The 141,425-nt window shown below is 49.3% G+C and overlaps 2 protein-coding genes across 39 annotated transcripts in view; both read left to right on the top strand.

Annotated features, from left to right (window-relative positions):
- Window positions 1-2,889: 2,889 nt before the first annotated feature.
- Window positions 2,890-104,055, top strand: SCRIB (scribble planar cell polarity protein). Of its 37 annotated transcripts, XM_061353900.1 has the most exons (46): window positions 2,890-3,179; window positions 18,240-18,357; window positions 18,579-18,657; window positions 20,180-20,269; window positions 21,033-21,089; window positions 24,325-24,388; window positions 25,572-25,646; window positions 25,735-25,879; window positions 26,406-26,524; window positions 27,422-27,621; window positions 28,416-28,582; window positions 29,157-29,281; window positions 30,470-30,595; window positions 31,090-31,317; window positions 32,106-32,423; window positions 34,311-34,373; window positions 46,359-46,448; window positions 47,048-47,125; window positions 50,152-50,466; window positions 50,895-50,975; window positions 56,649-56,912; window positions 57,589-57,699; window positions 58,219-58,395; window positions 58,827-58,943; window positions 63,300-63,488; window positions 64,204-64,323; window positions 64,507-64,563; window positions 68,918-68,974; window positions 69,685-69,768; window positions 73,575-73,949; window positions 76,389-76,457; window positions 80,202-80,252; window positions 80,788-80,829; window positions 81,685-81,810; window positions 83,376-83,483; window positions 87,251-87,298; window positions 87,511-87,676; window positions 89,198-89,366; window positions 90,899-90,988; window positions 91,298-91,486; window positions 96,056-96,220; window positions 96,886-97,025; window positions 97,414-97,451; window positions 98,288-98,362; window positions 100,232-100,283; window positions 103,182-104,055. In XM_061353900.1, the coding sequence occupies exons 1-46, from the start codon at window positions 3,018-3,020 to the stop codon at window positions 103,340-103,342; spliced, it is 5,940 nt and encodes a 1,979-aa protein (XP_061209884.1). In that variant the 5' UTR covers window positions 2,890-3,017; the 3' UTR covers window positions 103,343-104,055. The 37 variants fall into 37 exon arrangements, with proteins under 37 accessions (XP_061209884.1, XP_061209844.1, XP_061209845.1 ...); XM_061353860.1 differs by lacking the exon at window positions 73,575-73,949; XM_061353861.1 differs by lacking the exon at window positions 73,575-73,949 and having other exon boundaries at window positions 83,379-83,483.
- Window positions 104,056-125,151: 21,096 nt separating this feature from the next.
- Window positions 125,152-141,425, top strand: part of FAM83H (family with sequence similarity 83 member H) — a 28,696-nt gene continuing 12,422 nt past the window's right edge. Inside the window, exon 1 of one of the 2 annotated variants that reach the window (XM_061353902.1) lies at window positions 125,152-125,604. The gene's annotated coding sequence lies outside the window, so the exon portion shown is untranslated. Of the gene's footprint in view, window positions 125,605-126,819; window positions 127,901-141,425 lie in introns of those variants that run through there. The other variant, XM_061353903.1, reaches the window with a different exon arrangement.

Here is a 141,425-nt window from a genome sequence, read left to right on the forward strand (position 1 = left end):
CTCTTCATGAGGTATTTCAGCAGCAGTCTGGACAAGGGGGAATGGCTTTAACCTGCCCGAGGGGAGGCTGAGCTGAGCTCTTAGGCAGAAGCTCTTCCCTGTGAGGGTGCTGAGGCGCTGGCACAGGGTGCCCAGAGAAACTGTGGCTGCCCCATCCCTGGCAGTGCTCAAGGCCAGGTTGGACACAGGGGCTTGGAGCACCCTGCTCTAGTGGAAGGGGTCCCTGCCTGTGGCAAGGTCTGGAACTGGATGAGCTTTAAGGTCCCTTCCAACACAGACCAGTCTGGGATTCTGTGACTCCAAGATCAGGTGTTGTACAACACTAATTAAAATACTCCAGCATGAGCAGAGCACAAATGGATGAGTAAGAGCTGACAAAGTGTCATTCTATAGAGAACAAGCTCTGACTGGGGAGGGACTTTGTTTGCCTGGCGTCATAGAATCATGGAATAGTTTGGTCTGACAGGACCAAATGTCACAGGTCCAGCCCCCAAATACTTCAATAGCTCTTAACAGAGATCTGAATTTGGCCAAATGCACTCGTATCTAATCATAGAATCCCAAACTGATTTGGGTTGGAAGGGACCTTAAAGCTTATCCAGTTCCCACCCCCCTGCAGTGAGCAGGGACACCTTCCACTAGAGCAGGTTTCCCAGAGCCACATCAGCCTGGCCTGGAATGTCTCCAGGGATGGAACTGGGCAACCTGTGCCAGTGTTTCACCATCTTCATTGGACAAAGGCTCTTCCTTGCATCCAACCTGAATCCCCCTCTTTGAGTTTAACCCCATCGCCCTGTTACAGCAGCCGTCAGCAGTGTCCTGCTTCCTAGCAACCCACAGAGTTGTAGGCATCTTTGGGTGCAGCATGGGTCTGGTGTGAGCACAACAGGAGGTGGGTATCTCTGCACAGCCTGTCAGGCTTCAGCCTCGATACTCTTAAGTGGCTGTAGACACAATGGCTTTCAGACAGGGTGACCAGGTAACGGTGTCCTTGAGTTACTTCACCTTCATGCTCTTCCTACTGACGGAATCACAGCATGAGCTGTGTTGGAAAAGACCTTTAAGCTTATCCAGTCCAGCCACTGTCCAGCACTGCCAAGGCCATCACTAACTTGAAGTGCCAAGGCAGCACTGAGCGCCTCGGCTGTGTGGGTTTTGAGTCCTCTCCAAGCCAGGACCTTTCATTCTGGCTTTGGATCCACCACACAGCAGAGGAGGTTCCCAGCCACGGGTTTTGCACCTGGCCCTTCAGCAGCTCTGCCCCTGGGGGGGAATAATGTGGGAAACGGGAGCTTTGTGCAGAAGTTACCTCAGCACCTGGACCCCACAGGGCTCCATCCTGGCAGTGTCTCAGGCCAGGCTGGACAGGGCTTGGAGCAAGCTGCTCTAGTGGAAGGTGTCCTTGCCCGGTGCAGGGCTTGGAGCTGAAGCAGCCATGAGGTCTTTTCCCACTGTTCATGACCGGGCACTGCGCTGCAGCCGCCGGTGCTGGTGTGGGTGTACCCGTTATCCAGGAGCCCCACTGCAGCTCTCCCGGTCTGTGCCACTGCGTGATTCCTGCTCGGGACCTGCGGGGGTTTCGGCACCATCAGCTCTGCTCCCGGGGCTGCTCCAGCTGCTCTCCTGTCGCAGTGGCTCCCGTTGTCCTGTCACAGTGTCCCCTGGTGTCCTGTCCCAGTGTCCCTGTATCCCAGTGTGCCTGATCCCGGTGTTCCTGCTGTCGTAAAGTCTGGTGTCCCAGTATCCCACTGTCTTGCTGTCCCCATGTTCCTGAATCCCCGTGTCCCTGTATCCCGCTGTCCCCATGTTCCTGAATCCCCGTGTCCCTGTATCCTGCTGTCTTGCTGTCCCAGTGTTCCTCTATCCCCATGTCCCTGAATCCCGGTGTCCCTGTATCCCACTGTCTTGCTGTCCCAGTGTTCCTCTATCCCCATGTCCCTGAATCCCGCTGTCCCCATGTTCCTCTATCCCCGTGTCCCTGTATTCCGCTGTCTTGCTGTCCCCATGTTCCTCTATCCCCATGTTCCTGAATCCCCGTGTCCCTGTATCCTGCTGTCCCCCTGTTCCTCTATCCCCATGTTCCTCCATCCCGCTCTCCCTGAATCCCACTGTCCCAATGTTCCTCTATCCCCATGTTCCTCCATCCCGCTCTCCCTGTATCCCGCTGTCCCCCTGTTCCTCTATCCCCATGTTCCTCATCCCGTCTCCATCCCGTGTCCCATGTTTCTGTCCCCATGTTCTCCATCCGCTCCTATCGCTGTCCCCTGTTCTCTATCCCCATGTTCTAACCTGCTGTCCCCCTGTCTCCAGTTTATGCTGTCCCTGTTCCTCTATCCCATGTTCCTCCATCCCACTCTCCCTGTATCCCGCTGTCCCTATCCCCAGTTCTCATCCTCTCCGTATCGTTCGTCTATCCCATTCTCCCTGTATCCGCTGTCCCCGTGTTCATCCTTCTGTATCCGCTTCCCTATCCCATGTTCTATCGCTTCCTGTATCCGTGTCCGTGTTCTCCATCACTTCCTTTGTGTGTTTTTTTGTTTTTGTTCCCGCTTCCTGTATCCCGTGTCGTGTCTCTCCCCTTCTGTATCCCGCTGTCCCCATGTTATCCCTGTTCCATCCTCTCTCCCTGTATCCCGCTGTCCCCCTATCCCCGTGTTCCTCCATCCCGCTGTCCCTGTATCCCGCTGTCCCCGTGTTCCTCAATCCCTCTCTCCCTGTATCCCGCTGTCCCCCTATCCCCATGTTCCTCCATCCCACTCTCCCTGTATCCCGCTGTCCCCCTATCCCCGTGTTCCTCCATCCCACTCTCCCTGTATCCCGCTGTTCCCGGTGCTCCGGCGCGGGGCAGGCCGGGAGCGGACTCGTTTTCCCAGCGACGCTCGCGGGGGGCGGCGCGGCTGCAGGAGCCGACCTGGGCTGGGCGGGAGTTGCGGGGCTGGATCGCGGCCGGAGCCAGGCCCGAGGCGCGGCCGGAGCCCCCCGCGCACTCCCGGTTGGCCGGGCCCGCTCCCGGCGCGATGCTGCGCTGCATGCCGCCGCTCTGGCGCTGCAACCGGCACGTGGAGGCGCTGGACCGGCGGCACTGCTCGCTGCAGGCCGTGCCGGAGGAGATCTACCGGTACAGCCGCTCGCTGGAGGAGCTGCTGCTGGACGCCAACCAGCTCCGGGAGCTGCCCAAGGTGAGGCGCGGACCGGGCCCGGTGCAGGCCGCGGGGCGGGCCCGGCCTGGCCGGGGCCAACGCTGCCGCCTTCCCCGCCCCGGGAGCGGCCTCCCCCGTCTCGTTCCTCCGTGGCCTCGGCGGGGAGCGCGGCTCCGCCCGGCCAGACCCAGTGCCGAGTCCCGGAGCCGAGCTCCGGAGCCGTTGCGGTTTGGAGCGAGGGGGGTTCCTTGTCCTGCCCGCGGTGCGTGAGCCGGACCCGTGCGGAGCTCCAGTGCCCGGTTTAATCTGGAAAATACAAAGGAGTCGGACTAAGTTTATTGAAAGTGATAGAAACGCCTTGTACTTGTGTGGAGCAGCACCTGTGGCTTCGTGCAGAGCCAGGGGATGGATTGGGCTGGAAGGGAGCTTAAAGCTCCAACCCTGCCAGGGCAGGGACCCTTCCACTGGAGCAGGGTGCTCCGAGCCCCTGTGTCCAACCTGGCCTTGAGCACTGCAGGGATGGGGCAGCCACAGCTTCTCTGGGCACCCTGTGCCAGCGCCTCAGCACCCTCACAGGGAAGAGCTTCTGCCTAAGAGCTCAGCTCAGTCTCCCCTCGGGCAGGTTCAAGCCATTCCCCTTGGCCTGTCCCTACAGGCCCTTGTCCCAATCCCCTCTCCAGGTTTCTGGTAACCCCTTTAGCCACTGGGAGCTGCTCTGAGGTCTTCCTGGAGCCTTCTACAGTTCCATTCAGCCGCAGAGCTCTGCACTGGTGACACTGGTAACGCTTTTGAAGGCTTTAAGATGTTGGTGGGCTGTGGGATGTTCTGGAGGAAGTTTACACATCCCTGTGGAAACTACTGGTTTATAAAGTAGTGAAGTACAACTTGTGCCAGGGAGAGAACGTGACTGTAGGGCTGCCTGCACGTGTTTGGATTGCTGCTCCTCAGTGAACATGGACCAAGTCACTTCTGCAGTGAAAAACTTGAGAAACAGGTGATTATTTTGTGTTTTGAAGCTGCCTGTTGAGTTACTGACACGTCAGGAATTGTGCCATGAAATCTGGGAACAGCCACCCAAAACCTTGGCTGAGGTTCAGGCCAAAGGTCTGTTTGGTCCAACCAGGCAGTTTGTGCATCTCTGCCTCAGTGAGTCTCTCCTGCAGGAACAGCAGATTCCTGCTCTCTCATGTTTTGCGTTCCCTTTCCCTGTGGCTTGCTGCAAGCTGCTGCTGGTGGGGTTCAGTTGTTAGGGTGCAGAGATGCTCGTGTGATCCTTCATCAGCTCTGTTCCATTGTGTCGCTTGGGCTCTCACTATACTTTAGTTCCCAAGCTATGGAAGATGTGTTACAGCCAGTTGGGATTTAGGGATGAGGCTCTCCTCTGCAGAGGAGGCTTGAGGTGACACATCTGAACCTGCTGATCCTGGCGCTGCCCAACTCTTCCATGTCCTGCCTCGTGGTTACACTGGACCCGTAGGGCTGGGTCTTGGGTGGCTTTTGAAGAGCAGCTTTTGGATCACATTTTATTTACCTGTGGTCAGATCCATATAATCCTGTGAAAGAGAAAACCCCACCTGAAAACCTGCCCTCAGCACCATGTCCCCTTCCTGCCCTCACCCAGAGCCTGTGCTTGGGAGTGTTCAGCTGGGGACCAGCAGAGCTGCTGCCAGGGTCTGTCCTGGGCTCCTCCCTGCTCTTTGGGTTCCCCTGAATTTTCAGGCTTTTCTGGCAAAGAACAGTTGGAAAACCCGGAGAGAAGCATCACTGAGGGTCTGGTCCTTCAGCCTTGAAGGAGATGTAGGGAGGCCAGAGGAGATACTGGGCATGGGGAGCAGGAAGCAACCTGCAACAGCTTCTGTGCCAGGAAAAGGAACACGGAGGGGATGTTTCCAGTCGTGGAACCTATGGTGCAGGGTGGGCTTCTCCATCGGGTGACAGGGCTGGAGCATCACAAGTGTCCTGGGGGAAGAGGACAGGGAGCGACTGGCCACGGTTCTCCTTGCTTTGGAGGGAGTCCAGTGACACTACAGAGGGCTCAGTTCAGGACAAATGAAATAATCTCCCGTGCAAATGGCATTGCGCTGAAGTGAGGAGGTACCTGCCAGGAGGAGCGATGGGTGCTCAGATCTGTCATGAGCTCAGAGGGCACCAGTTCGTGGGGGAGGAAGCGACGGAGAATGAGCATCTACAGAAGGACCACTCTGTGCTGTGTGTCCCAGGAGGAGCTGGAGGGAGTGTGGTTTGGACTCGCTATGCTCACACTGTTCCTAGCCCAGCACTGTCTGTAGCTGCTGTGGGCTGGCGCCAGCAGTGATGGTGTCAGGCCTACCCAAAACTCTCACAAGCAAGGGAAGCATCAGGCCCATGTGGCTGGGAGCAGCCTTTCCCCTTCCCAGCCCCTTGCAGGTTTCTTCCAGCTGGTGCCGTGCATGGTCTGGGGCAGTTGGAGAATCACAGTGTGCTGGGATGAGAATGCAGGGTTAGGTTTGACCCAGCATGTGTCCTAATGTGCTGCTAGAAGATACTTGAGCAGTGAAGAGGGCTGCTCTGTAGTCCCAGACACACATTGTGTGCAGGATATTACTGCTGGGGCCATGTGGGTAGGGACAGATCATGGAATCGTGGAATAGTTTGTGTTGAAAAGGAGCTTAAAGCTCCTTCAGCTCCAACCCCTGCCATGGGCAGGGACCCCTTCCCCTGGAGCAGGGTGCTCCAAGCCCCTGTGTCCAACCTGGCCTTGAGCACTGCCAGGGATGGGGCAGCCACAGCTTCTCTGGGCACCCTGTGCCAGCGCCTCAGCACCCTTACAGGGGAGAGCTTCTGCCTAAGAGCTCAGCTCAGTCTCCCCCAGATATTCAATGCAGGAGTAAGAATCTGCACATTATACAAGGTGGAGATGGGATGGGAACTGCAAGGGAATTCACTGGCTCTTCCACCAGGGAAGGAGAAGACAGCAGCCTCGATTTGGGCACATCTCTTCTCTGAAGGAGGGCAATGGGAGAGGTCTTTGGGATGGGGAGATGCTTCCCACTTGAGGAGCACTCCATGGAAATGTGTCTGTTGTGTGAGAGGGGGACTGGGAGAGGATCTGTGTGTCCCACGAGGGGAGGTTGGGAAGTGTGCTGGATTCCCAGGACAGGGCTGCCTGTGCCCATCCCTCTGGAGAACAGTTCCAGGGACTGCTGGGACATGCAGGAGGGGCTGGGAGAGGAGATCAGCGCGTGGAGATCACCTAGACAATGTGAATGAGAGTTAGGGCCTTTGCTAGCAAGTTTGACCAGAGCAAGTTTGGGTTTAAGGGCTGCAGCAGGATTGTTGAGGAAGGCTTCCATGTGGAGGTGAGTTTTGGAGCAGGATGGAGGGTGGCTTTTGGAGAGGGCTTTTTAGAGTTACAGGATCACAGAAGTTGTTCCTGTTCTACAGTCAGCAGAGAAGTTCCTTTGGGAAGGGCTTGGTTTACCTGACCTGGCCCATGACCCGGCTGCCCCCCCTGGCCTTCTCCTGTTTGTCTTCATTCCGGTTGTCCCAGAGTCCAGAGCCATTGGAAATCTCTTTCCTTTTCCCATGGCACCATTTCCTTCCATACCAGAACTTCCATGTCCCCTTCCTTGTCTTTGATCTTGATCGGATGGGCCTGATGCCTCCTGGCATTTCTGGAGGACACCAACAGGCTTCTCATTCCCAAACTGTGGAAGTGAACATTTGTTATCCTGCTGTGCCTAATGCTCTCCCTTCTGCTCTTGCTTCTGTTCTGTTTGTGCTGGGTGGAATCTTGTCTGCTCTGATGGAAAATGATCAATTCCATTGGATCAATTCTCTGAGCTCCTCACAAGGGTGTATGAATCCCAGAGACCCCGAGCTCTCTTCTGGCTCCTGCTCTGCCTGCCCTGTGTTGGAGTGATCTCTGCAGGGCCTGGAGCTCCCACAGCGGGATAAGGAGCAGGTCCTTCAGCTGAGAATACAGCCTGGTAAACCAGGATATCAGAGCTACGACCCCACCTGACTCAATCCCTCCACTCTGCTAGCACTTCAGAGGTGCAGGCCTCACCAGAAAGGAATGAACACAGCCTGGAATTCTGCAGGGAATTTGGAGGTGGCAGATGGAGCCAATCACAGACCAGGAGCTGCTCAACAGGGATCCATCCAGAGGCTCTTGGTGTGCTCTGAGTGCTCAGGTTAGGACTAGGGAAAGGCAACAGGGAGAGGTCGGAAACGACCTGGGTGTGGAGTAGAGCCTGTAGGACCTGGTGGAGTAGGAGGAGAGGGAGGAACTGGAAATCATGAACAAGCTCCCCATTACCTGGCAATGTGTCTGCAGCAGAACCACCTGTGTGCTGGGCTGCATCCCCACAGTGTGAGCAGCAGCTCAGGGAGGGGATTCTGCCCCTCTGATGCAGCAAGGGAAGACCTGAGAGCAGCTCCGGTGGAGAGGGGCTTGGGACAAGGGCCTGTAGGGACAGGCCAAGGGGAATGGCTTGAACCTGCCAGAGGGGAGATTGAGCTGAGCTCTTAGGCAGAAGCTCTTCCCTGTGAGGGTGCTGAGGCGCTGGCACAGGGTGCCCAGAGAAGCTGTGGCTGCCCCATCCCTGGCAGTGCTCAAGGCCAGGTTGGACACAGGGGCTCAGAGCACCCTGCTCCAGTGGAAGGGGTCCCTGCCCTGGTGGGGGTTTGGAACTGGATGAAGCTCTAAGGTCCCTTCCAACCCAACCCAGTGTGGGATTCCATGATTCTATCAAGTTGACTTGAAGAAGGAAGGAGACCTCTTCTGTCAAAGCCAGCTCAAGTTCCTCCTTTTCCCCTCTCTGCAGTAGGTGGCTTTGACACAGTCTGGGAGTGGGGATGGTGCTGAAGGGGCAAAACATGGGGATGCCTAATGTGGTTTCTGCTTTGCTTTTCCATTCTAAAGCTCCCATGACAAGTTGGACACTCCAGAGACCCTGTTTACCTACTGCCCAGCGAGCTGTTGTTACCTTGTACTGGAAGTTATGGGAGATGGACACCAGGGAGAGGAGGCCCTGTGGGTCGAGCGCAGGTTCTTTCCTGTTCTGGCTCGCTGCTATTTGCATCTTGGCGAGGCCATTTCTGGCTGCTCGAAGCAGTCGGGGTTTCAGCCCAGGTCTCAGCCCAGGTCTCAGCCCAGGTCTCAGCCCAGGTATCAGCCCAGGTCTCAGCCCAGGTTTCAGTGATTCCTTGGTGGCCCAGGGCTCAAGCCCAGGTCTCAGCCCAGGTTTCAGTGATTCCTTGGTGGCCCAGGGCTCAAGCCCAGGTCTCAGCCCAGGTTTCAGCCCAGGTTTCAGTGATTCCTTGGTGGCCCAGGGCTCAAGCCCAGGTCTCAGCCCAGGTTTCAGTGATTCCTTGGTGGTCCAGGGCTCAAGCACTGTGTCCTTCATCTGGAGCTGGATCCGGAGGAGGGTGAAGGCCCAGTGCTGTTTGTCACTTTCCCAGGACAAGGTGGGGCCTTGCAAAGCTCATTAACAGCAGCTTTGAATTTCCTGGCATCTGGGGCCTGCACAGAGGACCTTGGGCTTTATTTACTGCCAGGCAGGAGTCAGGCTGCTCCTTCCATCTCTCTGTGCTGACAGCCCTTCCTGGAGTGAGCCAGGAGTCACCAGTGCCACGCTTGTGCTCCCCAAGCTCCCGTGTGCAATGGGCACCTTCTGCTGTGCTGTAGTGAACTCTGTCAGAGCTGCATCTGTTTAACAAAACCAGTCCAGAAACTGGTTCCACCTGATTGTTGTGAGACCTCTGCTCAGAGCTGGCATCTCTCCCCATTCCTTCCGGGACTTCAGGAGCCGTCCCACTTCATCTGCTTGTGTTGGGTTTGTGTCTCCAGAGGCAGGGTCTCTTGGACATGCTGCCACCCAGAAGCTGAGATTAGTGGAGGCTGTTTCACCCTCATCCTTTGCTTTCTGTGCTCTCACTGTCTGATAAACCCTGGGTGGTGAGCAGGGGGGTTGCGGGGTTGTGCTGGGGTGGCAGCAGCTGAGTATAGGCTCAGTTGTGGAAAGAAGAGTGCATGCAACTCTTGGTCATTCAATGCTTGGACATGCATAGAACCCCAGGCTGGTTTGTGTTGGAAGAGACCATAGAGCTTCATCGAGTTCCAACCCCCTGCCACGGCAGGGACACCTTCCACTACAGCAGCTTGCTCCAAGCCCCTCTGTTCAACCTGGCCTTGAACACTGGCAGAGATGGGGCAGCCACAGCTTCTCTGGGCACCCTGTGCCAGTGCTTCAGCACCCTCATGGGGAAGAGCTTGTGCCTAAGAGCTCAGCTCAATCTCCTCTGATCCAGGCAGGAAGGAGGAGCATGGAAGTGAAATAAAAATTAACTGTTAGTATTCGCTTCCCTGTGAGCCCCAAGGTGTGCAGGCAGCTTTGCTGGACACCGGGTGGACACGCTGCTCTGTGTGGGTCTCAGAAGATGCTCAGGTCTCGGGGCAGGCTCAAGTGAGTGTGCCAGGGAGGTAAAAGGTATTCAGTAGGGCAAAGAATTCAGGAGGGTTTAGGGGACTCTGACCGGCACGGTGCTGCCTCTCAGCGCATCTTCCTCTGACCTGGCTTTGGACCGTGCGGGGAGGTCACCAGTGGAGGCCCTGCTCAGTCTTTCCCCTGAGTTCAGCTGACTCGGATCCTGTAAACCTCTCGATGTCTCTGTCCTCCCGGGGTTAATAGCATCTTCCATGTCTCTGGGGGTGTTGGCTGCTTGGAATGAGTTTGTTGTCTTTCCTCCTGATCCTTGCTGACAGTTCTTGGTGCAGGTTCACCTTCCCTTGCCCACCTCCCAGGACACTGTCGCTAAAGCATAATCGCGGTATCTCTGTGGCCATACAGACTCTTTGCTCATCCCCTGATCTGCTCATGCCTCTAAGATCTTTTCTTCCTCCCTTTGTCTGTTGCCTGAACATCTGCCAGAAATTACTTAGGTGGTGTTCATTGATGGTTCGAGGTGAAGGCAGGACCAGGGTAACGTTGTCAGGTCTCCTCTGACCTGTTCTGGCCCCCTGAACATTCCTGGGCTTCACAACCTTGTTTCACCATCTCCCTGATAGAGGTGGGCTGGGGCAGGGGGAGGTGGTGGCAGCGTGGTGGGACTGGGCAGAGGGAGGAGACGCCTGCAGAGCTCCTGCATGGAGAAGTTCCCTGTGGATCCTGACTCTTCACCTCCCATCTCTAGTTCAGGGTGCTGAATGGTGTGTGGCTGAACTGTTCCTTGTGAAGCTGCTTTGGCTCCTTCCTCTTCTTCCTGCTCTTCAGGTACTGGAAGGCTGTTGTAATGCCTGTTGGTGCTCCACTTCTGCCACAGGGAGTGCCGATGTGTCAATGGCCCTCAGTGCCCTTTGGAGACCTCCCATCCCACCCCACAGTGCTGAGCTGGAGCTCTCTTGTGCTGTGGTTACTCTGGTGGGTTCTGCACTTGTAGCTCCTGCTTTCATGTTCCATGTGCAGCCTGAGACCATGAACTGCTCCATCACTAGTCCCCCTGAACCCTTGGCAGCACAGGAGTGATCACTGCGGTGCCCTGATCCAGTTCTGGCTGGGGATGCCCTCCCTGGGGCCCTGCTTTGGTTTGTCATGTCACTGGGAGCAGAGATTCTGCTGCTTGTGCACATCCTGCTGTCTGCAGGGGAACAGTTGCTGCCTCCGCCCCGGAGGGGGCTGCATTCCATAGGCCCTGCCTAAAGGCCTGGGAAGGAGCAGCTGGAGAGCTTTTGGCTTGGAGACAGCTTGCTTTGTCGTAGCTGGAATGTGTTCCTGACGCTTAAGTGCTTTTAGATGTTGGAAGCACATTCCTCAGGGCCCGATCCATGGGGTTAAATAGTCGGAAATCCGGGCAGTGCATGAGGGAGGGCTGTGCTCCACAGGAGCAGCCCGTGTGCCTGTCATGGAATCATGGGATAGTTGGGGTTGGAAGGGACCTTAAAGCTCATCCACTTCCAACTCCCACCCCTGCCACGGGCAGGGACCCCTTCCACTGGAGCAGGGTGCTCCAAGCCCCTGTGTCCAACCTGGCCTTGAGCACTGCCAGGGATGGGGCAGCCACAGCTTCTCTGGGCACCCTGTGCCAGTGCCTCATCTCCCTTGTACCAAGTTTCCTCCTCACATCCAGCCTGAATCTCCCCTTTTTTAGTTGAAACCCATCACCCCATATCCTGTCCCTCCATCCCTTGTCCAAACCTTTCCAGGTTCCCTGCAGCCCCTTTAGGCACTGGGGCTGCTCTAAGGTCTCTCCTTAAGGAACCTTCTCTTCTCGAGGCTGCCCCAGCCCAGCTCTCTCAGCCTGGCTCCAGAGCAGAGCTGCTCCAGCCCTCGCAGCAGCTCTGTGGCCTCCTGTGTACCCTCTCGAACAGATCCATGTCTTTCCTGTACTGGGAACTCCAGAGCTGGAACTGGAACTCTAGGTGGGATCTCATAGGTGTCGGCTCAGTCTCCTCCAGCTTCAAGCTCAGTGTGCGTGTGACACGTTCAGTGGGCTCAGCACCATCCTCACTTATGGGTGGGGAGGGGAGGAACATCCCATCTCATGTGCTGTGGGGAGGTCACAGGGCTCACAGACCCACCCGTGGATCCCTGTGGAATGCTGTGCAGGGCTGGCTGCACACCGAGCATCGCACTGCTCCAGGGCACTGGCTGCTTCTCTCTGGGATGCCCTGGAGCTGAGCCTTGCAGCTTGTTGTGTGCTGGTGGCCAGGAAGGGCTGAAGCACTTGGGTACCTGTGGCAAGTGCTGCGAGGTGTGGAGAGGAGAATGCCTCTGTCACTGGGGTCAGCTCTTTGGGAAGGTTCCTTCTTTGGGATGGCACACTGTGTGTGTCCACTGTACGCACTGCCTGGGACCTGGCCCAGCATTCGGGCAGCGAGTGAAGCACCGAACCCCAAGCACTGTGCAGAGTTCTCTCCCCCTTTCTGCCCTACCCTACTCAGGTGGCTCAGAGCCATCTCTGGGTACCTGGCACAAGGCTCTTGAGGGACCAGAGGTGTGAGGATCTACCTGGATAACGGTGGTGGGACCCTCACCATGGCACCTGGGTTGACCCATGGGGCTGAGGTGCTGGAGCTCCAAAGTGATACTCTCATTTCCCACCTTAGTGGTCACTTTTCTGACCTCTGCTAGCATTAATTCTGTTATCCACACTACATTTCAGGTGAAATGATGATTCCTCTTGGATCTCACTGTCCTGGGAGCATACGGTGCTTGTATTGTTTCATAGAACCCCAGACTAGTTTGTGTTGGAAGGGACCTTAAAGGTGCTCCAGCTCCAACCCCTGCCAGGGGCAGGGACCCCTTCCACTGGAGCAGGGTGCTCCAAGCCCCCGTGTCCAGCCTGGCCTTGAGCAGTGCCAGGGGTGGGGTGTTCTCCCAGCACAGGGGAAGGTGGGTTCTGGGTTCCCTCTCTGGTGGTACAGCGCAGTTCAAACCAGCAGTCCCGGCCCTGCTGCAGTGGCTGCTCCTGCTCTGTCCATGGAGCTGGTGTCCTGCAGGGCTCAGCTCTGGAGAGAGTCTGGCTCCGGTTCTGTGGCCTCACCTGCGAGGGGTTAACTTGAGCACAGGGACTCCGAAGGACTGAGCCTGACCAGGGAGCTGATCCAGGCACAGAGCCAGGCTGGGGGACACCGGATGGAGCAGCCTGAGGAGCAGGACTTGGGGTGCTGGGGGGGGAGGAGCTCCCCAGGACCCAGCTCCAGTGAGCGCTGGAGCCCAGAACCCCCCCGTGTGCTGGGTGCAGCCCAGAGCGGGAGCAGCAGCGCAGGGAGGGGATCCTGCCCCTCTGCTGCGGGAAGGGGAGAGCTGAGAGCAGCTCCAGTGCCTGCAGGGAGCCTGGAGAGGGGCTTGGGACAAGGGCCTGTAGGGACAGGCCAAGGGGAATGGCTTGAACCTGCCCGAGGGGAGACTGAGCTGAGCTCTTAGGCAGAAGCTCTTCCCTGTGAGGGTGCTGAGGCGCTGGCACAGGGTGCCCAGAGAAGCTGTGGCTGCCCCATCCCTGGCAGTGCTCAAGGCCAGGTTGGACACAGGGGCTTGGGGTACCCTGCTCCAGTGGAAGGGGTCCCTGCCCTGGCAGGGGTTGGAGCTGGAGGAGCTTTGAGGTCTCTTTCAACCCAAACCAGTCTATGATGTGGAGGATGAGGCCGAGGCTCATTCCTAAACCAGGTGGGTTTTCCTGAGTTCCTTCTGCTTGCCCATGGAAGAGCTCAGCAGTGACTGAACCTGAAGCTGTGGCTTAACCTGGCCTCTAAACTAAGCACAGGCAGAACACTTCCCATGTGTTGAGCTCGGTGGGATCAGGGACTTTGTGCTTTTGTGTCTCAGTGGATGAGAGGCTCTGCAGAGCGGGGTGTTGGGCATCCCTGTGTTACCAGTGAGAAACGTGTCCTGCACCCATGGGCTCAGGCCTGGCCCAGTACAGGGGTGTTTCGGTTCCTCAGCAGAAGCTGAAGCTCCCAAACCCAGCCTGAGCTTGTGCTACCAGTGTTTCCTGTTCTCACAAACTGGCTAAACTCGTTGCTGGCTCTGTGGATGACCTCAGATGGAACCACACTGTCTGGAAACGTTCCTTGTGTAGGACTCGCCCACCACTGGGGCTGGATGTGTGTGGTCAGATTGGCTCTGCTTGGCTGGGTGAAACATCTCAGTGTGAAGCTGCTGTCTCTTTCCCTTTGCAGTGGTGATAGTTTTGAATGTCTTTGCAGTGATTCTGCTCTACTGTATCTGGTATTTCTCTTTCACAAAGATGGCTCCAAAGGCCACGTTCTGAGCAAGAGTTTCATTCATAATTGCACTGGGTTCAAGCCTTTCCCACTTCTGCCCATATTGTCCTATTTCAGTGCTGAAGTGAATCTTCTACAGTTGCTGAAGCATCACTCATAGGTAAGACAGAAGTCAAGGCTTTGCAGTTCCTTTGGGGCTCTTTTGGCCTTGCTGCAAGGGGGTGTTTACTCCAGCAAGGGGTAGAACCAAGAGCTTCGAGGAACCCATTGGCTTATGGGGAGTTTCTTGGGAAGCCAGCCCGCTCACAGCAGATCCTGTGTGACTTCCAGGGGCTGCTGTGGTTAAACTGGGAAATGTTTGTCACAGGTGGGGCTCTCCCACAGGTTCGATGGTTCATGTCCATTGTCTGGCATGGTTCTGCACTTCAGTGTTCGTCTGGCACCAGCAAAAACTGACATTTGAGAGCTTTCATTGGGTTATATTGTGAGTGTGACCATGTCGGGTGTGATGGGGAACGGCTGAGGGAGCTGGGGGGTTCAGTCTGGGGAAGAGAAGGCTCAGGGGGGACCTGATGGCTCCCTACTGCTGCCTGACAGGAGGATGGAGCCAGGAGGGGCTGGGCTCTGCTCCCAAGGAACCAGGGATGGGACAAGAGGAACCGGCCTCAAGCTGCACCAGGGCAGGGTTAGATGGAGCTGAGGAGCAATTCCTGCCCCAGAGGGTGCTCAGGCATTGGCACAGGCTGCCCAGGGCAGGGCTGCAGGCACGAGGCCTCAGTGCCATGGGTTAGTGGTGGCCTTGGCAGTGCTGGGCAGTGGTTGGACTGGATGATCTCGAAGGGCTTTTCCAGCTCTTGCCAGGATTTGATGATTCTGAGCTCTTTCCACTGTGAGGATCATTAACTGTTGAACCCAGGGGCCCAGAGAGGGTTTGGATCCTCCAGCACTGGAGGGTTTGAAAGACTTCACAAAGGCTTGAGCGCCTGGGTCTGAATTCCCACCCAAACCATTCCATGATTCCATGAAGCAAAGTAAATGGGATGGGGAGAACTGTGGGATTGTCATGACAGTCTCATGACGAGGCGTGGTGTGACCCCGCTCACAGGCTCTGTGGAGGTTTTGGTGTGTGTAGGTTCTTGGTGTGACCCCGCTCACAGGCTCCATGGTGGTTTTGTGTGTAGGTTCTTGGTGTGACCCCACTCACAGGCTCCATGGTGGTTTTGTTGTGTGTAGGTTCTTGGTGTGACCCCGCTCACAGGCTCCGTGGTGGTTTTGTGTGTAGGTTCTTGGTGTGACCCCACTCACAGGCTCCGTGGTGGTTTTGTGTGTAGGTTCTTGGTGTGACCCCACTCACAGGCTCTATGGTGGTTTTGTTGTGTGTAGGTTCTTGGTGTGACCCCGTTCACAGGCTCCATGGTGGTTTTGTGTGTAGGTTCTTGGTGTGACCCCACTCACAGGCTCCATGGTGGTTTTGTGTGTAGGTTCTTGGTGTGACCCCACTCACAGGCTCTATGGTGGTTTTGTTGTGTGTAGGTTCTTGGTGTGACCCCGCTCACAGGCTCCGTGGTGGTTTTGTTGTGTGTAGGTTCTTGGTGTGACCCCACTCACAGGCTCCATGGTGGTTTTGTGTGTAGGTTCTTGGTGTGACCCCGCTCACAGGCTCCATGGTGGTTTTGTTGTGTGTAGGTTCTTGGTGTGACCCCACTCACAGGCTCCATGGTGGTTTTGTGTGTAGGTTCTTGGTGTGACCCCGCTCACAGGCTCCGTGGTGGTTTTGTTGTGTGTAGGTTCTTGGTGTGACCCCACTCACAGGTCCTGGTGGTTTGTGTGTAGGTTCTTGGTGTGACCCCCCTCACAGGCTCCATGGTGGTTTTGTGTGTAGGTTCTTGGTGTGACCCCACTCACAGGCTCCGTGGTGGTTTTGTTGTGTGTAGGTTCTTGGTGTGACCCCCCTCACAGGCTCCATGGTGGTTTTGTGTGTAGGTTCTTGGTGTGACCCCACTCACAGGCTCCGTGGTGGTTTTGTGTGTAGGTTCTTGGTGTGACCCCACTCACAGGCTCTATGGTGGTTTTGTTGTGTGTAGGTTCTTGGTGTGACCCCACTCACAGGCTCCATGGTGGTTTTGTGTGTAGGTTCTTGGTGTGACCCCACTCACAGGCTCCGTGGAGGTTCTGGTTATCTGCAGTGTGGTTGTTAGGAGCAAAAGGCCTCATGTGTAAAAAGCTTTGAGTGAAAGCTCTGAGTGAAAAGGCTGTTACCATGAGCAGGGCACTTCCTTCAGCTGCATTAGACAACATGGGTCCAGCTGGGCCACGGAGCTCTCTTGTGGTGACCTTGGTGGTCCAGCTGTGGAAGTGCAACCCAAGCGCAGGCAGAGCTGAATCATAGTCACAGTCACCCCTAACCCTCTGCTGTGTCAGGAAATGCTGCCCATGTTTACTGCAGTGAACGTGCAGGGTGCTCCTGGCCTGGTTCATTGTGCTGTCTCAGTGCCCCCGTACCCTGAACCTGCCTCAGCTGTGCATGAGTGCCCAGACTGGGGCTCTGGATGCTCCTGCTCTTATTCCCCAGCGCTCACACAATGTCGTGCCTGGAATTTCCTTGTGTTCTAAAATTAGGAGAAGGCTCAAGGAAACAATAGTGGATCCGGGCTCTGAACCTCCTGCCCTGGCGTGAACCTTTGTTGTCAGTTGGACTTTCACCTGCTTCCTTTCTTGGTGAACTGATTTGTGTAGATAAACGGGGTAGAGCTCTGCTGTGCAGCAGCAGGAGGAGCCGTTTTCTTCTGGTCTTCCTTCGAATGGTGTGTATCGCTTCAGGACATGAGGAGCATGGATTCCTGTCACTGCTGTTCATCCCAGAGCACTTCTCCCTTTCCCTTTGGGAAGGATGTGGAATGCTGGCACATTGTGCAGCAAAGGCCCCTAAGGTGCAGCAGCACTTCCCCAGTGAAGCTGTTCCACGAGAAACAGCAGCGATTCTGATCTCAGGCAGAAGCTCTTCCCTGTGAGGGTGCTGAGGCGCTGGCACAGGGTGCCCAGAGAAGCTGTGGCTGCCCCATCCCTGGCAGTGCTCAAGGCCAGGTTGGACACAGGGGCTTGGAGCACCCTGCTCCAGGGGAAGGGGTCCCTGTCTGTGGCAGGGGTGGGAGCTGGAGGAGCTTTAAGCTCCTTTTCCAACACAAGCCATTCCATGATTTATTCTATGATTCATGGTTGTTGTACATCACTTTTTCATTCCTTATCCCTCCCTTGTCTGGTCTGTAGTATTGTTCTTTGCAGTGTTATGAGTTGTGGGTGTCCCATCACCCTAACCTGAACAAATCTCAATACCCCCAACCCTGGGAAGGTCTGTTTCCTCCTGTTACGCAGATGGATTACTGGACAGGCTACTGAGAGCAAAGGTTCAGACCTCACATTCTTGTTTGATCCTTCTCAGGGTGGTCTGGGTGAGTAGCCCAGGGCAGTTCTGGAGTCTCCATCCCTGGAAGTGTTCTCACACCATGTAGACAAGGCCCTCAGTGCCATGGGTTAGTGGTGACCTTGGCAGTGCTGGGTGTTCTTGAAGGTTTTTTCCAACCCAGTTGGTTTTATGATTCTGTGATTGATGAACGTCATCATTGACCATTTCCAGCTCCTGTAGTTGGCTTCGGAGACCCAGGAGATGTGAAGACTGGGAGGCCTCTAGAGGTCGCTTCCCATTAACTTTCCCACGACTGTGGTGGTAGGAATTTTCTTCTCTAATTCTTTGTCACTGGTCCCTACAGATTTCCTCCTCCTTCCCTTTTCCAGTACAAGTGGGACAAACACTTTTCCGTGTTGGTGTAGGCACCTATCACTGATGGGTGAGCAACCTGGTCAGATGGAAGGTGTCCCTGCTCATTGCAGGGGCGGTGAAGGTCCCTTCAACCGAAACCATTCTATGATGTCCTGACAAGAAGTCCTGCACCAAGATGTGTGTGGCAGCAGGGCCAGGACCTCGGTCTGGAAGTCACCTCATGTGTCTCCTCTTGACCAGACTCATAAGCTCTGTGGTGTCTGCTGGCAAGCCTGCTGCACAGTGGCTTCCTCTTGGTGCTAGTATTTAACTGCCTAAGATGAAGGGTTGTCTTAGAAAACGAGCAGTATCCACTTTGATCCAGCAAGGGAGAGAAGAGCAGTGTGATGATAGAGATTGTAAATGAATCATCAAGCTAAACCCATGAAATGCCATTCTGCTTCACTTATCTCCTGGAGACCTCATGGGGGTCTTCATCTGTGCAGCCACTGCGCTCTGAGACCTCCCCAGGCCAGAAGCTCTTGTCTGCAGGGGGGATGCTCAGGTTTGCCTTGAGGTGAGCAGACAGGTTCCCCCAGAGCTGCTGCTGACCCCCTTGTCTTCTCTCCTGTCACAGCCTTTCTTCAGGCTCCTGAACCTGCGCAAGCTGGGTCTGAGTGACAATGAGATCCAGAGGCTTCCCCCTGAGGTGGCCAACTTCATGCAGCTGGTGGAACTGGACATCTCACGCAATGGTAAGGTGAAAGCTGAATGGGGAGGGGTGCCCCACAGCCATGCCTTGGGCATCCACCTTTGGAGTATCCTCCACAGTCCCACAGAGTGGTCTCTTGGAGTCCTGAGCTATAGAATATGGGTGTCCTGCTGTATCTCAGGCTGTCACCAGGACCTGGTGTCCCATTTTCCATATGTTGGCCTCTTCTCAAGCCTCATTTTTTCGTTCACATATTCCTTGCAGACATTCCAGAAATTCCTGAAAGCATCAAATTCTGCAAGTCCTTGGAAATCGCAGACTTCAGCGGGAATCCTCTCTCCAGGTAGGAAGGCAGATGCAACCTTTTATGAAGCTGAGAATGAGAGCTGAAGCTCCTCATTCTCCTGAGCTTTCTCTGGTCTTCATCTTGTCATTGTCCTCGCATGAAGTCAAGACCTTGGATCACGTACAGGTTGGCTGCCAGGACCTGCAGGTTACTGTTCACCTGGCATAGGGAAGAGCTGGTGTGTCCTCCTCTACTGCAGGGGCTGTGGCTTGGGTTGAGGAGCCTCTAGTCTAGCTGTTGCCACTGGTGTGAGTGGTGTGAGGGCTTTTGTCCTCCTGCAGTGTGTTAGTCAATCCTCAGCCCTTCACCCTGGTGCACACACCAGAATGGATGTGGACTTGTACTACTCTGCTCTTCATTAGTCCCTTTTGCTCTGTGTGTTATTTATATCCCAGGAGCTGTCCTTTGAGCTCTGTGGTCCTTCCCCTGATCCCTCAGTGCCCAGAGCTGTGTCCAGAAACTGAGCTCTCTGCCCAGCATCTTTGTGTTCTTTCTCTTATTCCATGTTTTGGGAATTCAGGTGTGGCTCCTCTGCCTGGGTGAGCCATGCCCCAGGCACTGGTGTCTCCATGCATTGTCTGCAGGGTCGGACTCCAGATCTCTGCTGCCAAAGCTGCTCTTCACGCAGGACTTCCCTCCTGTGGTGCCTGGCACTGCCAGAATGGAACACACGTTTCCACTGGTGGGAATCATAGAATCTCTAATTGGTTTATGTTGGAAGAAACCTTAAGATCATCCAGCTCCAACCCCTGTCACAGGCAGGGACCCCTTCCACTAGAGCAGCTTGCTCCAGGTCCCTGTGTTCAACCTGGCCTTGAGCACTGCCAGGGATGGGGCAGCCACAGCTTCTCTGGGCACCCTGTGCCAGCGCCTCAGCACCCTCACAGGGAAGAGCTTCTGCCTAATATCTAACTGGAACCTCCCCTGTTTCAGTTTGAACCCATCACCCCTTGTCCTGTCACTACAGTCCCTGATGAAGAGTCCCTCTCCAGCATCCTTGTAGCCCCTTCAGACAATGGAAGCTGCTCTTCTCCAGGACGAACAGCCCCAGCTTTGTACCATGAGAAGGACCAGCACTTCTGCACTGGAAATTCTCTATTAGAGTCTTTTTGTGGCACAGAGTTGCAGGATGTGTGTCATGAGCTGTGGAACCAGCGAGCTCTGGGAACTGCCTGTGACCAGAAAAAGGGTTTCTCCTTTTTTGTGTTAATCTCTCCTTTTGGTAGCTCCAAGGCCAGGTCAGACAGGGCTTGGAGCAACCTGCTCTAGTGGAGGGTGTCCCTGCCTGTGGCAGGGGTTGGAACTGGGTAAACTTTGAGGTCTCTTCCAGTCCAAACCATTCTATGAAAATGAGGTGTATTTTGGATCAGGAGGCAGGGTCAGAGTTGGTTCCTGCTCTTCTCCTTTCCACATGTTGATACCAACTGGGATAAGACTGGCTTTGAGGGGATTTAAGTGAGGGATTGAAGGCTTGTTTTGTGCCCAGCTAACGGTGTGTTGTCCTCTCATGGTTTCACAGGCTTCCAGAGGGCTTCACACAGCTTCGCAGCCTCGGTCACTTGGCCTTGAATGATGTGTCCCTGCAGAGCCTCCCCAATGACATTGGAAAGTGAGTATTCCCCTGTCCTCCTAACAGGGAGGAGGGCTGGGGTGGGGGTGTCATCGGGGTGTCACACACATAGGGGTGACACCCCAGCAGTGTCACCGTGCTCTTGGGATGATGACATCAGCAGGACTTGGAGGGCAAGAACCTACCACTGCAGTTAAGAGGTTGCCACCCTGCTGCACGCGCTGTGTGAGCTCCTCTGAGCATGCCTTTTGCTCCAAGACAACCTTCTTTAGAAGGTTTTCCCCTGGTCTCAGCTGCTGCTGCTCTGCTGTGGTGAATGGCACAGGCGGGAGTGCATCCAGGCTTCCCAAGCTCCTGTCTCCCCTTGTTTTATGAATTGCCCCTTTGCAAACAGGAACGGTCTGTCCAGTGATGCTGAAATGATTTATGCTGCTCGCAGATGGCCAAGGCAAAGCCCATGTGGGGTTGTCTGTGAGGAGCAGTCCCTTTCCATGGGATCTGGCTCCTACACATGAAAGGTTTTACCTTTGTGGGCACAGTCCTGTGTGACACCACATTTCCTTGTCCTGAGTCTGGGCAGTGTTGTGTCACCATGGTGTTGCAGTAAGCTGTCACCTTCATCAGAAGTCATTTAAGACCCTCCTTGGCTTTTGGTTTCCCCTGCCAGCCTCATCCATGTCTACATACTAATGCATCTGTGCAGGCCAGGAGGGGTGCTCCCAAGGGAAGGGATATGAGCATCTCCATGTATCCCTGAAGCCTGTTCAGTGAATCTGGCTTCTCCTTCCCTTTTCTCTTGCAGTTTGGCAAACCTGGTGACTCTGGAGCTGCGTGAGAACCTGCTAAAGACTCTCCCCACGTGAGTGTCTGTTTAGTGGCTTCAGGAGTCTCCTGCCTGATCCTTCTTACTGATTTTTCAGGGATTTGCTGGCTCCAGGACTTTACCTGGGAGGGCTCAAGGCTTTGCATAAATCAGCTGCATCTTTTGAACTGGTGTAAACTGGGGAGAGGAGAGGGAGATGGTGCAGGGCTTAGAGCAGGGCAGGATGTTCAGCGTCTGTACTCAGCTCTATATCAGGATTGATTTGGAATAGGGGTGGCTCCACAAGAAAGCTGCTGGAAAGGATGAGAACCATTTTTCCTGGAGAGGTGGAGCAGATGATGAATTCTTTTGGAAAAAGAGAGAATGATGTGGGCCCAGGAGGACCTCTGTGCACAGGGAAGTTCATTTGAAGAGCAGCAGAATGTGGCTGAAGATAAATCTTGTTTCCAGCATCTCTGTTTTCCTGGTTTGTCCCATCTGACTGTTCTGGGTGAGCAGAGTGTGGGAATGGTTGGGATAACAGGCTTTCTGCGCCAGGCAAAAGCTAAGGCAGCAAGGGAGAAGAGGTAAGTGAGGCTGAATGTTCCTGAGAGTTAGGGACAGAGATGGATTCCTGGAGAGGGTCTGGTTGGTAGCGCTGATGCCGTCAGGTGGACAAGGCGTGGAGAACTAAAGATTCTGTACGTTCATTCATCTTGGTTGGAGCCCATGAGAGCTGTTTGTTGAGTTTTCTACCTACCTTAGCTCTGTCAGCTTGTTTCTGCCTTCTTATCCATCCAGCTGATGATTCCCCAAGTCTTCTGGGAAGATGTGCTGGAAGGGATCTACCTGGCTTCTGTCTGAGCCAGCAGGGTGGGTTTGGGCACACATGGGTGACATCTGCTTGAGGAGTTCTGTGCCAGCTTTGACCCGGAGGAGAAGATGCTTCCAAAAAGGAGCTTAAAGAGCCTGCACTGGGCAGCTCCCAGGCACCACAGCTGGTGGTTACTCCATGGAGAGGCTTAGTTCAAATTAACAGTGTCGTCTTGCCTCTGATGCCAAAGTCACTGGATCTTCTCTGCACAGAAGTTGTCAGCATTTATACCCTGTCACAGAGCAGCTGAGACAGCCCCTTGTGGAATATAGCCACAGGGAGGGCATGAGAGCCAAAGCTCCTTCTGGCAGGTGAAGCAAGCAGTAGAGGTTTGGGTCCTGGTGCTGGGACCCACTGCTGTCTGCTGCACATATTTTTTGTGTTCATACAGGCACCATCACTGTGATACTGTCTATGTGAGGAGGTACAATAGCTACATCCAAAGTTGGGCTTTCAGACAGCAGTGAAGGAGGTCCCAAGGACTTTCTGCCATCTAAGAACCAGCAGGAATCCAGAGTTTGAGAATTCAGTCTGTGGGCAGCTCCATGAGGTTTCTGGGGAGCATTCTCATTACCAGCGCTCCCTGGTTTCCCTGTGAATGCCCTCAGCAAGATGCTAGCAGCACGACAGGAGTTTTTCTCTGAGAGAAGTCCAGGCACGACACTCCCCCTGCAGTGCAATTCCAGCTTCTGATCATTCCCCAGTTCCCCTTCTGGGTGGTTTCTGAAAGTAGAAGCAAGATCTTGAAGGTCAAGGCAATTCTCATCAGATTTGTCAATCATACAAGACTGCAATCAGTGGCCAAAGAGATCTCAGTGGTGCTCTCAGATCTACCCAGGACTGAAGCTCTTGTGCTTAGTCTGGGTGCAAATTGTGCCCAAGAATGGCTTTGAGCAAGTCCAAGTGATGTTATACAGAGATGGTGATACTTTCAGTTTTCAGGGTTGCTGAGCCCAGGAGGGAGATGGGCTTTAGTACTGTGAATGTGTGAGTGCACATGCACCTTTTGGTTGTTTTTGTTGCTGAGCTTCTTAAAAGATGCAGCTTGCAATGACCTTTATGGGTCAAAACTTGATTTAATTGGTGGATCTTCTGCTGTCAGTTGAGTTTTCACACAGTTCCTCTCGTCCAGCTGATCACCGCTCCTCCTTGTCCCATGCAGAGCATGCAGTGTGTTCCCATGAGACAGTGGAGGGGGATCTCAGCTGAGGCATGTTGCAAGACCTTATAGATTGACATGGATTCCACAGCTCACTTGTCCCTCTTTTTGAGAACTCAAACTGGGAAGGGACCATCAAAGCTGCTTCACCCTTCAGAGAAGTCAAAAGGGCAGATGGATAGTCATGATGGGAGACTGCTGCACTGCTTTTGGTGATGCTTTTGGGAAGCCTTTGCTTGAGTTAATACAATAGCTCCAAATCCACCAGTTCTAAAGTAAGAACTTGCTTTTCCTGCATGACTGAAATGTTTTCATACTTGGCCAGGCAGGACAGATCTCCTCCTGCTTTCTCACAGCGTGGAGACGTGCAGCTCAATTTCAGAGGAATATGGAGTTTTCTGCATTAGGAGGGTTCCTTCTGAAGAGAATAAAGAGCTGCAGACCCTCCCTGCTCGGTCAGAGCTGAGGTGGCAGCTCTGCCCTGGTGTGAAGGGAGAGACAGACCCCCTGTTTGGGGCATGGTGGGTAGTTCTGAGAGCCGAGGTCGGGTGAACCTGGGCCATGTCAGAAGTGAATCCTGGTTTTGTGGGGCTGCAGATTGCAGCTCTTCATATCACCAGGTCATAACGTGTTTGGATGCTCAGGGCACATGCAGGACCACCAGTGCTGATGGGCTTTGGCTCTTCTGCAGGCTTCTCACAGCATCTTGCCTAGTGAGCTGCTTCTCTGCACATCCTGACCTCTTCTGAGGCATCACCATAGACATCATCATCGTGTCAGCCTTGTCTTTCCCTTCAGCAGCATCAGCATCCCACTGGGGGAACTGAGCCTGTTGGGTTTGTCATTCCTGCTTCTCCCTGCAGCTGTGCTCCCCTGACTCCCCAAATGCTGTCATCTGCTGATTCCTATTACCTGTTATTGGTGCCCAGGACCCCACCCTTGCTACAGAAAGAGGCAGCAGTGTTAAGGTCTCTTGTCATCTGACATGGATTTGCTCAGAGTATTTTGTGGTGGGAAGGGGAGAAGGTAAATTGGTGACAGAAACGGATGGTGTTGGGACTGCTGGTGCTGCTCAGCCCAGTGCATGGTCTGGCTTGGGAAGGGTGCAGCTCCCCTAAACTGCTTGGCTCAGAGGGACAAGCTCAGGATTGTCCCTGGTTTAGGAGTTATTGTGCATGATGTAATGTGTGAGGTGTGTATCCCAGATGCTAACCATTCATTCTTTCTCTCCTCCTCTCTCTGCTCCCTGTGTCTTGCAGGTCTCTCTCCTTCCTTGTCAAGTTAGAACAGTTGGATCTTGGTGGCAATGACCTGGAAGTACTGGTAGGTGAGGGATGGTGGGGAGGGAATGTGGATGGTTGGCTGGGGCAGAACCCTGCACCGCAAGTGGGTTTTCATCTGCAGTGCAAAGAAACAGGCCCACAGTGTGTTTGGAATGATCCTGATCTTCCCACTGTGGCCTTGTCATCGTTCTCAGCGTAATGTTCTCTTTACGTTGGCCCTTGTGCCTGTTTTCATGCACAGCTCTGCTCATTCCAAACACTTTTGCTTTAGGATGTTAATCCTTGCTGTGTGGCTGCCAAAGGCTCTTCTCTTTCCAGTGGGAATCCCTGGTTCTTCCCTGCTCTTCAGTGTTGTGCTGTTCCCAGCTGTTTCTCACCTCTACTTGGCCAACTTTGCACCTTCTGCTCTCTGATTTGGTTTCCCTCCTGCACAGTGCAGGACCACTCATGGTGTTCCTGGCTGCAGGATCAGCTGAGTGAGGGTGCTTGTCCTCTAGGCTGGGTTCTCCATGGAGGGCTCTGAGCCCCAGTGTGCTGAGAGCCAGTGCCCAGCCTCAACATGCAGCTTGTCTTGACATCCAGGGGCAGCCAGTGGTGTTTAATTCTACAGCCATGGATTAAGCTGTTACTGGATCCTGCTCTTAATGCTCTGGAATGCTTTCTGGCAAAAGCCCATCTAAATTGGGAGGCAAAGGAGCTCGTGCAGCTTGCTTGGGAGAACAGTTGTCTTGACACTTGAACCACGCTCCCGTGGTGCCTTGACTCCAAACCCAAATGCTCATCAGTGTGTGGTGTTTGTGGAGTGATGCTGCGAACGTACATCCACATTGATGATGGTGCTGCTGGGTCATGTGGAGTTGGCCAGCGTCACCCAAATGTTTGTTTTCATGCCTGAGAGGAGGAAGAGGAGAAAGATTCATCTGCTCACTAAGACCAGAACTTCCAAACCCTGTTTAGTCTTGCCTGCTACCAGACAGTCCCTGCTGTTGCTTCCTTGTTCCCTTTGGGAACCTCCTTCAACCAGGATGCTGTCCCAGACACACGTGCTGCTGTATTGTGGCACACCACCATGTTGGCTCCATAGACCATCTGGGAAATGGTTCTAGGAGGTGTGAGCGCAGGAACAGTTGGCTTTCCAGAGGTGTGGGGTGGTTTGGTGCAACCCAGAGCAGCTTCTCCCCTATGGAAAGGACTGATGCCATCCCTGTCCTGCTCTCTTACAGCCAGATACCCTGGGAGCTCTACCCAACCTGCGTGAGCTCTGGCTGGACCGGAACCAGCTCTCAGCCCTGCCTCCAGTGAGTACCAGTTCAGGCCCTTGAACCTCCCCTCTGCTCCCTTCTCCAGTCGCCCCCTTGAGCCTTGGTGTCTCCTTTCTGCCCGCAGGAGCTGGGCAATCTCCGCCGCTTGGTCTGTCTGGATGTGTCAGAGAACAAGCTGGAGCAGTTGCCCAATGAGGTCAGTGGGCTGGTTGCCCTGACAGACTTGCTCCTGTCCCAGAACCTGCTGGAATGCATTCCAGATGGGATTGGTGAGTACTGCAGGATGGGAGCAGTGCAGGACTTCACTGCCCAGCACGGGGGCTTCAGGCAAGAGTGTGTGTAACAGGGTGTTAGGGTGTGATGGACACAGTCACAATAGATGGGTGCAGAAGCAATAAGTGAGACACTGGCACAGGGTGCCCAAAGCAGCTGTGGCTGCCCCATCCCTGGCAGTGTCCAAGGCTGGGTTGGACGGGGCTTGGAGCAACGTGCTCCAGTGAAAGGTGTCCCTGCCCATGATGGGGGGTTGGGACTGGGTGATCTTAAGGTCCCTTCCAACCTAAACCATTCCATGGTTCTATGATATGCTGAGCAGAACTCTACAGGATGAGCTCAGGTTCTTGGTCTGCAACCATATGTAGGTGAACCTGTGAGCAAGCCTGGTGGGAAGGAGAGATTGTGCCTGTGTTGTTAGGTTGGATAACCCCCAATGTGTGGCATTTTGGCCAAGATGGGCATAGAACAGCATCCTTGTGTCTGTGGCATAGTTCACACCCAGCTTGTTGCCCTGGCCAGGTCAGCTGAAGCAGCTCTCCATCCTCAAGGTGGACCAGAATCGGCTGACAGAGGTGACAGAGTCAATTGGGGACTGTGAAAACTTGTCAGAACTCATCTTGACAGAGAACATGCTGACTGTAAGTACCCCAGCAGCACGCTGCATCCCCTGGGCTGCTCAGGGTAGCCACATGCCAGGGATCTTCTCCCATCTTCTGAGCTGCATTCCTGAGATGCTCCAGCTTCTCTGCTGCAGAGCTCCACCAAGCTCACAGGCCCTGAGAAGATCCTGGTGGAAACTGCTTTCTCCCACTGTTTTCTTGAAAACCTCTCCAGGATAGCTGGGCTGCTGCTCTCCCATGAGCAGTCCTGAGGCCCGTCCAGTCTGATGGAGCAGGACTACATCCAAAGCTGCCTTTGGCAGTGGAATAGTGCAGTTTAAAATGGTCCTGCCCCAAAATGCTCATGGTCTGACAGTTAAAACGCAAGTGCTGGGAATGGGCAGATGAGCATCCTTCTAGTGGAAGGTGTCCCTGCCCATGGCAGGGGTTGAAATTGGATGATCTTAAGGTCCTTTAGAATCCTTTTGAGTCCTTTCCTACCCAAACGATTCATGACTCATTCTATAATTCTAATAGGAGAAAGTCCTGACCTGAAAGTGGAGTTCTGGGTGTGCTGTGTGACGTGAGGAGTTGGCGTTTCACAGTCTGAGAACCTGAGGGAGAATCCCCCACAATGTAGTGAGAACTTGCGTTGAAAATGTGTTTGCTAGGACAGAAGGCAGCTTTTTTCCTCAGGTAGAGGGTTCTATGCCTTTCTGACAGTGGTGAGGCACTGGCACAGGGTGCCCAGAGAAGCTGTGGCTGCCCCATCCCTGGCAGTGCTCAAGGCCAGGTTGGACACAGGGGCTTGGAGCCACCTGCTCCAGTGGAAGGGGTCCCTACCCGTGGCAACCAACCCAAATTCCATGATTGATTCTGTGATACCTTTATTCTGCTGCTCCTCCCTTTTGCGACCACCAGTCCTCTCCTCCCCAGGCCCTACCGAAGTCCCTGGGCAAGCTGGCCAAGCTGACAAACCTGAATGTGGACCGGAACCGGCTGACGTCCCTTCCGCCTGAGATCGGAGGTTGTGCCAACCTGAACGTGCTGTCCTTGCGGGACAACCGCCTGGCCCTCCTGCCTCCAGAGCTTGCCAACACCACTGAGCTCCATGTCCTGGACGTGGCTGGGAACAGGTCAGCAGCAGGAAGGGTGCAGCAGGCTTGTGGGCATCTTCCTAAGGAGGCCACTGCGAAGGAGCAGCGTGGGCTGGGCCCTGGTGTGTTTTGGGATCTGTGCTGCCCTCAGGATCTGTGGTTTTGAAGAAGCCCAGCCTGGCTGTTGGATCTTGGAAAGAGGGCATCTGACTGAAGCTTTGCATCTTAAGCCCTTCTGCACATTACTTGAACACAGGGCAGAACTGATGCAGAAGTGTGACATGTGAAATTTCACATTGCCATATGTGAAATAAAGAGCAGGGGAGATCCCTGGTCCAGTGTGTTGCTTCCTGCAGATACTGCAGTTTCGTGTCATCAGTCCTCAGGTGATTGATGCCAAAGCCTGTTCATGACGCACACCACCAAGGTGTGCAGATACCTGTGATCTGTTCTGCAGGATGCTGCAGGTTTTAGCTGTGGTTCTGTTAGCTGAGGCTGGTGGTGTTTGTAGCAGTTGGAAGGTCACCAGAGTTTCTGTGTGGAACACTGTGTCCAGGTCCCTGAGACCATTATTTTTATTGTCTTCAAACCCCTCTCCAAAGCTCAGTTTTCACTCTGTTGATGGGAGTTGTCCTCTGTTAAACACTGCTGAGGGTGGGCTGCTGGACCCGGTTTCTGGCTGTGACAGAGCCAATGCAGCACGAGCTGCTTTGGTGTCTGTAACAGTGAGGGACCCTGTGGTGGCGTGGCTCCTGCAGTGCAGATGGGGCAGCCTGGAGCTAAGCTGAAGTTCAGCTGAAGTTTAACCAGCAAGTTCCTCCCTCCTGTTGCAGGCTGCAGAACCTCCCGTTTGCGCTGACAAATCTCAACCTGAAAGCCCTGTGGTTGGCAGAGAACCAGTCCCAGCCCATGCTGAAATTCCAGACGGAGGATGATGAGAAGACAGGAGAAAAGGTTCTCACATGTTACCTGCTTCCCCAGCAGCCCTCTCCCAGCCTAGGTAAGAGAGCATGTCGTGAAGGGTGTCTGCAGGTTTGTGTACTTGGGCAGTACTCTAGGGAAGAGGCCACGAACCGTCCTCTCTGTGCTCAGTTCCTGGGATACCTGTAGCAGACTTAAGCTCCTGAGTGGCTGATGGCCACTTTCCAAGGCAGAGGTAGTTAGTGAGAAATTGCTTCTCTGCTGGATGATAAAGAAGCTGCAGCCTCAGCTTAAAGTTCTCTGCTTTGATCTATTGATCAAGTACTTGCTTTTCTGTAAGGTTTGCTTGCTGTCACGGTGATATTCTTGTGTGAGTACTTCTGGTTCATTCCTTAATCCTACCTGTTTCCTTAGTTCTTGGGTAAGGAACGCTAGAGCTGAACCATCTGGGTCCTTCTGTAGAGGCCACTGTAGATCTGGTGGGAGACGTACAGGAGGTGACGAGATCTGGAGGCTACATCCTTTTTCCTCAAGGCCTCTGTGCTTTGACTCATGGGTTGTTATAACGGGATGGGTTGAGGACAGTCATTCACCCAAGCCCCCAGCCCTGCTCGTTCAGAAGGTAGCTCCCACCGTGTTATCTTTCTCCCCAGAGAATCTTTTGCAGAATAGTGTGGACGAGAGCTGGACGGACACCAACTTAAACAGAGTCAGTGTGATTCAGTTCCTGGATGAACCCAAAGGAGATGATGAAGAGGAGTCAGGAGCTGAGAGAAGGGTAAGAAGTTTCTGTAGGCTTGTTTGCTCCCTGTGGAAGCACAGGCACAAGCTAAAGAAGTGCCTAAGAAGTGGAGGCATTGTGGTGTCCCTTGTGGTTTCCATGCATTGTGGTGTCCATGTTTCACTCTTCAGAGATGTGCTGTAGTTTTGCAGGGCAAAGAGCGTTTGGTACCCTGAGGAGTTATGTGGGTATAAAAGAATTCCCTGAGAGCCACTTTGGTGCTGTCCCATGGGAGCTGAGCTGTGACTCTACCCCTGCCCATGGAGCATTTGGGTAGTCCAGAGATCCTGAGAGTTGGAGCACTGTAAGGACTGGATTTTACTTGACCCCTCATGGGGAAAAGATGCCCAGCCAAACTCGAGCCAGGTGATCCAAGTGTGGAGCTGGATGCCAGCCCGTGCTGTGGGATATCCCATCACTGAAGTAGTTAAACACTGTAGACAGCCTCAAAAACTGAGGCAGATCTTTTTGCTGTAATTGCAGATGCAAAGGACAGGGTGAAAGTTCCAGTTTCCAGCAAGAACTCTCCTGGATTCAGTCTCCTGCAGGATTTTTTCCCCTTTTCATCTTGCAGAGAGAGATTCTTGTTGAGTTCTGAATCCTTCTAATAAATGACATTTGCATCCGTCCTTGCAGCATCTGGCCTTGAGCTGGTGTTGGAAGGGTTTGTGAGTGGCTTTGATTGGTTTAATTTTAGAATACCATTTCTCTGGACTCTCAGCTGGGATGGAACCAGCATCACGAATTCCAGATCAGGAGAATCATAGAATCATTGAATGCTTTGGATTGGAGAGGACCTTAAATCTCCTCCAGTTCCAACCCCTGCCATGGGCAGGGACACATTCCACTGGAGCAGGTTGCTCCAAGCCCCTGTGTCCAACCTGGCCTTGAGCAGTGCCAGGGATGGGGCAGCCACAGCTTCTCTGGGCACCCTGTGCCAGTGCCTCAGCACCCTCCCAGGGAAGAGCTTCTGTTTAATGTTATAACACCCAAGAGGAAGCTCCGAGAACTGTTCCCTGCCTCCATTCCTTTCCTCTCCCTGGCTGTAGCAGTGGAGAGCCCGAGTCAGATCCTGCAGTGTGACATTCAGGTCCTGTCTGTCTGGGATGTGACACTAGTAAGGTGTGGTTTGATGTGGCTCAGCCCTGAGCCCTCACTGAGCCTCCATGGTGCTTCCCTTGGCAGGGCCTGCAGCGCCGAGCAACCCCTCACCCCAGTGAGCTGAAGGTCATGAAGAAGGTGATGGAGGTGCGGCGCAGCGAGGTGTGTGCTGCCAGGCCCGATGCCAACAGGAATTCCCCCAGCTCCGAGGTGAGGCCTGTGCCATGACTGGAGAGCACGGAGTGGGCTGGGAGCATGCATGAGCTGGGCTGAAAGAACCTACCTTGGGTAGGTGAGCATGGGTTTACTGGAACCCAGGGGTTGGGAATCTGCCTTGTGTCAGCTGGGGTCACTGGGACAGAGCAAGAGATGTGACCAGAGAACAGCTTGAGGGGATCTGTGAGCATTGCTACCTCTTCTGTCACAACACAGGGAGAGGAAAAGATTATCCCAGTAAAGAATGGTGGGAATGGGGTGCGTGGAGGAGGCATCTTGCTGTGCAGGTGGGATACTGAGAACAAATGCCTACACTGATGGTGGGGCAGGGGACCTGGGTGAGGTGCTTGGCAGGGAAGGCAGTGGGCAGCCTGAAGGAGAAGCTGGTTCTGTTGGTCCTGGATCATTCCCCACCTTGCGCCAGCCCCATGGCGTTGCTCCATCTGCTGCTTTGGTTTTCCTCTTGACCTTTACAACCGTCTTCCCAGGAGAAGAGGCTGAGTGCCCTGTCAAACCGCAGCGAGGATTCCCACGTTTCCAACAGCACCGCCTCTGCCGACTGCAGGGGAGAGGAGCTGGGAGAGGACGGGGAGAGGAGCTGGCCAAACGGGCAGGACGTGAGGGACCTGGAGAGGGAGGAGAAGCCAAGGGCTGAAGAGGAGCGTAAGGAAGCTGCTGACCAAGAGGAGGAAGATGTGGAAGTGGAATACAATGAGGTAGGAGCCTAGGAATTCCAGCAGGTTCATGGTAAAAAATGGAAGGACTTGAAGCCTCTCAGGGGGGACCTTACCACTCTGCCTGACAGGAGGGGCTGGGCTCTGCTCCCAAGGAACAAGGGATGGGACAAGAGGAACCGGCCTCAAGCTGCACCTGGGGAGGTTTAGATGGAGACGAGGAACAATTCCTTCCCCAAAGAGTGCTCAGGCATTGGAACAGGCTGCCCAGGGCAGGGCTGGAGTCACCATCCCTGCAAGTGTTCACACACCGGGTAGACGAGGCCTGCGGTGCCGTGGGTTAGTGCTGGCCTTGGCAGTGCTGGGCAATGGTTGGACTTGATTTTAAAGGTCTTTTCCAACTTGGTTGCTTCCATGATTCAGTGATTCTATGAAAGTTTTGGATAAAATGGTACATGGACGTACAAGTCTAGGCATTACTGAAGGCAAACAGTGGCTGTGAAAACCAAGTGCAGATAGATCCAGGCAACCTTTGGGAGCTGGGTCTGTGGGAAAATAGGAGGGATAATGTGGCAGCCAGACAGGGAATATGGGAAAATCAGGGGTTCGGGTTTGAGTGCCTTCAGTCCCTGGAGCTGACAGAAGATGTGTTTGGGTGAAGGAGACAGGAAAAAGGAGACTATGGAGAAATGCCATCCTGTGTGTCCTGCAGCACAGGAGCAGCAGTGCTGGCTTCCCTGCGTTGGTGAGGGGGACAGCAGGTTCCGCTCTGCCTCCAGGTATGTCCATTGCTTGAGGTTCACAACCTTTCTGGGACTTTGCCATTGTAGCCCACAGTACACTTTGCTGAGGACACACTGATACGGAGTGAGGATGAGGATGAAGATGAAGAGCGACCGTTCCCAGTGGAGAAACAGAGGCTCATCCGCAAGGACACACCCCATTATAAGAAACACTTTAAGATCACTAAATTGCCCAAGCCAGAGGCAGTGGTGGCACTGCTTCAGGGGCTGAGCACTGATGGAGTCCCCAAAGAGGAAGAGGAGTTGGGAGGCTGCAATAACAACACGGAGCCTGAGGATCCGGAGGAAGCCTGGGATGAGGATGAGAGGAAGAACAGAGTTTTATCTGCTCAACCACCAGTGAAGGTAAGGCCTTGTGGGGAGGGGTAGCTCAGAGGGGTTCCAGACCTTCCTTCTACTCTGAACTACCAACCAGGTTGATGTGGTACCATTGAAAACATTGGCAGGAGGCTCCAGCCCTTCAGGACACACATGCAGAGAGATCTGGGGCTCAGTGGTCCAAGAGCTGTGCCATGTTGCTCCTGCCTGACTCCTTGCACTGTACCCAAATTCTTGCACCCTTCTGATTATGTGTGGTGTGTTCTGTGCTGCAAGATCAGTTCCTGTGTCCCATCCCTGACGGGTCCTTCCGTTCGTTTCAGTCTCCTCCTCACTTGCCAGTTGTTGTACCTCATCTGCAGCAGGATGAGCGTTATTCCTGGTGGGTCTAATCTCAAGCTGATGTTGAGGCTGCTTACACTTGTGCTGAGAGGAGCAGGTTGTGAGGGCAGACAGGGGAGAGCTGGCTTCAGATGCAGCCTGCTGAAGGGTATGCTGGATTTAGGGGAACTTGTGCTCTGGAGTTTTGATACTGCCATGGACCACAATGGGCCTCTTTGGTTATGCTGAGGGCTGATGAGATGGGAAGCCCTTGGTTCTACTCAGCTGAATCACCACGTTTGGTCAAGGGGACACAGAGATTCTTACCTGAGGAAGATCCTCACAGTGGAACAGGAATATTCTGCTGAGGGACCCTGCCTGAGGTTAGAGCAGTGCTGACTGAAGGTGGGGTGATGGTTCTGGGGGGTGTGTTTGGCAGGCCGGGGTTAGATGTGGCTGAATCTCCATCACAGTCTGACACCAGCAAATCTCATGGGTGAGATGTGGGTCTCTGAACTGGTGAAAGGTGCTGGAGTGGAATCTGTTATTCTGCTACTGCGTGCTGCAGACTCTGGGGTCATTTCCACCCCACGCTGGAGTTCGGGCTGCTCAGGGGAAGGTTCTTGCGCTCACGTTTGCTTTGGAGCCTTTCTCTCAGTGGCTGCTTGCCCTGTTGTATCCGAGCTGGTACAGCTCATCCCGTGATCCCTGGGGATGAGGTTTTAGTCTCCTTACTGCCTGTGAAGTTCTTCAGAAAAAAAGGAGTTGCTGCTGCTTTTAAGACTGCGTGAGGGCATCCTGAGCCCCTTCATCCCAGACCTGCCGTGCTTGGAAATGCCCTCACCCAAAAACCTTCTTCCAGTCAGGGCCTTCAAGCTGCAGATGTGCTGACTGACCTGCTGGCAAAGCCTGCACCAGAGTTGCCTTTGTTATCAGCCAAGCCTTCTGCCTGGAAAGCACAGTTCTTGTGGGGCTGGATTGCTGCCTGCTCCATAAAGGGTTTATTAGCTTGCCTCTGGAGCCATCCTCTGGGAGTGGGAATGTGGGGAGCAGTGTCCCTGTGCAATGGAGTTTGAAGAGGTGCTGCATGCATGGAAGGAGGAGGTAGGACAGGGTGCTCAGGAGGCTGAATCCTTAAGCCAGAGGGTGTTTTGCAAAGACAATGGCTTTTCCAGAGAAGTTCCAAGGTTTATGCATTTGTGCACTGGCAGGATGCACTGTTCCACCAGCGAGGCTCTTCCCTTTGCAGGAGGGACTGTGCAGTTTCATTTGGGATTGCTTCATTCCTGTGCAGCAGCTGGATGGCACCAGAAGTCCCTCTGTGCTTTCTCCCATGGTTAATCCTTCCTCCTTCACTGAATGACTTGGTCCTCATGGGTTAAGATCAGCTTGTGAGGTGGTGGCCACAGCCTCAGAGGGTGGCACCCTGTGAGCCCAGCAGCCCCCACTGACACTTGCTGGGACAGGAGCGGTGTGAGTGGGGTGCTCTGGTGCTGCGTGGTGTGTGTCTGTTGGGTGGTGGTGGTCGTGGTGGAGGGTTTGGTTTATGCTCCACTAATCCGCATGCCTCTTTGCTGGTTCCTGTCCTAACAGGGGGTGTCGTTTGATCAAGCCAATAATCTGCTGATTGAACCTGCTCGCATTGAGGAGGAAGAGGTCTGTACCACTCCCACTGTTCTCTCTGCCAGAAATCACCCCGTCTGCTTGATTTGCTTCCCAGGCTCACCCGTTGTTGTAGGGGGACTCTGATCTCTCTGGGTCAAGTGGCTTCTGGACCTGGCTGATCACAAACACACAATGATTGTTTCCTCCCCTGCTTTCACCTCCTTTCCCTACTTTTCCATACCTGAGGTGAGAATGGCTGCTGCAGATCAGGATTGAGAGGGAAGACATGTAAAAACAAACCCAAAGGGGCCAGGGTGGAAGGTTCAGTCCCTACTTGCTGTGCACCGAGGAGAGAAAGATAGAAGAGAATAAACAGATACTTCTGGGAGTGGTGGGGAACCCTGAAGCTGAGAGGCCTCAGGAGTCTGCCCAGTGCTGTATGTGTTCCTTTGGGAGAGGGAGGTGGATCTGACTCAGGACACTGCCATGGCATGAGGAAGTGGGGCTGGAGCTAAGGATTTGTGCACCTCCTGTAGAGTCCCCTGTTGAATCCCCTCCAGTCCTCACGTGCAGCGCTTTGGGATGTCAGAAAGGGGCAGGTGGCACTGAGGGTCCATGAAGCTCCTGGCACATGGTGATCTGTGCCAGCGTCAGGTCCTGTGTCTCAGCTCATCCTCTGACTGTGATCAACTCCCTGAGGTTGTTTCCAAGTGGGTTTGCCTGATCGTTTGGGCCAGGCTTTCTGCAGGCAGCATTCCAAGGAGCTCTGGTGGGTCCCCGAGCTGGTGGCACCAGGCCCATATCTTACTTGAGCGCTGTCTGGTTGTGTCTGTGAGCCTGGCTCTTAGCTAGTCCCTTAGGTGTAAGATGGAGACTTTCAGTTTTGGAGCAAGGCTTTCCAGGAGGGAGATGAGAAATCCCTCCCCTCCAGGTGAGCACGGGCTGGCTGAAGTGTGCTCCAGTGTCAGTGTGTCCTGAGCATTTGTCCATCTTGGCTCTAGATCACTTGAAAACATACTGATACTTGTAGTGTTTCTCTTTTGTGTTGCTCTCCTGTCACTCAGAGGTAGCACTGAGTATAGGCAGGTGTTTCCTGATCCCACATCTGGGAAATCAGCATTCTTGGTCCTTCTTCCCAGCTGTCAAATGTCATGTTCCAGTTGCAGTTTTCTGGCTCCTCGAGGTGCTAGGTCCAGGAAACCTCAGTCTTGTACCAGGAAACAGCCTCCCTGGCCCTGCCTTGCTCCTGCCTGTGCTCTGACTGCCATATGCTGGAAGTGCTGGAACTTTTCTGGGTGGCTGTGAGAGGCCCTGTGGTTGCTCTGCGGTCGCTCCAGTGCAGTCTCCTTTGTGCAGGTCTGTTCCCTCAGTGTAAGGAGCAGCTCCCAGGGACAGGCATGGCAGAGACCCCCTACATGGGAGGTGGTGGCTGAAGTCACCCCAGAGTTTAGCTGAGTGCATGGATCCAATCAGGGATACTTTTATCAGCCCAGCACAAGAGGAACGTGGAGCTGCTGGAGTGAGCCCAGAGGAGACCACGGAGCTGCTGCGAGGGCTGGAGCAGCTCTGCTCTGGAGCCAGGCTGAGAGAGCTGGGCTGGGGCAGCCTGGAGAAGAGAAGGCTCCTGAAGGGGAGACCTGAGAGCAGCTCCAGTGCCTAAAGGGGATGCAGGGAGCCTGGAGAGGGGCTTGGGACAAGGGCCTGTAGGGACAGGCCAAGGGGAATGGCTTGAACCTGCCAGAGGGGAGACTGAGCTGAGCTCTTAGGTAGAAACTCTTCCTTGTGTGGGTGCTGAGGCGCTGGCAGAAAAGCTGTGGCTGCCCCATCCCTGGCAGTGTTCAAGGCCAGGTTGGACACAGGGGCTTGGAGCAAGCTGCTCTAATGGAAGGTGTCCCTGCTTGTGGCAGGGGTTGGAGCTGGATGACTTTTAAGATCCCTTCCAACCCAAACCAGTCTGGGATTCTCTGATTTTAGTGGGATCATGGTGGGATCTTCCAGGACTACTGCTCATGTGGAAGATAAATTCTCCAGAACCATCAGTGGAAGCAAACTGTGGGACTCGGACCAAGGGTGCACTGTGCAGTTGGGACACCTCAGCTGTGGGCAGAGAGGTTCCCTTGTCTTCCCTGGCATGTTGGTTGTGAAAGGCACGTCCCTGTCAGTGAATGGGTGGAGGACAACAGGGGAAATATTCAGGGCCTTAAAGACTATTCGGCATCTGAGTAGAGAATTAGCTTGGGAAGTGACTGATCCCAGAAACAGCATCTGCCTGCTGCTTCTGGGGATGAGTTCATGGCCTTGAGAAGAAACCAATAGGCTCATGAAACTGAGCAAGACCATTGCAGAGTGGAGACCCTGGTATCCCTTGAGCAGCAGTTTAGGTTCATGATGCTGCTGTCACATTCCTTGTGTAATTTTATACAGCTCTTAGAGAAAAGGAACTACTGGTGGTGTGTTCTCCAAGCCTAAACCATCCTCCTGAGCCAAACACTGTGAACCTTACCAGAGTAGAGCTGAAGACACATGCCAAACTTGTGTCAGCACCTCAGCATCAGGGTGTAGGGAGCCTGGTGCTGTGGATGCAGCTGGTGCTTCCAGAGCTCCGGTAGCTGCTGGTGCCAGCGAGACTCGACCACAGTGGAATAAATGATTTTGTTAAAGCACACGATGCTTTACATGATGCAGATATCTGATAGAAAGTATCTGGAGTCCACTGCTGACTGGCCCCAGGGATTTGTCAGTCTCCATCTGTGCTGCAGCAGGGCTGTGTCTAGGCTGTAGGGAGGCTGTTGGAGGAGGAGAGGCTGCTCTCTGAAGGCATGAGGCTGCACCTCAAGTCTCCTGTTTTCAGAGAAGTTTTGAAGAAACAGTCCAGAATGAGCTGCTCTGCACCTGGAAGATGAGAATGGAAAGAGGGTCCTGAGTTCTGTTTGAGTGATGAATGCTCCTTTGTCTGTAGCAATGGCTCATATGTTTGCCCAGGTTAACCTGCAGAGCAGCTGAAAACAGGAGTCTTAAAGGGCTCTGCCCTGGCAAAGCTTGTGCTCACCAAGGAGCTTTATAGGATTTTCTTGTCCTGTGATGCTTTCTCCCAGGAGCACAAGGCTGTTCAGAATGGACATGCTGCTGCTTTTCCTCCCTAGGAGAAAGCCAGGCTGGCCATAGATGTTTCAGGTCCCTTCTCCTCCTTGCAAGGGGCTCAACTTTGGAAGGTTGGGGCTGCCCTGCCATCATGAGCAGTCCTGTCATAGCAGCGATGCTGGAGCAGTGTGGTTGTGTTGTGTAGTAGGTGAGAGCACGAGCTCTTCAGGTCGTTGTCAGGGTCAGAAGTCTTAGGAAGTGAACCTGATTTTTCCCACAATGTGACCTGTAGGTTTTAAGCCCTGGAAAGGTCAATAAACCTCTCTCAAGCTTGTGTCTCCTGTATCTGCTCGGCTGGCTTGACTAAAATATATCTCCTGGCAGAGCAGAGTCCTTGCAAGGTCAAGGAAAGATAAAGCACTCCTTGCTCTCATTTACTTTTTTAAATGAATGAAATTCCCATTGAGCAAGGAAAACTCAGCCATATTTTCTGTTTGAATTTGTCTGGCTTTTAACTTAGGGCTATAGAAATGGTTTTGTGCCCTTTTCCTACGGGCACAATATTATTCTTTCTGATGTTGTGATCCTCCAGCTTTGGAGGTGGGGATTGTAATCTCTTCTTGCAGATGTCCAGCTTCACATTCATGGCTCTTAAGGCACAATTTTAGTATGATTCACCTACAACATGAGAGAGCTACTTGTATGGTTGCTGTTTATTCATCAGCATATATCACTGTGGAGCAGCTGCAATTTTTATCTCATCTGGAGCTTTAAGGACAAAGTGGTAAACTGTGGAATGGTTTCTCATACAAATAAAGAACTCTCTGCAGAATTTCCTTTTCCCCTGCTTTGCTCTCTCAAATAGAGCAGAAAGCAATAGAGGAGTGTTCTAAACAGAGAGGGAAGATGCTGTGTTTAAACACAAACCTCCACTGTTCGCTTTTGAAATAGCAACAGGCAAAGCATATAACAGGTATGGGTCTTGTACAATCCTTGTCCTAAGCAGCAAAATAAATAGACATGAAAGTAACCCCTCCAGAAATTAATGGGGCTTGAGCCTTTGTCTGCCTTGAAAAACTGGTCATAGAATGGTTTGAGTTGGAAGGGAGCTTAAAGATCATCTCTTTCCAACTGCCCAGTTTTGAACCCAGTTTGCAAGCTTAGTTGGTCCCAGTTTTCAAGCTCACCAGTATTTTCTGGCTGTGTCCATAGAGGAGATAGATAAACTCCTAGAATGGTTTGGAGACCTTGTGCTGGATGACAATCCCTGTTTCAGGCTGGGCCTGAAACAAGGCGATGCTGGGATGGGATGGTTCCCATTTCTGGAAGATGTGCTAATTCAGGAGCAATGGGCTGAATGTACAGCAAAGACAAGAAGGATTATTTGGATAAATCCCAAAGCGAAGCCTCCTTCCACCACTAGCAGCAGCCTCAGGATCTCATAAGTCAGTCAAACTGTTGAGCATAGATTGTTTCTCCTTTTACTGAAGTGTATGTGCATGCTCAGCCTCCTCCTACTGGCGAACCCAAAGACTTCTCCAGGTTTCTACCCCACTTGCTTTCAGGCTGAACTTGGCTTTGTTAGTTCATTGGTTTCATTATACTTTATCTTGAAAACTCTCGTGCTTTCTGACCCTTTGTTTGTCCTTGGTACATTTTCATGGACATCAACCACAGTCCTTCAAGCCTTCATCTCGCCAGTTCAGAACTGTTTTGTGGTCAGAATGGTGCAAAGTGAATGACTGTATCAGTGCTTTTACCACACAAAAAGAATCAGGGAGAACAGGAATAAGAATTCTTCATTGCTGAAGAGAGGAAGTTACACAGCATGTTTCAGTGTCGCCCATTCCAGCTGAATCCACAGGACATGAAAGGCACTAAGGCACATGAAAAACAAGGTGGTTGGTGACAGCCAGCATGGCTTACTAAGGGGAAATTCTGCATGACCAATTTGGTGGCCTTCTGTGATGGGGCTACAGAACTGATGGACAGGGGTGGAGCAGTTGACGTCATCTACCTGGACTTGTGCAAAACATTCAACATTGTCCCACACAACATCCTTGTCTCTAAATTGGAGAGACATCAATTTGATGGATGGACCACTCGGTGGATAAAGAACTGGCTGGATGGCCGCACACAAACGAGTTGTGGTTAGCAGCTCAATGTCCAGCTGGAGACCAGTAACGAGTGGTGTCCCTCAGGGTTGGAAAGGACCATAGGATCATCTAGTTTTAACCCCCTCGCCATGCCTCGCTCTAAACCGTGACTCTTCATTAGGGACTGTAGTGATAGGACGAGCGGTAACGGATTAAAACTTAAACAGGGGAAGTTTAGACTGGATAAAAGGAAGAAGTTATGTACTGTAAGGGTGGTGAGGCGCTGGAATGGGTTGCCTAAGGAAGTTGTGAATGCTCCATCCCTGGCAGTGTTCAAGGCCAGGCTGGACAGAGCCTTGGGTGACATCATTTAGTGTGAGGTGTCCAGACCATGGCAGGAGGGTTGGAACTAAATGATCTTAAGGTCCTTTCCAACCCTGACTATTCTGTGACTTCCATGTGCAGGCTTTTGTCCTGTTTCCAGTTCTGGGAATGGTTCAAGGCTTGGCAGCCACATCCAGGGCTCAGTTTGTTTCTCTTTAGCAAGTTGAATATTTTCATTTCCAGAGGGACTCTGTCCTGTTGCATTCCATAGTGTAGCCAACCCAGTTTCTTTCAGGATCCCTTCTTTCGCTGTTGGCAGTTCCATGCCTGTGGCAAACCTGCGTGCCCGTCATGATGAGAAGAAAGACTAGCTTCTTCAATCCCTATTTCTGGAATTCATTGATGAGAGAACTACTCACAGAATCATAAAACAGCCCGGGTTGGAAGGGACCTTGGAAGACCCAGTCTTTTGTGCCAGAGGGAACCTAAGTGAGATGATCTAGTGCCCAAACCAATGCCATCTTGAACCTGCAGTGATGGGGACTCCACCACATCACTGGGGAGTTTCTTCCAGTGAGTGATTGTTCTCAGTGTAAACACTTTTTCCTCATATTGAGAATAAATCATATCTCATGTGTCCAATTCAGTATCTACATGTGTAGATATAAATATTTGTATATATCATGATACAGGATTCATATCCAGATGATCATAGAATCACAGGTTTGCTTGGTTTGGAAGGGACCTTAAAGCTCTTCCAGTTCCAACCCTCGCTACAGACATGGACCCCTTCCACTGGAGCAGGGTGCTCTGAGCCCCTGTGTCCAACCTGGCCTTGAGCACTGCCAGGGATGGGGCAGCCACAGCTTCTCTGGGCACCCTGTGCCAGCGCCTCAGCACCCTCACAGGGAAGAGCTTCTGCCTAAGAGCTCAGCTCAGTCTCCCCTCGGGCAGGTTCAAGCCATTCCCCTTGGCCTGTCCCTACAGGCCCTTGTCCAAAGCCCCTCTCCAGGTTTCCTGCAGCCCCTTTAGGCACTAGGAGCTGCTCTGAGGTCTCTCTAGAGCCTTCTCTTCTCTGATGATAGCTTCATGTTCATATCTATATATATTCACATCAAGATTAATTGTACCTGTATGAACCTATTTTTTATTTGTGGTTCAAAAGTCTTCATACTTAATGTTCAAAAATGCATCCTTCCTTCATCCTCCCTGAGTGAAATGTTGGAATCTCCTTGGGGAAGGGGATCTGCAGGAGGACACCAGAGCAGGTAGCATTGAGGTTGCCTGGCTCGCCTGCTCGCAGTGTGCTCTTAGTCACTGATACCAGCAAACTGCTCTTACTTGCCACTCTCTGATTAACACTAAACTGGGTGCTGAGGAGTTCAGTGAATTAAGTGCTTGACTCTGACCTGATCCTTGCCACCTCTGCCTTGCCAGTGGCCGTTCCCTTGGGTGCTAGACCCCATCTGAACAGTGAAGAGATCACATTAGGGACAGATGTCCCGCTCCTGACCTGCCGCAGCTCCTCTGCCAGGGCAGGATCTTTTTTCCACAGTTGGTTTTAGCTGCCCCCCCTTCCTGCAGTGATGTCCCAGCTTCCATCCCGTCAGTGGCATTTCCAGCCCAGCCCTTGTCCTCAGAAGCTGCTGCTGACGGAAGCAGGACAGATTTAGCTCTTCTCATCTTTCCTGGTGAGTCAGTGCCCTGGCCCTGCGGCCCCTGGGCTTGGGGCTCCGAGCTGGGTAAGAACCTTCTTTTGTTAAGGTGTTCCAGGAAGGGGGAACGTGGTGTCTGTATGAGGACATCTCCAGTGGGGACTGTGAGGGGATTCCTGCAGGGATGAGGAAGCACAGACCTGAGCAGGACTTGGGGACCCTTTCACTGGTGTTTCCCAGCTCCTTGCAACCTGTAGTTTGGGATTTCTGGACTGTTGGACTGGGCACAGTGGAGCTGCTGTCTATGAAACCCTGGTCTCCAATCCCTTTTATATATTTCATTTCCATGGTATTTAGAGATAATAATTTATTAAATTTATTGCACTTTACATTAAAAAGCATTTTTTTAAGCCTGCTGCTGAGGTTCCACCGGGTATCCAGAATTCCTTTGTTGTTACAGACATGGAATAATCATTTCATGGAGGGTTATTAATGGCATGAAAAGATGAAATTCCTTCCCCTCCCGTGTTGGAAGGCTCCTGCCTCCCCTCATATGGAACTGATAAGACTTCTGCTGTCACTGATCTGGAGTAAGCTGAAGCTGAACCCAGCTCCTTGGTTTGTCTCCCATGACTGGAACTGGCCCTCTGCTAGTTCTTAGCTTGTATCATACACACCTAAACCCAGCACCGTGTCATGTCCTGTGAGGACAAGTTTCGTGGGTTACAATACTCTCATATTAAATCCTTGGTTTTACTTCACCAGCCATGCTGGGATTCTTGTCAGAGGAGGGAATTGCGCTGGGTTTGGGTTCTGAGGGACCCAGATCTCCTGGGATTCAGCTGTTTGGCACAAGTGCTATTTCTGGGTGCTGGGTAAGGGGCACATTCTCAGTTACTGTTCTGGAACTGGTGCTAGGAATGAGCTGATGGCTACAGCCATCATAACTCTGTGCTCTCGTAGTGTAATAGCACGATGTAAGAGCTATTTCAGTGTTCAGGCTGGTGTGCCAGTGCCTCACCACCCTCACAGGGAAGAACTTCCTCCCAAGACCTCATCTAACTCTTCCCTCTTCCAGTTGGAAGCTGTTACTCCTCATCCCGTCCTTCCATCCCTCGTCCAAAGCCCCTCCAGCTTTCTTGTAGCCCCTTTAGGCACTGGAGCTGCTCTAAGGTCTCCCCTTAAGGAGCCTTCTCTTCTCCAGGCTGAACCAGCCCAGCTCTCTCAGCCTGGCTCCATGGTAGAGCTGCTCCATGCAGCCTTAGGATCAGAACCAGAAGGATATACCACGTTTGCATTTTCTGTGTCATCTCAGTCTCATCTGAAGTTTCAAGTGATGTAGATCCAGGGATTAGACACTCACACGCATCCAGATGTATCACAAGTTGCAAACCATTGCCTGTGCATGCAGAAACCTGCTGCCTTCTGGAAAGCAAGCACTGAAACCTGCACCCCCCTGGGTATGTCTGGAAGAACAACTGGGGCTTCCAGTGGGTTCTGAAGTACAAGAGCTCCCTGCTTTGGCAGTTGGATCCTGTGGATGTCTCTGTGTCTGCTGTGCCCGTATCATGACCAAGCTGCAGAACCCCTCAGCAGGCAGTTGCAAGGCGCAGTGTTCAGTAGATTCAAGTTTATTGAGCAATGCTCAGGTATCCTTGGCTGCTCCTGACGAGTAACCCATCCATGTATGCAGCATTTCTAGTGGCTCCAAAATGGTGTGCACTTCATGGAATCATAGCATCCCAGGTTGGAAGGGACCTCAGGGACCATCTGGTCCAACCTTTCTAGGCAAAGCATGGCCTAGAAAGTCAGCTCTTAACAGTGTCTAATGTTGGGGAGTCACCACTTCTCTTGGGGGGATTATTCCAATGGCTGATAGTTCTCGCTGGGAAAAAAAATCCCATTGTATCCAACAGGAATCTCCCCAGGAATAACTTGTGCCCTTCACCCCTTGTCTTTTCCTTGTGACTCCTCGTAAAAAGAGAGACTCCATCCTCTTTGTAGCCACCCTTTGGTTAGTGGAACACTTAACTACAAGTTGGAAAATCTCACAGGATCAGGTAAATCTGTTAAAAGATGGCTGTATTAAGAAATGTATGAAAACCAGGTTGAGGTGGAATCAGTCCTTGTTGGGGTGTGTTCCCTGGAGAGGTGGTACTGAGAGGGATGGAGGAGAAGGGAGGGTGATAAAGGGGAAGGAGATACAACTGCTTTGTGGCTTGTGCTTTGGTGCCATCAATGATAAATGGGCCCCCCAGTCTCCAGTGGTAGTTCAGGTTGATGAGTGGCAGCTTTTCCCCTTCCCCAGTAGCACTTTCCTGTGGAGGGCATGGACGCTGCTCTTCCTGGAGGCACTGGGAAGAAACGTTGCTCCTGCTACAAAAGGAGCCAGAATCAGTTGAGCAGCCTATTTGTTAAGTGGGATCACAGATGAGCGATGGCTGAGCTGAGCTGCTGCTGCTGCTGCTGCTGCTGCTGGTGGGTGGAGCCCTTCTCCTAGGGGAAAGGATGCAAGAAGAGAGAAGTACCCAGGGAAGCTGCTGGCCAGAGGGGTTGCAGGGACCTCTGGGTGGGATCTCTGCTCTGTGGGCAGGCAGGGTGGTGCTTGCTGTGGTTCCGGAGCATCGGCTGCACATCGTGGAAGGCAAGGGTTAGTACGAACGGCAGCACCTGGGCTGAAATGTGGAACTGGATCAGCTTTAAGGCCATTACAGGCTGCTGGATCCAGTTCCTTCTTGCTCAGGCCCATATTCACATCTGTGGTTCTTTTCAGACTTCAAACACACATTTGCCAGTTCAGGTTCTTACCTGGTTTTATGGGAGAATTAATTTGCTTTGGGAGTTTGAAATCTTCTTTCCAGCCTAAATGTATTTATGTCCAATTCAAGCCCATTTGCTGTTCTCTTAAGTTGAATTAGGGTCTGGTTCCTCCTGGGTGTTTGGCATTTTCAGTGTATGATGATAGACAGGAAGTTCTTAACCCTCAGCCATTTTCCTGGCAAATTTCCCCACATTTTTGGTCTGGTTAGCGTGAATTTGGGAAATCCATGGGGTTTGTTGTGATCTCACAGTTAGTTTGCACAGTCAACTTAGTGTGCAACAAGAAGTGACCTTCTGTAACCAGTGACATTATATATTCACTGTCAAACCAGCAATCCTGTCCTATTGATTCAGGCACTGAGCAAATCCATCAGCTATCCTACTTGGAAATACTTGGGTCCTGTTATTAGAACACCCTCCAGTCTTTGGAAACCTACTTTTCCATCATTTTTAGAAGTTCTCATGTTGAATAAAGACATAAGTCTTAAGAGCATTACTAGGATCCAGCGAGACTGGAAGGATAAAAGTGGTATTTGTAATTAGATTCTAACAGACTTCTTCCCACAAGAATCCCAGGCTGGTTTGGGTTGGAAGGGACCTTAAGGTTGATCCAGTTCCAATCCCCTGCCACGGGCAGGGACACCTTTCACTAGAGCAGGTTGCTCCAAGCCCCATCCAACACTGCCAGGAATGGGGTATTGGAAGTGTTAGTCTAATCTATAACTGGGTTAACATGTGCTGTCGGTGACATACAATCCGATTTCAACGGCTGTCACGTTTCTGTCTCACCTGAATTACCCCTTGTCTTTCAATACATGGATTTTACTCACCCTGTTGGTCTTGCACCAGGGAGGATGTACTCGTGGTCTGTCTAGAATCAGGGATTTCCTTGTGAAGATCCTAGCAGCTTTCAGCTGCCTGTTGACTGGGCAGCAAAGGAAATGGCAAGAGCCTTGTAGTTCTGTACTCACTGTGTTGGTGGGGATTCGGGTTTGGTTTAAGCTTAGCAGAACCTGAAGCCCACAGGCTGTTGCTTCCATCACTGTCAGAAACGAAGAAGCGTTTGAAGGGAGGTTAAGGAAGGTAAATCTCCTGCGGCTTGTGCTGCCCACGCTGTGGCCAGCCCAGGCCAAGCGACCTGATGCTGAAAGTAGACAACTCTGCAGCAGCCGCTCTCTGCTCTGGACGTTGTTTCCAGAGAAGGGACATCCGGAGGGCAGCAAATTTGGTTCTCTCCAGGAGTTGATGTACATTTCTGTCACTCCCCTCACCAGCTCTTTGGTCCTTGGCCCTGACAGATCCCTGAGAGAGTCCTCTCCATGCCATTCCTTTCCCTGTGTCCTACCACATGCTCCCTGTCTTTGTCTCATGAATGGGCAACATGAACAGTTGGTGTCCTGAATATAAGCAATTTTAGTTCAGTGTTGACCACAAGTTTTGCTGTATAATTTGGTTTGTTGAGAGGGGAGATAGGGAGTAGAAGAGATTTCTGGACTGCATAGGTACAATTCTGAGCCTGCCTGTGCTGAGGGAAGAAGAGGAAGGAAGCAGCAGGACAAAGCAGATGGCTTTTCTGGGATCACATATTGATTTCCATTGGTAGAGCAAAGCTAAGTGTCTGTCCAGAGGATTCTGGAAGAGGCACCACTCTTGTTACTGTACACTGCATTGGGGTGACCCTCAATCTCGCAGCAGTTGTATGGAATCACACCCCAAAGGGAGCCATGTGGTAGAGTGGGCTGTGGTGTGACCATCCCTGTTTCTCTATCCAGCCCCATCCCACTGCTGCTCAGTTTACTTTGTGGTGGACATCTTGTTCAGAGTGTTCATTACGGTTAAACTGACTCCTGGTCTTGAGATACGGACTCAACTGAAGAAGAATCCTTGTTAATGTGGTGTGAGCTGGGTGCCTTTAGGGCGTGGACACCACGACTCACACAGGTGTGCATGCACATGAAGTTGATTCTCTTGTGCTTGTTCTTTAAGTCATCCCTTGCTCTTCAAGATGTTGTGGGTGTTCTCCTGGCCTGATCTGTCCTCTGTGTCCCTTCTGCTTCCAGTTGACACTGACGATCGTGCGGCAGACAGGGGGGCTGGGCATCAGCATCGCAGGGGGCAAGGGCTCCACCCCCTATAAGGGTGATGATGAGGTAAGACCCTGGACTCACTGAGGCCCCCACTTTCAGGCACTGGTTCTCTGTAGCTGGAGGTTGGGTGTCCGTGGGTGTCAGCTCCATGGCTGGTTTGGGCTTCCAGAGCAAGGTGGGAGCAGCCCTCGGTCCACCCTGAAAGCAAGAGGCTGGAAGGGCTGAGCCAGCTTGTGCCTCTGGAGCACAACTTGAACCTTCCTGCCATGACCACTGGAAGCAGCAGTGAGAAAGCTGCTTCTTTCCTGTGGGAGTCCTGAGATACAGGACTCACAAGGCAAAGAGAACGGGGTTGTCATCCACACGCATGGTGGCATCAACTGCGTCATATTCTCATCCCACTGGAAAAGGATTGAAGGGTCATCATTCTCTTCTCCCCTTTGTCACGTGTAGGGTAGCCCTGCAGTGGGATTTCTTTCCCTTTTCAACCAACTCATGAATGGGGTGATGCGGTTGTCCTGTCCCCACGTCCCAGGGTACGGGATTGGTGAGGCCCTTAAGCTGGCCAGGGTGGAACGGTCTCTTAGTGGAGCTGGGTGGAGAGGTCTCTTAGGGGGTGAGGGATGGGCTCCACCCCTTCTAACCGGTACTGTTCTTTCCAGGGCATCTTTATTTCCCGCGTGTCAGAGGAGGGTCCTGCAGCTCGTGCAGGGGTTCGTGTTGGGGACAAGCTTCTGGAGGTAAGGACATAGCTACTGTGGAGAAGGAAATCCTTCTCATGAGTGGAGGGAGAAGTGTGGGTTGGGATTTCTTGGCATCTCACTAGTTTGAGGCCAAATTAAACATCAGAAGCTGTGCAAGAACAGATTTTGAGAGATGAATGATTATTCCCTTTCGCTACAGTTAAGTTCATGGCAGCCAATTATTTTGTGTAAAGTGGATCCCTCTTCAGTTACGGCTTTGGAAAAGGCTCTTTTTTTTCCCACTCCTGATTCACTTCCCATGGTGCCCATTCACCTGTGCCTCCTGCAGGTGGCTGGACCCTCACAGCACAGCTCAGAGTTGTGGTGTTCCTTCTAACCGACGTGGCTGAGGCACATCGGGCCTGGGTTCCATTCTCTTGGATAGGAATTGTGAGGAGTAACTACCCAAGAGCAGGGATGTGTTGCTCAGTAATGGAGACCATGATGGGAAGAAACCAAAAGTGCCATGAAGTGGAGGAGATAGATTTGAACACAGAGTTTCAGGCTGGGAGGCAGGCAATGTCTCCTGAGGGCATGTGTTAGTACAAAATGAGGTAGCTGCTGGGAGGAGCTTCTGGCCCCCACTTTGCATCTCTGCAGTCTTCTGATGTGATAGGACGTCTTTCTGAAATCATGGAAGCAACAGTGGGGGCAGTCATGTCCCTTCCCTGAGAGCTGCAGACCGTGGTGTCCTCCCTGCAAGTACGTTGCTAGTTTTGCATGGAGAGGGAGGAAGTAATAGATTCATGGAATTGTTCTGGTTGGAAAAAATCTTTGAGATCATCAAGTCCAACCATAAACCCCACCCTGCCAAGGCCACCACTAAACCCTGTCCCTCAGCAACACATCTGCGTGTCTTTACCTGCAGGGACAGTGACTCCACCACTGCCCTGGGCAGCCTGTTCCAGTGCTTCATAAACCCTCTCAGTGAAGAAGTTGATCCTAATCTCCATGTAACCCTGCCCTGGTGCAGCTTGAGGCCGGTTCCTCTTGTCCCATCCCTTGTTCCTTGGGAGCAGAGCCCAGCCCCTCCTGGCTCCATCCTCCTGTCAGGCAGCAGTAGGGAGTGATCAGGTCCCCCCTGAGCCTTCTCTCCTCCAGCCTGACCCCCCTCCAGGTCCCTCAGCCATTCCCCATCACCCCTGTGCTCCAGGCCCTGCTTCAGCTCCATTCCCTTCTCTGGCCCTGCTCCAGCCCCTCAATGTCTCTCTTGCATTGAGGGGCCCAGAGCTGAGCACAGGATTCAAGGTGCGGCCTCCCCAGTGCCCAGTGCAGGGGCACAATCCCTGCCCTGGCCCTGCTGCCGCACTGGTGCTGATACATCAATGTATCATGTGTGTGGATGCCATTGGCTTCTCAGCTGCCTGGGCACAAACTGCTCATGTTCGGCTCTGTCGATCAATACCCCCAGGTCCCTTTCCATGAGCAGCTTTGCAGCCACTCTTACCCAAGCCTGGAGCATTGCATTGGAGTTCTTGTGGCCCAAGTATAGGACCAGGCACTGAGCCTTGTTGAACCTCATCCCACTGGCTTCTGTTCCTGGATCCAGCCAGTCCTGATCCCTCTGAAGAGCCTCCTGCCCTCCAGCACATCAACGCTCCCACCCAGATTGGTGGTGTCTGCAGACTTACTGAGGGTGACCCTGATCCCCTCATCCAGATCACTGATAAAGAGATTCAACAGAACTGGCCCCAGTCCTGAGGCAGGGGGAACAGTGCTTGTGGCTGGTGCCAACTGGATTGAACTCCATTCACCACCACTCTCTGGGCTTGGCCATCCAGACAGTTCTTTACGCAGTGAACAGTGAATGAGTTTACCCTTTCAAGCCATGAGCATCCATTTTCTCCTGGAGAAGGCTGTGGGAAAAGGTGTCAAAGGCTTTACTAAAGTCTGGATAGAAAACGTGCACAGTCTTGGCCTCATCCACCAAGTGCGTCACCTTGTCACAGAACATCAGGTTGGTCAAGCAGGACCTGCCTGTCATAAACCCATGCTGGCTGGTCCTGATGGCCTGCTTGACCTGCACGTGCCATGTGATGGCACTCCAGGTGATCCATTCCATGACCTTCCCCAGCACCAAGTCAGTCTGACAGGCCTGGCTGTGTCAGGGTCTGAGGAGGTAGATGTCCTTATTGAAGGTGAAAAGGAAGTTGCACCGAGATTTGTTAGAGGAGGCAGTTCTGGGTGAGTGGTTATCTGGGAGTTTGACAGAATCCCAGAACGGTTTGTGTTGGAAGGGACCTTAAAGCTCCTCCAGCTCCAACCCCTGCCATAAGCAGCAATACCTTTCATTAGAGCAGGGTACCCCAAGCCCCTGTGTCCAACCTGGCCTTGAGAACTGCCAGGGATGGGGCAGCCACAGCTCCTCTGGGCACCCTGTGCCAGCGCCTCAGCACCCTCACAGGGAAGAGCTTCTGCCTAAGAGCTCAGCTCAGTCTCCCCTCGGGCAGGTTCAAGCCATTCCCCTTGGCCTGTCCCTGCAGGCCCTTGTCCCAAGCCCCTCTCCAGGCTCCTGCAGCCCCTGCAGGCACTGGAGCTGCTCTCAGCTCTCCCCTCCCTGCGCTGCTGCTCCTGCTCGGGGCTGCACCCAGCACACGGAGGGGTTCTGGGCTCAAGTGCTCACTGAAGCTGGGTCCTGGGGAGCTTCTCACCCAACACCCCAAGTCCTGCTCCTTGAGGCTGTATTAGTTTCCTGCAGGGGTGATACAGGTGATGGGGATGTTGGAGCTCCCTATGGGGGGACATTTCCTCTCGAAGTTCATTTACAGTGCTTGTCAGGAGCTGCCTTGGGCTGGGACGGGCACCTCATGTCATGGGAGCCTCCTGGGCTGTGTGAGTGCAGGGAAATTCCCTCAAGGACAGCACATGAGGTCTGGGTGTCCCTTTAGAAACAAGGTCCGAGTGTCCCTGTTGGAACAAGGTCTGGTTGTCCTTGTGGGAACGAGGAAGCACATCTCCCAAGCTCTGCAGGGAGATGTGCTTCCACGATCTCCCCACGGAGGTGAGGTTGTGCCCATCCCCAGGTGAATGGTGTGTCCCTGCACTGTGCGGAGCATCACGTGGCGGTGGAAGCTCTGCGTGGATCCGGCAGCTCCGTGTCCATGACGGTTCTGCGGGAGCGGATGGTGGAGCCGGAGAACGCCATCACCGTCACAGCGCTGCGCCCCGAGGATGACTACAGCCCTCGGGAGAGGAGGGGTGGCCTTCGCTTCCCGGAGCGGCCCGAGGGAGCAGCTCCCACCGAGAGATATTCCACCTGCCTCGTGCGCAACGAGAAGGGCCTGGGCTTCAGCATTGCTGGTGGCAAAGGCTCCACACCCTACCGCGCTGGTGACACGGTCAGTAGTGAGCCCATGGCAAGGAAGGTGCTTCATCCTGCCTCTTGGCACTGCTGGAGCAGCACAGGGTCTTCCTTATCCCTTGGGTGCGGAGCATGGCAATGTGATCCCAGAGCTCTTAGGTCAGGGAAGGAGAGAAGTTCCGGAGGAGGTGGGGCTGGGGCTCACAGTCCCTGCCAGTGACATTTAATCCTCCCACTGTCCTCCTGACATATATTCCGGGCTCTTGGCCACGTGGAGGCTTTGCTGCAGCCGGAGGTTCTGCAGAAGCCGAAGAGGGTTTGTGTGGAGCGAGGAGCAGATGGGAAGTGCCAGGACAGGGGAGGGGAAAGGGCTGGGATGTTCCTGCTGTCCTGGAGTGATTGTGGGCAGCCAGGCCGTGGTGACGGGCAGCTTGGGCCGCTCTGACCCTTGTGACTGTGTTTCAGGGGATCTTTATCTCACGGATTGCAGAGGGCGGCGCAGCCCATCGGGACGGGATCCTGCACGTAGGAGATCGGGTCATCTCGGTGAGTGGAGGCATCTCACTCAGCTCCCTGCCCTCCCTCACACTTTTCCTGCCATTACAGCTGGATTTTGAGGGTCCTTTTCTCAGCTCCTGAGCCTTCTGGGGGAACAGTTCATCTTGGTGGTCCTGCCCCTGCCTGGTGGGTGCAGTTAATGCTTCCCTTTTCCCTGCACGCTCTGTGTGAGTGCTTCACCATTGGAAGCTGTGTCCTGGTGTCTCTCCGGAGCTGGTAGGACAGCCTGAGAGGGCTCTGGGCAGCACGGTGTGTGTAGTGGGAACCCTTTGGGAACAACTGACTGTCTCCCTGTGGGAAGCAGGGTGGCAGGGGCAGCGGAGGGAGGCTCCATGTGCTGGTGTGGAGCTGGCAGAGCATCCCACGGTGCTTCCCTCTGCTTCCGTGTGAAACTCCAGCCCCGGTTTCCCTTCCTGTCTGTGCTGGTGGTTTGGATCTCGCTGCTGCCTCTAACCTTGAGTCTCTCTGCCTCACATGTGACTTGCTCCCATCCTGTGGGAGTGTCTGCTGAGCCTCCTGACCCTCTTCCCAAGCTGCATGCTGCCTCCGAGGGAAGGCTCCTGCATCCTGCTGCTGGTGGTGGGTTTCTGGTCCAGCTCTTGTGGTAAGAGCATGTGTTACCACAGAGCTGGCGTGAGTAAACACTGATACAGCCTTGTCAGTGCTGGCTTCTGTCTGCTCTATCCCTAGGCTGGGGGCTGTGTTATATTTGCTCTGGCACAGAATTTCAGTGGAGCTCTGGCCCAGGTCTGGCACTGGTGTCATGGCAGAGACTTGGATTGTGCAGCATCTCTCCCCACATCTTGTGCTCCCCTTTTCTCCCCAAATCAAGCCTTAACCTTAATGGTTGTCAGCTAAACATTTTGGATTTGATCATTGTGTGGTGCTCCACTGGTACAGAGGCATGACTGAGAGGCATGACTGAGAGGCATAACTGCAGACACAGAGCCTATCACGTGGCACTGACTTGCTCTACCTGTGGCTGGAAGGAAACAAAGGACCCCAGAACAGAGTCAAAAGTCCAACCTTTCCACCCCCCATTAGCAGCTCTATTTATATCTGTGGGAGCTTCATAGGAAAAGCTGATGCAATTCCCTAGTTAGAGCTTGCAGTGTCTTCAGACTGCAGTGTCTGGGCTCAGGGCTCACACAGCTCAGGGCCTTTGCTAGATGTGGGTGAAGCATTGGTGGCTTTAGTCCTCTCTCAGCCCTTGCAGCAGTGATGAGTTCTGGCATAGCTAGAAAGATGCCCATGCTGGAGAACATGGTCCTCTGCTCTCAAGGGCGTTACCTGTGCTGAAGTGTGTGTAGTCATTCAGAGTGCTCAGTTATGATGGAAGTAGGAACAAACCATTATCTTCCAGGAGAACACTTCCCTGCTCTGCACTATTCACACAACTTCTGTGCCTTCCAGCTAGTGTTTGGCTGTTGCTCTTCCAGCAGCCGTGTCTCTGGGCAGCAGTTGCCTCAATGCCTTTTCTGCTGGTGGGGGTTCCCTGCTAAGGGTGATACCAGTCATGTAGTGTTGCATCCTGAGGCCTCTCATATCTTCAGTGACATTTGTCCTCCAGAGTATCTGCTCTCTGTAAGAGGAGTGTGATCAGCTCTCTTGAGTTCTGCTGTCTCTGGTGAAACCTGGGGCTAGGTTGGAGCTGTGGGGCTGTGCTGGCCCAGTGATGGTGAGTGTCTGTTCTCTTCAGAGCAGTGCCCTTACGGCATCACGGGAATCCCCTGTTTACCACAACTCTTTTGAGGCAGTGGTTGCCCATTTTTATTGGAAAGCTTTTCAGGATGTGATGATTCCTGGGATGTGCAGTGCAGGTTGCGTGTGTTCCCCTGGGTCTGCATGGGGAGAGCAGGAGGGGCCTTGTTAGCATCATGTAATTATGGAATGGTTTTGGTTAAAGGACCTTAAAGCTCTTCCAGTTCCAACCCCCTGCCACAGGCAGGGACACCTTACACTGGAGCAGCTTGCTCCAAGCCCCTGTGTCCAACCTGGCCTTGAGCACTGCCAGGGATGGGGCAGCCACAGCTTCTCCGGGCACCCTGTGCCAGCGCCTCAGCACCCTCCCAGGGAAGAGCTTCTGCCTAAGAGCTCAGCTCAGTCTCCCCTCTGGCAGGCTCAAGCCATTCCCCTTGGCCTGTTCCTACAGGCCCTTGTCCCAAGCCCCTCTCCAGGTTCCCTGCAGCCCCTTTAGGCACTGGAGCTGCTCTAAGGTCTCCCCTTAAGGAACCTTGTCTTCTCCAGGCCGTAGCAGCCCAGCTCTCTCAACCTGGCTCCAGAGCAGAGCTGCTGCAGGGCAGAATACAGGTGGTTTCATAGGCTCTGCAGGCAGAAGCCCATTTCCAGAGCCATACTCTCCTAGTCATGCCTCAGTTCTCACTTTTCCAAAGGGTTCTTGTTTTCTTAGGAAAAGCAGTACAGCACAGCCTCATACTCTTCCCCTGTGCTCTAAATCATCCTGGACTTCTCTGCAGGGGAAGGACTGGGATAGCTCCTTTTACTTTCTTAAGGGAGCTTTGAGTACATGGATTGAAGAGCCCAGCCTGGATCTCTCTTCAGAGTTAACACCCACAGAACTCACCAGTAACTGACTACTAACTCCCGACCTTTCTGTTATATGTATTGTAGTGTGTCTTGAGAGTCATCATGAGAATCTTGAGATTCATTTGGGTAGTGGAAGACTTGGTCAGGGAGCTGAAAGGGGAAAATGTTGGAGAGTTTCTGTTGTGGAGTGGGAATCCAGCAGGGAGAGTGCAGGACTGGGAGCAGTGCCTAAGGGCAGCTGGTTTTTGGGAATAGGACTGGAAGTATACTGATTCTGGGGGATTTAGGGCAGCAGTAGCACCAGGCAGCACATGGGATCCCAGTGAGAGCAGTCTGATTGCTGAGGAATTTGGCAGAATAATGTAACTCCTTGGCACGTGGAAAAACGTTGGAGCAGGGAAGGACAGACGAAAGTCCCCTGAACTGCACTGGTTGGCCTTATTCTCTTGCAAAACAGAGACTTAGCAATAAAGACCACTGCAAACTACCTGTCCAGAAGCTGGGAAGGCATCATGATTGCCAGGTGATGGAGAGGTTAGTGAGAGGGGCTGTTACATACACTATTCCTCTGAGTCAGAATGTTCTGTGTCCCTGTTCACTAGCCTGGGGAAGTATCACTGGATACTTTCGCTCTGACCAAGTCTGACCATTCTCATCTTCTTGTCTATAGCAGAAAATGTCAGTGGGGATGTGTAAGGTCAGGAGCAGAAGCTGCTGCAGCAGGTCTGTCTGGGAAGTATTTGAGCCTTGGTCTGGTCATGAAAACCTGGGACCAACCCTCTTCTGCTTGTCGTCTTGGTTAAAAATCAGTGTATCAGGTAGACAGGAGGATCCAAGGGACCCCCCTTCCCAGTTCACTGGACACAAGGCTGCCACTGTTCCCTGTTCCCAGGTCCAGCCATGAGGAAGGCTATATGCGCATTCCAGAGATGAAACATCTTGCAGCCATGGCTGGCCACAGATTTACACAGACGAGAATGGGGACAGCACCTTCACAGGCACTCACATAAGCACAAGCAGATCCTTACAGGGCGTGGACAGCAGAGACAACCCTGTTCCTGTCCTCTGGCTAATCATAGAATCATGGAATGGTTTGGCTTGGAAGAGACCTTAAAGCTCCTCCAGTTCCAGCCCCTGCCAGGGCAGGGACCCCTTCCACTGGAGCAGGGTGCTCCAAGCCCCTCTGTCCAGCCTGGCCTTGAACCCAGGGGTGGGGCAGCCACAGCTTCTCTGGGCACCCTGTGCCAGCGCCTCAGCACCCTCGTGTACCATTGGAGTGATTCCATTAATGGTCCATCTGTGAGTGTCTCGAGTCTTTTGTCCCCACGATCTGTGTTTCACTGAGCTCTGTGCACTCGTGTGTTGATTTATTATCTTTCCTGCTTATTGCCTTGTCCCTTGTGCTCAGCAGCCGTTACCCAGGTACCTTCACATCCTTCCCCTTCCTGCGTGCCTGGGCAGGCTGGAATTGCCTCCACATCCTTATGCTCTTCTTCTGTGGCTGGTGCCAAAGGTGTCACTTTGGGGACAATCCTTTGTGTAGAGGAGATGCTGTGGGGCTGAGAGTTCCCTGTCTGTGTCCACATAGTTTGGGGTGTCTTTGCCTGTTTTCTTCCATGTCATGAGCAGGTTGGGTCAGGGGGTGGTGATGGAGGTTCTGGACAAAGCCTTGTAGGCTGTTTGCACTCAGCCTTGTCCAGAAGCTGTTATTGGGAGAAGCTGGGGAGTGACTGCAGTGTTTCTGGGAATCAGTGAGGAATCAGGCTACAAAATCCACTTGCTGTGGCTGTTACAAATTCACATTATTATTTCATCAACTGATCAGACTCCATCTCAACAGCTGTATTTTCATGTCCTCAGAGCTCATTTTGGGAAGCTTTTCCAGAACCTGAGGACTAGAAACCTTGCAATTTTCAGCTTCAACTTTGTCATGGCAAGTTCCATCCTTTGGCAGTGTTATAGCTCAGCTCTCCTCTCAGCATTCTGGCCCTCAGACATTGATGGAGAACAGCCACGTCCTTTCTGGTGCTTTGGGTTCCCAGGCAGGCTAGTTTAGACGTTAATGTAGAAAGACTGTTCCCTGCCTCTCGCAGCAGCTTTTCTATGTGCATCCTGTGAACTTGCGTTAGATCATTCTTGTGCGTGTGAAGGATGAGAATCGAACACAGGTCCAGCTGAGTTCTCTTCAGTGTTTGGTCTGAATGTCTTTGGCTTCCCTGTCTGTTCTGGAAGAGCCTCTTTGTCTTTCACTGATACCACAAGTTGTATTCTTGAAATTATTTAGCAGAGTATACTGGATAATGGGTTCTTGTCCAGAAGAATTCCAGTTTTCCCTGTGTGTCTCCACTTGGTCACTGTGGATCAGCAGTCTCTTTCTCAGCCCTTCCAAGTGTTTTCAAACCTGGGGTACACTTTTTATGGCTTAAAACTGACATTTTTCCCCAGCCCACCATGATCTTGCCCAGCATTGGCAGCCCAGTGACAAGTCCTGGCACATCAGCTCATGCTCTCCAGTGCCTGTGTCTGGGCTTTTGGAGTGATTGATGAGCTCAAATGGCTGAGTGCAAAGGCAGCTGATGCTGTGGCACATTAGTGTGCAGTGGCATCACTTGCAGGAATCGCTGTTTTGTCTTCATCCCATGTTGAGATCTCTGGAGCCATTCCTTTAATGTAGTCTCTTGGGCTTCTTTTGCCATGACCAAGTAGGAAAGCTGGAATGCAAAGCCTGGAAGGAGTGGCAGCGACTCTCCTGCTAGTGCTGAGCCACAGCATAGTCAGGGCAATAGCCAGGTTTGTGGTGCTCCGGGAGGTACAAGGGGCAGTGTACTTGGTCTTCATGATCCCCTGGAGCATCACTGATGCCTTTAGGGCTTGAAGGTGTACAGGGAAGGTGGAAAAGGGGCTAGTAAGCTGGTCAGGTGGAATCAGCAGGTGCCTCTTCCCTTTGCAGTTAGGAAGGAGTGGGGTAAGTTACAAGGTGCCCTGGGGAACAGGCTCTTGAGAAGGGGCAGTTCCAGCAAGGCACGAAAATACACCCTTAGGGTGTTGGCTGCGTGTTAAATGGCAGGGTGTACTCGGGCCACGGTCTGACGCTGAGTTTGCGGGTTGTTCTAGATCAATGGGGTAGACATGACAGAAGCCAGGCATGATCAGGCAGTAGCGCTGCTTACCGCATCGTCCCCCACCATCGCGCTGCTGGTAGAGAGACAGGGTGTGGAGCAGCTCAGCGACGGAGATGCGCCTGGCGCAGCACGGGCACGGATGCACTCACCACCACCACCCCCCGGCCCTGGTCCCGGGGACAGCCCACATGAGGACACACCAGTGCCACTGAAGAACCACCTCTCCAAAGGGATGGAGGATCAGTATCCCATCGAGGTGAGGGTCTGCTGGAATCACAGAACCATGGAATGGTTTGGGTGGAAGGAACCTGAAAGCTCAACAATTTCCAAACCCTGCCGTGTACAGGGACACTTTCCACTAGAGCAGGGTGCTCCAAGCCCCTGTGTCCAACCTGGCCTTGAGCACTGCCAGGGATGGGGCAGCCACAGCTTCTCTGGGCACCCTGTGCCAGTGCCTCAGCACCTCCCAGGGAAGAGCTTCTGCCTAAGAGCTCAGCTCAATCTCCCCTCTGGCAAGTTCAAACCATTCCCCTTGGCCTGTCCCTACAGGCCCTTGTTGCAAGCCCCTCTCCAGGTCTTCTGTAGCCCCTTTAGGCACTGGAGCTGCTCAAAGGTCTCCCCTTAAGGAGCCTTCTGTTCTCCAGGCTGCCCCAGCCCAGCTCTCTCAGCCTGGCTCCAGAGCAGAGCTGCTCCAGCCCTCTGGAATATGGGATAGTATAATCTTGAATATTTTTTATTTGAAAAATCAGTACTCTGATGAGGGCTGGCAGCTGTGTTACTGGCGTGTGGAGAAGTAAAAGGGAACCCTCTTGTTCTATGGGTACTTACCTTGTGCTCACACCTGCCAAACATCCCCAACTCCGTGTTTTTCAGTGTTTGTGCTCCTTACAGTATCCCTTATTACCTTTGACTCTGCTGCTTGTTCACTCCAGGAAATTCATCTTGTGAAGGCAGGTGGTCCCCTGGGACTCAGCATTGTTGGAGGTAGTGACCATTCAAGCCATCCATTTGGGATTCATGAACCTGGTGTCTTCATTTCAAAGGTAGAGTCTGAGCTCTTTAATTATTGGGTTAAGATGAAGGATTTTGATGCAAGAGTCTGAGAAGTACAGCATAGGCTGAAAACGTGGGGTGTGGGAGGGACGTGTACACACGTGAAGTGTTTATAGCAGACATGCTGCTGCTGTTCTAGGAGTCTAAATTGCATGTAGAAGCCCCTGAAGGTGAGCTGTTTGGGGAGAGTTAGCTTTTGAACTTGCTGAGCTTGTGTCAGCTTTTCATGAATGCTGGAAAGCTGAAGGCGCACAAAGCCAGTCGGCACACAGCGAGTGTTCGTGGGGTTCAGATGAAAATGGTAATATGATAATAAGAATATATTGAATTAAAGCAAATCTTCCTTCATTCTTTGTCAGTGTTCACAAATTGGGGAACTTAGATTGCCGAAAAAGAAATCAAAACAGGCCTCAGAGAATGTTGGAGAACAGCCATGGGACACAATCAGTGTCTCTCCAAGGACAGATGGACTTCCCTTCTCTGGCTGTAATATCAATGCCTCTTTGTAGGTGATTCCCCGTGGACTGGCATCTCGCAGTGGGCTCCGGGTAGGGGACAGGATCCTGGAGGTAAATAGCATTGACCTGCGCCATGCTACCCACCAGGAAGCAGTCAATGCCCTGCTCTCCAACACCCAGGAGCTGACCATGTTAGTGAGGCGAGATCCACCACCACCGGGTATGCAGGTAGGTTCTGAGTAGAAGAACTGGGGAGCATCACACTCCTCTTTTTAGAAGGAACACTTTTGAAGGCAGTTTCTGATCTAGCTGGAAGTCTGGGATTAGTATACAACCAAACTTCCAGTTGAAATTGCCTCATCTCTTGGCGGAACCCAGGCTCTTATAAGTATTTGTCTAGTTGAGGACTGTGGAAGGTCTCTTGCCATGCTTATGTGAGGCTGTGATCAGAGAGTGATCAGATTTCATGAAGACCAGACTTGAAGAGGAGAGAAAAGAGCAGAGCCTCATCACAAGCATAAACTGTGCCCAATGAGTGCAAGGTCGAATTCAGGTCCTTTTCAGGGTATTTAGAATATGACCAGCTACTAGGAGTGTTTCATCTACAATTTCAGTCTGATCTTGATCCAGAAACAAGGAGACCTGTGCTGTGTTCACAGGAAATATGCATTGAAAAGGCTCCAGGAGAAAAGCTGGGCATCAGCATCCGGGGTGGAGCAAAAGGTCACGCTGGAAACCCATTTGATCCCACTGATGAAGGCATCTTCATTTCTAAGGTACCAGACACTAACTCTGCACTTGGCTGCATGCAAGGACTGCTAGGGAAAAGGGAATGCCTATGGAATTTGATGTGCTCTCTCCACTTATCACTGGGTACATCAGTTCTCCTGGAGTATTCGGAATCCACTGAAGGAGGTCATCTCTTTGCCTTTATTTTGCCTTGTGTTTCTTCTCTTGACTTTATTTTTTTTTCTATCACATGAATCCACATATCTTTCCTTTCCCCCTCCATTCTTGTTGCTTTCCCAAGTGTTTATGGCCTTCCTGCTCACTAAAACCTGCATGGTCTCCTTTCCTTACATTCAAAACATTACGAATTGCTCACCTTTCTCCTGTGCAACACACTGCGTGATTCTGTTCCCTTTCCTTTGTGAACGACAGCTTGTGTGCATGCTAATTTGGCATGTCCCTTTTCCCCAAGAAATATCACGTATTTTCTTTTCAACAATACCCTATATAAGCTTATGCTTCTCCTGACCTTTAGCAAAAAATATTGCCTCTTCTTTCCTGCTAGCACAGAGTGTAGGGATAAATGGTGTCATTTTTGGTTTTGCTGCTGGCCAAAAGGGGACTCTGGATGTTCACATTAATGTCACTGGTTCCCTCTTTAACTCGTATAGTAAAGTAGAAATTGTGCTCTAGCTCTAGAGGTCTTAACAGTCACAGAATCACAGAGTGGTTTGGGGTTGGAAGGGACCTTAAAGCTCATTCATTTCCAACCCCCTGCCATGGGCAGGGATACCTTCCACTAGAGCAGGTTGTTCCAAGCCCCGTGCAGCCTGGCCTTGAACATTGCCAGGGATGGGGCAGCCACAGCTTCTCTGGGCACCCTGTGCCAGCGCCTCAGAACCCTCACAGGGAAGAGCTTCTGCCTAAGAGCTCAGCTCAGTCTCCCCTCTGGCAGGTTCAAGCCATTCCCCTTGGCCTGTCCCTACATCCCTTGTCCCAAGCCCCTCTCCGGCTTTCCTGCAGCCCCTTTAGGCACTGGAGCTGCTCTAAGGTCTCCCCTTCAGGAGCCTTCTCTTCTCCAGGCTGCCCCAGCCTGGCTCCAGAGCAGAGCTGCTCCAGCCCTCGCAGCAGCTCCGTGGCCTCCTCTGGACTCACTCCAACAGCTCCACATCCCTCTTGTGCTGGGGTCCTGTCATGGTTTAAGCCCAGCTGGCAACCCAGAACCATGCAGCCGCTTGCTCACTCCCCCCACTTCCTCCCTTCGCTCCCAGAGGGATGGGGAGCAGAATCAAAAGAATGTAACTCCCACGGGTTGAGATAAGAACACTCCAGTAACTAAGGTATAACACAAACCACTGCTACCACAAATAATAATAATAAGGGAAATAACAAGGGAAGAGAATACAACCACTCACTACCCACCGACTGATACCCAGCCCGACCCGAGCAGTGATCTAGCCCTTCCGGATAACTCCCCCCAGTTTATATACTGGCCATGACGTGCTGTGGTATGGAATACCTCTTTGGCTAGCTTGGGTCAGGTGTCCTGTTTCTGCTTCGCCCCAGCTTCCCCTCCTCCCTGGCAGAGCATGAGACTCAGAAAGTCCTTGATCAGAATAAACATTACTGAGCAGCAACTAAAACCATTGGTGTTATCAGCGCTGTTCCCAGGCTGAAAGTCAAAACCACAGCACTGCACCAGCTACTAAGGAGAAAAACGGCTGCTACTGCTGAACCCAGGACAGGTCCTCATTCCTTGCTGGATGGTGGACACTCAGAGTTGCCACTTAACCCTTTCTAATAATTGTCTGCCTGCACAGAAATACTCATCATTTGTTATTACTTGTGTATAGTTTCTTTACCTGAGTTTTAAAAGAGGAAATTCACTCTATCAAAGCAATAGTTGCACATTCAGCTGCAGTATTTGTAATAGCAGTAAAAGAAAACTTGAGTTTATTGTAACTTACAGTTATTTTTAATGATTAGAATCATAGAATAGTTAGGGTTGGAAAGGACCTTCAGATCATCTAGTTCCAGCCCCTTGCCATGGGCAGGGACACCTCCCACTAACCCATGTCACCCAAAGGTGTCATTAGGTGTCATTACGTGTGGGTTTATCTCCTTCAGGGGATTGGGGAGGTTTACATGTTAGCTCCATTGCAGGCTTAGTTTACACGCCCCACTTTTTATTCTCACTAGTGGTTGTTTTGGCCTGCGAAGCAGCAAAGCTCTGAGCTCTTCTCCTCTCCCTTATCTGTCACATCAGCTTGATCTCTCGTATCTGTCCTAACCCTGGTGATTTCTTCCTTCTCCCACCTGAGCTGTATATTTCCAGTAACTGAGAGACAAGGTAGTGCTTTTGCTTCCCCCTCCCCCTGGGATGTCTTGATTTCCACTTTCTGTCTCCTGAGTTTTCCTTAATTTGCATTTCCATTGAGTCCCTTAATTGTCATTTTTTCTTAAAGTTACAATGAGGTTTTTCCTTGGTAAAACTTCTCGGTGAAGTGTTAGGACTTGAAGACTATGAGTGGTATAAATTAGACCTACAGGTTGAAATCCATGGTGTGTCTCAGTGGGGATAGCTCAGTGTCCCTCAGGGATGTCTCTATTGAGGATTACAGATGGCACTTGGCTTTAAGGACATTTTTCCTGCATTAACTTCACCTCCTCCCATTATTTCTGGGTGTTTTACTCTCACACTGTGCACTTGCTGTCCCTGGAAAAAGAAACTGTGAGTACTTGGTCTTGTTCTGTTCAGCTGCATGTGTCCACTTCTGTGCATGCACACACACTCACTTCCACGTTTTCCTTCCCAGCCCTGAGGAACCATGTGCAGCATGCATGGCTGCTTCCTCTCACCCCAGTCCTTAAAGTGAAAAGTGCTGCAGCATGTTTTCTCTCTTTTTATAGGCACTTTATTAAACATGTATCCGTTGGGTTTTCTCCAAAGCAGCTCTCATCAATCCAGTACACCCTCATGCCTTTGCTTTGGTTTAGGGATTTTTGCCTCTCTGGGTCCAGCAATACATGGTGTGCAGTATCCTTCCTTCCTTTCTTTCCTTCCTCTGATGTTACCTGTGCCTCCACCCCACACTGACAACCAGCCACATAGGTCCTTGCATTTCCCACCCCCAGCCACCAACTGCGTGTCTCTTGTGCTCTCCTTAGCCTCTTGTAGCCCCACAGGCTTGCTTGAGATCCGTGGTGCAGACACACTCTTTCTGCAAAGCCCTGGTGTAGCACTGCCCATCACTCTCCTTGGAAAGCTTGGTCCCATTGTCCTTTGGCTTTGAGGCTGGGCCTTTTGAACTGAAGCTGTTTGTTTGCCTCTGCTGTTCCTGGTGGGGTCTGTTGAGATGCCAGATGTACCCTCATCTCCATTTCCAGCCTGACTCTGTACATGCCATTTTGTTCCAGGCTCTTTGCTTTCCCATTAGAAAAAGCAGTGCCCGATGGTGGTTCTCTTCCTTTCCCTAAGGCACTGGAAGTTATATCTGGTATTTCTGTTAGTTCCTGGTAGCAGCTTCTCCTGTCAGCACTTCAGTTTTTTTTCTTGCTTCCCCAGCTCACATCTTTCTCCTGAGCCTTGTGTTTGCTTGTGTTTGGGGGTTTGGTTTTTTTCTTTCACTCTATGCCCATAGGTAGTCCTGTTTTCCTGTTACAAAAGGAAAAAGAAGACTAAAATTCCTTGCCTTTCCTGTCTTTGTCTTGGTGCCAGAGTTTGCACTTGCATTTCATTCTCTCCTCAAACATACCTGGATGCTTGCATTCCTTCAGACAAGCTGTGACTTTCATGTTCCTTATCAATGCACTGCATGTAGTTGCTTTCCCTGTGACTGCTTGTGTATGTGAGGTAAGTGGGAGTTCCTGTCACTTGCTGAGGAAAGAAAACAGGAATTAGACGTTATTTCCCTGAAAGAGAGGCTGGAAATCAGACAGGCATCATTATGGGTTGCTCCTGTCTATGCCTCAGTTATCTTTATCCACGAAAGTTATCCCTGTCCCATTTTCTGCCTCTCTCCCAGTAATAAATTCCTCCACTTTCCTTTCTGTGAAAATAAACTGGGGGCAAGAGCTTGCTTCCTCACCCACTGCACTGACAAAACAAAAGCAGTTTCTTTCCTTGGAACAACACATTCCAAATAAAAATTCTCTTTATCTCCCAGAATAAATTCCTTCCGGACCTCTTTCCTTTACCAAATTGTTCACATTCTTCCTTTTCTGCTCTTTCTGTAACTAGGTGTAAGTACTTTCAGACACTGTCCCTGACATGCAGCTGCAGCCTTTCCCCGTCTCCTTTGTATCCTGTCCTCTTTCATCCCTTCTTCCCAATGGTTCCCAAGCTCTCTGATCCTCTCTTAACCTCCTTCGGTGATACCTTGATTCCCCGCATTGTGTTCCAGGTGAGCTCCTCTGGGGCTGCAGCCCGGGATGGCCGTCTGAAGGTGGGAATGCGGATCCTGGAGGTGAACCATCAGAGTCTGCTGGGAATGACGCACACGGAAGCTGTGCAGATCCTCCGAAGTGTGGGTGACGCGCTCCTCGTGCTGGTGTGTGATGGCTTTGATCCCAAGGCCGCAGCTGCCATTGAGGTGAGGACTGACGTGCAGCGTGCCCTCGCAGTGACCAGTGCCACAGGGATCCTATCTCTTTCTTCAGAGAAGATTCCTGGATCTTTCCAGCTGTTTGCTGTAGGTTATTTCTGGTTGATTGGGTTTTGGTTTTGAGGTCCCTGTCTCAGCGTCTGGTCTCGTGCTCTATGAACTGGAGGTGATTGTCATAACTGGAGGGCTGTCGTAAAAGCAACAGTATCGAGACTGTTTCTTGTGCTGCTTACAGAAATGTTCACGATGTCCCTGCACTGGTTGGAAGGGGAGTGTTCACACTAGTTTTCTCCAGGCTATTTATGCCTGCTTTTTCTTGTGCCAATGTATATTTCAAGCAAATTGCCTGTTTATTGGTGCCTTTCCCCCCAGGGAAGCACTTTCCCATAGCAGCCCTGTGCCTTCACAGCTTACTTTTTTCAGGGTTTAGCAAGTAAGCATTTTTATTCTCCACTGGAGTATGTACCCAGTCACTGGTCACCTTATTCCCTGGCTGTACCTGGTTCAACTTAAATTCATCTTTCTTTAGAGCTCAGGTTCCTTGAGAAATTGACAGCTGAAATGACGTTTCAAGTTCTGGAAAGCTCTGACTTGCCTAGGATTGATTGTCTTGGTACTCTCTGTCTGGGAGCCCAGGATGTAGAGCTTTTTGTATGGCATGCTGTGGGCTTCCGCCATATTTTACTGTCCTTTTGCTTTCTAGATGTCCCCAGGAATTATTGCAAACCCTTTTGCTGCTGGTATTGGACGCAAGAATAGCCTGGAAAGTATCTCTTCTATTGATCGGGATTTAAGCCCTGAAGAACTGGAGATCCTACAGAAGGTGGGTGTTCTGGCTACAGCTGGGAGGAGGATGGGTAGTGGACTTCCTTCTTATGGGATCAGCAGTTCCCAGCACTTTTGTCAGGAATGCGCTAGGATGGGACTCGGAAGTCTTCATGAGCTTACAGATGCTCCAGTGGGAGAGAGCACTCGGTGAAGTGGCTCTAACTTTGGTCTCTCCTAGGAGATGGAAATGGTGAGAGAAGCAACTCAGTGGGAGAGAGAAGAAATGGAGAAAGTGGTGAGACACTTTTCATGTAGCAGAGTCTGTTCTTGGCAGCAGTTCTGCCAAGCCTGTGAAGCCCAAAGAAAATGCCACAGCTCATCTCTACTCAGTCATTCGTGCTGTGGGGGCTTTGGGCCTTCCCTCCTCATAGTGCACTGCTCACTCAGCTGCTTCTTGGCTTTGCCATCCCTGCCTGTGCACCTCTCTGGTGGAACTCTCCTGTTACTTACAGAGTTCATCTTTGTTGCCTGCTGGTACCTCCTGGCCAAGCTGCAACTTGGAGAACAGCGGTCTCTTAGCTGGGAAGTGCCACATTCAGTCGGTTCTGTCTGTACAGCCCTTCATGACCTGGCAGAGCTTTTCTGAGCAAAGGTGGGAACACACAGCTCAGAGCTGCCCTGAAGTGAAGTTGTGGCACTGTGAGTCACGCACATGCTTGTGCTCCTCAGTTTACATGATCATTTTTGTGATCCATTATGAGCGTTCTGTGTTCCAGCATTTCAGTCTTTCACAGGGAGATGAGCAGGGCCAAGCCCTGAGAGGACTTGGGATTTCCAGTTACCTCTCTTAAAACTGTAATTTATGCAGTCAGATTCTCTTGGAAGATGAAGGGAAATGGAATTCTTCAGTGTTCTCAATTAGGAATCTGCCTCCTTGGCTCTGCTTTGCAGGTGTTTCTTCACGTTTCCAATTCAGACAATCCTAATGTTTCTCTAGGTTCTTCCTCTAGTTATAATCACTCAGCTTGTTTCATATTCGCTGCCCCACAAGAGTGTGGTTGTGTTGGAAATTCCTGATGGGGGTGATCTTTGAATTTAGTTAATACTCGAGATTTTACTTGATTTGGAAAAATGGTCAAGGTTTTGAATAGATGATGGCACAAGCTGTAAGAGGAGACAGCAAAGAACAAGGCTGGATTAAATATACATATATATATTTCATATCTCTATAAGCCTGCTCTGCTTTCTGTCAGTGACTGCAGTGGGCTGTGCAGGATGTGACTTTATGGATCATTGGGGTAGGGAGACAAAAGACATTCAGTATGTGGCAGAATCCCTTTGGAAGCTTTGCATTATCCTTGCTGGCCTACTGATTAAGCTGATGTGGGCACATGCCAGGATAAGACATGGGATTTCTGTCCTTAAGATCTGCAAGGTGTCCTGATGGTGTTTGTGATGTGTACTTAGATAGATCTTCCAGTGGAATGATCTTATAGAATAATCTTAGAATCATAGAATCCCAGAGTGGTTTCTATAGGAAAGGACCTTAAGATCATCCAGTCCCAACCCTCTGCCATGGGCAGGGATACCTTCCACTAGAGCAAGTTGCTTCAAGCCCCTGTGTGCAACCTGGCCTTGAACACTGCCAGGGATGGGGCAGCCACAGCTTCTCTGGGCACCCTGTGCCAGTGCCTCAGCACCCTCACAGGGAAGAGCTTCTGCCTAATATCTAACCTGAACTTCCCCTTTCAGTTTGAACCCATCACCTGTTGCACAGTCCCTGATGAAGAGTCCCTCTCCGGCATGTAGTTGAAGATGTCTCTCTTATTGCAGGGGGGGTTGGATTATATGACCTTTAAGGGTCCCTTCCAAACCAAACTATTCTGTGATTCTGTGAATCATTTGGGTAGGAAGGAACTGTCACAGGTCACTTGGTTCAGCTCAGAGCAGAGCCAGTTTAGATCAGATTTGGGTTTTTTCTATGAAATGTCCGGCTCCTTCCAGAGGAGGGAACTGAGAGTGGTTTGCTGTGGTTTCAGAAAGCCTCATTTTGTAGTGTTACTGTTACAGCAAAGGGTTTTCCTACCAGGTTTAGGTTGGCAGCATTTGGGTCTGAACACTCTCCAGGAGTCTTCAGGTACTGTGTGTTGTTACCAGCATTTCTAACACCACTGGGTGAAACAAGAGCAAGTCTGGCCCAAAACATCTGTCTGAGCAGGCTGAATGAGTTCAGTCTTAGGTAGACAAAGGTTCTCCCAAACTTAATGCTGAGATAAAAATACCCCAGAGACTTTGTCAGAAACCAAACCAGGAAAACCTTCCCTATTGGTGATACGGCCTTGGTCGTATCTCATTTCAAAAGTGCTCATGTTACTACAATAGCTTTTGATGGAAAACTTGCACTTGACACTTTATTGCAAGGGTTAATGTGAAAGAAATCAGCTCGGCAATGACGAACCATTCAGCCGTATCAGCCATAGTCAGCAATGTTTCAAAACCCTGGTGGGCCTCTTCTAACACATATCCAGTATTGTTCCTGGAGGCTGAGCAGCACCCAGTCACTGTGCTTCATCCTTCTGGGGTGTTCTCCTTTGGAAAGATTGTAAAACAATATTCTGAGACCACAGTGACACGTACCTAAGGACCTCTGAGGTCTGTATTCCCATACACTGCCTTTCCTCCCACTACAGCAGGGCTCAGTGTAATGAGTGTAGTATGTCCAGCCTCTGCAGTATGTCTGTAGCTGGTGATCACCAGAGGCCAAGACCCCCTCCAGAATCGTTTGTGCCTTGAAAAGATTTCACATTTTCTGCTTCCCCTTCCATTGGGGTACAAGGAGGAGGTGGCACCAGATGTTTCAGGCTCCTCTGATGTCTCGGAATCCATGGTCAGAGACCCAAGAGCAAAGATATTTTCCTGCTGCTGCCTTTTAGCATGGCCTTGAAACCGGGATTCTGTCTCTGTTACTGGATTTGATGATTAAGTTTATAGCAGTGAAGGAGCCAGCACTGTATGGTTGCCATTGTAGTAGTGCAGGAAGTTCCCGCCTCAGTACCAGATGCTCAGTAAATCTATTTGTGTTACCATTTCTGTGCCTTTTCTCTAATACCTTCAGCATTTCATGTTCAGTCTTGAACAAGAGTGATAGAGATCAAACCTGTCTCCTTGCAGTGAGTTTGGGAACTGGAGAAATGGGAAGAATTTTGGCTCGTCTGTAGAGGTTTTCAGACACCACTATTGCACTCACTGCATCCATCTCAAGTTCAAGTTCAGTTCTTTGATAATTCAGTTTCTAATAGAAATGCCAGTAATTTGGACTCTCTACAATGCACTTCTCTATCCCAGCTCTGTAGCTGTAATTTCTCTAGTCTTAATCCAGAGCTTCCCCAGATGATGAACTCAGAGCTGAACTTTGAACATTCCACAGCTCCATCTAGGCTGGCTCGTGCTCTTGTCTCTTTTCAGCTTAGGACCTCAGGGGAGGATCACACATACAAGATTACTGTCAGCATGAACACTTGGCCAAAAATAACACTTGGCCAAAATAAGCATAACCAGATTCAGAGTAGACTTTAGCTTAAATATCCCTAAACATCCCTTTGGTTCTTGTGATCTTCCAGAGCATTAGTGTCTTCTCGTGTTGCTCAGTACTGTCTGGAGATCGGGGTGTGATGTGGGGCACTGGTTTTGGCAAAGCTGAGATGCTCTTGAAGAGAAGGGCCCTATCAGAATTTTTAGTTAGCTGCTCTGTATTTCTCAGCTACCTTCCACCTCCCTTCCCTCCAGCCTGGAGACTTCTGGACATGGGGTTGCAGCAGTCAGGAGGGCTGCAATAAGCAGTAGAACAGCAGAATGATGCTGCTTTTGTCCATAGCCCTCGCCCAGCAGCACAGGAGCTGGGCAAACAGGCACAGAAGTATAAATACACAGAAATCATTCTTCAAGACAAGTAATGTCAAGACCTTCCTCTTGCAGCTTGGAAGCAAGCCCGTAGCTGAGGCTTCTGGGGTTAGTCTTTGGTCGCTCCTGTGTTCTGCTGGTGGCTGAGAGCTGACCAGCTCATTTTAGCCTGCCTTATGCTTAGACAGTTCCTGTCTGTACATAGAGTCTTTTGGTTGTGATGCTATTAATAAGCATGTGATTTTTTTAGGTCTTTTTCCTTAGTTTCTTAGTAGCAGCTAGGCCTGTGCTCTGTAGAGCTGTTTTCCCATTTCCTTCCAGCCTCTCCAGTCTGTTCTCTGTCACGATGTCTGTTCTAGCAACCTTCTTCTTTCCCTCAGTGATGCTGTAGCTTGTGCTTGGCGGGGGGGGGGGCTTAGCTCCCTTCGCTGCTCCCCAGGAGTGACCCTGCTGAGGACCTTGGAGACATCTGCTCTCTAGCCTTCAGCTGGTGACACCCTGGCTGGTGTTGTATGGGGTGTCTGTTCCTATCTGTTTCGCTGGTGGTAACTCCTGCAGAATTCCAGCTCCTGTTTCCCCAGGCCCAATGTATGTGCTGGGTTTCTGCCCATCCTTTCCCTGTCCCAGCACTGCTCATGCTCCTCTGTTCCCTCTCCGGAGTTCCTGCCCAGCATGGTGATGACCTCTTTCCATCTTTCTTTGCCTGTGCTGCTTGGATGCTGCTCTGACTCTATCCTGTCTCATGGAAGGAGTGGATGCGTAGGGAGCGGGAGGCAGCCACCCAGCAGCTTGAGGAGGAGGCAGAGGTGAGGAGCACGGTGGGAGGGTTGGAGAGTCACAGAAAAGGGACACAACTGGCCTTAAAGGCCATGGAAATCTCTAAAAGTGCTTGTTCCACATAACTTCTGTTCTCCATTTTCTGCATCCCCCAACAGACTTGACTTTGGGGTATAAGGGAAGATACCAGAAATGAGGAAATCTGTAATGGGGTTCAGGAAGGAATGGTGAAAAACAATGGTTCGAAGTAGAAAGGCAAATGGGAAACAAAATTCAATGAAATTACACATGAAGTGTGAATTAAGGCTGATAAAAGATACAGTAGACTGTAGATTTGCAGTCTCATGTGCCTCCAGATCTAGGCTGGGAGCCTTTCTGGGTGCTGTTTGGAGAAGATGGGTACGTATGCCACATTCTCCTCTCCCCCGTGAGGGATGGGCATGTACATGGGAGGTAGGAGGAATGGGGGGATCTGTGCAATGGTGGGTGACTGAGGGCCAGGGCATCAAGTTCTCTGCAGGGTTTCTCAAGCCTGGCCCCTGTCCTGGGTGCTCATGGTTGTGTTTGGAACAATTCCAGGTTTATTTCCAGGCAATGGGAACTTCCTGCAGAGTTTGGAGACAAGGCCTTGGTTGTTACTAAGGGTAGTTTCCTTTTAATCGCTCTTTCTGGCTGATGTAGTTGACTTCAGGCCTGATCTCTTCCTGGTGGTTGTGTTTTTGTGCTCCCCCCTCTGCAGAACATCACCAGTGAACCTTTGAGGCTGGACTACCGGACCCTGGCTGCTTTGCCCAGCACTGGCCTACAGAGAGTCAATCGCGCTGTAAGTGGGGCCTGTGGGTCTGTGGGGCGGGCTGTGGTTGTTCTGTTGCCCTGTGTCCTGGGTGAGAGATGACATCTCCACAGGGGAGAATCAGGAAGCAGAACTGTGGTGGACTTTGACACTGTCTGAGGCAGGAGGTGGCCACAAAACATTAGAACAAGGAAATGAGCAGAGCAGAGAGCTAGGTTGTGTTCAAATGACCTGTGTCATTGCTGAGATGCCAAAGGAAATGTCTCAAACCAGAGAGATAGAACAGCCCAGCAGTAGGGGACACATGAATGGGAGAGTGCAGTGGGTGTATCGTGGAAGGAGGCAGCTACTGCAAGTTGCAGAGGAGGAAGGGGAACATTCTTCCTGACTCAGAAGATGACAGTGTTGTGCACATGGCTTAGCTGTAAATTCATCATGAGGTGGTATTCAGAAAGGAGAAGGGATGCTGGGTGCTGATACCAGAGGTATTAGAAGAACATGAGCATCCACCTGGGACTGCGGATGGTGAAGTGGCAGTAACTGCATGTTATGGCTTAGCCCTGACACAGCCTTGGCTACGCCTCCTCTGGAGCCTGCATTTTAGCCCCTGGTTTGTGGTGGCAGCTCAGCTGAGAGAAAATCCATATTTCACAGATTTCACAGGTTACAAAATCATCTCTCTCCTTTGTGTTGTTTAAAATCCCACCCCTCCATCCTTGCTTCCTTTGGTCATGTTTTATCTTCTCTGCATCATACCTATTGCAGTAGGTTTCTGCCCGCTTCTTCACACACTTTCTGTCTTCACCTCCATTCCTTTCCTCTTATTGCAGCAAGACCACCCTTTGCTGTCACCATCAGATTGTGCATTCCTGGCTGTTCACACAGCAAAGGATTATCAGGAAAAGGTTTAATGTATTTTTAGCATCTCTTGGGGTAAGTCAGCAGCTGGAAACAAGGGGAGAGCCAGCCCCATGCAGGCAGCTGCCTCTGCTGCTCAACCCTGCTGTCATTCAGAGCAGAGCAGAGCAGCATTTGTGTGCAGGGCAGTCCATGTCCACCAGGAATGCTGGGTGCTGGAATGTGGGGCCAAACACACTGGAATGCCGAGCTGTATGGGTGGCATCTATAAATGGCCCATTTTGGGGGAAGAGCCAATTGGTGCCCACGCTGATCTTTTTCCAGCTGTCATTTGCTCAGCCCTGTCTTTGCTCTTATCCTGAGTGCAGGGAGATGTGGGCTGCAAGGACAGGGAGGTTCTGGCATTCCTTCAGGAGCTGCCCCTGGCCGTTTGGTGACTGCCTGTGAGGAAGACTTGGACATGGATCAGTGTCATGTCTGGCCAGCAGAAAAGCACAGGGTTCATTTAGCAGGTGTCAGGGTGACTCAGTTATGTGACTGATGCTATTGCCTGGTTCCCATAGTACTTTTTCTGTCTGCGTATCCTTTGTTGCTGCCCAGCTCCCTGAAAAGGAGTCTCAGGCCCTGCTGTTCTCACACTGCTGAGCAGGAGCTGCAAATGGATTGTCATGGATTGTGTGTGGAATTTGTCCTGAGGTTTCCTGAGCATGGCACCTGCAGAAGGGGCAGATGGTGTCTGTCTTGGGTTAATCTTTATTGCTGTGTACTGAGCCTTTTGTGAGCCAGAACAAGGGCTGACTGAGCTGCAAGCCTGCTTTGTTTGTATACCTCTAAAACCCCAATGCAAAACTCCAGTTGAAAGCTGCATGGAAGTGCTGATCTGGGCAATGCCCTCAGGCTGTGCCAGCTTCTCAGTCACTTGATGTCTGCAGAGTTTCAGATGGCTGGGTACTGCCATCACCTAATAAAAGAGCTATTGTAGCCTCTGTCTTCTCCATTGTATAGGCTTGAAAGCTGCAACCATGAATGACTGCTGCTAGCAACAGCAAAACATTTAGAATCATCACTGTAGGAAATGGAGAAGACTTACATCTCTCAGCAGTGTGTTCCCATGGCCAGTTCATTAACAATCTACACTTTCTGGCCTGAATCTGTTTCTCTTCAGCTTCTTGCCATTGATTCTTTCTCTGCACTTGTCAATGAGATTTCAAATTAGATTTGTTTTGGTGGCTGGGGCAGTGACGGATTGGAAGTGAAATGCATTTCTTCTGCCTTTGCCTTGGCAGACACAAGGTAAAATGTGATGGTCCTGCCTGAATGACAGAGGCAAGGCTGGGAAAAGCACACGGCATTGCCCAAATCTTTGCTTACCCCAAATGGAAACTGCTGCTTGTCTGATAAAAATAGCTCCTATGAAGCAGGGCTGGCACACGCTGCAGCAGCGCTGGAGATGAAAGGGAGGGGTAGATGGAGCTCAGTTCCCATCATTCCCATGAAGAAAACGGGGGTTGAGGCTCCCCATCAGACTTCATGCAGGCTGGAGGAGGTGTCCATCTCCACGGTGCTCTAAAGGCATTGTTTGCTTTTTCACTCTGTGCAAAGCAGAGGCAGCCGTGGGGCAGTGGTGTTCCCCTAGAGCCTGGCTGCGCAGTGTTTGTGCTCTTCGGCCTGCAAGGGACAGTGGCAGTGGTATTGAGGGGCCTGCCCGGAGCCCCAACAGACCCAGTGTGTGATGGTGGGTGCCTGGGACTGCTGCCACTACAGCATCCCCAGTGAGCAAATAACGTTCCTGAAAGTGCTTTTTGCCTGGTGTAACTTAGTTTGCACTGGAGCCCTCACTGGTGTAGGGAAATGAAAACTGGAATTGGGAGGATTTTATTTGGGTTTTTTTGGTAGGTGTTTTTACATTGGAAAGTCACATAGCTACAAGAGCAAAATATCTAAGGGTCACACAGGCTTCATGATCTGAGGAAACAGGATATGAGCCAGGGCCCTTCCAACGACTGCCTTAGGTTGGGCTGGGGGCTTGGGGAGGGCCCCAGACATTCCTGAGCCTCTCAGCTGCCATTGTAGTCACCACCCAGCCCTTGAGAGCTATTTTTGTGAGCTGCCATGACAGAGGAGCTGGAGAATGCGCTTTGAGCAGAAGAGCTCTTTCTGCTCCCTGGCAGGCACTCGGGTAGAAGATTTGATCACTGCTTTCTGATTATCTCTGCTTCCCTGAAGAAGGCTTTGGCTGGGGTAACAAACTCTCTTTTATGGTATTCAAAGAAGAAAGGTCAGTGCTTCATCTTGGATGGGTACAGCTGGGCCTAGGCAGAACTGGAGCTCTGTTTTAGTCCTACCTTCAGGAAGAATGCTCAAAGGGATCTGTGCTCTGTTGGCTGTTATTTAGCTCTCTGTTAGTTGTTGAGGTGTATTTTGGTGAAGTGGAGCCATAAAAGCTTGTTCGCCCATGCAGGTGTGATGCAAACGGGTGGCGTGATGCTCTGGTGATGACTGTGTGACTGTATGGAGGTGCACTGGAGGGAGGCAGGGAGTGTTCCTCTGTGTGGAACTGCTTGGAAGTCTGAGGGGTGAGACAACTGATGTTTGGCCGTGCGGTGGTAGAGTTGAACTGATGATGCGCTGCAGTGAGATGGTGAGGTTGTGCTTGCGCAGGTTTTGGCAGTCAGTTGCTGGAGAGCAGCGGTGTGAGCTGCTGGAGTGTGGATGAGAGCTGGAAAAGTGCAGGGAGTGTGCTTGTGCCTGTCCGCTACTTGGTGTGTGTGTGTTGCATGCTGACTGCGACTCTTGGAAGGAGCATTGGGGATCACAAGAGTGGTGGTAGAGCAGAAGTGAGGAAAGGGATGGTTGTGTGGGTATTAGTGCTGGAATTCTTCTCTGCCCTGTCCTTCAGCATCAGCTCTATATTTTCTTCCTCCTCTCCTTTACTCTGTTCTTCTTACTTCTTTCTGATCCTTTTGTTTTCCTCTCAGCGTGCTCAGTATAATCAGGCCAGCTCCAGAATGGAGAGTGACTGCACTGTGCTGTCCATGCCGGTGGCACAGGACAGCCGCGATTCATGCCCGGATCCGGCCATCAGAAGCGTGGCTGCCCTTCCTCGGGACTCAGCATCGCCCAACGCATGCACGAGTGGGGCAGAAAAGCCCCTGGTAGACAAGCAGGACCCTGCAGGTGGCCCCGTGTCCCAGGAGCAGATGCCGGAGCAGGAATGCCTGATCGACTCCCAGCCCATCCTCTTCAGCCAGAACCCCTTCGTGGTGGCGAACCGCAGGGGCAAGGCCGGGCTGGGCGGCCCGCCACTGGGCTATGGCAGGGGGGGAGTGCTGCAGACCAGCCTGTACTCCAAGGCAAGCTCCAGCATGGTGTGTGGCATGCAATCACGCAGGCAGGGCCGCCGGTGCTCAACTAAACCCCTCTGCATGCTCCGGTCCCGCCTAACACAAGTACTTCTGAGCGTGGCCTGCAGGGAATGTCGGGCACTGATGGTTACTGAGATGTCTTCCAGCCACTAATGAACCGGTTCCTGCCGAGTGTGCACTGCTGAGCCCCCTCTGAGGGGAGGCAGCCACATCGGGCAACTTCAGCAATGCCAGTCATGAGTCCAGTTCTGGTGTTCCCAGCATAAGGACATGGAGCGGCTGGAGAAAGTCCATAGGAGGACTCGAGGAAGATAAGGGGCCAGAGCACCTCTGCTCTGGAGACAGGCTGAGAGAGCTGGGTTTGTTCAGCCTGGAGAAGAGAAGCTGCATGAAGACCTCATAGCAGCCTTCCAGTATCTGAAGGGGGCTAAAGGATCCCACAGAGGGACTCTTCATCAGGGATTGTAGTGATAGGACAAGGAGGAATGGCTCTAACCTGCCAGAGGGGACATGGAGATGAGCTCTTAGGCAGAAGCTCTTCCCTGTGAGGGTGCTGAGGCGCTGGCACAGGGTGCCCCAGAGAAGCTGTGGCTGCCCCATCCCTGGCAGTGCTCAAGGCCAGGCTGGACACAGGGGCTTGGAAGTGGAAGATGTCCCTGCCCGTGGCAGGTCCCTCCAACCCAGACCAGTCTGGTATTCTGGGATTCTATGACTTCCCCTGTGTCAGTCTGGGTGGGCAGGAGTCAGGCTCGTAGCTGTGGTGTTCCCCATCTGCTGGGTTGTGAGTGGGGCTTGTAGAATGGTGGTAGTGTCACATGTGGGTATCTGGGCCTGAACACAGCCGTTTTTAGACTTGTGAAAGCTAAGAGGCAGTGCAGCTGACATGGTTTATCTACAGCCCAGGAGCACACTGTTCCTTGAGGAGACCTTTTAGTGTATCCAGACTTCCCAGTTTCAGGGGAAAACTTTCTGCTCTGGGAAATCTGTGTTTAGCTTCCTCATTGTTGCACAGGAAACTGTGGCAGAGCAAGGACTACACCCAAAGATACTATATTCCAGGTTAGTGCTGGCACAAGGTGCCCAGGGAAGCTGTGGCTGCCCCATCCCTGGCAGTGTTCAAGTCCAGGTTGGATGCAGAGGCTTGGAGCACCCTGCTCCAGTGGAAGGGGTCCCGGCCCATGGCAGGGGGTTAGAACTGGATGAGCTGTAAGATCCCTTCCAACACAAACCATTCTGTGAAGGAAAGCAGTGGTCACAAAGCACTTTTTGAAGGTAGACTTTATGTCAGATCAGCTGTCATCAGACCGGAGGTGAGTGTCACAGGTAGCTGGAGCTCATCTAATTCCATGTGGCTGTCAAAAGGGATCGTTTCCCACTGCCTGCATGTTCGGTGTGCTGGCACCAGCACTAGAGCAGTCATATCAGATGGATTAGGGAGCTGGAGTCCCTGAGAGCAGTATCGTAGAGCAGCTCCTGCCTTGGGGGTTGGCAAGCTGATGTGCTGGCACGTGGTAGGACTTGGACAGCAGTAGCCAGAAGCAGGGTGAGCAAGAACACTCTCTGAAGTGGAGGCATGGCAGTGTATCAGTTGATCCTGCTGTGTTCTCTGTCATTACAGTGCTAAGGAGGATCAGATGTTTTCTGTGCTCCAATATAAGCTTCAGATCATGTCTCCTGGCTTGGTCAGTAGAAATACCGTTAGCTAAGGCTGACTCAAATCAAATTGGCATTATTCACTCCTGCACGGGTATGGTATTAATGACTAGAACCCTTGATTTGCTGAGAGTTCTCTACAACCCAGATGACCTGTTCCCAACTTTAGGCATCTAAAATACTGTTTAAATCATTCTCCTTAATCCTGTGGATAGACTGTAGGGAATGACTGGGACTCTGCTTTCTTGTTCTAGCTGTTAGGGCTCGCTGTAGGCTGGTTCAGCCTGAGCACTGGTGACCATGGGGTGAAAGCCCTGTCTTTCCCATGCTCTGGACTACCTGGAAAGGGCTTACCAGGAGGCCCACAGCAGAGGATGTGGCTGGAGATTAATCTTGTCTCCTCTCAGTTGGGAGTGGGTTTCATGCTCCGTGTCTCTACAACGGGTGGATTGCCTGCACTAGGCTCAGTCTGTTGAGGGCCCAGCTGGGGGAGCGATGTCTTACAAGGCAGAAGGCTTTAGCCGGATTCAGTTGGCCTTGATGATCTCCATTCCAATGTTTAATTCCTTTGCTGTTTCCAGCACTTTCCACAAGTTTCTGCAGTGTGCCAGCTGCTATTGGCCCCTGCTGAGTGTTCTGTCGTGGTGAGGTGGCCCATAGCTGGCCTCAACTGGATGCCCATGGTCTCCCTTGTCTCCTGGTCCCAGGGCTAAGGGAGAGGCATGGAAGTTGCTGCTGTATAGTAACTATCCAGCTTTGTCTTCTCTCTTTCAGGCTCCTGCAGGCGAGTCGGGAACAGGAAATACCAGGCGTGAACCCCCCTATTCTCCTTGTAACCAGCAGGTGAGAGTGTCCCAGGGGAAGCAATGTGGGAAGAGGCAGGGAGCATGCTTCCAGGGCAGGGTGGTACCAGGGCAAAGGGAGCTCAGAATCATTTCCATCCTTGAGGTGAAGGAGTGTCAATCACAGGAGGAACTAGAGAACTGGGGAAGAGCTCTGGTCTTTCAGAATATCTCAGAGACCCAGCAGTATAATTAACTAGTCATAAACTCAGTGGAAAGTTATTGCTCTGAGGGGTAATGAGCAGGGCAGTGCCTAGAGTGACTGCAGAATAGGAGTTGTATCTTTTGAGAAGTGGCCTCAGCAATGCCTTTTCCAGAGACTATTTAATTTTGGCAATACCAGAAGAAATTGAGAAGTCAGGATATGGAGAATCATCCCAGGTCTATAAACCAGAACCATCCCAGGTCTGTAAACCAGAGCCTTCCTGGGTCTGTTAGGCAGGAGAACCATCCCAGGTCTGTAAACCAGGAGAACCATCCCAGGTCTGTAAACCAGGAGAACCATCCCAGGTCTGTAAGCCAGGAGAACCATCCCAGGTCTGTAAGCCAGGAGAACCATCCCAGGTCTGTAAGCCAGGAGAACCATCCCAGGTCTGTAAGCCAGGAGAACCATCCCAGGTCTGTAAACCAGAACCATCCCAGGTCTGTAAACCAGAGCCTTCCCGGGTCTGTTAGGCAGGAGAACCATCCCAGGTCTGTAAACCAGGAGAACCATCCCAGGTCTGTAAACCAGGAGAACCATCCCAGGTCTGTAAGCCAGGGACTCCGTCTGTAGAACCATCCCAGGTCTGTAAGCCAGGAGAACCATCCCAGGTCTGTAAGCCAGGAGAACCATCCCAGGTCTGTAAGCCAGGAGAACCATCCCAGGTCTGTAAGCCAGGAGAACCATCCCAGGTCTGTAAGCCAGGAGAACCATCCCAGGTCTGTAAGCCAGGAGAACCATCCCAGGTGTGTAAGCCAGGAGAACCATCCCAGGTCTGTAAGCCAGGAGAACCATCCCAGGTCTGTAAGCCAGGAGAACCATCCCAGGTCTGTAAGCCAGGAGAACCATCCCAGGTTTGTAAGCCAGGAGAACCATCCCAGGTCTGTAAGCCAGGAGAACCATCTCAGGTCTGTCAAATAGTGCTGCTCAGTCTCCCAGAGGCCCCTGGTTCCAGTTCCCCACATCAGATGTTGGGGAGGATCCTGCAGCAGTCAGAGATGAACCTCCCCTTAGGGAGTATTTTCTAGCACTCTTTGGTACGAGGCCAGCTTTCACTCTGAAATGGGAAGTTTCTGTATTCCTGGTAATTTGGATTTTATGGTGGGTTTGGTAAGCATTACCTGTTCTCACAAGCCATTCTTGGTTCTCATTTCAACTCTGTTCTCTTTTAAATTGTCCCAAGTGTCTGCTTTCACTTCTCATCCTGGGGCAGGAGGTTCCACTGATCACTTCAGCCTTTGGAAGGTCAATATTCTTAGATAGAATGTTTTAAATTTTCCCTTCAGAGTCAATACGTGTTCCTGTTTTTTCTGCTGGGGGCTTTGCTCTCCCTCCTTAGTCATCCTGTGTCTGCAGCATTCCTGGGGAGTGCAGCTGCTCTCCAGCTGTGCTCCCACTGGCTCTGGCATTTCCCCTGGATTTTTCTGTCTAGAAGGAACCGAGTGGGGATGATTCTCCTCATTCTACAATAAAAAGAGATTCTAGATATTAATTTGCTGCTGGAGCGGGGCCAGAGAAAGGCAATGGAGCTTGTGCAGGGCCTGGAGCCCAAGTGTGGTGAGGAGCGGCTGAGGGACCTGGGGGAGTTTAGTGTGGAGAAGGCTCAGGGGGACCTTATCACTCCCTACAAGTGCCTGACAGGAGCATGAAGCCAGGAGGGGGTGGGCTCTGCTCCCAAGGAACAAGGGATGGGACAAGAGGAGACAGCCTCAAGCTGCGCCAGGGGAGCTTTAGACTGGAGATTAGGGACAATTTCTTCACCAAAAGGATTATCAAGCCCTGGAACAGGCTGCCCAGGGCAGTGATGGAGTCACTGCCCCTGGAAGTGTTTAAAAGATGCGTAGATATGGCACTTAGGGACATGGTTTAGTGGTAGCTTTGGCCTTGCAAGGTTAATAGTTGAACTCAATGATCTTAAAGGTCTTTTCCAACCTGAGTCTGTGATTCAATATCTTCAGCTCTCACATGAAAATGAGGCCCAAATCCCAAAGGGTGGCCATGCAGCTGCTCATAGAACAATCTATGGAGGATGGTCTGGTCTAAAAGCACAGTCTGAGCAGGTCCAATTAGATGAGGTTACTCAAGGCCATGAGCAGTTCAGTTTTGAACACCTCTGGAGATGGGAATTCTGCATCTTTCTGAGTGCCAGCTCCATTGTGATTTTTTGGTGTTTGGATGGAATGTTCATCATTCCAGTTTGTTGTAGGCAACTCTCCTAGTACCCTGATGCTTCTGTTTATCAGTGTTTTGACATTGGAAGCTCAGTGCCAGTGTCCTTGCCCCATCTAATGCCATCTGTTCTTCTAAGCCATGGTGGGCTTTGCTCAGTGATAAATTGTCTTTACAGCCCAGTGGCTTGTCATTATCCCGTTCCTGTGGCAACGGTGACAGCTTTGTCTCTCGCAGAAGTCACTGCTCTGACATTGAAAACTTCCCAGGTTCCCTCTGACCTCCATGGCTCTTGAGAAGAATCAACAAGGTCTCACTGATGCATTCTATGGAGTTAAGAGCACCCAGGACCAGTTTTTTGTGCGTGCAGGCATTTTCTCTCCGATTTTAGGCTGGATGTCTCAAATTCCAGTTATGTAGTACTTGCTGTACTTTGTTCCATCACTTCAGGGGTTTTGTATCATGAATTCTCTGTGGCTTGAGCAAAGTATTTAATGATCTAATAGCCAATTTCATGATTTTGTCCTACGTTTTAGCCCTCTGAAGCCATCAGCAGGTTTGCTCCCTGCTGCCATTCCTGAGTCTGTGTCTCACTTCCAGAGCCTTTTTCCTTGATCTGTGTCTGTTGTGAATTAGTGCTGCTGACAGTTGTTCTGAAGAAGCCTTGGTGTCCAGTGCTGAGCCCTTAGTCATGCCAGTGGCATTCTCAGCCCCACACTTTCTACATCAGCTTTCTGTCACATTTACATGATTTAGTATTTTCTGGATCAGAGCCTTATGCAGCAGCCTCCCGTGTGTCAGGTAAAGCTGCATCTGGTGGACTTAGTTCTCTGGACAATGAATGATACACAAAATGGAACAGGTCCAACAGATAATACTGAGGGACACAGGGCACTCGCCAGCCATGGGCCTTGGACATTTGGTGGGGACTCAGGAGACTTGCGCTTCACACTTGCTCTGGAGTAGAAGTTCCAAGGAATTGCATCTCTAATTCTCTGCCGCCATCTATTTTTAATGTCAGTTCTTTGATTTTGACATCTTGTCCTCCAGCCAGAACTTAGAGGCGTAGTTCCGAGCCCTGTGGGATCCTGCGGGAAGTGGGCTGACTGAGGGAGGCTGGTGTCCTGACGGTCTTGCCTGGCCTTGAGCTGTGGCAGCTTCCAGGCGAGGGGAGGAAGGGGATGTCTGAGGGGTCCGTGTGTGCAAGCCGAGGAGGGCCTTTCTCCACGGCAGGGAGCTGCGTGGGGCGCTGCCAGCTCCGGGAACGCGGTGCTGGGCGGGGAAGGGCGCCGGTCTCACGCGGAAATCCCGGTCTCTTCGTTCTCTCTCCCGGTCTCTCCCCCGACGATCCTCCCTGGCATTGCCCCTCTCCAGACGCCTGCAGCCCCTCGGCCTGCTCACCTGGCAGGCAGGGAGACCCGCTTTGTAAGTGCTGCTGGTGTGCAGTGTGCGCTGCTGCTCCGTGCTGCTCCCACCCGGCACCGCTGCCCGTGGCCCTTCCCGGCGCCGTGTTCCCCCCTCCCGGGCTTGGTGCTCGGGCGGCCGCTGGGGCCCCAGGGGCTGTTCCCTGCTGGCCACGGCTGAGGTGGCATCTCCGAGCGCTTCCTGGCAGCGTGGAGGCTTCTTGGTGGCTTTGCTCGAGCTCGGTAGCAAGCGCAGAGGGCAGGGATGCAAACGAGAGCTGGAGCAGGGAAGGGGAAGCTGGGGGTCAGTGCTTGCAGATGTGCAGAGAGCTGTTGTGCCTTCTCACATAGCAGATGAAGCTCTTGTGGGTGGGCTCTGGACTGCTCCCCACTTGAAGAAGGAGGTATAGTGGGGGTTAGTGTGAAGCTTGGGGGCTTTTCCCTCTATGGGGCAGGGAAGGGGTTGGAGTTTTGTATTTCTGCTTGTATGGAGCAGGCTAAACTAAAAGGTTTCCAGTTTGAAAATTCCAGATTTACACCAGTATTTCTGTTTCCAGGCTTCCATTAACTTCATTACATCGCAGGATGACAGTAAATCTGTAAGTACATCTGCCATGAGACCTCCTTATAGTGTCCCTGTCCATCGTCCAGCACATTTGAGCTTGTCTCTTCCTTCCCTGTGTGCTCGGTTCCAGCCCTGCAAGTCTTCACTGTTGGCTCCTATTCTGTCTTCCTTCAGTTCTCTGCTATACCTCAAGTTTGCACAAGTGCACCACATCCTAAATACCATAAACTTGAAAACTTGATGCAACTGTTTTTGCAGCTTTTATTCCTGTTTACCCTTGCAGCTTTCACTCATGTTTTTTTCCTGGCTTAGTCAATTCCTGCTTTTATTCTCTTTAGTACTGGATGTTTTCCTCACTTCCACACGGCATCCAACAGTGATGACATCTAGGTCAGAGCTCAGACTCTCGTCTCTGCTCTTATGTCTGCATTTCTAACTGCAGCCCTAGATGGGCCTCAGTTCATTTTCCTCCCCAGCTTTTCCAGTACCCATTCCTGGCTGATGTTTCCCTACTGCATCTTCCATTCATGACACTTAGATTCTGCAAGCTTTGACATACTCGTGTCATACCCCTCTGACCCTTGTAGCTGCTACTTGTATGACAGATTCTTCCTTGTGTCCTGGCCTTCTCTATGACCCACTGGTCCTGTTCTCACTCTGACTTGTCTGAACTTCTTTGCCTGTCCAGAGTACTTACACCAGAGTCATTGGTTGGTGTTTGCTTCAGTAGCTCTCCCTCTTGAGCTGAGGTGCATGGGTTTGTCTTATTCACTTGCATGGCAGTCATCTTGCTGCCCTAACTGCTCATTTCTCTCTCCCCCATCCTCTCCCTCTCTCTCCTGCCCTCCTCCTCTGGCTCTGCCGCGCTGTGGGGCACTGACACGAGCAGACCAAGCCAGGCGTCATTCAGCCTCTTTCCCGAGTGCGACAAAATGCTGCCTCACATAATTCGGAGGACGGGGACAGCCCCAATCCCTTCCAGCAACCTGAGCTGTGCTTCAGTATCCAGAACTCTGTAAGTGGCCTGAATTCCTCCTTGCTGAGCGGTGTCCATCTGCCCCTGGTTGCTAAAGTGCCACTTCTCTGGGCGGGTAGGTGACTTGGTCATTTAAAGATGACATGCTCTAGCTAAGGCTGGTCCTGTTTATCCATCACTCTGGATGCCCTGGGTAAGAACTTGTTACAGGTAGAATGTTGTGGCTGCCCCATCCCTGGCAGTGTTCAAGGATGGGGCTTTCAGCAACCTGGTCTCTAGTGGAAGGTGTCCCTGCCCCTGGCAGGGGTTGGAACTGGATGAGCTTTAAGGTCATTTCCAACCCAAACCATTCCATGGTTCTATGATTCTGTGATTTCTCTAAGAAGGATGTCACCAGTCTGTGTCTTCACTTCCCTGTTCAAGAAGTTAGCAAACTGTAGCAAAGAAGTTGAAACTGTATCGTGACTGAAATCCCCAGAGCAGATAGGGATTTAGATCATTATTTATGAGGTGTTGCCTTCTGCATCTTTCAGGCCCTTTATCTATCATGTCTTGCATCTCAGAGCAGGAGCTGAGATCGGCTTGCTGATAGTAATTTTTATGATTTGCAAAATGATTGGAAAGTTTCGTGTCCCCTGGGCTGTATGTTGATTGGTAAGAGTCTCAGGTATTTTGGTCTTTGTCATGACCGAAGACTGTATACCTGCAGTACAGCCCTTCTCTTTTCATGTAAGCTTGTATGACATGAGATCAAATCAGAGACCTGATTTGCAGACAAACAGCTATATACACCCATGTAATGGGTCAGGATTCACATATTTACAATCTCTTCTGATCTGGATGTGCTGTTGTTAGCCTATGCAGAATGGAACATCATCAAACAACATAATTTTGCCTCAGTCCCGGACACAGAAAAATGACAAACACCTGAAACTGAGTTAGTGCAGCCAAAGGGATTGAAGAAATGAAGCAACTAAAGGGGGTTTCCTTTCTAGTAGAAAGGAAGGTGGTGGTGTCATTTACTCCCTACTCCCATTCATGTCTGTGGTGCTTTGAGCAGGTCATCCCAACTCTTCCTCCCTGAATGTGATAGGAGAAATCACAGGGAAGATAAGAGAGGAAGAGCCCAGTAAAGACAAGCAACAAGAGGGTCCTCTTGGACTGTATTAGATGTTTCTGAGTAAGTGGAATTCTGTGAAGGGAAAATTTGAGATCAAAAGCAGATCTTCTCCAGATTAGAGATCCCTGAGTGAGCTGCCACTGATTCCATCAGGCACATGCTAGTTGAATTGGGTGGAAATCCTCAAGGACTGTGACAACAGTGTGGCCCCTTGACCAAGAGATCAGTCACAACATTCTGGTCATGTCAGTGAGGATCTGTACCACCAAAAGTATCATTCCACCACCCAAGAAGTAAATCAGGTCTGTGATACCTGTGCTGCTGTGTATAGCATGTATACAATATGCTGCTTGTGTTTCTGCAGGAGCTGTCTCTTACATACTCCACTCTTCAGGCTTTGCAGGCCGAGGGTTGTGCTGTTTCCCCTTTTTTTTTTTTTTATAATACCTGTGGTTATCCTTACCTTCTGTCTTTGCCCTTGTAGCAGAAGCCACCTTCACCACCCTCTCCAGATGAGATCCCCTTCAATGTCAAGCAAGCATACAAGACCTTTGCAGCAGTGCCCTTGTCGCACCCTCTCCTCGAGACGCAGGTAACTCGTGCTGGCTGGGCCTGTTAAACCAGCAGTGGTACAAACTGTTTGTATGGTGTTTGTACACCAGCAGTGGTATGTACTGTTTGTACAGTGTTTGTACACCAGCAGCGGTACAAACTGCTTCTATGGCGTTTGTACACCAGCAGTGGTATGAACTGTTCGTACACCAGCAGCACTACAAACTGTTTGTACAGTGTTTGTACACTAGCAGTGGTACAAACTGTTTGTATGGTGTTTGTACACCAGCAGTGGTATGTACTGTTTGTACAGTGTTTGTACACCAGCAGCAGTACAAACTGTTTGTATGGCGTTTGTACACCAGCAGTGGTATGTACTGTTTGTACAGTGTTTGTACACCAGCAGTGGTACAAACTGTTTGTATGGCGTTTGTACAACAGCAGCGGTACAAACTGTTTGTATGGTTTTTGTACAACAGCAGCAGTACATACTGTTTGTACAGTGTTTGTACACCAGCAGCAGTACAAACTGTTTGTACAGTGTTTGTACACCAGCAGCAGTACAAACTGTTTGTACAGTGTTTGTACACCAGCAGTGGTATGTACTGTTTGTACAGTGTTTGTACACCAGCAGTGGTACAAACTGTTTGTATGGTTTTTGTACAACAGCAGCGGTACATACTGTTTGTACAGTGTTTGTACACCAGCAGCAGTACAAACTGCTTGTATGGCGTTTGTACACCAGCAGTGGTATGAACTGTTTGTACACCAGCAGCACTACAAACTGTTTGTACAGTGTTTGTACACTAGCAGTGGTACAAACTGTTTGTACAGTGTTTGTACACCAGCAGTGGTACAAACTGTTTGTACGGCGTTTGTACACCAGCAGTAATACAAACTGTACACTGTGCACCAGCAGTGATAAACTGTTTGTACCCTGTTTGGACACCAGCAGCAGAACAAACTGTTTGTACACCAGCAGCAATACGAACGATTTGTACACTGTACACCAGCAGTGGTACAAACTGTTTGTATGGCGTTTGTACACCAGCAGTGGTATGAACTATTTGTACAGTGTTTGTACACCAGCAGCAGTACTAACTGTACACTGTTCGTACACCAGCAGTGGTACAAACTGTTTGTATGGCGTTTGTACACCAGCAGTGGTATGAACTATTTGTACAGTGTTTGTACACCAGCAGCAGTACTAACGGTACAGTGTTTGTACACCAGCAGTGGTACAAACTGTTTGTATGGTGTTTGTACACCAGCAGTGGTATGAACTATTTGTACAGTGTTTGTACACCAGCAGCAGTACTAACTGTACACTGTTTGTACACCAGCAGTGGTACAAACTGTTTGTATGGTGTTTGTACACCAGCAGTGGTATGAACTATTTGTACAGTGTTTGTACACCAGCAGCAGTACTAACTGTACAGTGTTTGTACACCAGCAGTGGTACAAACTGTTTGTATGGTGTTTGTACACCAGCAGTGGTATGAACTATTTGTAAGTGTTCGTACACCAGCAGCGGTACAAACTGTTTGTACACCAGCAGTGGTACAAACTGGGTGTGCGGTATTTGTACACCAGCAGTGGTACAAACTTTGTACAGTGTTTGTACACCAGCAGCAGTACAAACTGTTTGTACACCAGCAGCGGTACTGTTTGTACAGTGTTTGTACACCAGCAGCGGTACTGTTTGTACAGTGTTTGTATACCAGCAGTGGTACAAACTGTGAATCACAGAACCACAGAATCATAGAATAGTTAGGGTTGGAAAGGACCTTAAGATCGTCAAGTTCCAACCCCCCTGCCATGGGCAGGGACACCTCGCTCTAAACCATATTACCCAAGGCCTTGTCCAACCTGGCTTTGAACACTGCCAGGGATGGAGCATTCACAACCTCCTTGGGCAACCTATTCCAGTGCCTCACCACCCTCACAGGAAAGAATTCCCTCCTTAGATCCAATCTAAACTTCCCTGTTTCAGTTTGAACCCATTACCCCTTGTCCTATCACTACAGTCCCTAATGAAGAGTCCATCCCCAGCACCCCTATATGCCCCCTTCAGATACTGGAAGGCTGCTATGAGGTCTCCACGCAGCCTTCTCTTCTCCAGGCTGAACAGTCCCAACTTTCTCAGCCTATCTTCATATGGGAGGTGCTCCAGTCCCCTGATCAATCTCATGGCCCTCCTCTGGACTTGTTCCAACAGATCCATGTCCTTTTTATGTTGAGGACACCAGAACTGCACACAATACTCCAAGTGAGGTCTCACGAGAGCAGAGTAGAAGGGCAGGATCACCTCCTTCGACCTGCTGGTCACACTCCTTTTGGTGCAGCCCACGATACGGTTGCTTTCTGGGCTGCAAGCGCACACTGCTGGCTCATGTTCATTTTCTCATTGACCAGCACCCCCAAGTCCTTCTCCGCAGGGCTGCTCTGAATCTCTTCTCTGCCCAACTGTACCGTGTTTGTACACCAGCAGTGGTACAAAAAAGTGCATGAGCACTGCAGGTAAGCAAGGGAGATGTGAGAACAGGAAGGAGGTAATGATCTGGCTCCTCTCATGAAGGAGGGACATGTGGAGGGCCCCTTGTTCCTCTTGCGGATGGTCACCCTGCAGAGTCCTGTCCATAAACATATCAAGTCCTGAAAGCTCACTGAACTTTGCGTTGCTGTTATTCTCCCCGGACACTGGGATGCTGTAGAGTAATCATGCTGTTGTGAGAAAAAGAAACTCTGAACTTCCAGAGTCCAGGGCAAGGCTGAACCTATTCTGAGGAATTTTTCCTTAGAGCTTAACTTAATTGGAACTGTTCCTTCTTCCCTTCATGTATTTGAATCATGGAACCATTCAGAATAGACAAGGCATCTGGAGGTCATCTGCATTGGTCCCCTGTGCAAAACAGGGCAAAAGGCCCAGTCCACTGGAGCCTTGAATTTCCAAGAATGGAGATTCTGAGGCCGCTATGGACAGCCTCTTCCAGTGTGTGACCATCTCTGCTGCGAAGAGGGTTCTTTCTATGTTTTATCAGACTTTCTTTTACCACGATCTGTGTCTCTCCTCCTTTTCCTGGGCATCTGTGAGGGTTCTTGTCTCCATTCAGTGAAGTGGGAGGTACCATTTCTTCTGATAAATACAGATTTTTTTTCATACTTGAAGATGTTTTCATTTCTTAGAAGTAAATTTTTGATAGTTGCATCTTTGATTTAAAGTCTAAGCCTCCTCCATCTCAAGCTGAGCTCTCTGCTCCCGTTCTTCTCCTGTTCCTCCAGCTTTTTCATTTTTTGCTCTTTTAAAAGTTTTTGCCTCTTGTTTCACAGAGTCCCAGACTGGTTTGTGTTGCAGGGACCTTAAAGTCATCCAGTTCCAACCCCCTGCCACAAGCAGGGACACCTTCCACTAGAGCAGCTTGCTCCAAGTCCCTGTGTCCAACCTGGCCTTGAGCACTGCCAGGGATGGGGCAGCCACAGCTTCTCTGGGCACCCTGTGCCAGCTCCTCAGCACCCTCACAGGGGAAAACTTCTGCCTAAGAGCTCATTTCTATCTTTCCTCCATTAGTTTAAAGCCATTCTGTTTAAACCCATTTAAAACCACTCTGTTTAGCCTTTTATTTAATGTAAATCCTTATAACTCAAAATAGGCCATGTCTTGTGTTAATTCTGGGGCTGTTTTGTGAAGCAGTCCCATCATGTCTGGACTGCTCCTGTTCATGTGGCATTGGTGACACTTGGCTGGAGGGCAGGAGTGGTGGTAGGAAACTTTCTGTTTAGAACATGCCCTTTTCTCTGTGTCCTTAGGAACTGCCTGGTCAGACCAGCTCAGAGAATCCCAAAGCTGCCCTGGAGGTGAGTTCTGGTGGCTGGAGCTGGCGAGAGGATGGGGACTTGCAGAGGATTCAGGCTTTTGGGACAGTGGCTGCAGGAACAGGAGGACAGCATGTGTGCATGCTGTCAGGGAAGGCTGGGGAGGAGGAAGAGGAGGCTGTGGAGGACATGGCAAGGGGTGATGGGGGTGGTTTGGCTCAGTCACTGTGGCAGTGCTGGTGTGGTTCTCATAGGTGACCACGCAGAGCCCCAGCGGCCTGCCCAGCCCTGAGCAGAGGTCCTTCCGCGAGAGGCAGAAGTACTTTGAAATTGAGGTGAAGCAGCAGCAGCTGGACAAACCTCCCAAGCGTGTCTCCTTGGTGGGAGAGGATGACCTGAAGAAAATGAAAGAAGAGGAAGGTATGTTGGAATGTGCAAGGACATTTGGCCTGTTCAGGGAATCCCTTCTCCATAGAAGACACGAGAGAGCACCCACACCAGAAATCCAGCACTTCCAAAAGCTGGATATAAAGCTGTTATTCACAAGGCCTGGTACTAGCTTGAAGTAAGTGGATGTGAAGGAGTTTTTGGATGCTGCACTGTTGCTGTGAGAACTGGTGCAAGTCCTGTGGTGTCAGAGCTTCCTCTCCTTAGTAAAACCCTCAATAACATTTTTAAAAGCTACTACAAATGATGATGATTCTTTGTAAGCTGCTGGGGCTGATGTGCAGCAACAGGGGCTGCCCATGGCACCCTTCCATAGTATCTGACAGCAGAGCTTTTATTGCTCAGTGTGCTGCTCTGATTTTGCACAGGGCTTGCAACAGGAGGGAAAATTACTGCTACAGTTTTTGGTGTACATTCATCCTGCTTGAGAGTTGTTTTAAAAGGTGATGAGGAACAATCTTAAGTGGGAAAAAGGGCTTTTGCTGAAATGCTCTTATGTTCAATAGGAAAATGCAGGTGGAACTGGACTCCTGGGTTTGAGGCTTCTGACTCTGTTGCTTGCAAAGATTCTTGCAGAATTTCTTAGGTAAATTGTTGGGTTCTCTGTTGTTGTCCTCTGGACACGTTCAAGAACCTTCACATCTTTCTTAAATGGTGGGGCTCAGAATAGCACCCGCTGTTCCAGGTGAGGCTGCACCAACACTGAATCCATCAGGACAAGCCCATGTTTTGACCACGTGTCTCTGCTGTGGTGGATGCACCCCAGGATGTGTTTTGCCCTCTTGGTGCCAGGGCACACTGCTGGCTCTGCTGACCCTGCTGCCAACCAGCATCCCAGGTCCCTTCCTGCAGGGCTGCTCTCCAGCCACTTCTCTCCCTGTTTAGACTTGAGCCTGGCATTACTCTGTCCCAGGTGTGGAGCCCAGCACTTGCGCTTGTTAGATTTCATACTGTTGATGATGGCTGTGTTCCAGTCTGTCTAGATCACTCCACAAGACCTCATGTTTCTTGAGAGAGTCAGCAGCACTTCCCAGTTTAATATCATCAGCAAACTTGCTAATGGTGCATTCAACTCCTGCATCCAGATCTTTGATAAAAATACTGAATGGATCTGACCCCAGAATTGAGCCCTGAGGAACACCACTGGGGACTGGTTATCTGCAGAATACCTGCTGCAGAGAGCACACAACTTCCAGTTTGAGGATGCATGCAGTCAGCATGATGAACTGCTGAAATCTGTTCTGTAGAGCATCCAGGAATGGAAGTTTAGTGAATAAGGAAGGAGTGACTGAGGGAATGGTGTAGAGATTGTTGCTTCTGAAGCATTAGTGGAGTGGAAGAGAAACAAAGGCACCCAAGGAGAGGGTATGGACTTAAAACATCACAGGTTTGAATGGATGATGAGTGTAAGGACCTGCCCAAAAGGTTGCATCCTTGTGGGGGGTGCTCAGGGAGTGTTTTGTGGTGCAAGATGAGTCTGTCTTATTTTGGCAGCTCGAAAACTGCAGCAGAAGCGTACCCTTATGTTGGAGGAAGAAGCAGAAGAGGACGAGGTGGTGAAACAGGTGCCTAAGATGAGCATGCAGTCCAGTGTCATCATTGAAGGAGTTGAGTACAAGATCGAGAAACTAAATGGAAGGAACATCCAGGTCCCAGCAGCTCGGTAAGACACAATTGGTAGCTCAGAACCACACTCATGTGTCAGGGGTGTCCCAGTAGCAGTGATATTCAGGGAAGAGGGATAGGCACAGAAACAGGCAGGCTTTTCCAGCTCGTGCTTTTCAGCAGAACAGTTTCTTCAGCTGTGCACTGGAGTATGTAGAGACATGGATTTTCAGAGGTAGCTCATTTAAGGTAGCCCTGATTCTGAACCTGGGTTTGGGAGTTTTTAGGCTTTTGTTTCCCAGTTCTCCTGGACTTGTCCTCCAGGTTGCCTTGATCTGTGTTTTTCTAATTCTTGGGCATAGAACTGGGGAATGAGAAAAGGCTTCTTGTACGACTTCAGACAGAAATAAGGATGCACTAGGATAAAGCTGAAGCTGTCTTTTTCTGACTCTCCCTTCTGACTCTTTGCTACAGACATTCTTCTCTTCACTAACACTTCTACTGTCAGTCTTACAGCAGCTGGCATTTTGAATCTTATTTCTTTCCATTGTTTCTGTCCAGTCTGTGTTGAGGAACTTCTCACATGAGGAGTTTCTGAGACCTTCCACGTCCTGTGCTGACAGTGAAGGACAGCGGCCGAATACAAACCAGCTTCTTGATGTGAAGGCCTACTTACCCCTACTGTTTTCACAGTGAAGTGTGGGAAGTTAGAGGACAGTAAAACCAGATCTGTTAGATCACTTCCCATTGTTTCTTATCTGTGCTTGAGCAAAGGGCAGGCAGTGAATTGACTGAATGTCCTGAAATTTTTATTTTTATTTTTTTTTGTCATGCCAGAGAAAAACTGAAATTTAACCAAAATTAACTTGAACAGTAAAAATAAGGGCTCAGAGTCGTGGTGAACTTTCTCATTGCCAAGTGAGCCACAGTAACTGTAGGCATGTTCCTAACCTGTGGAAAATGGGCTTGGGTGACCTCTTTCATTACAGACCAGAATGAGGAGTGTCTGCATGTGCACAACCTAAGAATGCAGATGGCAGCTCCAGCTCAGCTGGTCCAAAGCTTGCAGGAATTTGGTTATGAGCACAATGCCTCAGTGCGTGAAGCAGTTGTATAGAGTGGCTACACCTAGAATCCCTGTTCTGAAATCACTCAGGATTCGTCCCTAGCCCAGATGTGCCTTCACTTACAGCCCAGGAGGGATGTCCTTTGTTAGGATTCAGGCATCCTGACACCAGCAAAGAGCTGGAAGCAGCCAGACTGCCCATCACAAATTGCACCTGGAAAGAGGCAGGCTAGAGCTGTGCAAGAGCTTGCCAGCAAACACTATTGATGCATTAAATTGAAGAGTGTGTGTGTTAGTGGATGGTTGGCCTCCAGATGAAGAAGAGGAGTTCTCATGATGAGTTAGTGTCAACACTGATGAAATCAACAAGGAAACGCTTGCAGCAATGGGGCAGGAGCTGTTGAGCAAAATCATTAAGGGTTACATCTTCAAAATGAACCGGCTTTCCAGGCTTGGGTCTGTTCCAAACCTTTCCTGGGTCTTAGCCTGTGGTACTGTGAATTGACTTGCTTGTTTTGCTCTAGGCCCTCTGAGGTCAATGAGAACAACAGTTCACAGAGGAATTCACTGGAAGAGGGAATCAAGCCTGAACAGAGAACCAACTCTATGTCTGGGTAAGTGGATCATCAACATCCTTTGCCAAGGAGCTGCCAAATAATGGAGCAGATGGCATCTCCTTTTAGCAGACCCAAGGTATAAAAGGAAGGATTTTGTGGAGAAAAGGAAACTGTGATCAGAACCAGCTTGTTGCAAGAGACTCACCTCTGCTGTATGTACTTCCATCTCCCACGGTGATGTCCTAGGATGTGGTACTAAACAGTTGCTTGGGGGTGTCAGTCATCACCTCTTATCTTGAAAATAGGCAGATTAGAGCTGTGGTGGCCCAGGCCAGCCTACCTCTCACTGTTTCTCTCTCTGCCTAGGCTGAGTCCATTATACCTTGGAGCAGGGGACCCAGTGGCACCGGTGAGGACAGCCAAAGCCGAGCGGCGGCACCAGGAACGGTTGCGAATGCAGAGTCCTGAGCTTCTGAGTGGTCAAGAGAAGGAGCTTTCTCCAGCAGAACGTCGTGCTCTGGAGGCAGAGAAACGAGCCATGTGGAGAGCAGCACGGTGAGACAGAACTTCACTATTCTCTTCACTGCACTACGTCAGGGAAAGGGGACCTGCTGCATGTCTTTTGGATTACGTTATATTAAACCAGGGACTAAGCAAGCCTTCCTAAGGCAAGTGTTATGGGAGGTTATACAGGATCTGATCAAGCAGCGTGAAGCATCCGCTGCTTGGCTGAGCTGCTTCTGACAGCTACATGAATGAGATACCTCTTAGAGCTTGCACAATCGTGAAGACAGTGGAGTGTTATAAAAGACATAAACACCTTCATGTGATGGTGGCTGTGTTCCTTCCCTCTCAGCACACAGCTTCCCATTTCCTTTGTGACATGTAAAAGATGGTATTTATTGAAGCTGCAAGGTGACATACTCAAAATGGGAAATAAGCATTTCACATATCCAGTGCTGCTAGACTGGAAAACTTGCTGAAGCCAAGAAATTAGCAAGTGAGGGCATTCTTATCCACACAATCTGTTTCATCAGCTGTGAAAGAGTGATTAAAAGTTGTTTTGGAAGAAAGAGAACTTCCTAGCGCAGAACTTAAGACTTGAAGCTAGTCCAAGCACTTACTATGTCATGTAATTCCTCTCAAAAATTAGTCAAGCTGCTCCTATAACTAACTACAGTTTTCTTCCCATAATGTTCCTGTAGGAGACATTCCAGAGACAATCTGAAACAGTCTTTTAGGGTTTGAGTATGAGCTTTTAGATGAACAGGGCTGTTAGTGGCTCATCCTTGCCAGCCTCATAGATAGGACATTGGAGGGATTACAGTGAGTTGTGATACCACTTGGCATTTCCAGTGTTTGTGCTTAGACATGGATGATAATGGTGTTGTCATCTTCTGGGAAAGCTCTGAGGATGTAGAAATAATCTAGTGGAGTCCTTAATGAGAGCTTGCTGATTGTCTAGGTTTTGAGGGTACAGAGCTCCCCCTTGTTACTTGATCATGTAACAGATCTGTTTATGGTTTATTTAGAGTTGGACTATGTCCCTTGTACCAGGTCTTTTGCCCTTCAAGCAAAACTTCCTTGGTATATCCAGCTTTTTGCCTCGGATAAGTCTGTCCCAGCTGGAAGTTTGTGAAACACGGCCTTAGTTTCATTGCTCTGCCCTGTAATACCAGAAAGCTGAACAGGTCACTGGAAAGCCTTTTTGTTCTATGGAACTTTGTTATGGAAGAGATTGGTTTCTGTCATCTTGTAGCATGTTTGTTAGACCTTTGAAGCTGGCCCTGCTTCGAGCAGCTTCTGGTTTGGATGACCTCCAGAGGTCCCTTCCAAACTGATTTACTCTGTGAGTCTATAGTTAGTAATCTTTCCTTCCCTGCTCCCCACTGACAGGGATGCCTGCAGATGAGTCAGGCTGTCAGCAGAGTGTGCTCTGCCAGGATTGTTTCCACCCTGTGCTATTGTTTCATGCTCCAAACTGTAGGACTCTTGTCTGCTGCACTGATTCACTCAGTGTTCTGCTGTAGCTGGCATCTCACGCCTGTTCTGGTTGATGCTGTTTCTGTGGTTTCTGTGTCACAACCTCTCAGGCAGCATCACTTGCAAATGGAAGCTCTCTATTGTCACATTAAGCCAGGAAGCCATTTACAAAAATACAAGTGGAAGAGAATTTGCGAGCAATGTCTTCCAGGACAGACCCAATGCCCTTGTGTTACAGGGTTAGAAGCTGCACAGGGGCTGTAGAGCCAATGTGTGCTAAGAAACCATAGACCAGAAGAGACTGGATGGGACCGAGTGACCCAAATTCTTGCTTAACTGTCCTTCTGTATCCCTACATCCTAACACAATGCAGGTGCACGGAGAGGAGTGTGCTGGCACTTCTCTGCCTCACAGAAAGGCTGTAAGCATTGCATACATCAGAAACTGACTGTCAGTATGATGCTGTGAGCACCACAGTGCTGTCAGGAGTAGACATCTTGCAGTTGCTGCTCAGTCTTTCACCTAAGAAAGAAAAAGCTCCACTGTTGTATTTGATCCAACAAAGCAGAAGCTGTCTGTTGGGCTCTTCCTGCTGAAACCCAACACTACTGCTGGGAGAGGTGGTACAGACTGATCTGTCACCCCTGCCCAATTAGACACATGGGGGTTTCTCTCCATCATGCCTCTACTTTTCATGTGTATTTCCTCATATGATGGGGCAGGCTTTATGAGGTAGTGTCAGCTTTTATTCCTCCTGCCTAAGGATTAACATATCCAAGGCACACTTTTTTTGTTTCAGGTGGGTGTAGAAAGGAGAAACGTGACATTGCCTGTGCAAACCTTGAAAGCAAAGCCATGCCGATGAGGTGACTTGTGGCACAGGATGTGCACCACTTGCCTCAGGACTCTGTGTTCTTCCATGAGCTTGTTGCTGCTGCCAGCAGATAAATCTGACAAATGCGGGGGAGGGGACAGGATTTTTAGGTGATCCTGGAGCATTACTGAACATCTGAGTCTGGGTTAGCTGCGGTCTTGCTGACATTGCTTAGGGCACAGTATAAGCATTCTGCATTACACATAACGCTTTGAAGCGTTAGTAAATGTTGAGCACAGTGGGTTTGTCCGTTGTGAGCAGGAGAGAGATCCCTGCGTTCCAAACCTTCAGTCTCTTATCTTTTAAGCATGTTTTATTCATGGCAAATGAACTGGTGGAGGAAGAGCCTTTTAGAGGTAACAGAAAATGACAAGGGGAAGCTACTTGCAGCCATCTTGCTTGTCAGTTACCAGATCCAGTGTCACTGGTTTTAAATTTTGCAGACCAGGTCCTCAGCTGCACTTTGCTTCTGATACCAAGGTTTTTATTATTATTATTTATTTATTATTTAGGAGTTGGAACTGGATGATCTTTAAGGTCCCTTCCAATCCAAACCATTCTGTGATTCTGTGATTCAGTTGTTGGAGAAGTGCCTGGCTGATTCCTTGGGTAGGGATAAGGCTTGGCTTATTTTGGCATTGGCAGGAATAGGTCAGTCACCATAATGTGCTTTTTTTTGTAAGACAAGGATGGACTGTCCCCTGCTACCACACATCTCCCTGGGTGATCTGGTGGTCTTAGGATCCCTCTTCTGTAACCATAACACAGTGATGTGATGGCAGCCAGGGCTCAGGTCTTTTTTCCAGAGGCCCCCAAGCAGCACCGCGTGTGCTGTGGGAGGGAAGACAGTACTGCCCTGCACGTGATGCTGCAGCCTCACTAACCTGAATGTTCTTTAAGTGCATGCCACTGATTTTATTACTTTCTTTCTAATCTTCTATCTTCTGCTTCTTTCCAGTTCTCTGGTCTGTGTGCTGTCACTCGTGACCCCATCAGTTTGCACCTTCTTGGGCTTTCCTTTTTCTCCCTGTGTCATCAGTGCTCTGCCAGGACATGTGTTCCCCCACCCCAGCACATCCCCCTGTGCTCTGCTGGGACAAACACACTGGGACCCCACCTATATGAGTGTTCTGGGCACACACAGCTGCTGACATTCGTGCCATAGGAAGAGTGTGATTGAGAAGGTACAGGCACATATACAGAAACCACCTGTGTGCTGGGCTGCATCACCACAGTGTGAGCAGCAGGTCAGGGAGGGGATTCTCCCCCTGTCGCTGCGTGAAGGGAAGACCTTAGAGCTGCTCCAGTGCCTAAATGGGCTACAGGAGAGGGGCTTTGGACAAGGGCCTGTAGGGACAGGACAATGGGCATGGCTTGAACCTGCCAGAGGGGAGACTGAGCTGAGCTCTTAGGCAGAAGCTCTTCCCTGTGAGGGTGCTGAGGCGCTGGCACAGGGTGCCCAGAGAAGCTGTGGCTGCCCCATCCCTGGCAGTGCTCAAGGCCAGGTTGGACACAGGGACTTGGAGCAAGCTGCTCTAGTGGAAGGTGTCCCTGCCCGTGGCAGGGGGTTGGAACTGGATAAGCTATAAGGCCCTTTCCAACCCAAACCTGTCTGTGAGTCTATGATTCTATGATACTGAGGGGGCCAGGTGTTCAACAAAGGCTGTCTGCATCTTGTCAGTTTTCCCACCATACACACGCAGTGTTACAGACACACTCACCTCTTGCCTGTGTTCCAGGGCCTGTGGCAGAAAGACCTTTTGTAACCTGCTTGTTTGTTTTGCTTCCCCTTTTCTCGTGCTCAAAGGTGCACACTAACATGTGGTCAGATGTATGTATGTAGACGTACATTAAGAGACTGTCATCAGCTGTGTGCATGCACACTCACTCGTGCCGTGTACTCCCTCAGTCTGCTTCACATGTACACACACCATTGTAACTACCTCCTGGGCCATTTCCATTGGTCTGCTGGGGGTTTCCAGTCCTCTCCTGCTAGCCATGAGGAGGGCAGTCTCTAGATGCTGAGGCTCTCAAGGCACATCATCCCAGATTGCCCTTTGGGGTTTCCTGCTTCTTCTGCAGCAGTTAGTGTTGGACAGGGCCCTGTTTTAATCAAGGCTACCCCTATATCAGACCCGTATTTCTCCTTGCCAGGGTATGTTCCTGTATCTGTTTCTTTCTTTCCCTGCGCTTGTCTGCTGCGATGTTCATCACCATCATCTCCTCTTCCTCCTTTTCCTCCTCCTTTTCCTCCTCCTCCTCCTCAGATCCTCAGCTTTTGAAGACAGTATTAAACAGTACGAGCAGGATCTGGCCAGGAAGCTGTACCAGTCCCGACAGTGGGCTCCTGCTCCTGGGGCCAGGCCAGCTCAGATGTCTAGTGCAATGCAGAGTCACGCCTCAAGAACCCCTGGGTCAGGAAGCCAATCCAGGTGTGCACAGCCCCTTCCCTGCCGGCTGCATGTCTGTATCCCTACATCCCAACGCAGTGCTCCCAGCTGTGGCCTGCCAGGGGTAGGGAGGAAACATTAGTGGTTGCTGGTGTTCATTCCCTGAGGTCCCACAGACTACTGGCAGTTGTCATACTTAGGATGAGGGGGGAAGCTGGATCTCTTTGACTGGGAGATGGCAGCAGACATTGCTGAGGGGTGAGCCCACTTTTTCTTAGTTCTCTCTTAATGTCCTGGTGGCTGAAGAGGGTTAAGATGCAACATACTGAGAGCACAGAGGAGAGCAAAGCCCTGAGAACTGATCTTCCTCATTTGAACCCTTGCAGTTCCTTTCCCAGCTTGGGCTGCTCTCCCATTGTGTATGGCACCTCTGGGAAGGCCTTGCAGCTTCTCAGTGTGTTGATGCTTAGCTGTAGGCTCTGTTCAGCACACACTGTGACATGTGTGTTTCAGGGCGACAGCAAACCAAGCTGTTCTCTCCTGCTTTGAAAGTCTGTCTGCCTCAGGGAACCATGGGTGCTTGGTTTCACCTTTCTGCACTCAGCCTGTTGACTGTGGTCTGGCTGCTGGGTGCAGAAGGTGGCATTGTGTCTTAGCGGGAAGGCAACGTCTGATGTCTTTTTCTCCCTCCCTCATTTCTGAGACAGGATGAAATCACTTGAACAGGATGCTCTGAAAGCCCAGATGGTTATTGCCAAGTCCAAGGAGGGGAAAAAGCGCAGCACACTGGAGCAGCTGGCAGAATCACCTTCACCTGTCCCCACCCCATCACCAACACCACTGGAAGGTACTGTACAGCCGTCCCTTCCCTGAGGCAAGAAGTTACGGTGATAGTTTTTAACTCTCTCGAGAGTAGACCTGCTGACAGCAAGTGCCTCCTTCAGCCTGGATTGAAAGGTCCTTTGGGGCATATGAGATCTCTGAGCACAGGGGATGGGCCTGATCTATAGAAAACATGAGGGGGCACCCGAAGGTTCCAGGGAACCAGAGCAGAAATAAAACCAGAATTATGACTGTTCAAAGAAGAGGAACGAGGTGTTTGTTCTGAGCAGGCAGCACCTTTCTTGAGCAGAGTCTTTCCTCACACCCAAGCTGCAAAATGGAAGGAGCAGGTCTGGGGAGCTGTGGCACAAATACAGACCTTCACTAATGTGCTTTTCTGTTATCTTTTGCAGATTGCAGTCCCAGAAACATCACTTCACCAGGAAGGCTGGTATGAAATCCTGCTTGGTTTTGGTATCTGGCCTATCATTCTGGGATTTCTCAGTCACTTCGCTTGGGTGTGGGCTGTGCATGTGGGCCATGAGATCCCAACTTAAATAATGCATGATAGGTGAAGGGAGCACCGTGGCTGGAGCTCTGCCATATCCATTGCTAGAGGGATCCCTACTCTTTTGTAACTATGATGTAACAGCTGGTTTCTATTTCCGTGCTTTTATTATTTCATTCTTTTCTTGATTCTTCATCTCTGTGGTCAGAAAGCCATTCACTTCAGAGACTTTGCCCCTTGTTTCCTCAACAGCATAAAACTGAGAACAGCAGCTGAAATCAGCATTTTCCTTTTTTTAAGGATATCTGTAAGAACCTGTATAAATACACCAGGTCATTGCTGCAGAGAGCTGTCAGCATTAGTAAGGCAAATGGAAGAGTGGAGCAGCTGCCCAGAAAGGAGACCTGGTTTTGCCCAAGGCTGTGCAAGCAGCCAACTTTGGATTAAACCCTGGCTGTGCCACAGCCATCGGGAACCTTGCCATGAATCTTCCCATGAAAATAGGCTTTCTGCCTAACCTGGTGTGCAAGTGCATTTTAGTGCAGCACATAATGTTTTCTCTGCAATTTGGGAGCCCTGCCCTGACACCAGAGCAGTGTCCCAGAGATGCCTGTTTCAGAGGCTGTATCCCAGCACTCTTGGCAGTAACTGAGAATGATGCTGTGCTTCTGGCTTCATCTCTGCATAGAGTGACTGCTCAGCTTGCTGCTGGTTTTCCATCCATTTCTCTCCCCTTACTCTCTCTTCTCTGTTTCTTCTCTTTTCGCTGTCCCTTCTAGTCCATGTCTGAAAAGAAGTTTGACTACCGGGAATTTGCTGCTATTCCTTCCTCCAAACCTGTTTACGAAATCCAGGTATAAACTGCATGCTGAGCTGTCTGTCACATGGGTCAAGGCTTGCACATGAAGCAGTGACCTTCCGAGCAGAGGTTTAATGATCTGAGGATGTCCTTTTCAAAGGCCCTGCCTGTGTGGAGGCAGTGAGAGCCTGACGTGCTGTATAACTGAGAGTTTATTGGTGACTTCAGTCAGGTGGAATTGAGAAAAAGTTGGTCCAGACAGTTTTAAAATGAATGACAAAAGCTTTTCAAATAGAAAGCAGCTACATGACCTGGTTTAGTGCGAGGTGTCCCTGCCCATGGCAGGGGGGGTGGAATTAGATGATCATAAGGTCCTTTCCAACCCTAACTATTCTATGATTCTATGATACATCCTCACCTCAGTTGATCCTGAAATGGTTTTAAGTGAAAGATGAGAACTAAAAAGGAAGAAAAAGCTATAGAAATGACGGCAAACAGATTGTAAGTTGGTGCAAATGTTAATCTCACATCCATACACATCATATACATACATATTTACATATATATAAATATCCAGCATCCTGCCCAAGAAGCATATGTGATGCCAATTCTCATACGTTGTAACTCTGCTGTAGATGAACTCTGAAGTTATCATGTGGTAAGAAAAGACCAAGTTTTGAGGGTGAGCACCATAGTGGGGTGGTTCTCCTTGCTGAAAGAACTCGTTTCATTTAAGCTGCTTTGTCACAGAATCAGAGAACACTTGGGGTTGGAAGGGACCTCTGGAGATCACCTTGTCTGACCCCCCTGCTCAAGCAGGGCCACCTAGAACCAGTTGCCCAGGACTGTGATCTGCCTTTCTCTTGTTGTCTGGGTTAATCATTAACTGATTGGTATTTGTCACATCTGAGCAGATACTGTATGGTTATGATTGTTTTTTTTTAGTTTCCTGTAACAACAATGAAGCAATACGTGCAGTTACCTTCATGCTGTGTGCGGAGAGCTAGCAAATACTCACGTTGGGCTTTAACTTGCTGTCATGACACAGAGATCCCAGGTCCAAGGTGTCACCCCCAAAACCAGGCTGACTTTGACTTTAGCAGAGTTGCAGTTTGAGGATTCTTGGGCAGTTAGCCATTATTAGTTGTCCAGCTGGAGACCAGTAACGAGTGGTGTCCCTCAGGGATTGGTGTTGGGATCGGTATTGTTCAACATCTTTGTTGGTGACATGGGCAGTGGGATTGAGTGCGCCCTCAGCAAGTTTGCCGATGACACCAAGCTCTGTGGTTTGGTTGATTTGCACCATGAGCAAAGTTGTTTTCTTACGCTGGTGTTGCTCTGATTTGATGAGCTACAGGCAGCTCTGGTGGTTGGAGACTTCGTTTTGTGAAGGCTTTAAAATCAGCAGGAGGTGGTGGTGGTTTCATGATTATCCCTTAGCTGTTTCTCTGTCATGTGTTGGATGTAACTGCTCCCTATCCCACATCATTCTCTACACACACCTGAACAGAAAAAAAGGAAGTTGAGTCTGTGTAAGCAGCTGGGGCTGGGAACAGAGCAGGGGCAGAATTAGGGACTCTCAAGGAAAAGTAGCTCATCTTCATTGTCCTCCCATATTTCTACTCATTTTCTACAGTCTTTATGCGTTCTGCCTTTCATGTCACTTCCAATCCTCTTCTTCCTGCACATGCACAGAGAAGGGAAAGCTCTGATGGGCAGGCACACAGCTCATCCTGCAATTCAGGCAAGGGGCTGCTTGACTTTAGCACAGAGGAGTAATGTCATAATCATGTAGTAATTCATTGAGTTACCAGCACTTTTGAGGGCTAAAGGTTCTCTGGAGTGTGTTTGAATGCTGGAGGTGGGAAATTACCTGGCACTGTTGTTACAGAGGTGGAGGCTCATGTCTTCTGTTCTCTTCCAGTCACCTGATGCAGCTGATGACCTCAGATACGTAGATGACAGAAATAACTCAGGTAAGAGCATGGCCAAAGGAGTCATCTCTGTACTACTTCTTTCCCACCATGGTTCTAGAGGGTTCCCCTTTGTGTCCTTGTGGAATCAACCCTGAGGACTTCAACTTCTTGCTGCTTGAAGCAATGTCTTATTTTTGTCCATTCTAGAATGAAACCTCCAAACTCGCCACGTTCTGTTTTGGGTAGGATATTTGCATTGTGCTCTAGGGATGAGTAATGATGAATGGTGTGTAACAAGCATGCCTGGCATTCTTCTGGGTTTGTGTTCTGGAGTAAAGAGGGTAGAACATAGGTGGGAAGTTTTGGCCTCTGTTACCTGCTGGAAGTGGATGACATTCATTGGGCAGGGTCTGCCCCTTTTGCTAGAGCAAAGAATCCTGCAGCCTGCAGCAGGCAGCTGCAGATAAATTCATCCTGGTTTAAGAGTTGAGAGATTTGGTGCTTGAGTACCCAGACGAGTGTCCAAGCCTGCGCTTCTGGATCTATGTGTGTCGTTTCCTAACTCAACAGGAACTGAAGCTTTGCCTGCTGTATCTCATCAGGCTCTCCTAGCTATGGTGTGCCCTTCTGTCCACAGCTAGAATAGACAGGCTCAAACTATCTCCCACTTCAGTCTGGGTGGCTGCAGTAGCAGTATGGAGCTCAGCAGGACCTCCCTGCTCCTTAGGAGTACTTCTGCTGGCATTTTACTTAATTCTGTTTCTTGATCATTTCCTTGGCTCTTCTGGGGTGCAGTGAATAACTGTGTCCTATTCCCTCTTTCTGTACCTTTCATACATGCAAGTATCCTATCAGTTACCTTTCTTCTAGGCTCAACAATCCTATTCTTTATTTATGGGAGTTGTTCCCATGACCCTTCGGACCTTTATTATTTCACCTGTGCTATTTTTAAGGTAGAGAAGGGCTGCAAGCAGTACTGCAAACATAGGTACATGATGAGGTGATGGAGTGGCAGAAGGCAGTCTGTATGAAATTAAATGGTCCTGCTGAGAAGTGCCAACGTTTTCAGAAAGCTCCCCCTAATGACAACAGAATCATAAGCTCATTTTAAGGATGTTGCTTTCTATGTGCAGTCGGGGTTATGTTACTTTTACTGAGCTTAAGCATTATCCAATAGCATAAAAATAAACCCCTTGAGACAGCACGAGGTTCTGCCTGCTCCAGTACTGTGGCTGATGCAAACTACGGGGAATGCCAAGAAAAGAACATAAAAGAAGAAAAGTATAAAGTTACTCCTTTGAGAATACTACTCCGGGCTACAACCGTGTGTGTTTTAGCACTTCCTAAGCCAGAGGCCTTTAACTGTAGAGCTATTAATTTCTTCCCTGAATCTCTTCACATTTGCAGTAAATTTCACCTTCCACATCACTGCCCATTCAACTCTGTAAAATCCTAATGCTCTCCTGTGGAGTTGAGTTTCATTTGACTACCCTAACGCACAGCTTGGTACCACCAGCAGTTTCTCTTAATATAGCCTTTATCACTTCTACTCCTCATAACTTACCAAATACTGACTAATACAGATTGCTGCTCTGTGTTTTGATAGCAGGTAACATCTCCTTGCAGGTTTTCTGTGTTTTAACCCTAAGGGACGAGCTGCCTTATCCCATGGCAGCTTGTTTTCATTAAGAGCTTTGGCTGAGGAGCAGTTAGCAGGTTGTAAAAGTTTTGTCTGCTGTGTTGAGATAACTGAACTTGCATGCTTGATGGCTCTTTTGGCAAATTCTACTCAAAGAGATTTTAAAAGGAATGAATTCCCTCCAAGCCACGCTGATTTCCTTCCCCCCCCTCCCCCCCCAATATGGATGTTTACCTGCATGTGTCCGTGCCATTCATTTATACCTGTCTGCCTTATCTGGAAGTCAGTCATCTGCTTTCCAAGCCCAGAGTCCTGCCAGGATGTCAGGTTTGTCACTCAGGTTTGTCACCTACATTTGGTTCTGAGGCCTTTTCAAGCAACAGGTTCATGCTACAGTTAATACTCCCAGAAGGATTCTGAATTACAACGACACTCATACTTGGGTACTGTAACAACAGGGATGTTGCATCTTGGAGTCTGGCTCCAGAGCAGAGGACGGGCCACTGGGTAGAGTTTGGTAGACTGCAGCTTTGGTCTGGTAGATCTTCATAGATAGTCTGCCTTGTTCAAAGACTTTAGAGGCTTCCCAGGAGCCAGTTTACATTTGAAGGGAAAAATGTATGGGTTTGTGGAACTTTTCCCTTTTTACTCAAGTGTCTCACAGTAGTTGTTCAAGCCAAATTATCATGAAGGGCAGATGTCAGAGTGCATCAGATACAAGCTTCTTCCAGGAGGGTGAGGATCCACTGTAGCAATAGTGTACTTTACATGCAGAACACATCCTAAAAGGCCTGAGATCAAGTTAACTGAGGGTCTGGCCCTGCCCTAGTGTATCTTTCCTGGCAAGTTCCTTTGGTGAGGGACACAAGTCACAGTTTAAATTTACAGAAAGGACTTAGTTGTGTAACTTCAACATTAAACAGGGCCACAACTCTCACCGCTAGCTACGGCAACTATAGCCGATAGTTTACACACTGTTCTTTAGTGCACACCACTACTGAAACTAGTGACGTGCTGGGGACAGCAGCAGACACCCAAGTCCTTTCTGCAGAGTTGATTTTTCCTATGGCACTTTCAGTAATTTTCAGGGTTGGGGCACGTCTCTTCTCACGCATGTGACTTCCCAGAACCCACAGAGGTCAGAACATGAACTACACATCACTTAAAAGCTCTGGGCATGGGATTACTGGAGATCACTAACACTTCAGTGCAGTCTCAATTTCAGCACCTCGGTGTACCCTTATGTCTACGTTAGCTGCATCAGCTCTATGCTTAACCTGGCACTTCTCTTAAAGCCTTACCTGTTCTTGTCCTCACAGTTCCGCAGGAGGAGGATGGGCAGCCAGAGGAAGAGGAAATGTTAGTGACACGTGATTCATCAACACCTACTTCATCAGCACTGGAAGAAATGGCCCTGTACAGCAGCAAACGCAAACTCCGACACAGCCGGCGCAGCTTGGAGGCTGCTGTCCCTACGTAGATCTGATGGACCTGGGCAATGGAATAGCCCAGCACAGGCCTCTTGAGCTTCCTGTGCTCCAGGGACAGCACTGGGCTGCCCACACTGCTGCCTCCTGGACTCTGGATGGGAACTGAGCACCCCAGGGAGCACTGTGGTCAATTAACTTCCTTTAAGGCTGTGAACCGCCCTCTTTTCTCACCCAACGATGCACTGGGGCTTGTCCTGAACTAAATGGGACAACACTAGGCTTACTGGGGGCAAATTGAAAGGAGGTGTGGGTAGGACAGTGGGCAGCTGCAGCTTGTTAGCCTGTAAATAGTATATGTGGGGAAAGGGTAGGACAGGGAGAATATGAGTGTGAGAGTGTGTTGGGTTCCAGCTGTTATTTCCTCAACCTGGATTTTTTAGTGGTTTACTGTGGGAGCTTCTCTGGCATGAGTTAGAAGGAAGGTCCAGCCTGCCTTTGCTCCTACTTAATTTCCAGTCTTTTGCCAAAAAGCATCTCCTCCCACCTCTCCCCCGCGTGTCACCTCACTTGCTTTTGGGAGCATGTGGAAATGGGTGGCTTGGAGGCAAAAAGAAGAAAAAAGAAAAAAACAAAAAAGAAAAAACAAAAGGAATTCCAGTGAAATGCCTGCCTCTGACCTTGATACCTGTGTGCTCAAGCAAAGACAACTGACTGAGCAGGAGCCTGTGCCAGCTCTGTGCCACTTGCCTCTGTGAGCACAGCAACCTGCTCGTGACAGCATTCTGTGCTCTCGTGGGGGACAGGTACTACTGGGGTGTACACATAAGGTGTGTATCTCGTGCATGCAGCGTAAACCCCTCAGCAAGCACACTGACTGTCAGAGGAGGCCAGGTAGCCAGCTTCTGTCAGCACCGGGACTGATCTAGGATAGAAATGAGAGAGGAGCTGAGCAGCTGTAGCAGAGTTTAGACGTGTGCATGTGTGACAACAGTAGAGAGCAGGGTAGTTGGGGATTAGGATACGGTGGCAGAGGTAGGAGATGTAAACAGCAGATAAGATAGTGGGTTAGGATTCAGGAAACGGGGAAGGGTAGGAAGTGGCATTGCTGGGGTCAGGTTAGGAGTGAAGGGGTCTTACAGGTAGGAGGATACTGGTGGGTGACTTACCTGCTAGCTGTGAAGTGAAATGTGACATTAGGAGGTGCCCAGCTTGGAGCTCTCAAGGAGCAGAGTGAAGTACAATGGGTCTGGCCTATGCCTTGCAATAACTACACAGTTCTACTGTTTGCCAACTTGTTGGCTTCAGACCCCTTTCCATGTAGCACAGGGAGGATGCATGCTTGCCCAGGCAGGAGGGAGAAAATGAAAATGAAAAGGAGGAGGGTGTGATTCCCGGTTTCCATGGGTGGAGGAAGGGCTGTGAACAGATTCTGTATCAAGTGAGCTCTGCAGATACGGAGGAGACAGATGCTGCTGATAGCGCTGAAATCGGTCTCTGCTGCCCAGTGCTGAAATAAAACATCCCCCTTTTTTTGTTTTCTGGTTTTTTAATGCCTCTAACAGGGAGAAAGGTGCCCGAGCTTGGCAGGGACCCAACCTGTCCAACCTGATACATTGGTGCTCCCTACTGAACCCCTCCAGCAGTAAGACCAGAGTTGGACCTTAAGCCTTTCAGTGGCTTGGGAGCGACAGGTACTTCTGCTTGTGTATGTGCTGAATGAAAGAAACGAATGCAGTTTTTCTTTTAGTTGATACTCTCCCTTCATGCCAAAATCCAGTGGATCATTTTAACTGATTTCATATGTTTTGATTTTACAGAGCTTTGAAGGGGAGACTCTGATAATCTCAAACTGCAGCTGTGGCTGCTTCCATCATCAGCAACTTGAGCTTTTCCTTTTTAAATCTAATTTTAGCATTTGCTTTTTAACAACAGCAATTTTGGAAACAATCCTGGATTGGGTTTGGTGACTAACTTGTGATTTTCTTTCCGTTTGCGGTACCTGGTGCCAGGCTCTGGGTTCTCTCCCATTCTCTCCTGAGAGACTCTGAGGGAAAATTAGCGCATCAAGACTGTAACTAGTGAAATTTGTACAACCAAAGAAATCTATTTTGTTGTTTAAGGATAATAAAGTTTACTTTACATTTTAGAACCTTTAGTTAACGTAGTTTGCCCTGTGTGAAGTCTGCATTTCCTATATCAACATGTCAGTTCTTATTCTTAGCCACCCTATAATCTACCAAGCATACCAGTGATTTTCCTGGTTCTGTATGCAGAAATTAATGATCACCTAAAGCAATGCCAACTGCAGGAATATCAAAGTGAGCATGTGCTACTTGTGAATTTGGTAGAAAACTGGCATCTGTGCTAAAGGGGAGGAAGATAGATAACCCAAACCAGGAACTCTTACTTCCACCTTTATGCAATTTGAAAGGGACTCCTTGTTTTGGAAGTAGCAGATTTACTCTTGGTGAGGAGCGAAGGGAACAGCGGTTTCTGCTCCAGAGAAACTGTAGTAGTGGAAGGGAAACTGGCACTTGATGCATGTGGAACACAGCAGTTCAGTTACCACATTCAGCACTGTCATGGATTTAAAACCCAACATCCTGCTTAATGGCATACAAGAGAGGGAGGTAAATTCAGGAATTAGAACAAACGCTAGAATGTGCTGCTCAGTGTTACAAACTTTAAGGCAAGTACCGATGCCAACTGCAGAGAGACTCTAATTCCATCCATAGCAAGGGCTGGAGGCAGGGAATGTGCCCATGGTCTTGACAGAGTATCCCAGCACCCTGCCCAGCTGAATCTTACAAGTATCTGATGCTGGGGAATCCCCCACTTCCCTGGGGGGATTATTCCAGTGTTTGATTGTTCTCCCTGGGTAAACTTTTTCTCCTGTGTCCAACCGTAGTCTCCTTGGGAGTAATTTATCCCATCAGCCCTGTCTTTTCCATGGAGTCCTTGTAAAAAGGGAGTCTCCAGCTTCTTTATAACCACCCTCTAAATACTGGAACATGGGCCAAGGTCTCCCCTGAGCCTTTGTTTCTCCAGGCTGAACAGTCCCAGCTCTCTCAGCCTCTTCTCACACGCTGCCCAGTCCATGGATCATCTCTGGGGCCCTTCTCTGGACCCTCTCCAGCCTGTCCATGTTGTTTTTGTATAGCAGGGACCAAAACTGAACCCAGTATTCCAGGGGTGGCCTAACAAGCACCAAGTAGAGCATTTTAGTATTATAATGAAGACAGTTCAGGTAAGGACTCTAGGATCTTGTACTGTCTTGCCAAGTTGGCAAAGTATTTGAAACATTATGACTGTATATCCTTGAGTTCAAACTTTCCAGGATACATGTAAAAGTAATGAATGTCAAATGTTCCATCCCAGTTAAAGAGTCCTTAATCTGACAAACTTGAACATAAATTACTTGTTAACAAGTTATCCTGTCCTTGAAAGTGTACATCAATTCTATGGACATCAACAGGAAAACTGCAGCTTGGCCACACAGGTACTGATCCGTGACCAACTGCATGTGGACAAAAAGCAGCTACTGTCTTGCTAAGAGAAAAAGTACCTACTCAGCTAAACCAGAACTAGAGTTTCCTGTACCAAAGGCTGTAACTGGCCCCAGACAGCCGTCCTGACTGACAGAGAGCCAGCATCACAAAGACGCAGCCCTTCCTGGGAGGAGCAGGTAACTGTCCTCAGCTCTGCCATAGAGGGACAATACCTCACTCTCTGCAGTCAGACACCTGCCTCACCCCAAGCTCATTCCCCTTCTTTGAGTTTTCCCCTACTTTTTACGCTGCATGGACAAAGTACTCATTTTGCACCTTGTATCAAAGCCAAGCAAGGCCTTACTAAGGGTATAATTAGAGCATTAGTTTAAATCAACTTATTTCACTTTGAACTAAAAGCAGTCTATAAATGTGCGTTCATATAGCATGTACCTGCGTAATTACTACCTGTATCTTAACTGAGACAGTTAGCACTAGCAAACTACCAGCAATATTAACATACTGCTATAAGAGGGAGCCCCTAAAACCACCTATAGCTGGTTAACACATGAACATGTAATCTTACCTGAAATTTCATCCATGTAAGAAATCAGTAATAGAACAATTTTATAAATCTTGAGCTTTTCCCCCACCTCTGCTACTATGGTACACAAGAAGCCTTTGTTATCAGGAAGGTAGACTGTCAGGTTTGGGGTTTGGATTTGGGTTTGGTTTTGTCCATCCCAGAAGTCTCTTTCTGTATTAGTACTTATACCACTGCTTGATGCAAGTTTGACAGGACTTCTCAGCATATACGAATAGAAATGGCTTCAAACTTACTGTCCACTCAAAGGGATTTTGTCTCCAGCATCTTCAGTAGTGCATCATCTGTCTCCTGGTTCCATCATTCCTTGCAGAAACTAGAATGCTGAACTGTGACCCACCACCACACTGCACTCCTGCTCATGAGTTTTCAAACCAAGCAAGCATGGCTATCAGAATTCAAAAGCAAACCCCAAATCTCTTCAGCCAGGTTTAAGGAGGAATGAGTAAGTGCTGATCAAAAGGCTGCAGATTCTTTTCTTGGCAGGGGAAAGAGGTTATCAGAGACTATGCATAGCAACATGTTTTCAGAACAGAAGTTACACAGCTCTTAGAAACATACCATCAAATGCTTTTCCTGCTCTGGAGAAGCAAGTTCCTGCATCTGAAGTCATAAAAAACCCCACAACATTTTAATGTTATGTGGTAATTTATGTGGCAAATTCAAATGTGAACCCGTCAGGAAACCTGGGGGTGCTGAAACATGTAACCCTACTCATGCTATCTGGTCACTAGTGTTGAGATGATGAGGCATGAGTAACATCCAGTTATTACAGAATACTGGTTAGTGAGCTGCTCTAGTCACACAGATAATCCAGGATTTACTACCCTGCTTATGCTCAGTAGAGCAGCCAACCAGCTCCCCTCTGTGATTTGCCTTTGAACACTGAAGTTGTGCTTACCACCAAATGCTGCCTCAGTTTAGAACCGCCCAAGAGTGCTAGCTTTGAAATTCTTTATTTATGACAAATACATTAGTTGAAAGAAATGACAAATCAAATCGGTAGTGTGTGAATTCTTGAGAAGCTGCAACATGCCTTGAAAAAATATTCCTGCTTCATAAGAGGAATATTTCTGAGACATAAGTAGCGGCAAGACAGTGACTGATTCTTGGAACGCCCTATGGAAGGACTATACTCATGACTTTTAAAGGTTTGAGAAATGAGAGGATGATGTAAATGTTGCACAAAATATTGAGTTTGATGAAAGAGATATTCAAGAATTTACAGAACTGAATGAAGAGTTACAGGAAAATTAATTAGAACAAACTTCAAATATAGAGACTGAAAAGCATCAATAATGGAAACATGGACACACGTATGTAGAGCAGCGAGTGGTAGGAAGTTCAGTGAAGGAAGCTGAAAAACATACCCCCTTTCCATTCTAACAGTTTAATTGATGTGAATTTACAAACTGGCTTAAGAACACATTTGTCAGTTGTAAAGGGGAGCTACTGTAGTGACATTTTAATGCGAAGGGATAAATGAACATGAATGGAAATATTCAGGAGGTTTTTCTCTCCTGATTTGTGCTCACAATGGCAAATCTTTCAACAACATTGAACAATGTACATCAGAAAAATATGGCTCAGAATAACCTCTGCTGACAAAAAGCTGAACTGCCATGTACAGTTCCATGGATGGAATTCAGCAGAGGCTGAGTTAAGGAAAGCTACAAAGCTTTTTCCACATTTAAAAACAAGAGTACCACCTACCTTGGCCAAGGCTTGCTCCAGCTGTCAAGAGAAATACAGCTTGGACAGATACACAGTTTAGTCCAAGCATCTTCAGATGGACAGCTCATATATATATATACATATATATATAATATAAACTTCCATTACTAGGAAAAAAATTCTTAAGAGAGAATCTTCTTGTCATGAACACTGAAAAAAAAGCAACAAAAACCACCTGAGAAAAAGCACACAGAAACAGAAAAAGGTAACTGTGAGTTGTTTAATTTATTGGGTGCCTTAAAATGGATTGGAGAAAAACTGCTGTATTAGTATCACACCAAATAGAACAAAAATAAAATCTGCTTGGCAGAAGACATGGAAGAACTCACCAAAGCCTCTCTCTGTATAAATAAAATGCTATTACTCAACATCATCAGGAGGCAAGACATTAATAACTGATCTAAAGCAATAATGAAAATATATAAATTAGTCTTACAAAAACAAAAGCAAAAGAAAACCTAAATCTAAAAATCAGGAGCAGGTTGCTCTGCAGGGAGCTCTCTCAGCCTTTCCTCATAGGTGAGGTGCTCCACTCCCTTCATCATCCCTGTGGTGCTTCACTGATCCTTCCAGCATGCCCATGTCTTTCTCATAGTGAGGGGCTCTGAACTGGACCCAGCACTCCAAGTGTGGCCTCCCCAGTGCAGAGCAGAGGGGGAGGATCCCTTCCCTCAACCTCCAGCAACAATCCTCCTAATGCAGCCCAGGATAAGGACACCATTCACCTTCTTTGCAGCAAGGCCCTATTGCTGCCTCATGTCTACCAGCAGTCCTAAGTCCTTTTCTGCAAAGCTGCTTTGCAACTGGTTGTTCTCCAGCATTTGCCAGCGAATAAAGTTATTCCTTTCTAGGTGCAGGACTTCATACTTTCTGTTTTCAGTTTTGTGTTGTCTTCAAGCCTGTAGATCATTAACAAAGAAGTTGAACAGGACTAGCTCCAGTATGCACCCATGGGGTACACCACTAGTTAATGGCCTCCAAAAGGGCTTTGTTCTGTGATCACTACCCTCTGGGCCAGCTCTTTTCAAGCCACCTCATTCTGTGTTCATCCAGCCTATACCTCATCAGCTTTACTATGAGGATCTTATGGGAGACCATGTCAAAGGCCTCACTGGAGTCCAGGCAGAAAATATAACACAAATGTCCCAAACCAGTTCATTAAATCATTGTATTTATTAAAGCAACTGGCTGAAGAAAAGCAAAACTAGAGAGCAACTGTGCTAGGCCCTATTCATAGAAATAACAGAGCCTAAGCATGATTCAGTTAAATATTACAACACTGAAAATTGATCTCAAATTCACTAATTATAAATTGCTCTGGACTACAGCAGGAGACACCCATCTCATGCGATGATACCTGAATTTGTGTGCCTAAGCTGCACCTTACAGCTCAAGAAAAAGAAAGCTGTCAATTCCAAAAGACACGCAGAAGGGCACCAGTGCATTACCCAGAGTCAGCAGGAGCTGAACACCCAGGCACAGGGACAGGCCCAGTGCTTCTGTCAGAAACAATTTCTTGAGCTTTAACAACAAAGTGGTCTCTACAGTGGTAATCTAAAGAGATTAGATACACAAGCTCCTTTGATGTTGTAGCCAAGTCTTTCCCATTGAGGTGTCTCAGAGCAATGGTGTAATACTTCATTTAATAAGAAAACTTGGTAACAAATCCCCTCCTTAGCACATACACATTTTAAAGCAACAGTCCTGAAATACAAAGACTCTTAGCTGCTTTATCCCCTTTGGTTTTGCTTTATGAGAATCCTTCCACTCAGTGATAAAAAGCTGAGAATGATTTATTTGTCGGTCTAGCAAAAGTGCCCTTGCATGAGGCCAGCACAAACAAGCGTGGTCTGGCACAACTCTGCATTCTTTTTTCATATTAACCATATTTCCACTCTCTGAAAGGACAGGCAGAAGCAAGCAAACACAGCTCTGGCCATTTCCCAGAGAAGAAACATTTACAAGAGTCGAAGTTATTTAATTTTACTTGTTTTGGAAGGACAAAAACCCAACAACAACCACAAACATGAGTTTCAGGTAGTCTTCGGTGGAGACCACTGTTCTGAGGGCACAAGCAAGGTAAGCAGTAGACTTTCCTCCATAGATGTTTGCCTATATTGGCCTCCTTATCTGAGCAACTCTCAAATATTATCACAACCACGGGAAAGTAACACCTCATTAATTTGGGGAACCTGAAGTAAATGCCAGGGTGATTGTTATCTGGCTAAAGCAGTCTGAGAACTACAGAAGCTTCTTTTGGGAGAAATGAGGCAGGAGTGGATGATACTGTTGCCCTTTCTCTGCTCCTTCCACTAACTCTCAAAGGGAGACTGTACAAGAGAGTGTTCACAGAGACACGGGTTAGGAAACTGCAGCAAGTTATCATACAGAAAGGAGAAAAGAAAGACAACAGGTAAAAGTAATGCTTTAAGAGTCAATGTCATGCTTTCAGTCACATTTCTTCTAACACTTCACTTAATTTTGTTTCAAACATGCCTCAACAAATGATCACATAAAGTATCATGTTTTCTGCAAGACTTTATCTGGGTTAGAACCCCGCTGACTCAGCAAACTTTTCAACTTCCTAATGATGCTAAATCAGAAACCACAGCAATAAACAAAAAGAAACAGGATAGAAAGAGGCAGGGGAGGGGAGAACAGGAGACCTGCAACTAACCTTCATGGGAAAAAAAACAAAACAGTTTGCTCTCTCTGCTACAGCTACCATAATCAAATAGGTATTAATTTTTTAATAAATAAATAAATAAAAAGTAATTGTATGCGTATTTCTCAGGAAAGCTACTGGGAAATAGGAGAATTCACAAGAAATGAGAAATAAACAGCTCAAAGCAAGCTATGCATACAGAAGGTCAATAAGAGCAAACACAAAATGAAAACTTCCCCCTATATCAAACTTTTATACACTGCAAAATGTAACTCAAGGAATTAATTCTTTGCCTCAGCTTTTCAAAGGGGAAGAGAAAAAAAGAAAGCCAGCTAATGGGAATAAGCAACAGAAAATGGCATTACCTTGCTGGAGGTACAGAAAACTTCAAGAATCCCATTATCCCCAAGGAGATTCTGCAGAATGTCTACCCTAGAATTTGGAAGGGTTGGCACACTAAATCCCAAATCCAAATATAAAAAATACTTTAAGAAATCTTTCCAGTGTAGTTACAGCATAAGTTGCATCAAACTGCTTGCTCACACCTTGGCCTCTTCCAAATATCATGTTTTTTTCCCTTACAGTTCTGGACTTTTAGCACAGTACCTCTTGAATGGTGCAATAATCACTTTACCCCAGCCCCTGTTTAAGTTATATGGCCCCACTCTGGAAAACATACCTCTTTCTCTGAACCTTCCTGCTTTTCCTTCAAGCAATCCAGTAAATTCCTTCCTCCCCTTCACCATGTGCTTATCACCCCCCAGTATCTCACCGCATTGAGCTGCTTAATACCATTCCCATCAGCTGCAAGAAAGAAAGAGGCACGAGGGTGGAAGCCAGGATCCCAGCTTTCACCACAGTCCTTTGTGATTATCTCACCATCTCTTTATCCAACGTTAACTGAAGCACCCACTGCAATATTTAGTTACTGCAGAATGCTGATCACATTTTACTCCCTTATTTCATCACGCCTTCAACGTTCAGTTAAAGTGAAGAAAAATAAAACACAGAAATTGAGATGAGTAGCCTCATCTCCAGCCTTTCCTCCTCTAACCAGGATGCCCAGTGCTTGGTTTGCCAGTTAAACGAGCAGGTTTTCACTTGCCTGTTACTGCTTACAGGAAGGATGTTGAATAAGGCCATCTCACCTGGGTCATAGAAAGCAACTGTGGTGCAGAAAACTGGCAAAACTTCCCCAAATAAAAACAGAGCTGCTAAATTTTCATATTACCTCCAGTAACTATTCTTCCTTCATTTACATTTATAAAGCCCTTTCTATTCTCCATCACATGCTGAACTTTGTAAGCTAGAAAAAGAAAATAGAGCTTCTATTCAAAATACAATGATTGTTTCAGAAATTTTCCTGAGTAACACTTCAGCAGCCTGCTGGCACAACCAGAAATGTCAGTTTTCAGACATGACCGCCTCCAAACTGAAAAAGTATAAAATCCCAGAAGTCTGATAGTATTTTAGGATTTCTGACACATTTTGCCCCTCATATAACAGCCCAAGTCACACTTGTGTTCCCACAGAATCCAAAGTCTATGACAAGTGAAAATGTCTTGCACTCTATCTCACTTCACCCTGTTAACTGTACTTGCAACTAAACGACCTGAAGCTTTTGCATTTCCCAGATACACTACCACCAGATGCTTCAAGCAAGGAACACACCCATGTGTTGTCAAAAGATGAAAATTCATTAGGTGAAATATATTCCCAGAATCCCAGGGAGAAAGCCGTGCTCCAGCCCAGAGAGGAAAGTAAAAAACTGCCAAGGTCTCCACTCTCAAGAAAAACTCTCAAGTCCCAAATCCAGTGATTAGTGTAAGAGTGAGCATTTTAGCAAAAGGATAACATGGCTTCCAAGCCCCACTTCAGAGGTGTATGTTCATGTATGACCAACCCTTGAGGTATGGAAATGCAAGAGCAGAACAACCCATGGCAGTATGTATCTCATTGTGCATCAGGGTAAAATTTTCTAAGTAACTTGAATACACCAGGTAAGAATCCATAGCTTTAATCTACCTGGTACAGCACCTGAGCAGAGAAACAAGGCCTAGGAAAAACCCACCTGCCCCTTCCCACTGTAGCTGGAACACTGAGCACGGAGCCAGAGAGATAAGGGACATGTTGCAGTGCAAACTGCTAAGCTGGATGAAAACAGGCAGCAAACATTTAATCATATTCATACAGATTTGCCAAGCAAGGCTTCAAATTGCTTCTCACCAGCAAGTTTTCTGGGATATGAAAAAAACTCCTTTTTTAAAAGAGATGTTGTGGGAGAATTCTATTCTATTACAAACTATTCAGCCATGCTGCTAATCCGGCCCTGCTAAATCCACTGACAATCCTTCTGGCTGCACAATCATGGTCAATTCCTGTCTGCCTTCACAGAAGAGCTGCAAAGTCTGGTTCGTGTGTCCTACCAGTACACTGATGTTTTCAAGTACTTTTTCTGCCATTACCTCACTAAACAGTACAAAAGGATTCAGTACTTCTCTGATGCTTAGTACATCTTAGTTCATTCTGTGTATCAAGAGAAGGCTCAGGGGGACCTGGTCGCTCCCTACTGCTGCCTGACAGGCGGATGAAGCCAGGAGGGGCCTGGGCTCTGCTCCCAAGGAACAAGGGATGGGACAAGAGGAACCGGCCTCAAGCTGCACCAGGGCAGGGTTAGATGGAGCTGAGGACCAATTCCTGCCCCAGAGGATGCTCAGGCATTGGAACAGGCTGCCCAGGGCAGGGCTGCAGTCACCGGCCCTTCGAGTGTTCACACAGCGTGGAGACGAGGCCTCAGTGCCACGGGTTAGTGGCCCTGGCAGTGCTGGGCAATGGTTGGACTGCATCATCTCGAAGGTCTTTTCCACTCAGCTGATTCCATGATTTCGCGATGAACCCGCCTGCAGCAGCGACCATCCTCACCGCTACCGCCGAGGGGGGAAGGCTCCGGGGCGGTCTCGTATTGCCAGAAGCGCAGGCAGCGGAGCCACCGGCGCGGCCGAGTACCCGCCACGGGGCACCGGCTCCACAAGCAGCCGGAAGGCGGAAGCTCTTACGCCCTACGGATAACGGCTGCGGCGCAACACCGCCAGGTGACGCACGGTGAGACGGCGGCGCCGTGTCCGCCCGCAGCGGGCGTGCCTCGGCCGCGCGGACCTGAAGGCTTGCGGAGCCGTAATGCGAGAGGCTTCGCCGCTCAGGGGCCGAGTCCTGAAGGCTTCGCCGCTCAGGGGCCGCGTACCGGGGCTCTTGCCGCGCAGAGGCCGGGTCCCGAAGGCTTCTCCGCGCACGGACCGGGTCCCGAGGCTCTCGCCGCGCAGGGCCGGTGTTCGCTTTCCTCGAATTTCCTGGTGGCTCCGGACAGTTCTGAGGCAGTTCCGAGCAAAGCCGAAGGAGGGGGGAGCAAGGAGCGGGCAGGGCTGACGGCTGCGAGCGCGGCGCGATGTGGTTTTTCTTCACTACATCCCAGTGGATGTTCAGCTACCCGGTTTGCACTGGGGATTTCCCAGTCTAGTCACAGGTTAAGGCTGCGTTACCTGATCACAGGAGCCTTAAGTCAGTTCCCAGACTTTTCCCGGGAAGGAAAGGATGGCAGTGGGAGCTGAGCACTCTGGTGAGAAACGAGCAAACAGCAGCAACAAAACCACTACAAACACACGTGTGCTGGTACCCAAAAAGTGCTGCTATACAAAAGATCTTGACAATAGTGATTCTGCCTCTTTTATTCCCCATCTGGCCCATTAATTTAAGGCAGTTTCATAAAAAAACCAAACAACCACACATATGAAAACCAATGCAAAACCAACCAAACAAAATCCCAAAACAACTTAGTGAAACTACAAGACTGCATTCATGGTCCCACTCCTGTCGTTCCATTCAGGTGTTGGTGCTGCTCATTACAATAATGTTGGATTTCTCCACAGTCACACTTGGGAAGGGAATGGAACAGGTAAGCTCATTATCTGTCAGCAAGGCACAGCTGAGCAACCACAGACTGGGGACACAGCACATGTCCACTGCATCAAAAAGTAGCTCAGTGCTGAGTGCCAGTGGGTACCTGTGGTGAACACCAGTTGGAATAAAATCAGGAAGGTCTGTTAAACAACTTCAGGCTAGGTAGATAGAAGGGAGAAATCAAAGCTGCACTTAACCCAGATCATCTAATAAATAAGTGTCTAGAACAGATCAAACCCAGAAGTGGCAGACAAGGTTAGTCACAGGTCTTTAGTCAAAAACAGCATTCACCATCATCTTAGAGTCCAAGGGATCTGAAACACTAAAGTAAGCAACTCAAAGAACAAGATGAGTTTCTGTTCTGCAGGTTCTGGGTCACCCTCATAGAACAGTTTGGCTTAGAAGGAATCTTAAAGCTCATCCAGTTCCAACCCCTGCCACAGACAGGGACACCTTTCACTACACCAGGTCTCTAGTGTGGTGACAAGGCAGGTCTGAGGTCAAACTGGGAGGTCCGGTCTGCTGATGGTGAACATCAGGCACAGTGATACCAGGGCAGGTCTGTAAGAACAAGGCAGGTGTGAGATCAAGCTGGACAGTCAGCCATGGGTTGGGGTCCACATCTGTGGGGGTCATGCCCAGGCACAGGCATGACTGTTGCTGGGCTGTTGCTGAGCTGGACACCTCTATGATGTGGCTCAGGCAGGATGGAAGGCCCAGGTTTGAGCTGAAATGGAGAGCCTGGGCCCATGGGAAGAAGGTTTGTGTAAAGGCTCTATGAGAGACTGGTGAGGGCCATTAAGATACACTGGTATACTCAGGAGCCTGATACTGACACCAGATGTTCATGTTTAGTCTCTGCTCTTCCTGTGTTTGTCCTCTGGCTATTGTATGAAAATGTCCTTCCCACGTGAGAATTATGTCACTGTCACTGATCTCTATTTCTAAAATGTTGCAAGCTCTGAGGCTCAGATTCTAATTCAGATATGGATATGGTTAAATAGTTTTAGGGAAATTAAAAAGATACCAAGGAAGGCCAGAAAACATGGCACAACATGTGCAGTCAGATCACACACCATCCAGAAATACAAACTAGTGAATGAACTTTGTTCAGGGCAAAACACAAGTCTCTTCTGCAGGTCACCTTTAGTCAGAAAACAGAGATCTCCTCATCTTATCCAAACAAGAGAACAGTGGGGCCTCTTGCATCTTACCCTCAAAACCACTGACAATGTACAAACTTGCCTTCTTTCCAGTTTCTCTTCTAGGAAACTGTTTATTCCCCACAGCTAGAAAGATCCCACCAGCCAGCATATTGATGTAGAAGGCCAGTGGCAACTGTCTTTTCTAAAGAACAAGCACTAACCTCTTGTCTGGTCTGAGCAATGGCACAGATAACACCTTCAAACAAGAACAAAGACAATTCAATTACAAAAAAAAACAAAAAACAAAAAAAGTGAAAGGATTGAATAAGTTACTGACAACAGCACTATGAGTGAAACCAATGCCTTTCCAGTTTGTACTTCCCTCCTAACTTGCTAACAACAGTTCTTGGTCAGGACAGTGGACAAAGAGAGGTTAGGTCCCTGAAGCCTCGGAGGCGTACTAAGGGAGTGAGGACATGGTAAAGACAAGCTCCTATCAGGCTAGATTCTCATTATGTGATGCAGCCTGAATAAATCACTGATGACAATGGTTCTGAGCAACTGTTTTCCTGGCCACATATTGCACCTTGTCCAGTTAGAGGCAGTGGTCTTTTGAGCAGAGGCTCTCATTTTCTGCTAACCCAAAGGAGAGACATGAACATCAATGCCCTGGAGGCAGTGTCAATGTCTTTCTCCTGTATTTGGGCCAGGTTCATCTGTGTTACACAAACGAAAATCTGGAATTGGACTGAGGACAAGACAGCCTTGGACATGCATCCCCATGTTCTAATAAGTTTTTTAGCTTTCCTGCCAGTTGTGCCAGTGCCCTACTTTGCAGAGCCATTAATGTAAACTGGATCAGGAAACAGTGCCAAAGTTTAAAACCAAAATTCTGTTTATCATGGTTTAAGGTGAAGTGGCCAGTGTACAAATGCAGGTGTTGGAAACAGAATTACAATGAAATACAGGATGTAATCCAGTACATACCAATGGACAGCATCTTTATTATTGTGGATCACCCATGGAAAGCCAGTAGCATTTTTCATGGAATAATCATACTTTAAGCAGCGTTCCCAAGTTCTGGATGAATTTGTTCTGTCTCTCAGCCAGTTATTCTGATCTGGTTTTCTTACATTGATTTACAGCTTACGTATAATGTTGGCATCTCAGCTATTCAATTTCTTCTTCATTTTCACTATTTTTCCCACCTCTTGTAAACCTGCGTGCTACATCAGCAACCAGAAATGGAAGTTTTGTGGCTTCATTTTCTCTCCAACTGTGTGGCTTACTTGCATAAAAGTGGTTTTATATGTGTTAGTTTTACAAGAGAAATCACTTTACATAAAATTCACCAAAATGACTTGATGCCACAGCATCAGTTTCATTCATGTATCTGCCACTGCTGCTGTCGCTTGACTCATGAAGGTGAATGTGTGTGCAGTTTACTATGCACATTTACACCTTTGCAGATCAGAACCCTGAATTTCCCTAAGCAAAAGGCAAAAAAAGAGTCACTTTGCCAAGTAAGCGTAACCTGTTAAGATCCAAGTGTCAATTTTGTGGCACTTCACAAATCGGTGTTATGCAATGCCCTCCTAAATGCTGTTTGGCTCCCCAGTAGTACTTCTGGTCAGGGTACTGCCAAAACTGGAGTTCTCAGAAATATTCTAGCACATACCCGATTAACAACTTTGATCAACAACTTTGTGCACTGCATTGCTTCCTTAGGAGAGCAATGCAGCAAAGCTCTCCCTGCAGCTGCACAGCAGCTTTTACCCCTTCTTAGATGTCTTATCGCAGAGGTGCTCCCAACAACACTGATGGGCTTTGGCCAGTGGTGGGTCCCTTACCAGCCGTTTAGAACTGTCTCCATCTGACATGCGGAAGCTCCTGGTGCCTTCTGACAGAAGCCAACTCTGCAGCCTCCCAGCTACCAGAACCTTGCCATGTAAACCCAATATACACCACAACCAATACCCAATATACCATTGCTGAACACACACACACATTTGTGCTGTGTTAGGTTCAGCTCAGTGTATCACCAAGTTGCAATACAGATCCAGACAAAATTCTCTAGGATTCGAGTAGCAAACTCTCTTGTACTGGTGTGAGCAGGATGAGTGGCCTGCTCACCTTTTCTATGACACTCTTGGCCTCATTTGCTGCTCAGAGTGCTGAAACCTAAAGCTGTAGCAACTGCTACAATCTGAAATCAAGTTCACTCCATTCACACTCTTTCACACTCCCCCTGTGGCATCATGTCATTAATACAGATTATAAGCAATCTGGGACAGCAGATGTCTCTTTACTACTGTCCCTGTTTGAAGGCAGTTAGCACAAAAGAGCCCTGGTGAAGACACTGGTTACAAACAGCAATTAGCTAGCTGCATTCTAAATTAAACCAGTGTAACAATGCATACATGCACTACAATTAGTAAAAAAATCAAACAAAAACTACAAGTGAATGCAAAGGCTGAGGATTCTTTAAAAACAATCAGTATTATCTTGGAAGTAATATAGAGAACAGCCAACCTTCAGACTAAAAAAAAAGCAAAACTTTGTAACTAATGACAGACTAGAAAGATGCAGATAATAACCATCATGTTAGAGTGTGATGGTGAAGGCCTCTTTAGACCATTAGGAATACCCTTATTGAAATCAGCCATTCTAGGTAATTTTTGCTCAGGAGTGCAACAGAAACTGCCTAAGGAGATGTCAAATCTACTCAAATAATGCTCACAGACCTTGGAATAGCACTGTAATTTTGGTGATGTATTTGTGTATACATAGTGAACCTAAAAGTGTCCAGTTTGATAATCAAATTTTTAAATCCATTTTGAAAAGATGGAACAAAGGCAGACCACAAATGCAGGTTAAAGGATAGGGAGAACCAGAAAACGAGAGATTTTAAAATGTTTGCTTTATTTAATAAACTAAAGATAAGATTGAAGGGTAATGTGTTTGTTTTAGTTACATTACTGAGAAATACCTTGGTCAAATACAGGTTATCAGACTCAATGCAAAATGAACTAGATTAAACACAGGAGGCTGAAACAGAACAGTGATGGAGTTTGTTTTGATCACAAACTCTATGAAGGCAAAAGCCATTACACTGGGATTTTCCTCACGTAACAAATATCCAAGATGAATAATTAAAATAAGACCTTACTTGCTGTTAGAACCTAGACCAAAGTTCACATGGGTTTTAAGTTCCTTTACAGATTATTTTAGACTCTATTACAAATTGATATTGTTTAAGAAATAATAGGAAGACACACTCTGAAGCCTTGTGGATATTTTTTGTGAAATAGTCTAGATTTCACTTTCTGGGGGAGGGAGGGGAGAGTTCAACAATTCGTATTTCAGTGTCATATAGGGAAAAGCCCCAGACTCACACTGAAACTCCTTTCCTTACAGCCATGTTTGGTTCAGCTCATTCTGAACCTGATATTCAGGGTAGGAATGCTATCTGTAGGTGGTTTGGATTTAGCTGCAATTCACCTTTCTGGTTTTGAAGGTCTGAATTGCATCCATGGACATATTAACAAGCCCTCCAAAGACTATGAAATGGGCATGGGATGACCTGCCCTGATGTAGACACCTATGCAACAGTCACCAGTGTTCTGTCTGATAAATTCTGCCTTCGGTATCTGTATCATAACCAAGACACTACCAGAAACCTGCTCACTTTTTTGGGGGCTCAGAAAAGATCTACTGCAGTTTACTGATGCCAGGAAAGATACTTTATCTCAAATATTTAAATAATCAAATAAAATTCTACACTCATTAGTGTGCAAAATTGTTCTGTCCATAGGGAGAGCAGCCAAGGAACTGATGAATCATCACCTTGATAGAGCTGCCTCAGCCATGAATGTGTTTGCCTTCATGGAGTTTTTTCCTTCCCTACTGTCTATGCATCTCCATCTTCTAGCATCCTACAGCAGTTCAATACAAAGGAGAAGAACTGAAGACACAGTGGCTGAATAAAACAAAATAAATCCATACAGCAGCTGTAGAGCAGGCCTGAAGCATTCCTGACTGCTTTCAAACACTCTAAAGCTGGATTCTGGTCCAAGTATCCCAAACTCCAGCGTGAAGTTATCTGTTCAGTCATCCAGGAGACCCAAGAACCACAAGAAATAGTCTAAGGCCAAGCTTTAAGCACAAAAGTCTGCACTGTAAGAATGAAAAAAAAAATAATAAAGAAATCATAACTGGAGCATGAATTTGAAAGACATTTTCTGTGTAAGAAAGAAGGAAATTAAGGTAAAGATCACAGGGCAGGAACTGTATGTGCAAGCACATAATGTAAAGAAATCAAGTAATGGATAAAGTGATCTCTTCAGGTGCATGCAAATTTGAGAAAAATGTCTACCGGGAATTTGCTAATAGCATCAGGTTTATATCCATGTAACAGTATTAGGAGGTATTAAAAGATGAATAACACTACTGAGAATTATGAAAACTCAACTTCCCAGACACAAACTGGAAAACAGGAAGATAGTTACAATGGCTGGGCCTCAGCAGCCACATGGGATAACCAACAACCTCCCACAGAATAATCCCAGAACCAGCATAAAGATGTGCACTTTAAATTTTTGGTTTGCTAAGGAAGATTTTATTTTAACTCTGACCATAAAACCAACCCAACACACAAGCCTCCATTTGAATGTTTCAGTTTAAATAATTGGAAGGATGAATAAAACAGGCCTGTATCCAAGCTGCTCACTTATAAAAGGAAGAAATTCTGACAAATTAAGAGATGAATGTAGCTAGTCAGACTTATGAGCTGAATAAGAATGGACCTTGGCATTTCTTTAAGGCAAAGCTGCTAAAGCTGCTTTTTCAGCATTGGCAGCAGCAGAGTGATTCAGGAAGTGTACCCTAGGCTGTGCTGTGTCTGCGAGGCTGACATGCATCCTTCTTCACTTCTTGGAGGTGCTGCACTAGAACTGTAGTTCCAGTTATGACTAAACTGCTGGTAATCAGTCAGGGAAGGAATCACCTGCATCTCTGTAAGAGACCTTTACTTACCACGTCAGTCTTCTTTGTACTAGTGGTAAATGGTCAGACGCCACAAAGACAAGCAGGATGCAAGTGACACAGCCCTACTTGTCTTTTGCCACAACCTGCCCACATTATCAAGACAGCACAGAAGGTTCAGATCAGCTTGTGGATGAAAAACAGTCAAAGCAGGACCTGAGTAAGAGACTGGATATAATGTTAGGTAAATTAAAGTATTTTGGAAAGCTTTCTTTTACATATATGCTTCTTTTGCTGGAGGTTCATACAACTGGAGCAGTCAATGCTCAATCCCAGACATAAGTGGCTTTAAAGAAAACTCCCATTAAATATTAGGGGGAAAAAAACCCCAAACAGCAAAAAAACAAAACCCCAACCCCACCCCCACCCCCCCCCCCCCCAAAATAACCAACCAACCAACCAACCAACTGTGAAGGTGTCAAGCACAGGAATAGGAACCACAGGGGCTGTGGGATCTCTGGATGTACTCAAAAAACCAAACAAGCAAGGCACTGAGTAATTTGACTTAATGAGTTCTGCATGGAGTAAAGGTATTCGATCAGATGACTCTCAAGAGATTCTTCCAACCAAAATTATTCTGACCTTATTCTATTAACTTCTTTCTTAAGCTACACTCTCAGATAACAGCAACAATGAATAACTTTCTCCTCGAGGATTCAATCCTGTCCCACTGGATGATGACTTGGATTAACCAATCAGACCTTCACTTTACAGAATACTGTAAAATAGTTCCTCAGCAGTGTGCTAACCACAAGAACATCAGACTGACCACGTATCCTTTGCACTGGCTTCTATTTGGATAAACACCCAAATTCTAAATTGTGTGCACATAGAATATGCAAAAATCATCTGATGGTCTAGATGGTGAGAGACTGTCATAATCATCCCAATAGCACTATGGAACTTTGTCTATCAGAGTGTAAATTTGCTTACACTTACTGATACTTCAAAACACACGTCTTTGATCTTGCCTTTTCCAACACAGATAGCAACCTGCCACATTAAAATCAAGAACTGGACATAAAAGCATTATCAAAGAAAAATATTCTGGGACATACACAATTATACTTGAGAGGAAGATAAATTAGTCACACAATAATATGCTACTGGAAAGCAGTTACTTGAGGCTGAAATCACTGAAAATTTAAGAAATTACAGGGCATTGTCCTACATGTAGTGATGCCCACCCACCCTCCATTCCCTCTTCCCTCTGCTGTTAGAGACCCTAACAGGTGTGAGTCCTGAAATGTTGAACTACGCACAGCAAGTGGAGCATTTTAAATGTAATATTCCTGCTCCAGTTCCTTTCCTCCGAAATAGGGATAATCACACCATCACAGCCCAATTGAGTACCAAGAAGTTAATTGCTGTTTGTGAAGCATTCCGGTAGGATAGTGATGAACAGCATAGCGACACCTGTGTGGTAGTAACTCCATTCAACGTGGTGTTTAAGTGGCATGTGGTGAATAAAGCCCAGGGCAACACAGTAGACGATTAAAAGCAATATTGACTGGTTCCCTCCTCAGCAAGCACTCTCCATCCTTCGCACCGAGTGAAGCAAATTCCTATAGAAGAAACAGCCCACAAATACATAACTGAAGCCTGTATCATCATGCTTACTGACAAACCCCGAGGACACCTCCTCTCATCACGGCCCCTTAACATTACCTTTTATAATGTACACACTAAGTTGTACAAGCGCGCGGCCCGCAGTGCAGAGCGCGGGATGTGCAGACAGGCACTAACTGCACATGAACGCCAAGCTGCAGCGCACAGGCACTAACTGCACGTGAACGCCGAGCTGCAGTGCACAGGCACTAACTGCACGTGAACGCCGAGCTGCAGCGCACAGGCACTAACTGCACATGAACGCCAAGCTGCAGCGCACTGGCACTAACTGCACGTGAACGCCAAGCTGCAGCGCACAGGCACTAACCGCACGTGAACGCCAAGCTGCAGCGCACTGGCACTAACCGCACGTGAACGCCGAGCTGCAGCGCACTGGCACTAACTGCACGTGAACGCCGAGCTGCAGCGCACAGGCACTAACCGCACGTGAACGCCGAGCTGCAGCGCACAGGCACTAACTGCACGTGAACGCCAAGCTGCAGCTCACAGGCACTAACTGCACGTGAACGCCAAGCTGCAGCGCACAGGCACTAACTGCACGTGAACGCCGAGCTGCAGCGCACAGGCACTAACTGCACGTGAACGCCGAGCTGCAGCGCACAGGCACTAACTGCACGTGAACGCCAAGCTGCAGCGCACTGGCACTAACCGCACGTGAACGCCGAGCTGCAGCGCACAGGCACTAACTGCACGTGAACGCCGAGCTGCAGCGCACAGGCACTAACTGCACGTGAACGCCGAGCTGCAGCGCACTGGCACTAACCGCACGTGAACGCCGAGCTGCAGCGCACAGGCACTAACCGCACGTGAACGCCGAGCTGCAGCGCACAGGCACTAACCGCACGTGAACGCCGAGCTGCAGCGCACTGGCACTAACTGCACGTGAACGCCGAGCTGCAGCGCACTGGCACTAACCGCACGTGAACGCCAAGCTGCAGCGCTTCCTTCCCCTCAGCCACCGGAGCCCGGGTTTCTGCCCGCAGCTGTCCCGTTGCCGCCTGCCCTCGATGAGCGCTGCAAGCGCCGACGGAGGGAGGACTGAAAAGCAGAACGAGCACCAGCTTCCGCAAACGGCTGTGACCCCGCTCCCTCCCGCACCTAGAACATGGCGCCCGCCCCGCCCGCCGCGGTGCCCGGGCCCGCCAGAACCGGGCTGCCCGGCCTGAGTCACCGCCGCCTCCCGCGGGGCCGCCTCCCGCCGCGCCCTCCCAGCCGCCCGGGCACCGCCCGGCACACAGCAGCCGCGGCGGTTGCCAGGCTGAATAAGATAGAACATGAAAGGTGAAATAACAGGAGCGGCCACGCCCGGGGCTGCGGGGAATCTCGCTTAACCCTTCTCCGCCTGCGCCCGCAGTGACTCCGGCTCCAGGAGGGGCTGCTCCGCCAGCCAGCCCGGGGGGCGAGGGCAAGCAGGCAGGCGGGGGCACCGCTACGGCCGCAAATGCCCTTTTCAGGGCACCTTCAGGGACACGGGGGGTCACGGGTTGTCTTCGGACACCCTTGGCACGGCACCCCAAGGAGCTCGGGGCACACGGGTGGAAGCTGCTGCTGTGGAAGAGGAAGGCTCCTGCTGCAGTGGTGCCGTTGCCCAGGAGTTACTGCAGCAGCACACTGCTGTCTCCCCAAAAGCGACCCCGGAGAATGGGAAGTCCCTGCTGAGCCCGATCCCTTCTTCCCTGCGGGATTGAGCGTGCGGGGCCGAGCCTGGGACCGCTGGCCAGGGCCCCTGCCCGGCTGCCAGCTCTCAGCCTGCTCCCAGGCCTGCTCCGCAGCCAGGCCCGAGCTGGTCTGACAGGCTCAGGGCAGACGGGAAGGGAGAGGCCGCCTGCGGCTCAGGAATGTGCAGCCCTTATCTCTGGCTCCCCTGCAATCCTGGGGAGGGAATAACTCTCCGGAGTTTGCCTTTCTCTCGCTCTTACTCACCCTCTGCCCTGGGTGGAGCTTGAGTCTCGCTGGCTTGGAGGTGCCAGTGAATCAGGCTGCAGGCACGTCCAGGGGAGCGGAGAGCTGGAGAGCACGACCCACCACCTGCCCTGGCTCACCTGGGAAGGTAGGAGAAGTGTAGGCACCTCCTGGGGTACCCCAATGGCCACGTGAGTTGGTGGGCAAGGGCTGGGGAGGTCCTGTCCTTGCTTCGCTGCGCAGTGCTGGGCGCTCGGGATCTGGGGCAGGGACTTCTTCAGGCAGTTGTGGGCAGGAGATGGCTGCTTCAAAGCAGAAAGGCACCATACTGGAGCAGGAGCTCTCAGCCACGCTGTGGCTGTCATGGGAGAGAGGAGAGTCCCATGAGGTGGGACGGGCAAGGGGGAAAGGGGAACAGAATGCAGGTAGTGTGGATGGTGAGGGAAGAGACCTGTCAATCTTCGGATAGCGTGATCAAAACTGCTTAGTGAACCTTCACCAGACTTTTGTCCCATCTCCTTTGGGGAAGCCCAAAGGGTTGGCTATTTCAGAACTTATTCCTGTCTTTGGGAAGAGATCTTACAGCCTGAGTCAGCTTCCTATGGCAGAGCCTGATCTGGCCTTTTTTGATAAGAAACATGGTAGGGATATGTAGACAAGAGACTGGGACAAAGAGGACTTCACTGGTGGTGGTGCTGGAAGGGTAGTGGTCTGCAGTAGGCAAAGAGCCAAGAAACAGCTCTTGAGGCCCACTGCACCTTTCCTTGCTGTGGTGTGTAGCATGGGTGCTTTCCTTGCATGGGTGTGTAGCTGTCTGCTGACACGGCCTGCAAGCAGCGACACAGACATCCATGCACGTACATGCAAAAGCACAGACAGATGCGTGTGGACACATGCGTGCACAGGCACACGTGCATATTCTCACTTAGTTTTTTCCGCAGATGTGAGCTTGTCTGACAGGCCTCGGGTTTTGTGTGTGAGTATGGAGGAAGGGGAAGGTCTTGTGTTCCTAAATTGAGTAAGGTCAACAGAGGTCAATTATGGCTTGTGTCTGGCCTGAGGACCCAGGTTCACTGAAGTTCTCTATCTTCTAAAACAGTTAGAGGGGAGGAGGCACTTGTAAAGGGACAGAGGTGCCTATAGCATCCTTCTGCTGAGAACTGAACTGGAAGTTTCAGTAAGCTCAGATGTGATCGAAACAACTCTCAACAACACACTTAGCCCCAGCCCAGAGCAGTGCAGAGCACTGGCGGCCTGTGATGCTTTTCCGCAGCCTACGATAGCGTGTGTTTTCACTAGAGGAGGAGGCAAGCAGGCAGAAAAGACAGCACGCCTTCACTCTGTTGCAAAACCACAGCAGGGCTGCGGTCTGGGGAGAAAGGTTTTCTTCATCTTTGGTCTAACTCCCTTTTATGTGAGAGGCTTAAGAGCTGTATTTGAGGGACTAAGAGTTTTATTTGCTGTCACCTGGCAGTGGAAATAGTAGTGTTCTGAGGAAAACAAAGTTACACTCCTTGTGTGGTTGTAGGGAAAATTGAATGTCAAAGGAAAAAGTGAAAATGTCACATCCCACAGCCTGGTATGACTGTGCCAGAGCAGAGTCATGGCTGCGAACAGACACCTTTGTTCTGTACATCATTTGTAAGGCAATCACAAGCTTTCCAAGCAACTGAAATTCACCTCCAAACCTTTCAGGATTGGACTTCTTTGTATTTTATGGTTAAATGGAACGCTTTTGGACTGCTTAGTAGAACCCATTTCACTGGATTTTTGTAGCCCTAATGAGGAAGAGGAGTTTCAGGAGTGCTCTTCTAAAATCAGGATGTGAGGGAAAGTAAAAGACAAGGGCAGCATGTAGTTCTCCTTCTCCAAATTATACTTTACAGTGTTGGACCTTTTCTTTAAGTTCTCTGTTTCAGACTTCTGTATACCTGCTACCTAATAAATAATAACACAAAGAAAGGGACTGAGTTGGCATAAGTGTTGCTGTCATAGACATAGTGCTTAGGAACATGTTTTAGTGGTGGACTTGGCAGTGGTAAGTTAATGGTTGGACTCAATGGTCTTAATGGTCTTTTCCAACCTAAATGATCCTGTGCTCTCTCTTTAGGTAATCTGCTCTCTGTAAGAGGCCTCTTTTGCACGCAGTATTGCATTTCACTTTTCAGTAGATGTAAACATCAGGTTTGCCCTAGTGACTCTTTGCAGGTTGGGTTTACACATGCTGCTCCAGAGCCTTTATTGCATAGGACAGCTAAGATAGACATGTTCAGGTGCTGTCTCAATAACTGCTTCACAAGGGAAATGACATGTAACTTTTTCTGCTACTTTTCCCCTTCCTCCAGCCTGTGGGAATATCCCCTGGACCTTCTGAACAACTGGTTGAATCCCCGATTCTCCAAAGAATGTTTTGTGGGATCCCTTACACTGACTATTAAGTAGAGGTGGGAGGAAATCCAGTAGGTGTTCTGAAGTGCTGACCAGGCTCCCAGTTCTACCATGCCACATGCCTGTAGCATTCAAGACATGTACTACTCACCTTAGACGTAGAGTTTATTTTGCCAGTTCATAGGTTTAAATGACAGATATATGTAATAATGGAAGTAAAGCTGTAATCTTTGGAAGCTCAGTGAGTGAACTGATTAAATTAATTGAAGCAGTTTCTCATGTGATGATCATGACTTCAGATGAAGTGAAACGTGGACTACAGAGGGCAGACATACAGGGTTTTTTAAAATGATAACTGAGATCCATATAAAACCACCTAGAGTAAAGAATGGGATCACATTCACTCAGATGCTTTAACACAGGGTGATCAGTACAGACTAGTCAGATGACCAAAAGAAAAAGCCTGGGAGTTATATATGTGACATTGTAGCAGGAATAACAAATCCCTTACTTTGGTCTTCCAAACAGAAATTTTAACAGTAACCCAGGCTTGGAGCCTACAGCCTGAAACCGAGAGAACCTTGAGAATGAGAACACAGAGCATCTTCAGCAGAAAATACAGAAAGGAAAATTGAAAGAGGAAAAATAATTGCTGTGAGGACTCAGTAGACACAGTTGTGGCTGAGAAAGGGTTTAGTTCAGACTATTAGCCACGTTTCACCATGTGGTTCTGTGGAACATACCTGAGCCTTGCTTGTTGAGAAGAGCAGTTAGTAGGAAGGTATCCAGCATCCTTTGCCACAGCTCTTGTAAAATTCCCATGGTAAGGTCGTATGGCTAAACCAGGAAATTCTGGGGTGCACTTGAAAACTTAAAGAGCTACAGGCACATCACTGTGAGATTGGCAAGTGAGAGGTCTTAAAATGAGAGATTCTTTCTCAGTAGAAGTGCAATTCTTAGTAAAGACAGCTAGTACATGTAGGAGTAGGTTCTGGAAAGGATGAGCATATCTGTCACTGTTAGTACAAGTTATTCAGTCTGCTGCAGCAGGATTAGAAGGCACTAGCTGTCCCTCTATCACACAATGCAGAATTAAAAAACCCTGTCCTTAAACTTCATCTTAAACCACATTGCAGGGAACAGGTGCCTCCCCAAATCTTTTACCTACTACAACATTTGATTAAACCAACATTTTCCATGTCATATTGTCACAACGTCTGCTCAGGTAGTTTGATCCTGGGCATTACTGTCCTCTTCTAAAACTGACCCCTCCTGAATATTAGCAACCTGTTTTCATAGAATCTTTTCTATATTATCAGGCCTTTCTTTCTTTAATAATTTCTAAGCTTTGAGGGTTCTAGACATTTTGGAAACCTGAAAATGTTCCACATTCCCTCATAAGAGATGTATGTATTGTCATTGAACATGGTGCATGATAGGTCCTGTGTGCCTCTTGGACCACCGTTTGTAAACTGTGCTTTACATTCTTCTCTTGGATTTACCATTTGCTGCTTCTTTGACTCTCAAAATTGCTTCAAATTATTTCTTGACCTGAGTTTGAAAGTTCTTCAGACATTAATAGCACCGAGGGGTTTTGTGACTCTGCCGTCAAGCAGGTTAAAGTAAATTATTCTGTCTGTGTGGCTATTTTCTTCTTGCTGATATCCAGGGTGATGAAACGACAAGGTGTTTAAGCCCAGCAAATTGTGCCTATACTTGCATATAAGCATGGGGTGTCAGGCAGAGATCCTATCTCACTAGCCAGTGATAGAGCCTTGCTTCCTCACAGGCAGTTCCCTCTCCTGGTGCATAGACCTACAGAGGCCCCAGCTTTTGGGAGTGTCTTGAAGCAGAGAAGCAGGTCCAGCCAGCAAAGTGATGATCTGAGAGAGGCAGGCTGGGAACTTGCTGTGCAGGCAAAACACGTAACAACAAGCACTGGAGTCAGCATTGGGAAGGAAGATAGAGCCAGCCTGAGGTGCTGACATCAGGCAGCAGCAGATGAGACAGAAAGGAAACAGTGAGCCAGTTTCCTTTTGCTTAGACTGGGTACAGTCCGTTGTTGATTCACACCTGGCACAAAGAGTCAAGAAAAATACAGGTCCTTTTGGTTTATTTTATTTGACTCTGAGGGTTTTTTGGTGCTCAGCCCCTCAGCAGAGCTGAAACTAGAATTTTGTGCTTTTTTTTTTTTTTTAGAAAAACAAACAGTTAAAGTCCATTGAAATGGAACATCATCTGGGCAGGCAGCAAATGGTGCACAAGCCAACAGGTCTATACTTTTGCCAGTTTCTGCTGTTAATCCAGGGGTAAAGGGAGAATTTTTTACATCTCACTTCATCTGTCACTTTTCCATGCTCTGCCTGCATTTCCTTATGGTTAAATGTTTTTCTGTGCAGAGATAGTTGTGGACTGTGATCACACTACTGCTTATCCTTCCCAGTATTAAGAGGGTCTGATGGCTTTTGTGTATCACAAAACCAGAATGCTTGTGGAAAGTATCAAAGCTAGTAAAGTCACTCCCAGTTATACCAGTGTGAACGGAAACAGGCCTCAGGCTAAGCCAAAGGAAATTTCTGTTGGAGACTCCCTCCTCAGTAAAAGCTCTTGGTAATTTAGCTCCATTCTTCTTTTTCTCCTTCTCCCCTGCTAATGTTTTTTTTGGCTGTTCAGATCTGCATTGGCACTGTAGCAAACAACCCCGTGTCTTTGGGAAAGCCCAAGCAGGAGGGTGGAGGAGACCTTTGCTGCTGAGAGACTGAATCCTGACTCTCATCAGCCCATTATATCAGCCTTCATCTCCCACTTGTTAAATTTTCAACAAGCTCCTTCGTGCTCTCCTTTATCCACTGCCCCCAAGCATGGGAGGAGTTACTCATAACAGCTACAAAGCAACCTTCTTTTTCTCCTTCAGCTTCCTCCTGAAAAAACCCAGCAACTATCCCATATTAGCATGCTAAAGAGCTAGTGTACTGAATACTTGTTTCTTTCTACAACCTTCTCTGGACCTTTCTGTGTTCATCACTGTATAATCTACTAGATTTAAAGAAAGGATTTCTTGGGAGGGAACTGAAGTCTCCAGTCTTGGTTCACTCATTACCTAATATAGTAAGGTTCTGATCGTGGCTGGTGTTATGAATTAATTGCTTAGGATAGCCCAGAACTGCATGAAATGCTGAATAATTGGAACAGCCTTCTAGAACGTGTGAGGAGGAGACATTGTGGATCAATGCTTTTTTTTCTGACTTCATGAAATACCAATTCTGGGTGCAAAATCAGAGGAACAGTAAATGCAAAACACTGCACAGCTTGTATAGAGAAGACGAGAACCAGTGTGGTGACTTGTCAAATGATAAATTAAAGCTAGCCTGGAATCCCTGTGAAAATAAATTCACAAATGCTTCATCTTAGTCTATGCGCTCTTCATGGTGCAATGGAGCAAGTACATTCCTTAACATGTCTGATTGCAGTTACTTTGCCTGTCCTTTAGGCATCGTTATGGTTCTCCCATGCTTCTCCTCAAAAAGTTGTTTTTCAGATGTCCCCTTAGAAGCTGTCTGTAGTACAGTGTCTACAGAACACCAAATTCCACAACTGATTGTGAGTACGGTGCAAAATCTGCACATCTCACGGTTGTGCCTTTGTACCTCTTGGCTCATTTTCCTCTTTCATCTGTTTATTATGTGTAGTGGGGACTAAATTATGAGATCGTCCTAAGCAAGAATCAATTTAATAATTGCTGGTACTTCATCTAGTACAATGGGTTTCTGACTCATCATCAGAGTCTTTTACTGTAACTGTACATTCAGTCAAACCAGCAAGGCTGTTTGCCTGCAACCTCCTGGAATTCAGGAAAGTCAGCTGGTGGTCACTGGGGGAGTTCAGCAACAGCAGGACTAAAAGAAAAAAACCAAAAATATAGTAGTCCTGTGCCATAAATCAGCAGGATGCTCATTGCTCCTTGGTGGTCAAAAAGCAAATGGCATATTAGGAAAGGAACAGAATGTAAACACTCTGTATAAAGCCATATTTCACTTCCATCTGTCAGCTCCAGTCCCACCAACTCAAAAAAGAATACAGTAGAGTGAAACAGATTCAGAGAAGAGAGTATTCTGGAGGATCACCAGAGGCATGGATCAGTTTCAGTATACAGAAGAGTTGAGTAAGTTATGGTTCTCCATCTGGAATGGTGATGAATGATGGGAGAGTTAACATGCATAAAATCAGAGTGGCATTTTCACAATGGGACTGGGAAAATCTATAATTTCTCTGGAGGATTATATTCTAAATCATCAGGATTTATGTGAGGAAAAGCCATCTCAATCATTTACACAAAGAAGGTTGATTGGAATACATTATTTTGAATACAGCTTCAGCTGAAGGATGTGGGTGCACACAGAAACACGGTACACTCAGGTGTGTCATTGCAGAGGAACGGTTTTATAGCAGCCATCTCTATGCATGTACCTTTATCTATAATACTCTCTGGTAAATGCAAGGTGCCACAGTTAACGTTTGTTGGAGAAGGAATTGCCCTTCATGCGTGACAAGGAATGTGTATGGTGGGGACTGTGGATCATGATGTTTGTGCAAACTTAGTTTAGTTCACAGTAATTTGATCACAAATCCCTACCCTAATGCTGGATATAGAATCATAGAATAGAATCATAGAATAGTTAGGGTTGGAAAGGACCTTAAGATCATCAAGTTCCAACCCCCTGCCATGGGCAGGGACACCTCACACTAAACCATGGCACCCAAGGCCTCGTCCAACCTGGCCTTGAACACTGCCAGGGATGGAGCATTCACAACCTCCCTGGACAACTCATTCCAGTGCCTCACCACCCTGACAGTGAAGAATTTCCTCCTTATATCCAATCTAAACTTCCCCTGTTTCAGTTTTAACCCATTACCCCTTGTCCTACCACTACAGTCCCTAATGAAGAGTCCATCCCCAGCATCCCTATATGCCCCCTTCAGATACTGGAAGGCTGCTATGAGGTCTCCACGCAGCCTTCTCTTCTCCAGGCTGAACAGTCCCAACTTTCTCAGCTGATCTTCATATGGGAGGTGCTCCAGTCCCCTGAGCATCCTCATGGCCCTCCTCTGGACTTGTTCCAACAGATCCATGTCCTTTTTATGTTGAGGACACCAGAACTGTACACAGTACTCCACGTGAGGTCTCAACGAGAGCAGAATAAAGGGGCAGCATCACCTCCTCCGACCTGCTGGTCATGCTGCTTTTGATGCAGCCCAGGATACAGTTGGCTTTCTGACCTGTGAGCACACACTGAAGCCGGCTCATGTTAAGATTCTCTTCCACCAAGACCCCCAAGTCCTTCTCCGCAGGGCTGCTCTGAATCTCTTCTCTGCCCAGCCTGTAGCTGTGTCTGGGATTGCTCTGACCTAGGTGTAGGACCTTGAACTTGGCATATGCCAAAATCCTTTCAGGGAATAAAAGTGCATTGCTTTCAAAATGCCATTAATAAGATCTCTTGTTAAGTTCACTGAAAGTCAGTGACAATAAACACTGAAATTGTTAAATCCTGAGATAATTGTAGGGAGCTTTGGAAGAAAACTGACCAAGTGAGCTGAATGGCCAGGATAATGCAAATGGAACCACATGCTGCCAGTGCAGGGTAATTTATACAAAGGAAAAAACCTGATCTGATTGTATGCCCTCTGGGTCTCAAGTAAATACACAATTTTGGATGGTGAAGGTCTAAGAATACATATTATAATAAGCCTCGATTTCTCCAAGTCATCTAAATAAATGCTTTCTGAAATGTAATTTAAATACTACATTATGCTAAATAAACAGGTATTGCATTAGGTAGCTAATGAAATAGTAATTTATTTGTATCAATCATTAATGATAAGGCATTAATAATGTCCATTTTTATCAGACTTACCAGCTACTGAGTCTGTCTCCAGTGCAGCTCAGGAGGTCAATGAAATGTTTATGTCACCAGTAGATAGTTTGGTAAAGTTCAAGGATAATACAAAGTTTGAGGAAATGGTAAATCTACACTATAATCTGATGAAATATATTTCAATGCATTCAGATATAAAGCAATATTCAGAAATCCAGAATGAAGGCTGCATTTTCAGAAATCAAGGTTCAGTGATGTGAAGAGGAATTAAATTACCAGAGAAAGTCCAGAGGATTCCTAAGAAAAAGCCACAGGTATTGTCCAGGGCTAGGAAACAAGCCCTGCCAGCGGAAAGCCTGTTCCAGTTACTGTGGAGAAACCTGAGAAGGGATTTACACTGTTCTTAAACAGAAAAAGCACCTGGTATTAGGAAATGTTTCAGTTGTGCAGAGGCATCAGAATACAGTTAAGATCTGAAGTTAAAGATTACTTTATGAAATAAGGTGCATTTTCACTGCAATAGCGGTAAAGGAACACGGAAGTAGCTTGTTAAGAAACTGTTGACTCAGCCATTTGTATTTTTAAAAAGGTAATATTTCTAACACATGTTTAAATATGGTGAACGGGAGGAACATTATTGCCTGACTGTACAAAAAACTGGGATGTTCAGGATGAAGATTGTTTGGCTCTTTGCTGCCCTTCTTTGCCCTTTGTATCTGCATTTTCCCCTCTGCTCTGTTTTCCTCTGTTGGTCAGGCCTTTTGTAGAGTGAGACTGTGCTGTGTGCTGATTGTGGCCACTGCTTTTTCATCTGTACATCAAAATAGCAGTGATAAGAAAGTCTTTTATTGTAGGACTCTGGAGGGATCAGGAAGTAGTTTTCCTCATTGCAGAACTGGATAAATTTATTTAGGGCTATTTATCTTCCTTTGACCCAGCTGTCCACAGCTGAGTGGGACAGTGAAGCGCTGAATTGCAGTACGCAAGCCAGGTGCCCACTGACTTGCAGTATTCAGTGCTAAGGTAATGGTTTGCAGTATTGCATCAGATAATTTTACAGTCCCCCATCATGTGCTCTTAATCTTTTAGAAAGCAGTTGTGAGATACACAAGACAACAGACAGGTCAAAATTAAAACAGGCGCTTTATTAGTAAGTTTTGTTTCCAAAATGTCACTATTGGATAAGCTTGTTTTTAACAGATTTGACCGAAGTTCAGTGTTACGTTTTATCTCTTGAATATTTTGATCAATGAAGTAAAAACACTTGTGATAAAGCTTTTAGGTACTTGATTGTTGGGAAAGTAAATAAAAATAGAAGGTGGGGCAGGTGTGCAGACCACCTTGGATCACTTGATAAACTGATGCATCACAATTAGTTACTACACTATAATACATTTCATACCTACAGAAAGGAGACTGTATTCCAACAACCACTGCAAAAACTAATGGGTCTCAGAGTAGCCAGTGAGCTCAAGTGCAATGCCATGGCAACTCCAAGCAGGAGTAGGGAGGCAGTTTTGTTACAAATACAGCATTGGTAAGAGAACCATGGGAATATGCCATCCAGAGGGACCCTGACACACTTGAGAGGTGGCCACTGCCAACCTCATGCAGTTCAACAAAGCAAAGTGCAGGGTCTTACACCTGGCTTAGGGTAATCCCAGGAACAGCTACAGGCTGGGTGAAGTGATTCAGAGCAGCCCTGCAGAGAAGGACTTGGGGTGTTGGTGAACAAAAAACTGAACATGAGCTGGATTCAGTGTGTGCTCACAGCCCAGAAACCAGCTGTGCCCTGGGCTGCATCAAAAGCAGCGTGACCAGCAGGTCGAAGCAGGTGATCCTGCCTCTCCACTCTGCTCTTGTGAGACTTCACTTGGAGCATTGTGTGCAGTTTTGGTGTCTTCAACATAAGAAGGACATGGAACTGTTGGAACAAGTCCAGAGGAGGCCACGAGGATGATCAGGGCCTGGAGCACCTCCCGTATGAAGACAGGCTGAGAACACTGGGGCTGTTCAGCCTGGGACTCTTCATCAGGGACTCTGTGGTTCGGTTGATAACAAAAGAACCATCAGAATTTGATGGCTCACAAAATGTTGCAATGGTGGAACTCATCAGCCTTGGTGTGGGTGTCTACTTCAGTGTGAGACAATTACGCAAGTCACTGTATTGACTAGATTTGGTGGTTGGTAACAGTAGTATGAACATTCATGGCAATGTTCTGCAATGAGGATACCTGAAGTTGGGTGAGACTGATGTCCTGCGGTACATGTTTGAAAGTATAACTGAAAAGGTAAAACACCTTCTTTCAATTCTGTTATTAGCCATATATAAATGAAATTCTGGAATCACCCATCTTCTAAGCAGGTTCTAGAATAAAGTATTGAAAGTTTCAAGCTGGATCTTGGTAGAATGGATTGTATGACAGGATAAAGGCAATCTTGGAGTTAAAAGTATGAAGACTGAGCACTGAACCTTGAAAGGCTGGTTAGTTAATGTCAGTGGAAAAAAAATTAAGACTTGGCCAAATCTGTATTAGAAGATGAATCTTATCCCATATTCCTTTGATTTTGTTAACTTACTCTCCGTCAACTATAAGGGGAACACAAGACACTTAGCTTGCATGTAGATATGCTATACATCTGCATTTAGTTAATGAATCTGACCCTTCAGGATCAATCCTGGTCCCTAAACTTCATAGAACCAAGGAAATAAATAATGTTTATTTCCCATCATTGCAGGTGCCTTAGGGTATCTGAAGTACAGCAGATGTGGCACAAGCCCTATGAGAGACTCACACCCTTTTCCACCAGCAGCTGCAGGCCAGGCAAGATACCTTAGGGCATCCCAAGTGACATTAAACACCTGTGTGTAGACACTTGAATTGTTCCCCTGGTTGTAGTTTGTTTGCACTGTATTTAAATTTCATTTACCTGAGGCTTAACAGCCAGGTGCCGGGAAGAAGCTGGAATTTTTCCCCTTCCTACATAGTCTGGCTTCTGGAATTTTTCTTTCCTTTTCCTCTGAAACAGCTACTGGACAGCAGGATAAGTAGTAGCGTATGCCAGCATGCTTAGTTGTCTTCAAGGTCTTCTCAGGTCCCATATAGGTGTGTTGTGCTCATAAACTCAGGTTTAAAACTGGGATTTTTTCCCATGTCATACTGGCAGGATATGGTCAGAGTCCTTTGCTTCTCTGTACAGGGTAGCGGCAGCTCTCTTCCTCAGGTGCTTTTCCTAATAAAGTTGCAGCTACTGAAGGCATGAAGGACACTGGTGGTGTGCTTGAGCTTTCCTCTTCCCTTCTGGTGGTACATTGTAGGGTTTATGGCTCTGTGGCTTTTGTACTAAGGGTCTTTAGGGTCTGTCTTTTTTCAGTACTCATCATGTAAATAGAAGGGGGGCTGTTCAGTGATTTCTTTTGGAGTGCTCATATGTCGCATAGCTGTTCACAATTGCAGATGCTGGGCTTATGTGGTAGGACAAGGGGTAACAGGTTAAACAGGGGAAGTTTAGATTAGACACAAGGAAGAAGTTCTTCCCTGTGAGGGTGGTGAGACACTGGAATGGGTTGCCCAAAGAAGCTCTGAATGCTCCATCCCTGGCGGTGTTTAAGGCTGGGCTGGACATAGAATCATAGAATAGTTAGGGTTAGAAAGGACCTTAAGATCATCAAGTTCCAACCCCCTGCCATGGGCAGGGACACCTCACACTAAACCATGTCACCCAAGGCTCTGTCCAACCTGGGCTTGAACACTGCCAGGGATGGAGCATTCACAACCTGCCTGGACAACTCATTCCAGTGCCTCAGCACCCTGACAGTAAAGAATTTCCTCCTTATATCCAATCTAAATCTCCCCTGTTTAAATTTTAACCTGTTACCCCTTGTCCTATCACTACAGTCCCTAATGAAGAGTCCATCCCCAGCATCCCTATATGCCCCCTTCAGATACTGGAAGGCTGCTATGAGGTATCCACGCAGCCTTCTCTTCTCCAGGCTGAACAGTCCCAACTTTCTCAGCCTATCTTCATTTGGGAGGTGCTCCAGTCCCCTGATCATCTTCGTAGCCCTTTTCTGGACTTGTTCCAACAGTTCCATGTCCTTTTTATGTTGAGGACACCAGAACTGCACACACTGCTCCAAGTGAGGTCTCACAAGAGCAGAGTGGAGGGGCAGGATCACCTCCTCCGACCTGCTGGTCATGCTGCTTTTGATGCAGCCCAGGATACGGTTGGCTTTCTGACCTGTGAGCACACACTGAAGCCGGCTCATGTTAAGATTCTCTTCCACCAAGACCCCCAAGTCCTTCTCCGCAGGGCTGCTCTGAATCTCTTCTCTGCCCAGCCTGTAGCTGTGTCTGGGATTGCTCCGACCCAGGTGTAGGACCTTGCATTTGGCATGGTTAAACTTCATACAGTGTCAAATGCCTTGCACAAGTCCAGGTAGGTGATGTCAGCTGCTCTTCCCCTATCCACCAGTGCCATGGCCTCATCGTAGAAGGCCACCAGATTCATTAGGCGTGATTTGCCCCTAGGGAGGACATGTTGGCTGTAACAAATCACCCCCTTTTTGTCCATGTGCCTTTGCATAGTTTCTGTGAATCTAGGAGGGATTCTATCAACACAAAGAATGTTATCAATACTATTCCAGGCAAATACTGTCAAAAAAACCAGAACTTGTTAACATTTGTGAATAATGACTGATTTATATTCTTTTTCAAAGAACACATGTATGTGTAGCCACATTCTGTTATAAAGACTTTGACAAAGTTGTAAAACTGTAAGTTTGATTTCTCCTGAACTGCAGTATTTTGTAATCTCCGTATTTATTAATGTTGTGTTATCCATCACCATTAAAGCCATACTGAAACATGTATTATGGAGCAAAAACCTGGAAGATTGTCTTAGACAAACACTTTCATGGTAACACTTCGGAGAAAATTAAAGTATGGAAGTATGAATGTAAGAACCTTAAATAAATTTAAAAGCAAACTGCAACGATATTTTAACCGCAGAATTACAAACCAAGGCTTTTGTCAACTTCAGACAGCATTTTAAACAGATGAATTTTCTCGACATTTGATGAAATTTAGTCCTAGTGAGAGCTTAAGTTTCAGGCACCGGTGGCCTAAACTATGAAGAATTGGTAAACTCTTGTCAATGTCTTAACATCCTAGGAAAAACAACTTTGATGTTCTTTACTTCATCTGATTCACATACATGACCTGTTCCTGAAGCTTTGGTACAGTACCCCCTTTTCTGACTGGCAGACTATTTTAAGCCTTCATCATCTATTTAACCAGAGATGAAGTGCATAATGATTTTGTTCCTTCCTTCTTCAGAAAAGCACAAGAATCCGAAGCAAAAACAGGTGAAGTTTTGCTGGCATCAGGCATTGAGCTATTTTTTTTTTACCAAGCTTCTGATTTCGCAATCTAGAAAAATACAGCCATCATGCAAGAATATTGTTAAATCATATGTGCCCTAATCTGGGCATTCATTCATTCACTCTGGATTAAGGAAATTTGAGAAGGTGTTCAGTGAATTCTTGTTAAAGAAATGAAGGCATAAAAGCAAAGACAATCTGTTTGACAGTCACTCGTGAGGAAGGGCCCACATGGGCCATGCATTTCACAGAGCTCTTGCCCAATGTTTGCTGCCTGTGCAAAGTGTTTTTTTCACTTTGCTGTTCCAGGCATTCCTATATGTCAATTGCCAAAGGTTTAAGACAGAACGAGAAAGTACTTATACTCTTATGTATTTATGTGCTTTCTGGCATTATATATCATTTGAGGTTCCAGTTAACTTCACCTCTTCTGCTTAAATTGGCAGGGAAGTAGTTTGAAGCACTACTGAAAGAGAATCAGTCATTTTGTGCATGTCTTCTTATGCAAAACATGGAATAGATTCATTGTAGATAGCAGCACATGAGAAGCTGGAGGGAGATTATTGGGATGGTACCAATGCTAAATATTCACAGTATCACAGTATCACAGTATGTTAGAGATTAGAAGGGACCTCAAAAGATCATCTAGTCCAATCCCCCTGCCGGAGCAGGAACACCTAGATAAGGTTACACAGGAACGTGTCCAGGCGGGTTTTGAATGTCTCCAAAGGAGATTCCACAACCTCCCTGGGCAGCCTGTTCCAGTGTTCCATCACCCTCACTGAGAAGAAGTTTCTTCTCAGGTTTAAGTGGAACCTCTTGTGCTCCAATTTGTACCCATTACCCCTTGTCCTTTCATTGTTTGCCACTGAGAAGAGCCTGGCTCCATCCTCGTGACACTCCCCCTTTATATATTTATATACACTAATAAGGTCACCCCTTAATCTCCTCCAAACTATAGAGACCCAGCTCCCTCAGTCTCTCCTCATAAGGGAGATGCTCCACTCCCTTAATCATCTTAGTTGCCCTGCGCTGGACTCTCTCCAGCAGGTCCCTGTCCTTTTTAAACTGAGGGGCCCAGAACTGGACACAATATTCCAGATGAGGTCTCACCAGGGCAGAGTAGAGGGGAAGGAGGACCTCTCTCGACCTACTAACCACCCCCCTTCTAATACACCCCAGGATGCCATTGGCCTTCTTGGCCACAAGGGCACAGTGTCGGCTCATGGTCACCCTGTCGTCCACCAGGACCCCCAGGTCCCTCTCCCCTACACTGCTCTCTAACAGGTCGTTCCCCAGCCTATACTGGAACCTGGGGTTGTTCCTGCCCAGATGCAGGACTCTACACTTTCCCTTGTTATATTTCATCAAGTTATTCCCCACCCAACTCTCCAGCCTGTCCAGGTTTCTCTGGATGGCAGCACAGCCTTCTGGCGTGTCGGCCACCCCTCCCAGCTTAGTGTCATCAGCAAACTTGCTGATAGTACACTCAATTCCCTCATCTCAATTCCTGAGATACATCTTCACAGAAATTACCCATGCTTTTTATGGCTTACACAAATGCTGCAATACAAATACACTACATTATATATATATAAAATAGCATTCTTCATGCATGCTGAGAATTCATCAGCCTAGTACAGTTCTTGTTGCAGATCAGGGAATCAAAGCCCATCAATTAATAGAATCATAAAAATCATATAATGGTTTGGGTTGAGAGAGACCTTCAAAGAGCACCTAGTTCCACGGGCAGGGACCCCTTCCACTAGAGCAGGGTGCTCCAAGCCCCATCCAATCTGGCCTTGAGCACTGCCACAGATGGGGCAGCCACAGCTTCTCTGGGCACCCTGTGCCAGTGCCTCAGCACCCTCACAGGGAAGAGCTTCTGCCTAAGAGCTCAGCTCAGTCTCCTCTCGGGCAGGTTCAAGCCATTCCCCTTGGCCTGTCCCTACAGGCCCTTGTCCCAAGCCCCTCTCCAGGTTTCCTGCAGCCCCTTTAGGCACTGGAGCTGCTCTCAGGTCTCCCCTTCAGGAGCCTTCTGTTCTCCAGGCTGACCCAGCCCAGCTGTCTCAGCCTGGCTCCAGAGCAGACCTGCTCCAGCCCTCACAGCAGCTCCGTGGCCCCCTCTGGGCTCGCTCCAGCAGCTCCATATCCCTCTGGTGTTGGGGGCCCCAGGGCTGAACCCAGTACTCCACTGGGGGTCTCACTAGAGCAGAGTACATGCATTCCAGGTAATTCCAAAGACCTGCCAAGTGCTTTCCCTCTCTGGAGGCCTATTCAGTAAGTTAGTTTTCTCTTAAGAGTTGCAGAATGACAAAGATACTT

This window comes from Neopsephotus bourkii, unplaced genomic scaffold (genome assembly GCF_033783945.1).
Source record: "Neopsephotus bourkii isolate Nb327-2 ecotype Australia unplaced genomic scaffold, CSIRO-AGI_Nbou_v1 NB_705, whole genome shotgun sequence".
NCBI classification, from domain to species: domain Eukaryota; kingdom Metazoa; phylum Chordata; class Aves; order Psittaciformes; family Psittacidae; genus Neopsephotus; species Neopsephotus bourkii.

Excerpts from the sequence above, each read along its gene's own strand:
- SCRIB (XM_061353900.1), top strand. The coding sequence starts at position 3,018 with ATGCTGCGCTGCATGCCGCCGCTCTGGCGCTGCAACCGGCACGTGGAG. Across the intron at positions 27,622-28,415 it reads CTGGACGTGGCTGGGAACAG|GCTGCAGAACCTCCCGTTTG; the intron begins GTCAGCAGCAGG and ends CTCCTGTTGCAG. Across the intron at positions 100,284-103,181 it reads AGATGACAGAAATAACTCAG|TTCCGCAGGAGGAGGATGGG; the intron begins GTAAGAGCATGG and ends TTGTCCTCACAG.